General features: G+C 48.3%; 6 protein-coding genes across 22 annotated transcripts; 3 read left to right on the top strand and 3 right to left on the bottom strand.

The window, feature by feature from the left end:
- Positions 1–5,095: 5,095 nt before the first annotated feature.
- On the bottom strand, positions 5,096–11,114 carry CD8B (CD8 subunit beta). Its single transcript, XM_068404115.1, has 5 exons — positions 10,920–11,114; positions 7,845–8,195; positions 5,905–5,994; positions 5,254–5,343; positions 5,096–5,136 (listed from the first exon to the last, which is right to left on the bottom strand). The coding sequence occupies exons 1-5, from the start codon at positions 10,963–10,965 to the stop codon at positions 5,096–5,098; spliced, it is 618 nt and encodes a 205-aa protein (XP_068260216.1). The 5' UTR covers positions 10,966–11,114.
- Positions 11,115–20,670: 9,556 nt separating this feature from the next.
- On the top strand, positions 20,671–23,295 carry LOC137664550 (uncharacterized). Its single transcript, XM_068402681.1, has one exon. The coding sequence runs from the start codon at positions 20,671–20,673 to the stop codon at positions 23,293–23,295; it is 2,625 nt and encodes an 874-aa protein (XP_068258782.1).
- Positions 23,296–36,361: 13,066 nt separating this feature from the next.
- On the bottom strand, positions 36,362–51,919 carry KRCC1 (lysine rich coiled-coil 1). 8 transcript variants are annotated; one of them, XM_068403672.1, is made up of 7 exons: positions 51,633–51,919; positions 43,905–44,011; positions 42,139–42,246; positions 41,875–42,049; positions 40,890–41,168; positions 39,199–39,295; positions 36,362–37,724 (listed from the first exon to the last, which is right to left on the bottom strand). In XM_068403672.1, the coding sequence occupies exons 1-7, from the start codon at positions 51,697–51,699 to the stop codon at positions 36,920–36,922; spliced, it is 1,638 nt and encodes a 545-aa protein (XP_068259773.1). In that variant the 5' UTR covers positions 51,700–51,919; the 3' UTR covers positions 36,362–36,919. The 8 variants fall into 8 exon arrangements, with proteins under 8 accessions (XP_068259773.1, XP_068259774.1, XP_068259775.1 ...); XM_068403673.1 differs by having other exon boundaries at positions 40,890–41,165; XM_068403674.1 differs by having other exon boundaries at positions 40,890–41,138.
- A 3,443-nt stretch (positions 51,920–55,362) lies between these two features.
- On the top strand, positions 55,363–83,351 carry SMYD1 (SET and MYND domain containing 1). Of its 2 annotated transcripts, XM_068402747.1 has the most exons (10): positions 55,363–55,816; positions 66,163–66,339; positions 66,991–67,204; positions 69,513–69,643; positions 71,579–71,617; positions 74,527–74,719; positions 78,105–78,197; positions 79,389–79,552; positions 81,098–81,266; positions 82,919–83,351. In XM_068402747.1, exons 1-10 carry the CDS (start codon positions 55,680–55,682, stop codon positions 83,075–83,077), a joined length of 1,476 nt encoding a protein of 491 aa, XP_068258848.1. In that variant the 5' UTR covers positions 55,363–55,679; the 3' UTR covers positions 83,078–83,351. The 2 variants fall into 2 exon arrangements, with proteins under 2 accessions (XP_068258848.1, XP_068258849.1); XM_068402748.1 differs by lacking the exon at positions 71,579–71,617.
- A 2,181-nt stretch (positions 83,352–85,532) lies between these two features.
- FABP1 (fatty acid binding protein 1) lies at positions 85,533–89,282 on the bottom strand. Its single transcript, XM_068404118.1, has 4 exons — positions 89,211–89,282; positions 88,001–88,173; positions 86,101–86,193; positions 85,533–85,600 (listed from the first exon to the last, which is right to left on the bottom strand). Exons 1-4 carry the CDS (start codon positions 89,275–89,277, stop codon positions 85,550–85,552), a joined length of 384 nt encoding a protein of 127 aa, XP_068260219.1. The 5' UTR covers positions 89,278–89,282; the 3' UTR covers positions 85,533–85,549.
- A 9,050-nt stretch (positions 89,283–98,332) lies between these two features.
- Positions 98,333–112,576, top strand: THNSL2 (threonine synthase like 2). Of its 9 annotated transcripts, none has more exons than XM_068403381.1 (9): positions 98,333–98,415; positions 99,004–99,231; positions 100,331–100,525; positions 100,793–100,945; positions 101,619–101,849; positions 102,721–102,869; positions 105,589–105,714; positions 106,682–106,821; positions 106,944–107,394. In XM_068403381.1, exons 2-9 carry the CDS (start codon positions 99,009–99,011, stop codon positions 107,170–107,172), a joined length of 1,446 nt encoding a protein of 481 aa, XP_068259482.1. In that variant the 5' UTR covers positions 98,333–98,415; positions 99,004–99,008; the 3' UTR covers positions 107,173–107,394. The 9 variants fall into 9 exon arrangements, with proteins under 9 accessions (XP_068259482.1, XP_068259478.1, XP_068259486.1 ...); XM_068403377.1 differs by having other exon boundaries at positions 98,339–98,415; positions 98,957–99,231; XM_068403385.1 differs by lacking the exon at positions 98,333–98,415 and adding an exon at positions 98,736–98,873.
- The last annotated feature ends 27,991 nt before the right edge of the window (positions 112,577–140,567 follow it).

The raw sequence follows: 140,567 nt of genomic DNA, 5'->3' as shown, positions 1-140,567 counted from the left end.
CTATTTCTGGTTTATTGAATGAAATGCAGTGAAGTCCAGGGAAATATAAGCAAGAAGTACTTATGCTGCCTGAAGGTAGTTTTGTGTTCCCCAGTGGTTTTTTTTCTATAAGTATCTGTCAATTTATATAACTGTCAATATATATAATAACACATATATAGCTATATATGTATTATACATACTATATAACACATAATATATAAAATAATGTCTATAATATGGTTATATATAACATATTTAAATGTAATATATATGTTACAACTATATTGATTATATATAATATATTTAAGTGTAATATATGATTTATAAGTTATAACTATATATGGCAATATATAGTTATAAAATTGTCAGTATAACTGTTGATATATATGATACAATATTTCTATATTTAAGGTTCCTGTAAATTGTTTGATACATGAAATAGCGGAGTAGCCAGGTGGGGTGGTGTGCCCTGAGGGTGGAGGAGGGCTTTTGTGCATTGGATGCTTCTTAAAGGCAGGGAAGAGACTTGCCCATGCCCCTGCACGGGCTGTCTCCGTGCACTAACAGAATTCAATAGCAGCAACTAAAAGTCAGGATTTTTTTTGCAGCTTCTGGGACTTTTCTGGTTTTATACGACGGCAGAAAAAGACATTTAAAAGTTCCCATTGAACAGGTCTGATCTAGATGCTTAGAAGTCCTGCTGTGAGCCCATTTTTCCTGCGAGGAGGATATATTTAATAAGCAGCTACCGTGCGTGGAGCCGTTCCGGCCAAGGATAAATGGGAAGGAATTTAAACAGCACCCATGGATCTGTGTACCTCCTTTCCTTTGGCACGGATGTCAAGCTTAATCATTTAATAGAGATGTTACTCATCCTTTCTCCATCAGCGTGCCCAACTCAGCTGTGCTTATGACTGCAAAATTATTTTTTTTTTATATTTAGGAGCTTTAAAATCAGATACAACTTCTGCTCTCGTGTCACTAACATTATTAATTGACTGTTTTCAACTGCACCTGATTTGATATACTTGTTTGTATTACTAAAACACAGACCATCCACATAAAAATGACTGGGCAGCCTGAAAGAATAAAGAAAAATTGAGCACTGCCAACATTAGATCTGCAGCTGAGATATTCTGGCGAGACTGACAATTTTCTTTTAAGTCATTTACAGAAAACAAAAACATGAAGACTATTTACTGCAATGCCTGAAATACCTGTATTTCTGCCCTGCTCTCTGTCCTTTGAATATTTTAATGCTTTCAAGATATGCACGTACTGTTTATTGAAAGAATAACTGTAGTATTTTTTATAATATAGATTATATGTTCTATATTCTATCTTCTATATAGAACATACACAGAATATGTTCTACATAGATATGTTCTATATTCTATCTTCTATATAGAACATACACAGAATATGTTCTACATAGAATCTAGAATATATGTGAATAGAAATATAGGCTATAAAATAATAATAATAATAACGGATTATTGCAACATCTAATTTTTGACCTCTTTTACAGTTCCTTGCCCGATGATTCACGGGGGTGGGCACAACACAGGTAATGCTTTGTCCTTAATCCCCTAGCTCTGTAAAAACCTCCTTGTCTTATTCAAAAGCCTTTTGTCTTTGTCCAATTCTTTGCAGCGTCTCCTTTTCTCATTTAAGATGACATTATTTACTGGTGACGTGAGGGTTTGGGGTTATATATAAAATCCCATTATTTTCCCTTCTAGGTGTGGATGTTCCTTGCTGCGGAGAGGAGGGTGATAGCGGGAGATGGGAGAAGGCTGGTCCATCCTCGGGAAGAAACAAGGAATAAATTAGGGACTCATTTGCCAGGACATCACAGCTGCGGTGACATTGTGACAGGTGATGCTGTTACCCGTATCTCTGCCTCCATGCATCCGGGCACCGTGTCATTAGCAGAGATGCACAGAAATAGTTTCCCATTAGTTTTCACGATGGAAGCGTCCCTTTTCCTCCACGTGCCGTAACATGGCGTCCCTGACCCTTGGCTGGTATCGTCATCGTGCTCTCAGCACAGTGACGAGGTAGGAAAGAAAACCAAAGCAGTTGCAGATATCAGGACGCCTAGTTAATTTTCTCAGACATAAAATCATCTTTTTATTAGTGTTTCTGTTTCTTTCTTATATATGCTCTGGGGTAAAAAAAAGTCTGTGAAATGGGAGGTGATTTTTTTCCACTGGCTCCTGCAGTTGTGAAACCTGCTGCTAAAATCTCTCTGAGGTTTACTGTCTTAAAACACCCTATTGATGATTATAGGAATTACCAGAATTTTGACATCATTGCCATTGGTAAACTGCCCAAACACATGTTTCAACAGGACAAGTAGCATCCTTGACTGTTGCTGTCCTCTCCTGTTTTCACTGCACACAGATGATGTAGAATTTGTTGGGGTTTTTTTAAATTTTTTTTTTCAGATTACAAAGGAACAACGAAGCCAAATAGAGGAATTTAGACATTGAGCAAATTCTTTGCTGCCTGTTACAGTTATTCACTGAGGGGTAAATCACCATCCTTTGAACGGGTGTTATTAGAGTTGGGATAATTCGGTGGCTGAAGTCTATCAAGGCAAGACGGCGCCGTCCCGGAGGGTTTCAGTGAGGGTCAGACACCGTGGGGATGGTGTGAGTGTGGGATGGAGGAAGGAGGAGCAGACCAGGCAGGGTTATCCCTGAGGCTGCTCACCTTCCCATGGGAGAAGAGGATTGGGCTATCACAGCCAGCCTTTCGCTGCCCAGACCTGGCGCCAGCTGCTTGGCCATGGGAGGCCATCTCCTGTGCTGGGCGAGAGGAGGGGGAGGTGAAGCGGGGATGGACATTAAGGTCAGGATGACTCAAGTGTGGGAAATGGAGCTGGGATTTCAAAAGCAGTTGCAGGCAGAGGGAAAAACCCTGTTTTTGAAAGAATAAACCTTTGGCCATGGGAAGTTTCAGAGGGGTTTCCTTATAGCTGTCCTGTGAAAGATAAGTATCATAAAAATCATCTGCTCCTGGGGCGAAGATCTGCACACCAAGTCATTGCGGGGTAGAAAAATGGTGGATTTAGTTCATTTGAGGTTTCACAGAGGCTAAAGAATGCTGCTGGTATGATGTGTCAGAGACAGAGATGCTCGGGGACCCCTTCCTGCAGCATCCCTGGTGGGACAGAGTTTGGGGTCACCTGAGTGTCTGGATAAGTATCACAGCCCAGGAAGGCCGGCCTGGTGTGCACCACTGCTGGCTCTATTCCTGCATCATTGAGGGGAAACATCCATCTCTAGGGACATCCGTGGCTGGGTTTGAGACTCAGCCCTCTGAAAAAGTTTGTATTAAAGTGGAGAGCGGCAGCTCCCTGAAGCTGGGAGGGGAGGGAGAATAAAGCCAGAGGGATGCTGCTGTGGAACTGTGATGCTTTACACCTGCACAAGCTCTTCCCACGCCTGCCCTGGGGATTCTGGAGCCACGAGTCCTTGGCTTGTGGGCAGCTGTAAGGACACACACAATGTGGAGGACAGGAGATCCCTGCTACTTCCCCGGCAGTAAAAATAGCTGCTGGCCTTCCCACCCATGCTGGGGACAGGAGGTGTCTGGACCACCTTCCCTGTGCACTCACTGCAGGTGATACAGCCTTGCGCTGGTGCCTGGGTTTCAGCAGGGATACGGGGCTGGGGATGTGCCTGGGAGCGAGCACCCACTGCCTGCGCTCAGCAAGGTGCCGAATTTCCAGCCCCACGTCAGCCTTGCAGCTCTGGGCAGCGGCTGAGCTGTGTTAACAGCCCTGGGGAGACCCACCCTGCTTCCGCCATCGCTCGGGGCTCAGCGCCCATGGGCATCGCTTGGGCCTGAGCACATGCAGGGATCACTCGGGGCTCAGCACATGCAGGTATTGCTCGGGGCTCAGCACACACGGGCATCGCTCAGGGCTCAGCACACAGAGCATCGCTCAGGGCTCAGCACATGCAGGTATCACTCAGGGCTCAGCACACACAGCATCGCTCAGGGCTCAGCACACACGGGCATCACTCAGGGCTCAGCACATGCAGGTATCACTCAGGGCTCAGCACACACGGGCATCGCTCGGGGCTCAGCACATGCAGGTATCACTCAGGGCTCAGCACATACAGGCATCACTCAGGGCTCAGCACCATGGGCATTTCTCAGGGCTCAGCATACTCAGGGCTCAGCATGGTCAGGGCTCAGCATGCTCTGGTCTCAGCACATATGGGCATTGCTGTGGTCTCAGCACACACGAGCATCACTCAGGGCAGTTCTCGCCGGCCATGCTGTGCTGCCGGGCTCGGGGCCAGCCCCCGGCTGCCTCTGTTTTCTCTCCGAGGTGGTGTTGGCCTTCGGGCTGCACCAGGTGTTTGGCCTTGGGTACACGGCTTTGTCTGGCTTTCCTCTCCCACTCCTGGCGGTTTGCAGCCTCCCATGGGAGAAGATCCTCTCCCAGACCTGCTCCCCACGGAGCTGTTCTGCTTTAGCTCTTGCTCGGGCAGAGGCCGTGGCCCCTTGCTCGCCACACAGCCATGTCCCGCACTGAGTGCAGCAACAAGACACCAGCCTGCAGAGCAAAACGGCTGAGCAATATATTCACTATTTCTAACAAACATGCCTGTAGAGGGCCTTTACAAGCTGCGTGGTGACCTGCCCCTGCTGTCTGCTGGTTGATCTCAAAGTGTTCGTTAGCAAAGTCCTATCAACCAGCATGAGCAGGAGCAAACCCAAAGCACCCATGTGCTGTCCCATGGGTGAACGGAGAGGAGAGACAAGAAGCTCTCAGAGCATCTGTCCAGCCCATCTGAATCCCTTTGGTACACCAGCCCCAGTGCCCCTGGTGCAGAGCCAGCCGCAGTGTTTGCCCTGCTCAGTGCCCTTCGAGAAGTGCTCAGCACACCACAGGATCCAGCCCCGTCCTTTTTTGTATCAAGGAAAAATATTAAAGTCGTGGTCCGTTGCAGGAAAGAAGTGTCTGTCTTGCAGTGCAAGCCCACCTCTGTCCCCTGTCCTTCCCAGGTCCTTCCAGGCAGGGCTCAGCACTGTGCAGGGGAGGGTCCGTAGCTTCTCTCTGTGTGTTGGAGGTGGAGGGAGCTGGTAGGATTTACTGCCTGTGTGCACGAAGCCACAGCCTCCGCCGCAGACCTGGGGAGAGATGGTGTCCGTCAGCCCCAGGACCTCCTCCCAGCTCCCCATCCCGCTCCCAGGCTGTCCCGGGGCCTGACACCCCTCATCGTCCCCCAGGGCTGGCAGGATGCTTACGGTGGAGGCGATGGGCGGTGGGGACCAGGCTCAGCAGGAGGACCAGGATGACAGCGGCCAGTGGGACCCAGACCAGGGGGCTGCAGGCACCTGGAGAGCAGGAGGGGACATGGTGTGGAGTTGCCCCCCCAGCTCAGCACCCGGCATCATCCTGCCCTGGCAGCTTTGGGGGATGAAGGGTGGGGTCAGGAAGAGAGTAAAGCAAGGCAGGTCCTCAGGAGGGGTGGAGGACATGACCATCACCCTGGGGTATCCCTTGGGGGATGCATTACATCCAAAGGCATTGCAGGGAACTTAGCCATGAGCCACAAGACGTTTTTCATGGTGTCCTCTATGGCACAGGAATTCACCATGCCTGTAGCACTGACGCTGCACCCACAGGGGCTGCACACCCAAGGGACACCAGAGCTTAAGCAGAGCTAAATGGAAGTCCATTCTGGCCCCTGAACCCTGGTATATCCCAGGGAACTTCTCCTGAAGGCAGAGGTCAGCTCCATCCAGAGCGGTGGGTCTAGGTAGACCTGGATGCCCACCCCTGCAGAGTCACGTGATTGCCCCCACCCCAGGACAAACTCCAGCTGAACCCCAGGGACCCCCAGGAGCTCAGCAAATCCCTTTGGCAAAGCAGCCTGAACCAACCTGGTGCTGTACCTTTCTTGCCAGCAGCTTTGCTTTTCGTTATGCACAGCACAGGTTTTTTGGAGAGCGGTGCCCGAGTGGTCTTCAGAGGCAAAGCATCAACTGGTGGATAAGGAGAAGAGGATGGTCAATACGGCACTGAGTGCAGCAAAGGAAGGGCTTCCTTCAGGCAGGAAGGGCTGGAATTTTGGCTTTTAAAACTAGCCCCATCCGGGGACCCCCACAAAGCACTGGGTCATCTGGAGGGACTGGGAGCTTGACCTGAACCTCTTGGTGGCCACAGAAGTTGCCAAGAGCTTGTAAAAGTGTTAATAAAACAACATACCAGGCAAACAGGGGTAGAAGGTTAAGGAAGGGGAAAAGGAAACTTCCTCAAGCTCCGTTTACTGCCAGGCACCATCAGCATTGCATGCAATCACGGGTGGCAGGAGATTTCAGTAGCACTGGAAGGTTTTAAGGGATCCCTGAATCTTTTCTGTATTCAGGTTGCTCCAGTCTTTGCTCAAAATTAGATTTTTTTTTTCTCTGATAAAATGAGGGCAGGATTTCTTATGGTGTATTGGAATTATAATGGAGCACATTCATCTCTGTAAAACTGGTCAGGAAAATATCCCAGTAATGTCATTAAATAGCTGTACATCCGACTGCACAAACTCCACTTATTCAAAATTTTGTGTGATTCAAAACTATTTTTTTTTTTGCTTCTATCAAAAGAAGATTTCAGGATTGAAATTCCTATGGAAACCACCGTTCTTTTACATGGAAAGGTGAGACAACAGGTGCCTGGGATTTATCTGGACAACTTTTCCCTTACATTATAACAGACTTAAAGAAAAGGAACTTCAAGACAATTTGTTTTATCAAGAGTACTAAAAGGAAAAAAAGAAAACATCCAGCAAAGCCTGCGTCCTCCCAGAGCACCTGCTGATGTTTAGTTTTAAATTGGAGTGTCCTTGATCATGCTGAATTTCAGCTCTGTTTTTCATGCTTTGCTTTGCACATAGATATGTGCCCAGCTGATAAAAACCAGTTCTCCTTTATCTTAAACCAGCTTTTCTTTGAGCCAGAAAGAATCCAAAAGAGATTTATCAGCCAGCTCAAGGTGCAGGGCATATTTGTAAAAAAACCCAGAAAGGCTGGGACATTGGGGCTGCTTTAGAGCCAGCAGCCATAGCTGCATCTTTGTTAAATAAGTAAGTTATTTGTTTCCCTAAAAGCCTGCAAAGAAAGGACTGAATCCTACTTCAAACACATTCATTTTTCTACATCACCTTCTGCTCTGTGATCAAGGGGAAAATGGGCTGAAAAGAGCTGCTGTGTGACCCAGGGTCCGTAAAGCATCACTCCCCCAATGCCACCTCAGACAGCTCTGATTTTCGGTTGGAACTCCCCAGTGATGGTGGGTTGTGAGCTTTGAGGAATAAATCCCATTTCAATCCTTTATGTGAAGGACCAGCTTGAAACCTGCAGTCTGACCCACCCCAGAGGTGCGAGGGGTGATGTCCTCTGGCCTTGATGCTGCTCCTGTCATTTGGAGGAAGGGTAAGGAAGAATCAGGGCACAGAAGGACCCAGGAGCTGAGCAGGGCACACATCCAGCCTCTCATCTGAAGTACCACAGGGGATGAGAAGAGCACAGGCCATGAGGATATCAGGGGCTGAGGGTCTTCCCCTGGAAATCTTAAAACACTAGCACCAATGCAGCACTCAAGGCACGTCCACAGCAGAGCAACTGCTGGTGTCAGAAGGACTATCACATGCAGCAGACCTAAAATTTATCTATTTTCTGTATTTTCTGCCTTATCCGGTCTCACAGATCTCTTCAGAAAAACCCGAGGCCAACCTTGCATCTCAAAATTGGGAAGGGTCTACCAACACACGTCACCCCTTACCCAGGGGACCTCATCACAGCCTGCCGGTGGCACATTTTGGAGCCCCATGGGTGATGCTTACCCACACCGAGCCATGTCCCGCTGCCCAGGAAGAGCTGGGAGGACTGGGAGACGGAGCAGTAATAGAAGCCGTTGTCCGAGGCGTGGAGGTCGCTGATGTGCAGGATGTAGGAGGTGCGGGAACTTGTCCCATGGACACTAAATTTGTCCTGGTTGATGTTTGCACCATATGTTGCTTTACCCAATGTGCTGGAAAATACCAAGAACTCAAAAATTTGCTTCTCCTGGCTCCAGCGGTGCCAGTACACCCCGGCATGCTCCATCTTCACATCACAAAGGATTTCTGTTTTATTGTTAGTTTGGGCTAAAATATGCTTTGGAGTCTGGGATAAAAGTAGATTCATACAGAAACCTAAGAAAAAAAAAGACAGGAATACATAGTTATTATTTTCTTTTCATTATTTTTCTTCCATGCTAAGTACTGAGTTTCTTTGTGGGCTTAATAAGGAGTAGTCACAGACCAGGGGATCACACAAGTGAGAAACAGGAGCGTCTTTATCATGATACTCCCACCCTCCCCCAGAGGCCTTTTTGGGCTCCCCAGCTACTTTTTGGTCAAGCCCAGTTATACAGGTAGAGTTTGCCCTGTAAGCACTCATCTAGGGAGGAGGCTCAGTGTCAGGGAGAGGGATGGAGGGATGATTTTGCGGGTGTCCTCGGGGTTGTATGTGCAGGGAAAGGCATTCCCACCTGCTCCTGCGGATGCCCCTCTCCTACCTTCCTTTTTTCTCTCATTTTTTGGAGAGGCTTCACCTCTTTGAACAGATTTTTTTTGAGCTTTTAAACTTATTTGCCAGATTCTTGTTCTAAGAGATGCAACACCAAAAAACTTCATCTCAAGTGCAGAAAAAGACCAAAAAACTGTGCAAAACATCTCAAAATGAGCCAATTTGATATTAGTTTTCAGACGACATTATTTTTGTATGAATTTTGAGACCTGGGAAAGAAGAGGGAGTGAGGGATAGTGGTGGGGTTGAAAGCTTTGGTTTGCCATCGCATCGCCGTGTTTGGGCTTTGCAGCTTTTGTGGAAATTATCTGATATATGTTTGGACCAGGCAGATGTGAATGGTGTCTGTGTGCGAGCGAGGATGTGTCCTTGTGGAAAGGAAAACAGGTGACTTGTGAGCCTTTCTGTTCAGCAAACAGTCCTACAAAGCTGCAGATACTCTGAGGCCGAGGGAAAAACAGCCCTCTGAAGATAAGGATTCTCTTGCTACCCCCATCTGTTTCCCAGGCGTGTTTTAAAGCTGTGCAAACAGCTCAACAAAACATGCTTTTTGGCTTTTTTTACCTTAAAATGTCCCTATTCCTTCAAAATCCCAAAGTTGCTTACAGTAGTCATTGCAAACAGCCTCGTGCAGCCCTGCAAAGCCAGCAGTGTGGGAATGGGTTTGTATGACCACAAGAACACCTGAAGCCATCCCCATGGCCCTGATGTCCCCCATGTCCCTGATGGGGACAGGCAGAGGAGAGGGTTCTGGCTGCTGACAAAGGTCCAGAGTCTCCCTCTGTCCCTGCACCGACGACGCCATCGCTGGCAGCACGCTGTAGAGACGAGCAGGCTTCAGCCCTAATAGGGCAATGCCAAAATTCAGGCGTTGCACAGCAGCCACAGCATTCCACCACATCCTCTGGTGCTGTGACAATATAAATGTCCCCTTATTGTTAAAATACGTAATTTTCAGGTTTTGGAGTGCAATACTCCCAAACTTTACTCTGGCAAACACCTGTGTTTCTTTTTAGGGGATGAAATGTGTGTGGCCATGGGGCATGGTGGCTTCAGGGTCCCCTAGGTCTGACTCTGCTGGCCATGGGAGATGTAAGTCCCCATGGAAACCTTTTCCTTGAGCTGTTGGAGAGATATTAGATGAATCAGAAGGGATCTTAGAAAACGCTCAGCTCAGCTCTGAGCTAGTGGTCAAGCTCCAGAGGGGTGAGCTGGGATGGAGCCAGAGAAGAAAAGCTCATTTTCTGTGACACCTTCATCCCCCAAAACCTCCCTCTTCCCTTTGCTGGTGTATATTCCTGTAGGCGACTGTGGGGAATCAGGGTGGGATGGGTTTGTTTCCACATGCTTGGCCAGACCAGCCTGCAGAAGCTCGAAAACGGTTCCTCTTCCCTTTGCATGTGCAGAGAAAACCCTAATTTATTGTGGTTTTCTCAGGAGGGACCCCACCGTATAGATCTATAGGATATTATGACCTGTATACAGGAGTCAATAAAGTGCCTTGGGCTGTCTGCTGCCAGATCTGCCATGTTATGCCACAGCTGGATCACCATCACACGCCATGAACAAAACACCTTGCAGTCTTGAAAGCCTCTAGTGAGGATGCTGGGCACATGGACCCAAGGGGTCAACTTGAGCTGCCACCCTAGTATATACATTTAATAGGTGTTTCAAGCTCTTAACAATTTCCACCTAAGAACTGATGTCACGATTTGTCCTGTAAAGCATAGTTCTACCACTTTGCCGCAATGTCGACTCTACATTTTAGGTCCAGACCTCTGCAACCTGTCTGCAATAAGCAGAAGGCAGAATGGTTTTGTAAGACACCGATATCTCCTATGGCCCTTGGGAAACATTCAGTCCTTGGATAGATTTAGGAGAAAATTCGATGTGATCTTTATCGCCTTCGCGTTACACAGGCAGCGGAGATAGGTGCTACTTCAACTTCTCCATCAGCATCTTCCCACCGTCTGTCTGCACTAAGAGGGTACGGTAAAAACAAACTCTGCAGTGTCTATACCATTATATATTGCACTATAAATAGAATAGGATAGGATAGACTAGACTAGACTAGACTATTTCAGTTGGAAGGGACCTACAATGATCATCTAGTCCAACTGTCTGACCAACTCGGGGCTGACCAAAAGCTAAAGCACGTTATTAATGGCATTGTCCAAAATCATGTGGTGATAAGTAATAATATCCTGTAGATCTATACTATGCGTGTATATTTAAAATTCCATCATCCAGATGCTGTGCAACGCATCCCACGTGCTGGAGCAGAGTGGAGGAGAGGCTCCAGCATGATTTTAGGTGCCCTCAACCCTTAAGAGACGTGTCCCTCTTACCTGGGATCTGGAGGCAGATGAAGAGATGGAGCCATGGCTGGGCCATGGTGGTGAAGTCAATGACGGAGGGGATTTGTGCCAGTTCCCCCTTTCCATGCACAGTCACCTCTTGATGGTAGGGCTGGCTTCACCCCCGGAGGTTCTTCCCCATCTCGGTGCAGATGTCTCGCTGACAGCTGCCAAAGAGCATCTGCCACGGCAGCGCCCGGAGCCTCAGCCTGGCGGCTTCTTCTGCGCCAAGCCCCAAATTCAGGTGTGTATCAGGGCAGCAGCCCCTTGCGCTTCTCCAGCACTGCACAGGATCCCTCGAAATCCCCTTTAGGAAGAAAAAAAAAGAAAACTCATTGATTTTTAATGATGATTTCTTCATATTTCATCACCTAGCTTTTCCTCCTTCTTTTAATCTAGATCCATGCAATTAAAAATGACAAATGTAGGAGCTTGGCATTAAAAATAAAAGCAGGAAAGGATTACTTTTGTCTAGTTTCTCCTCTGGTGAAATCAAAAATCATTCAAAATAAGGAAAAGATGAAATTTGAGTTGTGGGGTTGTTTTCTTCAGCAGAATCTTTAGCGGGAGGTGTTTTTCTCTGGGCCTGGAAAATGCTGAACGCCAAACTAGCTCACCACAAAGCAGAGGCACGAGGCATCACAGAAAACTTTGAAGCCAAGAGTAAGAAACCTCAAACAAATCTAGTGGCTGAAAAACCGCAAAAATAAGGAAATTCTGCTGGGGCTCCCCACCTCAGAGCAGGAGCTGCTTTGGTAGCTGTGACAGTATGCGGCTCATATGCAGAAATATTTAAATGACAGACAAAATATCAGAGTGGCTTTGAAATGTCTCTGGGAGGGAGAGGGTTGAAGCACTTGGGGTTTAACATTTGAAGAGTGAAATGTGTGATGTGAAATTACAAGAGTTGAACTGGTGTCAGCAGCCTTCAATATTTCCATGTTTTGGGAAAAAATATAAATTATTTATTATTTTTATTTATTCATTCTCCCCTTGGCTGCCAAGCAGGGTTCAGTTTTCTTTTATGCCCTCCTAGCGCAGATACTCGTGGTCCTTACAAAGCCTCAGCATCTCCCCTGGGCTGGCTCCCCAGCGAGGGGGGATTTCCTGGGGGATCTCATGTGGGGGCACAGAGAAACCTCCCCCAGGGTTTGAGCTGGCAGATGAATAAGAAAAACGATACTGCACCTTGTACAGTGTAATTTTTTGGTCCGTTTTGTACCAAATTTTTCCATGCTGCTCTGACACATCACCTCCGCGTTTCTGTTTAAAATAATTTCCTGCTTGAAGCGAGTTGCTAACCTCAAAAAGCCTCGCCACGAAGGGCTCAGCTGCTAAAATTTAGGGTCTGTTTTATCGGTCCTTAACTCTTTCCTGGCAGGAGAAAATAATTGTAGTGTTTTCAACACATTTCAGTGCTTTTAAGCTGTTGTTTTCAGAGCTGAGCCCTCGGCATGGGGTGCAGTACCCCTCCTTACCTCCTGCTCACCTTTCCCCTTTTGTTTCACATCACTCCCAAATCTAGAGCTCCCCAGGATGGGGTGTAGGCACCTCTTTTGTTTTTGTGAGGGTGCTTAATATGAGAAATGCCACTGCAAGTGAATTTTCCCTTTATCCCCATGGTGAAGTCAGTGAGCTGAGCCTGACGTCCCTGGCTGCTGCAATAGCTGCATTCCCCTTTTCTCACTGCTGCTGTCACCTGGAGCATCTTCTGGCCTCCTGGCCAGGACCAAAGTGCTCCCAGAGGTGGCTTTTGTCACCGTTACAACCTTGGACATGGGGCATATTACACTGGGCACCAAATTCTGCTGCAAGGCTGGTGACACCAGGTTGTCTAAGCAGCTATATTGGGTCGTCTAAGCAGATATTTTGGCTTGGGAGGATTCCCTAGCACATTATAGCAGCTTTAGGGATGTTTCCCTGCAGTGCTTTTACCTATAGGATGTCTCCTATGGAAAGAAAAAGGAATATTTGCAATGTAAAAGCATAGTGTGTGTGCTGGAACAGGGATTAATTTTTAATTTTGTTTTGAAGCTGCTGTTTACACGCAGTTGAGCTATTTACCAGCAGCCAAGCTGTTCTCAGGAATGGATGGTGCTCCTACGAGAAAACATTTTGGATGTGGGATGCCTTTGGCAGCCCATCGCCAACAAAGATAAAAGCACTGTGGGAACGTGCAGGCGAGCAGCTGCTGTTTATAACATCCCCACATTGTTTGGGCCTGCTGTCCTGGGAAGAAAATAGGGGAGGACAAAAGGGTGTAAGTTGAACTGATCTGTTAACACATGCAAGATCTGTTGATGACCTTGCCGGTGTACAGCGGCTCCTCATCACAAGTGTTTGGCTCACGGCCAGGGCAAGGTGGGGGAGATCACTGAATTTTAGTGCATTAGTGTTATTTGGCTGTACAATTCCTAGGGGGAATTTATTCTTTTTCTGAAATGAAAGACAACCATCCAGGTCCCCAGCCCAGCTACCTCCCTGCCCCACCCATCTCTGTGCTCTCCCTGTGGGTCTCCTCCTTGCCCATCCCAGGGGGAAACATCCCATCTTCTTTTTCTTGCCCCACATCCCGTGTACCTCACCATGCTGACACTAATTCCCCGCGCTTTCACCAGCTTTGTTACATTTTCAACTTTTTATTTTCTCCCTATGATGGGCTTCTTACAGCAAAGTGTTTGCTCTTGGGGGGCTGGAGCAAAGCATCGGGGTAGAAGGGGTCTACAAACAAGAAGTAGAACCTGTCTGGGGTTTCATCTCTGCTAAACTCTCCTGTTGCAGCAGAAGTAATTGCAGCTGGACTGTAAATGCCAGGCTGGAGGAACAGTTGCCATAAAAACAAGGAAAAATCCATTCCCTCTGTCCTTCCTGGGGTACAAGAGCTGACTTTTGGGATCGGGGAGGGTGGTTCAGCCTCAAGCCTGGTCCAACACAGCCAGTACTGCAGGACCTGGAAATAAGGGCCTGTTGGGGATAACGGGCTGTTGGATGGAAACTCCCAGGACTCAAGCAGCCACGGGTGAACATTTTTTTTCTTTTTAAATTTTATTAAATGATTTTATTCTGGGGAAGGGTGTAGCTTCTGCAGTATTTAATTAGGGGGAAAAGCAGCGATGAAAATGATAGAATTTTCACTAAGCTGAGTACTACCTTTTTCTTAGTGTAATGGCAGAAAAAAAATGAAGTGGGTCAAGTTTTCTTTCCTAAACTGCTCCGAGCTAAGATGTGGTTTGTAGGACAAGGTTGGGGGGGTCCATCTGCCTTTGCAGGTGCAGATTCACAGCTGTGCTTCAGCTGATGCAATAGCACAGTCGAGGCTCCTGACACATCGTGGAGTACCCCCAAGGTACACGCCAGTGTGCAGTGGGCTGGTTTGTGGCATGGAAAAATGCTGCTTTTGAAGTCCAGAAGCCAAAATGGATCTAAACTACAAACTGTATGAATTTTCCTGCCATCTCATCTCCCCCCAGCAAGCAATTTGTGCTTGGAGGGGGAGTTCGGGGGTACCGCGTGTGTTACAGGTGGCAGGTGTGAGCCTCGTGTGTGATCTCCCCCCAAAACCCAGGTGCTAACGGTGTGTGCAGCAAGTGAGGAGGCCATTGGGGCACTTCGGGAGGATGGATGCTGAGGGGACAGGCTCCAGCTCTCCCTCTTCAGGGCACTTGGTGTAAGCAGAGGTTAGCATGAGCAAGCGGTAGCTAACCCTGGGCCCCCCCAAAAATAGATAAGGGGCAGAGCAGCTGCTCCCGTGTGTTTTCAGCCTCCCTAATCAGTGCCAAAGAGGATAAGAAAAGACAAGGAAAGTGTCCTTGGGAAGACAGAGGAGGGATGCTGCACCTGCAGAAGGAAAACTACCAAGGAAACAAACAGAGGAGATATCAGCCCCAAACAACAACCTGCCATGCCTATAAAAAGCCACCGGCGTAAGACCTCGCATACACCTTGATCTTCAAGGTGCCGAATCCACCGGAGCTCTGCAGCGACTGTCTCCAGGACCCCGGGACTGCCAGGACATCCAGCCAAGGATTGGTGAGATCTTTTTATCGGGGTCCTACTACGCCTCTGCTTTGCTTCACCCGTTCCCGCATCCCTTCCCTCTCCCCTCCCCGGGAGCCGGTGGGTCGCAGCGGCTGCCCGCTTGGGCACAGCCACCCGTCCCCACCTTCCCCTTCCCTTGCTACCAGGTTCGGCATCCCCCCAGGGTGGCTTTTTGGAGGGGTGGGTCGCGGCGTCGCAGCCTTCCTCTGCGGGTGGGTCGGTGGTGCTGGTGTTATGGTAGCTTTGCCCTGAGACGGAGGTGTCTCAGGTCTCGTTCCCCTCACTATGATGAGCGATATCGTTAGCAACTGGAAGCTGGAGCAGTTTGTGCTCCAGAAATGTCTCCCTCCGATTTGGTCCCCAGGGGCCTTCCAGGGCCCAGAGGCGTACCAGCAGCTGTGCCAGCAGTGGGAGAGCTGGTCGGAGGAGACCAAAAAGCCCAAACCCACAAACAAGTGCAAGAAGCGAGCGGCTTTGCAGGGTTTATTGATGGTGGGCAGGGAGTTGTCCAAATTGCTGAAGGAGGCTCTTGAGAATGTGCAGACATTGGAGCAGGCCAAGAGTGAGCTCAAAATGCAGGTGGACAACCTGCGGGCAGAGGTGCAGGGTTTGTGCGGGGACTCTCTGCGGAGCGCGGTGGAGATCACCCGGCTGGAGAACAAGCTGGGCCATGAGAAGCTGAAATCGGAGGAGCTGGAGAAGGAGATTGGCAAGTGGATTGGGGAGACCCACGATGCGCAGAGCGCGATGCGGGCGGTCCTGCAGAACGCTCATCGGGACCAGGGCACCGGCCCCGATCACAAGGTATGCCATGCCAAGATCCAGGAGCTGCAGGCAGAGCTGGGGGTGTCGAGGGGCATTGTGGCTGCCATCCAAGGCAAGAGGAACCGGTTCGGGAATGGTGAGGGGGAGGACTCCCTTGACCCGCACCCACCCCACTATGACTATGAGGATGATGTGTGGGGTGCCAACAGTCCCACCAGGCCATCCCCCTATGCTCCTCTGCGGGAGGAGATGTGCCAGCTGCAGGGAGGGGAGGTAGAGGCTTCCAAAACTAAAAAGAACCCCCCTGATGAGCCGGCCAGCCATGGCCCACTCCAGGCCATAGACACCAACAGGGCTGTGCTCTGGTTTACCCCTGAGCAGCTCAGAACGGTGGGGAAGATGCTGGGGCCATTGACGAAGGAGACAGCAGTCAACTGGTTGTCCAGGGCCCAGCGGCTGCCCAGGTGCCAGAGCGGCAACGCGGTGAGTGACCTGATAGACGTGGTGAGAAAGTGCATGAAACCAGATGATTTTGCAGCGCTGCCGGGGGACGTGCAGATGGGCAACGTCCAGGACATTGGGGACGTCCAGTCAGCTGTGCTGAAGGTGTTCTTCCCAGAGGTCAACCCCTTAGTGCTCTTCCACCAGGAGAAGCAAAACCCAGAGGAGCGTCCGGACGCCTACATTAACCGTAAGAAGATGCTCTACCAGATGGCTGGGCTGCCTGGCTCAAAGGACTCCCCCCTCAATTTTGACAGGCCCGAATTCAAGGAGCCACTGGTGGTGGGGCTGACACCCCCGTTGCGGGTGATTGCTGGTGGGGATGCGGCCAAGAAGCCGCTGTCAGAGCTGGAGCAGATCCTGACCCAGAATTTTGAGCTGCAAAAGCAGGCGTTCCCGGGGTACGTGGTGGGGGGGAAGAAAGGGAAAACCTCGGCCATGCCCTTCCAAAATGCTGGGGTGAGAAAAATGCAAGGAGACAACCGAAAAGATCCTGATGGCAAGGGCAGTTCGGGCAAGGAGAACCAGCAAGGGCTGAGGTTTCAGAAGTCCAATGCTTGGAGGGCTGAGCTGAGAAAGCGCTTGATAAAATATGAGAAGCAGGAGGATATTGATGGCTTGCCAGACGCGGAGCTGTTCCGAAAACTGGCCCTGCATGAGGCCAAAAAGCACAGCAGCTCCAACCCGATTGACCCGGGGTCTAAGGCTCAGCAATAGGGCTGCCAGGCACCCGCATCGCCCCTTTTTGTGGCACCGATTAAGACCGATTCTTGGGGGCGCCTGATAGTTGATATAACTATTGGAGGAGGGGTGCTTGGACAAGTGATGTTAATTGATACTGGTGCCTCTTATTCAATTCTGAATATGGCCCCCGGTGAAGCTGGGGTCTTCCAAACCTGTGAAATTATTGAACTGACAGGGCCGAACGGCCAAAAATCCTCAGTGCCCTTCACAGGGCCTGTACCCTTTGAAATTGGGACTGCCAAAGGGTCTGAAAAATTTGGGAAAATGGAAAAGAAGGGAAAGTCGGGAATTTTAGCCATCTCCGCACTGACAAAGATGGGGGTGGTGGTGGACATGGCAAACCAAGCGCTGTTACGCTGCCCTCAAAGTGATGTGCCTGTCATCCCGGCGAGCCACAGGGTGATGTCAGTGAAAGCCCCCGAGCTCCTGGTCCACCCCCAGTGGGAGCCGCGAGTGAAACGGGTCACAGAGCAGTTCCCCCAGGTCTGGGCAAGGAGCAAGCTGGACTGCGGGCAGATTGATGCTGTCATGGCAGTCAAAGGGCCAGATCCCCCTCCTCAGCCGCAGCCCCGGTACCCAGCCGAGGCTGAGGACAGCTTGTGGGACACAGTCAAAATCTTGCTGGAGAAGGGGGTGCTGGTGGAGCAGCAGAGCACCAGCAACGCGCCGGTGTGGCCCCTGCGGAAAGCTGATGGGAAAACGTGGAGGCTGACAGTCGATTTCAGCGCCCTGAACCATGTCACCCCGCTGCGGACCTCCGCAGTGGCCAAGTACCCTGACATCATGGTGGCCATCTCACGGGGATCTGAGTGGTTCTCAGTGCTCAGTCTAACCAGCCCATCATTCGCCATCCCCTTGCACCCTGAGTCCCGGCACAAGTTTGCCTTCACCTTTCGAGGGCGTCAATTTGCCTTTGCCAGAGTCCCCCCTGGCTTCCACAACACCCCCGCCATCTGCCACATGCACGTGGTGAGGATGTGGGAGAAGCTCAGCCACCGGGAGAGCGTGCTGTCCTGCGCCGGTGACATCCTCATCCACACCCAGACAAAGGAGGAGAACCTGGAGGTGCTGGCGGAGGTGCTGGAGGCTGTCCAGAAGACAGGCTTCAAAGTCAGCCCCACGAAGGCCCAGCTGTGCTGGAAGGAGGTCACCTACCTGGGGGTGACCCTGGGGGAGGAAGGGCGCTCGCTGGAGAAGCAGAGGGTTGAGCTAATACAGAAAGTGTCAGCGCCAGCAGATGCCACTACCCTGAGGTCCTTCCTGGCTCTCCTGAGATTCTCCCGGGAGTTCATCGAGGGCTATGCGGAGAAAGCTGCCCCACTTTGCCACCTCCTGAAGAAGGACGCTCCCTGGAAATGGGGGCCGGAGCAGGATGAGGCAGTGAAGACCTTAAAGGAAAGCGTGGCGCGAGCCCCCATGCTGGCACATCCCCGGGGGGACAGACCCTACGTCCTGCAGCTGGCCAGCACGGGGAAGGGGCTGCAGGCCACGCTGGGCCAGCAGCACAGTGCTCAACTCCTCCCTGTGTCCCATGCCTCGCGCCTCCTGACACCAGCCGAGCAGCAGTTCACTGACTACGAGAGGGAGGCTTTAGCCTTGACCTGGGCCCTGCAGCACTGGGAGTACCTGGTGGGGTCGGCCCCAGTGCTGCTGAGGACTTCCCACGCCCCGGTGAGGTACCTCTTGTCAGGGAAAGGGGACGAGGGTCCCCTGTGCTGCCCCAGGATGGCCAACTGGGTGCTGGCGTTGACTGACAAGGAGGTCCCCAGGGAGGAGGGGGAGCCCTCGCCCAGCACTTATGGGGTGGTAATCAGTGGAGAGAGGGACAGGCAGGAGCCGGGGGGTCCCCTGGCCGAGCCCAAGCTGCGGTGGGCGCCCCTGTTTGAGAGCAGCCTCAGCCTGGCAGAGGCCAAGGAGAGAGGCTATGTTGTGTGGTTCGTAGATGGGTCCAACTACAACAAGGAAGGGGCGTTCTACACAGGCTACGCCGCCATCAACCGGGGCACCGGGGAGGTGGTGAAGGGGAAGTGCCTGCCGCACTCCATCCAGGCTGCCGAGCTGGTGGCCGTGACAGCCGCCCTGGAAAACACTCCGGCAGACCAGCCGCTGGCCATATTTTCAGACTCGGGCTGGGTGGTGCGGGTGGCACTGGAGTGGCTGCCGCTCTGGAGGGAGAGGGACATGCAGTCTGCTGATGGCAAGCCTGTCTCCTATGCCAAAAAGCTGCTGTACCTCGCCAGGCTGGCGGAGCAGAGGGTGCGCCCAGCCCAGATCATTAAGGTCAAGGCACACAAGAAGGGAACGGAGGAGGCCAAGTGGAACAAGGAGGCAGACGCCAAAGCCAAGCAAGGTGCAAAGGAAGGGCTGATGTGGAAGGCCAGCAAGTCCTCGGAGAATGGTCCTATCTCGGTGGCTCCCAGCAGACACTGGGAGAGCGTGGACCTGCTGGGCTTGCAGGCACAGGACCCCAGCATCCGGGAATTAGTGCAGGGCAAGGAGTATAAAGGGTGCAAGGTGTGGAAGGATGTCTCGGGGCTGGTCCTGGCTCGGAGGGAGGGATCAGACTTCTCAGTCTGGGTGGTGCCCGAACTTGTCCGGACGGAGCTGGTAGCCCTGGCTCATGAGCAGGGGCACTTGGGGACAGACAAGACCATGATGAGGCTGCAGGGTGCTGGGTGGTGGCCCGAAATGAGAGAGGATGTGGAGAGGTATGTCAACAACTGCCTGACGTGCGCGGCCAACAATCCCGATGCCAAAACGGCCAAAGCCCTCCTGGGCCACCAGAGGATTTCTGGGCCGTGGAGCAAGCTGCAGATGGAGTTTATTGGCCCCTTGCCGCAAACAGCCCAAGGGAACAGGTATTGCCTGGTGATCAGCGATAACTTCACCAAGTGGGTAGAAGCGTTTCCGACTCGAAACAACACAGCCAGCGCAACAGCAAAGATCCTGGTAGAGCATGTCTTCTCACGGTGGGGCGTCCCAAAGGAGATCGACTCAGACCACGGCCAACTCTTTGTCGGAGAAGTCACAAAAGGGGTGTGCCAAGCCCTGGGTATCAAGCAAAAGCTTCACATCATGGGGCGTTTCCAGAAGCCCGGCTCAGCGGAGGGGCCCAATGAACCACTGAAGATGGCGCTGAAGAAGCTCGTGAACCAGCAAAGGAAAGACTGGGATCAGAAGCTCCCGCTGGTCCTGCTGGCATTACGGGGGGCCATGGCATCTCAAGCACCTTCTCCCCAAAAGCTGCCTCCTGCAAGAGACCTGAAGCTACTGGGACACTGGTGGCAAAGAGGGGAGCCACCAGACAAACTGCAGCCCCGCGTCCTGACAGACAGGTGGGTCCAGGACATGCTGAGGACGGTGTTAGCTACATACCATCAGCTTGCCTTGGTGCAGGACATCAACATCCCCAAGATGGAGAAGCAGCTGGGAGCACTGCTGCGTCCCATGGAGTGGAACACAGGGGACCTGGTAACGTATCGGGGGGTTAGAGAGAAGAACCAGGTGCTGGCACCTCAATGGATGGGGCCTGTTAGGGTTGTGAACAAGGCCAGTCCCTCCATGTACCAGGTAGAAATCAGAAAGGGGGCAAAAAGGCAGGAAAAATGGTTCCATTCTTCACAATTAAAAGCATGGAAGGGAAATTAACGGGGCTGGAGAGCCCGCCTTGCTTATGTTTTGCAGATAAAGGAAAATGGAAGGCGATTGTGACCAGCGGGAAGGGCGAACTTCGTGGCACCACCAGCCCTGTTTGTGCTGCAGGGAAAATGCTTTCAAATTTGTGGTTGCAGGATTTGCTTTGCTTTCTGGTATGTGCATAGTGCTGAGCACCCAACGTGCCCAACCAACCCATCAGCACCTCAGACAAAAAGGCAGTCGTTCCCACTTAGAAAGGCACCCTGACACATGGGCCACAGCCCAGCACAGGGTTAGGAGGTACACAAAAATTGGGACCGATTGGCCCTGGTCTCAAGCTCACATAAAATACACGGGAAGCATGGGATTAAATTCTAACAAAGGCTTAAATTTGTCAACGGTGGTTATGCATGGGACAGAGGTGTACTTGGAAAATGAGTGGAGCTGGGACAGCACAAACAGACTCCCGCAGCTGCTGGGGAAGGTAGGACAAGAAATAAAGGTAGGGTGCAGGGTAATTAACGGATCCACTCACCAGCGGGCAACTCAAATCTCTGTAACTGAAGTAAAAACAAAAAAGATTCAGAAAAAAACCTGTGCCATAGAAAAATTGGACTGTTGGTGCAATTTTACTTTGGTCCAGCCAGTCTTTGTGGTCTGCCTCTGGGCACAAAACAGCATGGGGCTGTCCTTTAAATTCAAGATTACCACCATGACAAGCTCCTTTGCTGCCGTTAAGATCTCGAAGTGCCATTTTTTGGCCTGGCAGGCAGCCCAATACACTGAAGTTGGTAACCAGGTAAAACTGGAAATTAAATACTCCCAAGAAAGTATAACTGACCCGATGCAAATCGATGGCACCACCATGACTGTCGCTGCCCCTAACAGCCGCAAGTGGGTTGTGCCAGTAAAGTGCCTCCGCGAGAGCAAAATGCTTAATAGATCTGAATTAAGCTCGGAGGCTTCATGGTATAATCAGGATTATGGACGCTGCCCTCACCTGGTCATAAAGCTCCAGGTATGGTGCCGAGGAAACCTGAGCGTAGAAATGTCCCCTGAGCTTGGAGGGAAGTGGTGGATAGGAGGACCTGAAGGATTTAAAAAAGAGTTTACCATCATTGCTGTCTTGCGCCCCTTTGTTTCCAAAATAGGCCCTTATGTAGTCAAGCAAAATCACATCCAAGAGCTGTTGACGGGCCCTGTTCGGTCACTGAAGAAGGTAGTGTTGTCCCTGTCCACTGTTAATATTTCATCCGTCAGACCTCACTGTACCCCCTTCCTGTCCACCCTCCACACCGGCTGGCTGGCGTGGCTCCACAGCCGCTCCATCCAGGGGACCCGGGCCAGAAGAGACCTGCTGGCCACGGCGCTGGGAGGAGGAGGCACCGGGCTGGGAGTCCTCAACAGCATGAACGTTGAGGTCTTGGCCAACAAGCTGGAGGCTGTCACCTCGGGCATGCGGGGCCTCCTCAACCCCCTGAATTCGTCCCTGGCCAGCCTTGGGATGGGGCAGTGGCTCGTGTCAGAGGTGCTGCCCACCTGGGAACAAATAAGTGAGAAAGACCATCAGGTGCTGTTGCGAGCGCTGGGCATTGAACAAAGTAACGTCTCCCTTGCTCTTAGTTGCATCCAGGCCCAGATGTGGGTCCAGAGTGTCGTTGCAGGTATCCTGAGAGACGGCGACAATGGCGTCCTCCCCACCGAGATCCGAAAGATCGTGTGGGACGCGGCCACAGAGAAGGAGCGGCAGCTCCAAGCCTGGTGGCGGCTCGTCAACTTCACCCACGACCAGGTCCTCAACGCAGTCATTGCCCACGTCCTGACCGTGGCAGAGGCTCGCATTGAAAAGGTCTACCCCGTCGTGGCCCTGGGGGTTAACACAAATGGGTCCGTGGTCTACCCCCTGGACCACCGCATGTGGGCAAGGGTGTCTGATGGGAAATGGCAATCGGTAGATTTGGAAGCCTGCATTTTGGAAAGGGGGCTGGGATTCATATGCGAAGACGATGCCCTTAAGGCGAGCGACGTTTGCTTTGACACCAAAGAAGGGGTGTGCCATTTTGAGATCAGCCCCCAGAGCAGTAACAAAACCGTGTTAGTGTATGTAGGGAAAGGGTGCGTGTGCTTCAGAACGATGTGTAAATACGTGCAAATTAATGACGTTTATAATCAGACCGTGTTTAATGACTCAAATACGTGTGCTTGCAATGTAGCTATTATTAGAGGCTGTGATTTTGTGTATAAGCCACCCATATTTACTAGCCAGTTGCTAATCAGAAACTATACCTTGTATCGTAGTATAACCCCGACCCCCATCGGTATGGATTTGTCACTTGTAAAAGAAATGTTAGAGCATGCAAATTTACAGCAGCTGTTAGAAAATGCTAAGGCAGAAGCTAAAAAGATCCTAATAACTGTACATCATGATGGCAATGTTATAAAACAGGTAATGGAACGAATTAAGAGGGTGGGAGAACACCACTGGTGGGAAATTTTCTTCGGCTGGTCCCCCACGGCCACCGGCATATTCAACACGCTGCTGCACCCCGTTGTAGTTATACTGCTCATGCAAATCTGTGTGTGCTTTGCCATGGTAGTGATTTGTTACTGGATGAGGCAGGTGAAGCTCTGCATTGAAAACCAGGTGAAAGGCCTGGGGCTGGCCAAGCGCCTCCTACCATAGTCAAGGGCAAGACTGGGTTGGCCTCTGTGTTTGCCACCAAGAAGATCTTTTAGCTCCGCTGTTGGCTGCAACCCAGTAGGCGTTGAGCGGTGGGGACACATGTCATACCAGACCTTGATGTGAGAGATGGCCTCCTCTGTTACAAGAGGGCCATCCAGGAGGGAGGGCAGGCCAAGAAGCCTGCGGTTGGCATGAATCATAGAATGGTTGAGGTTGGAAGGGACCTCTTGAGATGATCTAGTCCAAACCCCCCTGCTCAAGCAGGGTCACCTAGAGCAGATTGCCCAGGACTGTGTCCAGTTGGGTTTTGACTATCTCCACAGATGGAGACTCCACAACCTCTCTGGGCAAACCTGTTCCAGTGTTTGATCACCCTCACAGTAAAAAAAGCAAGAGTTAGCATAAGTAACTTGTCTTTGAACCTCCCATCCCCAAATGCTAATGTGAAGAAGCTGCTCTTGTGTGATTTAAGACTCCTTAAGCAGAGGAGAAGGGGATAAGGAAAGCCAAGGACTGTGTCTTTGGAAGGAAAGAGCAGGGAACCTAACACCTGAGTGTGGAAAAGCACCCACTGAAGATGGCAGAGGTGTTACCAGACTCAAAGACTTGGAAAGATGATAAAAGATGAGCAGAATGAAAGACCCTGTGATCACCTTGGACTTAAAGGAGCGGAATCCACATGGACCTTTGCAGCAACTATCTCCGGGTTCCCGAGACTCCCAGGACGTCTGGCCAACGGATTGGTGAGATTTTGTTTTCGGAGCCTGGACATCACCACTTTGCTTTGCCTGGTTGTGCATGTACTCAATAAAATGCGTCTGTTAGAGGATGGACTGTCTGTTCAATCCCCACCCGCTCAGCTGCTCACTGCCCAGGCTTGTAACTTTGGCTATGCCGGTAAAGAGAAATTCTGGTAAAAAGAAAAGATGTGGGGTTTTTTTTGCCTTTTATAGGCCAAAATTCCCTTAGTTGCTTTTTGTCTGCAGAATATTCACTGAAACACAAAGATTTCTGCCTTGGGCTGAAGAGTGGGGCTCTGAGCTGGTGCACAAACCTTCTCCCCTCTTTCATTCTGCATCACCCCCCTGCCTCTGAATCCAGAAGGAGCCTTAAAATATATACATGGGGTCTCAAACAATTTAAAACCATTGGCAATTTCAAACACTCAATCAACCACCTTATTTCCAGCCCACGTGCCTGATCTCATCTTGGGGGTGCTGCTCTCTCTGAGAATGGGGGGGGCGGTGTTTACACAGACAAAAAGCCCTTTGCAATCCAGGCCGAAATAAAAAGATTAAAGAACTGGCCTTTAACTCAGCAGGGAACTGCTGGGCCAGCTCGAGAAATGAGTTAACAGCCCCACTTTTCGTAAACACCGGGCTGGGAAGCCCAAAGAAACAGCATATTGCCATGGCGTAGTTTTTTTAAAGAAAAGGGAAACTTCAATATATGGGTTTGATAAAGACACTGCTCTTTAAGGAGCACACATTATAACTGAGCACATGGAAACGTGAATAAATAAATCACTGTCTAAAACCACAGAAATCCTTTTTCCCCCTCCAAGCACCATGAAAACACCCCCTTCACCCTTGGGACGGGAGGCTGAACTCTCCCCCCAACCCTCCTGGGAAAGGGCTGGTGCCTGGTGCCTTCTACACTCTGCTGCTCCCTTCATGTTCCCATAACAAAACTTCACAGAAAACACATTATTATTTTGGTTAAAGCACCTTTCTTGCTTGCTAACACCTTATATGTTTCATGAGAATTCATTTCTCTGTGAATAATTACCTTTTGATAGAAAGCCTTTACCCCTCTAACCTCTTTTGGGAGCCTGTAGGGGAAAGAGCAACCACAGAAAATTCACATGATCCACTCTTCAGTCCCAAACTTGCACCGGGCCAGCGTGGCACAGGAGGGGTTAGTGCCGGGATGATGGTATAGCCATAGGGAAAGGGGCTCCTACACCTATACGCGGGTTCTAGCTGCATGCAGAGCCCTGCACGGCTGCTGGATGCGGCAGCAGCATCCTCTGCAGCTGCCACGAGCTGCTGCCCTCCGCAGAGCCCTGCACGGTGCACGGGGGTTTGGAAAGTTCGCACAACTATGAAGTTCCCCTCCCTTTAGTGTCACTTGTTTATCACCGCAAACCCAGGGCTGTTTTCACGGTAGCAGCAGCATCGCTGCGGCAGGCTTCGGGTGCAGCCTGGGGGCAGGACCTTGAGCCAGAGCTTTCGTCTGCTTTTCCAGTTGTTTCAGCAGATCCCATAGAGGATATTACCCAAACTGGTCTGCTTTTCCAAGCCAAATGGGCAACACAATTGGATTTATTCCCTGGTGATTTTGTCCCTGTCCTCTGCTCTGGAGTGGAGGCGAGCCTGGCTGTGCAGAGCAGGCGAGCTGTGGCCCATGCAAACCCCCAGCCCATCTGCAATGCACCAGCTCTCCTCACTTCCAACGAGGCAGATCAAAGAGGCAGTTTTCAGAGCTAAGCCCAGCCTGGCTGCCTCCGCTTTAGGTTGTGAAGATCGATGCCAGCAGGTCACTAGCCTCACTGGTCTAGTCCTGTGGCAGTAATTCAGATTAACTTTTGAAAAACGAGGGGCTGAGCTGCTGCTGTGAAGCAGTTTTGATTCAAGTGGAACAAGTGATGTAAAAATAAGCCTTGGTGGAACCCCAGACATGCTGGGGTCCTCTGGAGAGCTGAGCCCACAGGGGGCAGGAAGGTACCAGACACATAATTTAACCCAAGGAGGCTGTTCTCTATGCAGAGCATCTGCTTATCTCTGGATATGTCTCACAGGACTGCAGGGATACTCTATTATTTCTCTCGGGTACCTGGCGTGATGGACCTTTCCTGCTGCTGCAGAGGATCCTGACAGTTTTGGGATGAGCCCTGCAGCCATGTAGAGGTGCCACAATGGCTCCTCACTCCACGTGAGCAGACACGGACAGCCTCCATCTCCTCTGAAGCAAAGGTGAGGGGCTATGTGGAGACATCTGGGCCTTGGCTGCATGGGGCCACTTCCAGAGCCAGTCCTGGGGTAAAGACCTAACGGCTACCCTGAACCTATACATCCCACCTTGGCTCAAATCAAATGCAGAAGGAATTTCAGCCTGGGTTTTCCCCTGGCTAGGCTTGTACTTGAGCGTGTTGCTCAGAAAAAGCTCCGACGTTGATTTCCCAGCCCCAAACAGGTTAACATCATTGTAGTTTTGTGAAAACATTCAAAAGAGCTTGGAATTTTTTTGGGGGGGGTTCTGTCTCTGAAGCCCTGAAGACTGACAAGGTTCACTTGGGCAGGACCAGGCAGAAGCTGGCAGATTTCTGTCTGTCCATCAGAGCTGCCTCCCCAAACCCATCATCAGCATCTTGACCAATGTCACTCTCCAGCGTGAACTTTGCCTTTCAGACTCAGGGCCTGGCTGTGGCTCTCCTTTTTCTACTCTTTCCCTCTCTGTCTCCCCTCTTTCCCACCTCTAACTTTTATCCCCTTGCTTCACCAGGTGCTTTCCACCTTCCTTAACACCAGTTTTCTTGCTTCTTGAGCGTGACTGTCACTCAAGATCATCCTTCAGGACTCCCTGCTTTGTGCAGGACGTTGCAAAGCTCTTTCCCTTCACCCAGCACCTACAAGGCGCCTGCACATTCACAGAGAAGGGATTTACCTGGCTTAGCACCTCTCTGTGCTGATGTCCTTCAAACCTCATGCACTTTGTAAGCCACTGCGCATCAAAGGAATCCTACAAAAGCAAAAGTAGTAGCAGGCGGAGGGTTCAACCTCAACGCAGCGCTGCACTGTCTGCTGCAGCGCTCTGGTTGTGACCCCTCCATAAGATACCTTTATGGCTGAGAACAAACGTTTTACTCCTATCAGCCCTGCTTAGTGGCTGGGCAAGCTATCTCCCAGTTCCTTTTGCTCCCAAGCGTTTTACTCCACCCCAGAGCACACCAGGTGATTCACAGAGAAGCTGGATACCAGCCCCAACTATTTACAATCTCTAACTTTACTGTAGACAAGACCCAGTGTAGCAGAGCAGTAAAAAGGGAAGAGCTAGAAAGCCCCAGGGGCAGAGTGATAGGATCAGACAGCGATGTAGCGCAGCGTGCTACATCCTGGCTGATCGCGATTTATTATGTATGGGCAGGATGGAAGAAATGAGTTTTAGGAGATGGAATAAAAAAGAGCGTCAGGACTCAGAGGCACAGTGAAGAGAGTTGGTCTGAGAGCTAAAAAGCTGTGTAGCTCATCTGGGATGTGAGACAGATTCTGGCTTGTGTGGATTTTTTTCCTGCTTTGTGGAGTCCCAGAGAAATTCTGTGATGTGCCAGCACTCGGCGTGAAGGGAGACGCCTGATTTATTCCTCACAGCAGACTCAGGAAGTGATCAGATATACATCAGTCTGGCTGAGAAGGGTCATGAATAACTCAGTAGGGAGTTAGTTTACTCTTAGGAGTGGTGAAATGACTGAAGCTACATCCCACAGAGGGGAATGCAGAGAATGCTTATGGGTTCACTCATTTTCTTGAAAAATAAAACACAATAGAAACAATTTCCAGTTTTAAGAGAGATCTATCATTGGCACAGCTGTTGACTTTGGCAAAGCTAACACAAGGCAGTGTAATTAAGAATTAGGCAATCAAAATGTCCTTGTTCCTCCAGATGCTCTCAGCACTTTCACCAATAGACGAGAGCCACAGGTACCTGTAAAGAGAACAGAAAGACACAAGGTTACTTGGAATAGTGCAGGCTATAAGATATGGGGAAAAAACATCCCCCTTAAACTTTCAACTACATATCCCTTTCTTCCCAGCATTTCTAGAAGGAATGCAAGGCTTTATTCCATCGAGAGGCACGGGAAGTCGGCGCTATCTGCACAGCGATGGTGGATATGCGACTTGACCTGATCTGAGAGCAGGAAGCAGCTGTAGGACACAGCTCTATGAGGTGAGCGACGGTGTGAATTCACAGCACACCGCCTGCTCCGTGGAAACCGCTCTCTCCAGGCTTGTACCGCAGGGTGTGCACAGAGTGACTTCTCTCTCAAACTGAGGTATGTTACTCATACTGGTCCTGGGACAAGAGTACACATTTGGCCAGCAAACCCATGCCCTGTTTTGCCTTCTGATAACTTGTTTGTGCAGCTTTTTCGTGCAATTCCACCAAATTATTCTAGTATCATCCTTCCAAATGCATTCAAAGGACACAGACAGGCTTTCATGGCAATATTCTCTGCACTTAGTGTATTTTCTGTAAGACAAACGTGTTTTGGCTGTGTATACAGGACTGACACAAATATTTTCAGAACCCCATATATGATCAGGCATGACTGGGGGCAGAGGAAAGCAGCAAAGACAGACTCACCTCACCGTCAGAGCCAAGTGTCGTTCAGTGGTGAGACAGACAAGCCCCCATGGCTTATGCAGCAAGAGGTCCCAAGGGAGAGAGGGAAGACACTGACCTTTACAGATTCCCTGAGGAAGTAAACACACAGTAAGTGCCATTAGATAGTTTAATGACTGCAGCAATTCCACAGGCACCCTTAAACTGATTAAAGATCAGAAGTTTCAGACCTGGAGGCCTAACACAAGGCACCCAAATCTCTTTTTAGATAGCTCATTGGACCGTCTTTGATTTTTAGTGCTACTGAGCAGAAGGCAGTCAGCTGTTCTCAAAACTAAATCCCTTTTCGAGGTGCCTACAAGGGGATATAGATGCTTATTTATTAACAGTGTCAAGACTGCTTAGACAACAGCGGCCTAGGCTTCCATTAGCTGACCTCCTCTGAAGTCTCTTGTATTTGTCAAACGCCACATGAGCACATTCTGAAGCGTAAACAGTACAAATCCATCTCACTGGGGGGCTCCCGTTGCATTATCCTTGCTCTCCATCAGCAAATGTTGCAGTAATGCTACAAAGATGCCTGCTCGCCTATGTCTGCCTAAGCAAACAGCATCACAACACTGTATAAAACACTGTTAAAAAAAGAAAAAGACTTTTTTGCCTCAACAGCACATCCACCAATGAACAAGAAAGTACTGTCACAACAGCGGTGGTAAGTCTGTCCTCGCTTCCTTCATGCTTGTTGATAAACCTGACCAACAATCTTAACCAGGTGAGTTGCCAGGGCTAATGCAGAGCAGTAAGATCATAACGAAAGATGACGTAGCTATGAGATGAGTGTTGGAGAGTGGATAAGACTACACAGCTGAGGTCGAGATGGACACCAGCTTGTGGGTGTTGTCTCAACCTCCTTTTCTTCACCAACTGGTGCTTCTCGCTCTTTCGAGCGCAGAGCGGAGAGATGAAAGGCAAGCTGTGCACCGGTGTGCGCACCCTGCGCCCGGCACCCCCTGCTCACAGCTGTGCAGCAGGCAGCGCGCCGGCTCTGCTCGGGCTGGGCGACACGACACCTTCACCGCAGGCACGGCGCCGGGGTCGGCACGTCGGCACTCCTGAACGAGCGTGGCTGGCGTGTGCGGTCTGATTTCTTCATTTGCTGAGCTAGAAAAAAAAGAAGAATAAAAAGAGATGCAAACAAAGCAGAAGGGAGGCAGTGAAGCAGCTGGCAACACCTTCTCCATCAGATTTGAGTTTGTCTTAACACAAAGCCCCTTCCATACAACCCTCTCATTTTGAGGGCAGTTTGAAGGAAACGAGTACATCTGCTTGCTTAGGCTGGGTACAGATACCCTCACAGAGTGACATGAAATAACTTCGCAGGGAAGACACACTCATCCTGAGAGTTTTCAAAAAATATCACAGATCTGTACGTGCTTGAACAGACACAAATGCCAGCAACGCTAACGGCTGACCGGTCACAGAGGGTCCCAAACTCCAGACCTTATGTAAACGTCATGGGGTAGGTTTTATGTCTGATGTTGCTTTGTAGGATGCAGCTCTGCTATCATGGTCTTGATTTCACATTGGCTTCCCAGGTATCCCCTTCCACCCTGAGCATGACAGTATGGAGCAGGGAAGGAGCTCACGTGTGAAGGAATTGCTGGTGCACATCCAAATTTGAACGCTACAGGCAATACAAGCATGAAAGGTGCCTTCCCAAGGGGTCCTGAGGCCTCTGCATCACGGGCACCACTGCCACGAGCTGCTTGGCCAAGGACCCTCTGTGCACGCACAGGTGTTGCTGCTGAAGGCAAGTCCAGGTGCTGTCTGAAAGAAACCCGTGTGAGCTGAGTGCATCCTGCACAGTCCCTTGATCTGGATTTGCATGAAGCTACAGCACCAAAACTTCTACTGACCCCTAAGGCGTGGGCAAAAGTGCCAAACCCTGCAAGCTGCTGAGAAGTTTCACATTTGAGTGGTCACACACCACCTTGTCCGGGTGACTCATTTGACCAGAGACTCAACCCATTTCCTGGTGTTGCAGCGACTTGGGGAGTGCAAAGCAAGAGAGGGAGCATTACTGGGCTGAAGCTGAGCAAGGCAGAGTGTGGTTTGGGGTTTGGTTTTTTTTTTAAGCACAAGAGATGGATTTGAGAAAGGCTGAAGGCAGGGTAGGAAAGAACCAAGCTGATGCAGAAAGCCCCCCCATCTTCTCCCATGGTGCTTTTGGAGCATGGGCTTCATTTGCACATGAAGCCAAATGAATGTAATGATACAGACTCCGGAGTTTGGATTAACACTCCAAGGAGAACCTGCATCTATACCATGGTGCTTCAATGTGTGATTTACCATTGACACAGGGGAGCGAAGAGAAATAGAAATCATCATTTCTGCTGACTACAAAAGGGAAGGTTTTGCCACTGCGGCTCGGAAATGGCATCAATAGAGACTGATATAACGCAGTTGCAAAAGAAAAATTTTGAGGGGAAAAGCTCAGCTATGAGCAAGAGGTACCATAGTCAAGAGATTTCTCATGCAGCACAATATTATCGATAACTTGGTTCAGCCTGTAGAATTTGAATTTATAATGCAGATGGTTTGGAAAGAAACTTTGGGGAAAACTGCTTTTTTTGAACTGTTTGCTAGGTTAGTGCTCAGAACGTTGCTGTGAACTGTTTCATTGTTAATTCTAAGAAATCCTACTTCATTTTAAAAGCTTCTTTTAAATTTCTTCTCCCTCCCACACACAGAGATTTTCAGTTTTCCCCACAGCTCTCGGAGAAAAAAAAAAAATACAATGTACCACTTCTTTCACATTCCCCCCATTGAGATTCTGGTGTTATTTCAAACTTTCACATCTTAAGTAGAGAAATAGCAAGGACCTGAGCCTGCCAATGGAAGAAGAAAAGGTCTGTGACCTGAGGGTCTCTGTTTTTACCTGGTGTTGTTGAGTATCAATCCTACAACAAAGCCCAACTGTGATACAAGCTGTACTTGGCACCCTGGGCAAGGTAGGCTCCTGCAGGTGGTCAAGACTTGTGGAAATGTCAGTCACTTGGGGAAATTGAGATTTATGCCTGTGCCCCAGTCTTACACCCTGGAGCAGGGGTGACTGCCAGCACAAACCCAGGAGCAAAGCTGGGCGGGCAGCTTGCTGTAGCTCTCTGAAATCAAAGCAGAAATTTCTTAAAGTCCAATAGGAATCAATGCCTAAACCTTTGCTCAGCCAGAAATAACTGGTTGTGAAATAGCACTTCATTGCTTGCAACTGTAAATCAAGCTCTTTGTTCCTTATCTCCAAACAAGCTACTGTCCTTTATTTCATTCTTGCTCTTTTTCCAAAGCTTTCCCACAGAAAGATTTATGGCACTCTACCTATTCATGGTTTCCTATTAACTCATTTTTTGTGACCCATTTTGTGACCTGCATCCATCACCAGTTTAAGGCTATAGTCAAGACGTGCTACAGCTGGTCTGCGTTAAAAAGACACTGCTCACCACCTCACGCTGAAAATATAAGTGAAACAGGTACAGCTGGAAAGACACCAGCAGATCTGACAGGGCTGTAACCTCCTCCCTCAGGTCATTTCCACCAGTGAATGTGAAGAACCACGAGAAACTATAACATGTTAAGGTCAAAAAAGCTGCAGCTGGAAGAGCTCATCTGGCACCATGTTTCTGGCAAGTTGTAAATCACATTAGAAGCTTGTGGAAAGGTTGGAAAGAGAATCCAAATCTCCCAGTCCTTACCCTGGTGCTTTCATCTCATTGTTCTGGCTGATAAACGCTGCCATTAAGCACACCGTCAGCTTCCGTGTTGTTGGATGGCAGTGCTGGCCAAGAGCTCTATGCTGAAAAAAACCCCAAACTTAATTTAATTAAGCTGTAATAGTCCTCTGAATAGCTCAAACAACAGTTTTACACTGTAATCTGATTCCACAGATACATGGTAAATTTGAGATGCAGCTCAAGGCGTTGCATTCAGGTGATTTACACTGATTTCAGCTGAATGCCTCTCAATCTTTATAGAGATGTGCTTGGACAAGTTAGCAGGTTAGATACGACAAGGGTGTGTCTCATAGGCCAACAGGAGGGTTAACGTGCCAGGTGTTAGTGTTCCCAGTGTGCCTCGCTGAAACCACAGCCTGAGTTCAGGGCATGCAAGGTGACTTCAGGGGTTCTCCTTTTTACCACAAGATTTCAAATGAGAACCTTCCACCGTGAAAACAACTTTTTGCTCACTTCACAGGACGCAGGAAGAGATGTCCTGTTTCAGTTGTGGCCTTTTTCAGACAGACCTCGCACTAGGATCTCACTACAAATTTTTCACATACTGCAGCCAGGTATGAAACCAAAGTATAAAAAGTCATAAAAAGGAATACAAACTATTAAAAAGTGACAGTATCTTGCAGAACAGCACATTCATGCCACTCTTCATAGGACACTGAACATGACAGCTGCTTTCAGAGGTGAGCATCTAGGCTCCATTATGTGTTCATTAAAGAAGCAACTCCAATGCTTTCAGGCATTTCTTGTTATTCCTGCTCCAGCAGAAGGGTGGCTTTGCCCTCCTCTGATGTCAGCTGCCCTTACGGACAGTTTAAGCTGATCTGTTTGCCTGTCTATGAGAATAGTGGATGCAGGGACACAAGGATGTCCCAGGGATGGACCTTCAGGAGAAAGGAAGGGAAACTGGCAGCAGCAGTCTGCCTCAGGGACACATCATGGGCAGGATAAATGTGCCAGAGTCCCCTTCTGCATCATTTGTAGATGAAAAAAGAGGCCTTGAAAGAATTCAGTACTTGATCCAGGTGACCCATGGAGAGAGCCAAAACTGAAACACAGGAGTCTTCACTTAAGCCCAGCTTTCAACAGCAGTTCTAACCTTGTTTCTGTGCTCAGCTACAAGTACACAGTTTTAACTTGCCTTTTTCATATACAGCAACTCTTTCCCAAAGCCAAGCAGCACACAGGTTTACTGAAAGAGGAGACAGATCAAATTTAGTGCTGCTGGGCCTTCACAGAAGAACCCTCATACCTGCATAAAACACCACTGACTCCAAGGGGTCTCCAGTCAAATCTACAAGTCCATCTGCTCAGATGTGACAGAAAGATCTGTGATGTAATTTGTTCTCAAGGGGTCTCCAGTCAAATCTACAAGTCCATCTGCTCAGATGTGACAGAAAGATCTGTGATGTAATTTGTTCTCAAGCCAGAATCATAATGCTTTGGTAGTTTTAACAGAAGGAACAGATGAGCAGAATTAGCTTTCACTACAGATAGTGTGGATTCCTTTGCTACTAAGAAGTGAAAAAAGACGTATTTAAGGTAAAGGGTAAGTAAAGTCATCAATCTTTGTGCTTAGTATTTTAAAACATCTAGCATGTAGGTAAGTATCGGCACAAATGTGGAAGCGAGGAACAAGGTAATCAGGAAACACACAGACAATAATCATTATTTATGACCTTAGAAAATTGGATATCACTTACCTAAATTAGAGCCAGAAGTCACTTCTGCTAGATGAGAATCTGCTATGTCTCATTCGTGACATTTACATCATAGATTAATCATTGTTTAATCAAAATGTGGCAAGAGCACTTCTTCTGGGATCTTATCTTTCATGTTTCATACCAAGAAACTTTGTTTAGAGCTATTCTACATAGTTTGTGCAACCACTTTCCAGTGGGTGGGCAAGAAGGGTATGGAGTTCAAGTACAGATTTGTCAATGATCACTGAAAAAAAAAAAACAAAAACATCTCTCTTCTGCCAAACCATGCTTTTACCATCTTTTCAGAGCTGTTAATCTCCTTCTCCTGATTTCCAAAAGTGCAATTCTGATTTCAAAAGCAATTAAACTGGTGCTTATTTCCCTTCAATTAGTCTGTCCCCAGAGTACTACACCATGGCCTTTCCATCTGCTGGAGGACTAATTGTTTTCTTAGACTGACTTCCTAAGGAAAGGAGGCGTATGTGACCATATTGGAGCAAGGGTTCCTTACTAACAATTATGAAAGACACTGGCCATATTTGTACAGCCCTATTTGACAGAGTGGCAGAAATATCAGAGAGATCTTATAATGCCCCAAAGTTTGCTAAACTAGGTGTCCTGGGAGAAGAGAAAGTCATTATTTGACTTACATGGGAGACAAGCTGTAGTGATGCCCATGTTATTCTCACAGCAAAGAGTATATCGAGGAGAGAGCACTTAAAAACTTCCCCAGTTGCACTGTAGGACAATACAAGCAGCCTGCAGTTGGCAGTTTACAGCCACTCACAACTGTCACCAACAGTTAGCATGAGTTAGTTACGACTGAATCCACTCTCCTCCCAAGTAAATAATGAGAAAAGCAGTTATTAATGTGTGACTTGAGACTCCCTCATTAGATGAGCATGGGCTAAGGAAAGCCAGGGAAAGAGTCCTTGAAAAGACACAGAAAGGCATGTAACTCCTGAGCGAGGAAAAAGAGCCACTGAAGCAGAGGCACAATCAGCCTGAAACAAAGACCAGAGTTGATTAGAAACGGGGACCAGAACAAGGACCCTATGTACCCTTTGAACTTAAAGCTGAATCCCCACGGACCTCTGAGTTCAGGTTCCTGAGGCTCCTGACCAATGAACTTATTGGCACCTACGTGTTCCTGCTCAACCTTGTTTAGTTGTACATGTATCTAGTTAAGCTTGGCTGTTAGAGGATGGACTAAGTTACTTGACAGTTCAGATGCTACTACTCAGATTTATATCAGCAGCAGGAAAAATCTAAATCCAAGATTGCAATCAACCACAAAACACAAATCCTTAAAAAATAAAGCAGATTGCATTATTTTCAGGGCTTTTCAACCTACTTCTTATACCCACAAAACTAAAACTAAGACAAATCGGATAGAATTCAAGGCTTGAGGGCCCTGGTCTCTACTGCATCCCACACCACAACAACCCACAACAGAAAGTTTCAGTTGGGCAGATTTAGCGAGAGCAGCAGCTCAGCACAGGTGCCTCTACAAACAGACTAACCCAGTGGAAAGCGCAGCCTGAATGGTGCAAACCAAGAGTGTGATGGCTTTCAGAACTCGCATCAAGGCTCAGAAAGAGCTTTCTTGCAACCTGTAGGCAGTAAGAGAGGTACTAAATGGTGTTTTACGGAATTGCTTTTAAATGATCACTTTTCAGAACTTTCCTGTATTTACTCAGTGCAGCAGCTTTCAGTAAGACGTCACACAGGCTTCAGATCCTCTACACAAGCCCAGCTTCACACAGTGCAAAGTGCAGGCAGACATGGCAATTCCTCTCTTCCTCTTAGGCAACCTGCCTGCCCCGGGCCCCGTAGACACGGATGCATTTCCAGTGTCCATGGCTCACTGAAGGTCTCATCTGAGAGTCCTGGGAGCAGCACAAGAGCTTGAACCCCATCATTTAAGTTTCTCAATTAATTGCACATATGTGGGATGTCAGTGCTCATGCCACAATAATGTAAATCTGTATTGTGAATGAAGGTCTGGTGACACAACAGTTAAAATAGAAATACAAAGCTGTTACTGATTTTTCAGGGTATTGTTTGGGTCACAAATCTAGCTTCCTTCTAACATTCCTTCTGTACATTACTTTGAGTGAATGAAGCAGAAAGTAGCCTCATGCTAGCAATTAATTTTGTGTATTGCACCTTTTCTGTGTCCTAAATTAAACTAAAAATCAGGATTATAATGAGAAAAATCTACTAGACAATGTATATCTGACAACCAGTTGAATGTTTAATAGACTCATTTTCCACTCAGAACTGGATGACAAAAAAACCAAACCAAACCCCCAAACAACCCAACAGCAAATAAGATCTGGAACTAAAAGCTTTTCACATTCTCCTTTTAAATCTGTCAGAGAAATGGTTACAGACATGGCTGGGAACACTGAAGTGCCCTTATTTATCTTACGAGTTTATGTACTTTCCTAGAAGAATAATAGAAACCTCAATAGTAGGCACCATTAATATTAGAAAGAAGCTATACATTTTGGTCAAATTCCAACAGTATTCTGTAAACTACTGACCCTTATTTGTGATATATTCCAGAAGAGATTACAGACTTTCAAACTTGCATCACTGCCATGGCTGCTGTATGTGTAAGATGATGCCTACCTACTGCCCCAAAATTTCAGACAGGCTTTTTCTTGTTTCCAGATTGGAACAAAAACTTTGCTTAAAAAGCAAAAAGAAAGACGTCATAGTATAATACAAAACAGTTAAGTGAGTCTACAAACAGAATCAACTTCTTAAAGCTAAGCAAAATCTTTATCAACATCCCAAGAAAGATTCATCACGAAGTAGCTCCTCTTCTCTTTTGACAACTATCTGTGGCTTCTTTTTATCCTTTCTGCGCTTTTTGCTCTCTTTCTCAGCAAGGTTTTCTTTATTTTTTTTGTCTTTATAAGGTCTTGATTTCTTCTCATTTACCAAGTCCATCTCAAATTTAATTCTCTTTTGCTTCTCATTTTCTTTTCCAAAATCTGCACCTTCACTATTTTTCTTTCTTTTCTGCTTTTTTCCTTCTTTCTCATACTTCATCTCTTCACTGATGTATTTTTCCTCCTCAAAATGTTTTATCTGAAATTTCTGTTCTTTTCTGTAGTAGCTGGTAGAAGTTTCAGCAAGCATAAGTTTGTAGCAGTCTTTAGATTCTGCAACCAACAGGCTGAAGCTCTTATCTCTGATGGTGGCCACCTCAGATGCTTGCTCTTCTTGCTCTTCTTTAGAGTATCCTATGTTATAGTGACAATTAGGTGTCTTTTCTAGTGCATGCTCACAAGCTGACGGCCAGCTTAGCAGTCTGTTTTCCCCAGTATTTGTAGGTGACTGGGTTTCTGAGAAAAGGCTAGAACACTGGCCTTGTTCACGCTTAAAGTTTGAAGATAGAACCTCACCAAGGCCACTTCCTCCTTCAATGTTTTTATCTTGAAACTCTTGCACTTCTAGTTTTCCTAAACACCTTCTTGAGTCTAGACTTCCAGCTTTCTGAACTATAACGCAATCCGTTACTTCATCCTGAACAGAGTCATATGTTTTCTTTGATTTCTTCATGAGATTGACCAGCTTTGTTTCTCTGTGTAAATTGGACAGAAAGTCTTAGTTATCAATACTGACAAATATTCTTAGCATCTGTTGAGTTAAAAAAAACAAAGTCATATTTCCAGAGTTAGAAGAACATATTCCAAGTGTGTTGTTCTGTGTAACTACATGGACCCCCTTACACATGATCATATCTGTAAAGCTTAAATTACAAGGAACAGATTATACTCTCTGTGAAAGTCTGGAATAACTTCATGAAGACCAAATGAGTTTCTTGTGACCTATGATGCTGCAAGAATAAGATGCTTTTAAAATGACTGCATACATTTTAAAAACTGCTTTTTAAAAACAAAATTTAAGGTTCTCTTTTATTAACTAATCTCCAATTAGCTGCAGATAAGAAGCAATTACATTATATACTGTCAAGTAATTAAGTTACTAGTTTCTTTATGAGATTCGTTCTATTGAACAATTGCAGCACAGTAATTTCAGGCAAACTGTGACTCCACAGCAGAAACAAAACAGAACAGAAACAACCAAACAAGATAAATGTGTTCCCAAGGCAAAACTACCTATCAGTTTGTATACTACTCTCCCTTTCCTCAGGCTGGAAGATAAAGTGGTTAGATGACAAAGATATCCCCTGTGGGAAGGGCAGCTCCAAAGGCCCCTCCCTTAAATGTATCTTGTTCTGCCTTAATTCACCAGCTTTATACATTCATTTTGTTAAACTATAGATAGGCCTGTGGCAGTTCCTTACAATCCTGTTTTTGGAGACTAATTCTGTTGACTAAACAAACATTTAAAATCATGTAAGTTCTACATTAGTCTCTTGTGGTTATGTTATTATTGTGCCTTCACTTAAAATGTCTTATCAAAATGCTTAACATGTAAGCAATTTTAATACTTATTTGCACAGCAATCTCTAAAGAGTATATCTTAAGTCACCACAATACCCATCCTGCAATTAACAGAGTCTACAAGCCCTCTTCTGGGTAAAAGGGAAAGTACAAGAGCTATCATCTATCCCATAAATGACCTTATGCCAAATGTAAGATGCATGTTGATGAATCCTGAAAGCAACACACTTGATGGAGACTTGGCGCTTTTTGGGATTAAGGTCTTCTTTGCCCTGTCAGTAGGCATCTTTAGGTTCAGACCATTTCCTTCTAGACTGAGCACTAAAGATGCTGTACCAAAATAGGTGCTGCTATCCCCAGATAGCAAAATAAGTGGGAAAACTGCACAGGTTTCAGGACATTTCCCCTGTGGGTGGTCATTGAAGATGCAACTGTAGGAACTCTTAAGACTAAATTTCAGTCACAAGTATGATGTTTAAATGGACAGTGCCCCTTTAAGCCAGAAAACCAAACAACAAAAAAAAGCCCTCAAACCAAAAGAAAAAACCCATGAAGTAGTCAGTCACTTAACAGCAGACAACAAGGGTAATGAAAAAGTTTGAAAGTACAAACTACAGAGGAATAGTAACAAAAGACTTATGGACTTACTTAATCCGGTGCTTATTTCCTTGCACGTGGGACTGGTACGTTTCTATAGATGTAACTGGGATGTTACATACAGTGCACACGTAATAACCAACCCCAACTGTGAAAAAAAAGGAACCTGTAGGTTAGAGAGACTGCAAATGACAGGCAAAACACAAAGCACATCACCATCCCATCCCATGCAAGAGTCCTAACATAATGTTCCCATAAACAATGCTTATAGACAGATATAAAGTCCCTGCTGCAATTTTACACTAGAAGAATATTTACGAAGGGAGCCAGTGAGGTGTACAGTTGCAGTGTAACCATGGTTTAAACATTAACAAAGAGTATTTCTGATGACTGAAGTGATTCAAGATAATTCCAGTAAACTGTCATCAAGTGCTGATGAGAATGAACTGTACTGAAAAATTAAATACTATTGTAAATATCTGACCCAAAGCAAGCACCAACAGATACCAATCCAGTCAGTCCAGATTTAATTAACATAAGATCAGTTTAAACATTACCTGCTCAAATGTTGATGCAGCATTGGTTCAACCCTGCGAAGACGCTGAGGGAATTGTCAATACAGTACATTATGAATATGGTACACAGACCCTCAGGCAAATATAAGGTAAGGTTAGATGAGGAAAACCCTTGTGTTTTCTAGGTTGTCATTTTCTCCTCTCCTACAAACTGTCATCCATAGACCAAAGTATTCTGAAACCAATGAGTAACCTTTTTCCCCACGCAAACCCAAGAGCTTCACCCATTAGCAAAATGCAGCATTAATTCCCATGGGCTATTGCTTCACATCAAAACATATTATTTTGTTTAAATTATAGCATGATTTAATGAGAGCTGTTTTACACTAACAATGACTTGTGACTATCAGGTAGGATTTTGAATTCCTTACTGAAGGAAGGATTGATAGTTCTGTTGTACAGGACCAGATGATGCCCCCTCAAAATTAATGGAAGCTGCACAGCAACAGGGCCTTGGCTTTAGACACAGTGCTTGAGCTGGGGACAGTGCTGATGGGAGGCCAGAGAACAATGACTGTTTAGGAAACTAATTTCCTTATGTGGGAAGATTGAAATAATTACAACGGCCAGTTTCATGAATAACGGATTAAGGGAAGACATGACACCAGTTTGCAATTATTTAAAGAATGCGACAAAAAGGAAACAAATGATTCAATTCTTGTGTCTGCTTCTTGTTCTGTGCACAGTGAAGAAATACACTGTGGTCAGAGAGCGCCGAGTTCAATGTCAGTAGAAGGTTTTAAGATCAAGAAGGTAAAGACTAAGAAGTCCTGGGAGATGCTCCTTATGGAGGTTGTGGAGTTTCCAGCACAGATGATTTTTAAGAACAGTGTGGATGAACATCTTAAGAATGAGACAGATACAACTGATCCTGGCCTTGGATTTAGGGGGCTGGGCTATTTTCTATGATCCTTTGAATCTGACTGCAGAACTCAGTGAGGACTGGATTTGGGTCTCCAAGTCAGTAAGAAATATTTTCCAACCTACAGCTGTCAGAGACAGAACTTTAGCAGTTCATAGACAAAACAGAAAGGAAGAAATGAACTTGTTCTGTAACACAGGAGACTATAATTTCCTTGTACACATCAGAGCAGTTCCGTGAACAAATCAGAACTGAGCACTCAAGCTACACTTGGAGATTGTAACGCTTGCTCACGTTCTGCTTACCTTTTGTGCTGGGTTCTGCAGGGAAGGCTTTGTCTCCCAGCTCCTCCAATATCTTTTTCCGTGCTTCATTTCTTCTGTGTTTCTTACCAACATAATGCTGCTGGGCTGCGAGTGGATTATTGAAGGGAGCACAGCAGAGCTTGCAGTATTTGTCTGGATCATTTAAATTCAACCCTGTGTTGGAGGATGACAAAGACTCCTTAGCTTCTGAAGGCAGCAAAGGCTTCTCAGCTGATGGCTTCTGTAAAGCTGGAGACGTGGAAGTAGAGGATAAATCTGCTGACAGCACAGCAAAGGAAAGGTTAAAACAATTCCACAGAGCAAAACAGGTGACCGCAGAACTAGAGCTGGAAAGAACAGCCTGCTGGGTGCTGAACTACTTGCAAAAGACTATAAAATATCTTAGTCCTTGCAAGAATATGAAAGTACAGACTGATAAGGAAGACAACGCTGGAATATTCAGAAACCCCACCATTAGATACATAAAAGTCAGCTGTGTTTGACAGCTGGTCACTCTAAGGTCCCTATACAGTCCAAGAAGAGAGATTTACACTGCACAGGGTGATTCAGAGCACATACACTATGCTCCACCTTTAAACACAGTTCAGCAACTTGTACAGGACTAACACCACTGAAGTGTTGCCTGTGGACTAATTGTGGTTTAATTTCTTATCACATTAATTTATCAGAGCAACATCTTGTTGGGACTGCACTGAATTCTCAGGACAACAATAAACACCTTTCATTAATAAAAAATCAGAAATCATTTCAGTCAATGAAAGATGGGGAGTTTGAAAGCAAGGTTCCACGGCTTCAGGGTTGCACAGGGTAGTATCTTTGTTTATTCTGTTAAGGAGTTACCACAAGACAGCTCCACAACTTTGGCTGAATAGAAAAGACACAGCAAGTGTAGGAAGATACTTCTCTATTTTTGTTTCAAAGAGTGATAGGAAAACACATGCAAAGCAAACTATTTAGTTCTTACCAGGAACAAGCTGCAAGCTCTGTGCTGGCCTGTGGGCTTCGTCTCCTGATAATTGCTTCAGGTTTTTAGCATGGGTCTTTCCCAAATAGTGAGACAAAGCAATAACTGGGGAAGTACAAATCACGTTGCAGAGACTGCAGTATTTGTTTTTGTCCACTACTCCACTCCCATCCATCTGAAACCAGGCAAGGGCAAGCTCAGTTACAAGCATTCACTGAAGTGTACAAGGAAACATTTTATTTAGCGATGAAGAGGAATATTCACCTGAAAACTGACAAAATCCGTTTTCTTTTGTTTGCCCTGCTCCTGCCTCTCATGTTTCTCAGCATGCATTTGGATGTAAACACGAAGTTTGTGAGCATGCTTTTTGCCCTGGGAAGAGACTAGAATTATTCCTGTTTCAGAAACAAGGATCCAAGTGGTGGTATATCCAGTGACTGGGACTTCATTCATCAAAAACGGCTTTCAACACTTGCCTAATTGTATTTGGATAAAGCAGAGCCACAAGCAGGCAAATGCCAGTTCATGTAACAATACTACACTTTAATCAATAATATAGTATTTAGCATTACTCAAAACATTTTGCTTCAAGCAGCCCTTGGAGCCATCTACTCTCAACATTTTGGGGAACCAAAAATCCTGACATGTCCCCTTACAAACAGGGACTCTAAAATAGGTAAGGAAAGGAATGCAGCCAAGCCACGGAGCAAGTCTGCTGTGTTCCTTTACCACTAAGCCTGCGGGCTTGACATCAAGGCTGTCCCAGGTTGTGGCACAGAAGAATAACAGGCAGTAGGACCTAACTTACCTTCCTAAATAAAAAGTCTAGTCTCCTCGTACAGTCAATAGAGAGAAACAGGTTTCCCTGAAAGCTGAGTTAAAGTATCTCCAGCTTGGAGTCAGTCTATGGAGATTTCTATACCTTTCTACTGAAGACACAATAGTCCAGGTATATAAAATAGGGTGTTAACGTATAATTCCCTCAGCTGCAATTACTTTTTAATTCTTAGATGCTCTCTGAACCCATAACCTTCAAACTCTTGCACTTGTAATGTACTTACCCACATGCCACACTATACAGTGGTAATCTACAAAGCAAAACAAGTAACTTGTCTTCTCTGATCTGATGCTTTTCAGATGCCTTTTAAGGAGCAGTGCAGGATATTACAACAATATCATCAAAGAGGAAGAGGATCTATCATACCTGGCTAGACAATATAAGCACAACTGAGAAGAGTCAGTTATTTACATCAATTCACTTTGTAATGGTGATGTCAGGTAACTCTACAATTGCATCTATTATCCTCAACTGGATTTTGATCCAAGAAACAGAAAATCAAACTGAGGGTCTGAACTCTGTGAAGTTCTGACAGTACAACTGCTGCTTAAGTTAAATGAAAGTAAGGAAATACACCACCTTGTAAGACCTGAGTCTTCATAATGTGAATAGCAAGAAAGACTCCTGACAACAACTGACATTTTAAACTTCTAACTCTTGCAAGAAGAAAGAAAAAGACAGAAATGTCAGTACCTGCAAACCTGCACACCTTCATGATCACGTTTCAAAATAAAGCACGCTTTCCCATGCCTACAGCAATATCCCAAGGCACACAATTGTTCCTAGAAATGCCTTCAGGACGATTCATACAACCTGCCTCAACAGGCACTGGGGCACAGAGCAGCACGTGTGTATTGCTGGGTGAAGTGTCAGAAGGCATGACCACAATCCTCTACAGCTAGCACTGCCCTGTGCCATACTTATGTTCTGGCTGATGTGGTGCAGATCTGCTTCAATCCTGTGTACAGCATGGCCTGAACCTGCTCAGTTCCTGCTAAAATCATGCTGCAATATGCAGGTGATTGCCCTTCACTATCACCAAACGCACAACTTCTGCAACATTCAAGTTTGGTTAATGTCTAAGCCTAGCATAAGCCTTGAGAAACACACTATAAAAAGTCTTTTATGACACTGTGTAGAAACAAACCAAAGCCCCAGTGCTTGCTAGGAGAAATTCTCCCTTCCAGCCTACCTTATAGTGTGACGTCCTTTGACACTCAAACTCTAGCACTGCCCTGCAAACCTTACAGAAAGTGTCGGTGAAAAGGTCTTTCCTTGTTGCCTCATCTAAGATGTCATCTAAACAGGAACAGCAAAAGACAAAAATCAGCCAGTAGTTAGGACAAGATACATTTGCGTGTCTTTGCTTGCACAAAACATCAACCACTTGAATAGTCATGTGCAACACAAGATGAAGGAACTAACGTTCATCCACTGAATCACACCGTGCCTCGCTGTGGCTTCAAAGCAATACCGTAAAGCCACTAAACGTTCCTACCTATGGAAGTATTGCTCTCATGGACATATAAAGTATTACTGTAAGAATACCTAGACTTTAAAAACAAAGACGACAGAGACTCTTCATTGGGTTTTCAGTCCATTTTAAAATAGGGCACAATGTCAGAAATACTTGACTAATGGCCTAAAAAGAAGGATTTTAACTGGACTAGATCACACAGTTCGTTAAATAATAGAATACTCCTTAAAGAAGAGATTTAAAGAAAGTCTGGGAGTAGCTCAGTACATGAGAAAACCTTCCGAGACCTCCTGGCCTAGGAAGGTTGTACCTGTGTCCCATATACCAATTTAACTGATTTAGTTATATGGGAAAAAACTGCTCCAATGTCTTGTTTTGATTTTCTTTGCCCTGTTCCCAGTTAACTCCTGCCCTGTATACACTTTAATTCATACTAAAATTGGCCCAGACTTGAAGCTATTCCTGAAAAATTGGGAACATGTGGAGCAGTTGGCTTTGCACACAGCCTGGAGAGATCTCGGGCAAGGAAGGCATTGCTGCTCCCTATGTTCTCAAGGCTCAGTGCCAAAGGCGTCTAGAAACCCATAAAGGCAATCAGCCTTTACCATTATTTCTAAAGATGGCTCTCTTGGCCCCTTGCCAAAGGCAAGCAAAGTCCAAGGGAACACAAAAAAACAGAATGAAATACTGTGTAGTGTGTCCTGTAGCTCTAAATAATGGTGCTAAGCTGTGGGATGATCAGTTCACAAATGACTAAGGAAGGACTAAAGCCTACCCAGCCCCCAGTGTGTGCCCTGGACAACGCATGGCTGCCATCTTTGCACAAGTAAAAAGCCCCTTAAAAAACAGAGCATAAATTCCAGTACAAGCTGTATGACACATACTTTAACTGACCCAGTACAAGCCCAGGAAAGATGCTTGCTCGTGGCCCCAGCGGAAGCCTGAAACTAGGAATGCCAAACTGCTTTGACAAGCCAACATTGACCCGTGCAACCAGCTGAGAATCCACCAGCAGCTCTACGGGCACTGACACAGCCTGAGGAGTGGCAGATGCAGAGATCTTTCTCAGACTGTGTGCATGGCTAACCCCACTTCACCTTCCCAAAGCAGCACTCCTCAATTGTTTAACACACAGATCTTGATAAAGCTGGCTCTGATGAGGCCTTTGGCTGAGATTGCAACGACGACTGGGTATCAAAATGCCGCTGTCTGGCATGGTTTACCATCAGTCCCCAACATAAGAATTAATTTTCTAATAAAACCTTTATTTTCACGAGGTACAATGGCCAGGTGACTAGTCCTTTAGAGCTTTTGTATTCTGTAGCATAAGTCATCCATAAACGTTCAGTATTCTACAGTTATTGATTCATGCAGCTTAGCCCCTTCAAGGAGAGGAGTGAAAGATGGACGCAATAACTTGAGTCAGCCCACACAAGAAAATCCAATGACTTAGTTCTGGGCATTAGATGAAAATCCATCTTGAACCTGAAATGCATGAATTGCCAATGTTTGTAGCAGAAAAAGCCACTTACTTACAGAGGAAAATTACACCGGTTTGCTCAAGTGTTCTGAATTGTAAAAACAGCTACCCAGAGAGAGACAAATGGAACAATATTCTCTATTTAAAAAACCACAAAAGGCAAACTGCAATGCAACTAGGCACAAGTCTATGAAATGCTACCACCACGGGCAGTATTCGCTCTATTTCAATTTGGATAACTTCTCACTGGAAAACATGTCTTGGTTTCAAAGACAGACTTCTTTATATTCGTTAAGGACAGTATTCTATGTGTTACTTTCCTTGACTTAGCAGTGAGCTGCACAGCCCTCCTGGCAGACAACAACGAACCAAGTGAAAAATTAAAACCATTATAATGTGAAATTAAAAATGGGGTTTTGTTCACCTTTTCTTGGCTGACCACTGCAATTAAAAGATTGGATTATAGGGAGCAGAAGTCTGTTGTCCAAGTAACTTCTATTGTGCCTCTAGGAGCCATCCTGAACCCTGTTGTATCCTTGTCCTCAATGGCATTTTGCTGTAACTGATGAATTGCACTAAAATACATTCTAGGGACAGTTTTAAATATTGCTGCTCATTGTTACAAGAGCCATTTTCATTCTTCAGTATTGTAAAAGGTTGACAGGACTTTTCTTTCTTTGTAAATTTATCACATCTCAGTTCTCTTTTATCTGCATAGCATTGTGTTTTCTATTTCTCATTAAGTCTTCCCATTTTTTACCTCTTAACACTGTTGGCCCTCTGTTTTGGCTCAATCTTTTCTCAAGATAAGGATAGGCTACTACAGCTGAGTCAGCAGTGATGAATGCAGAGCTACAATAATCTCAGTGAGGTCTTAGGAGACCACCTCAGTCTAACACTTGTAATGTTGTTAAGCCCAAGAATTGGTTTCCCCCAAGAGAGAAATATCTACAAAAATAGACACAGAGTTCACACCATTTGCCTTGATTTTGGAACCTTAAAGATTTGCTCGATGCAGTTTTTCTCCATGGTCACAAGATGACTATTAACACATATCACATAAACCAGGCAGGATTCGCGAACAATAACTTGGCTGGGCAACGCAGACCAGCACCGTGAGCGTGGTAACGTGACCTGCTTTAATGCAGCTCTTGGCATTCACCTGCTGTTATATTAGCAACAGCACGGGAGTTCAGCCCCAGCTTTGTCAGTATGATATAGCCAAGCACAGCATAACCTCGCCTGCTTTCCTGAAGCCAAACAAGGCCAAAACATCCTGATCCACAAAAAGGATACAGCAGCTGCCTCCGAAGCCGGTCAGAAATACAGCACTTCCCAAAACGCTGGGTAGCCACTTTTAAAAACCCTGATCTGATAATTTCAGTCTCAGACCACATGAAAACTCACACATATAAGCATAGCATTTTTCTTTTCTGTATAATTAGCGGATTTTTAGGCAAATATATATGCCTTGGATAATGTATTTCTATGTGGTCTTCTGGTGAACTGCACAGAGACAAATTCAGGAATAAATTGATGTGCCTCTCACTTAAATCCCAAAATAAAAATAACACAGGTGAATTTTGGAAATCTGGAACTAAACAAGTTACCTAATAATAATAAATCAGACTCTAACTGTCTGAACTGAAAGATAATGATTTGCTTACTGTTTCTCGATTCTCAGTTATGATCTTAGAAGCACACAGCATTTTTAAAATCTTTTTTTAATCTTCAGTGGCATAGCAATTCAATAAAGTCATTAAAACACTGATGTGAGAAGGCTTAGGGACTTGTTAACGTTATTGTACTTGCATATTTACTACTTGAGAGAAGTTTGAGGATGTCTTTTCAACTTTAAATCTTTGCTATCTGTTTTCTTACTCTTGCTAGGTTAATTGAAGAGGAATCTTTGTGGCACACCATGTATGAAAGGCAGGGAAAAAAAGTCTTCCCTCAGGGCAGTATAAACTTGGTAGGAAAAATACTAACATTAATTAAAATATCAAAAAACAGGTAATTTAAAAAAGGCTGTTCAGCCCAGGATTTTCTACCACTTGATTAAAAAGGAAATGCTCCCAGCTTTAGTCTATTATTAATTTTTCTTTCCTAATTCTTGAGGGTAGAGAAGACAGAAAGCAGAGTAATGTAGTAAAGAAAAAGTCTAGGCTAGACAATCCCTTCAGGCAAAGGCATAAAATTTCAAGTTCAAGGTACTAAACCCGCAAAACGACATAGCCAAATTCTGCCCTCAAACGCCAACAGCAAACACAGCATTTTAATGAGAAAAAGATGGATATACATGAATCAAGTTCAACTACTGCAAGTCCTCAAGAGCAAATATTGACCCAGATATTTTCTCATTTTACAAGCCCTTTCATCACACAGCTGTCTCCAAGGCACATCTGGACCAGCACAAGCAATGGGGTTAGTGCATCTCACCAGGCTCCCACCTGTCAGCCTCACAGTAAGTGAGCGTGCGTGCTGAAGCCTGTCCCAGCTGCAAACTAAAACAGGTTAATTTACATCACGTGCACGACTTTAATTTGTTTTACTCTGCAAGCAAGAAAGGCAGGAGCCTGCACGCAGGCTGTAACTTTACATGATGTGCAAATGCTATTGCTTGTAATCTGGCAATCATATCCCTACTCTAACAGGATGAAAAGCTTGAATGCTTAGAGCATCAGCTGTCCGAAACTGCAGGCAAATAGCACCAACAGAAATCCAGTCACTGTTGGTTGTGGTACAGCAGGCAAGCACAGCCACTCACTGTACAGCGGGAGTGAGAAAGCAATTTTAGAGACAAACACAGATATCCATAGATATCCAACTTAGAAAGGGCAGGCAAAGATAACAAACTTTAAAACACTTATCAAATACACTGAACTGCTATATTACAGTGCTGTATCCCTATACGAGGAAGGGAGGCTGAACCAGACAGATTTCAATTTCTCCAAGGAAACAATACTGTAGTAGCACTAAATTTTCATTTTCTCAGTGAGTTTAGTCACTGAATATCCTTTTGAATGATTTTTCTTTCGTTTTCAAAGCTCAGGTGATAGTAAAAAAATTAAATGCCAAACTAGACTCTGTTGTTTGGAAACAAATGCTGTTAATGCCAGCACTGCACGTTTCCATAAACTAGTTTCACCACTCAAACGATCAGACTTTTCCCCACAGGGTACTATAACAAGTTAACTTACAAGCATTTATACGCATCTTTGAATACTACCTGTTGTCACAGATTTGACTAAGACACATGGCTAAGCTTGTACATGTGCACGAGGCCTTTGAAGGATGCAACTACACCACCAAACAGGTGTTAAACCCAGCATTGCCCAAACCTTCGCAAATGCACAAACTAAACCAAAACGGTTCTAAAAGCCTTGATGGCCAGGTGGGTCTGTGATCTGCCCTGACACACAACAGAAGCAGCTTGCAATTGATGAGAAACACAATGCTCCCCCTTTTACCCAGGGTCAGCAAGTAACAAGACACTTCGCCTGCTCTCTTAGCGCTCTGAACTCAGCCAGGACACAGAAAATATTTTAAAGCACTAAGACTGAAGTAGAATATATCAATCATTACTAATAAAATTAAGGTGTCCACTTCTCGCAACACAGTTCCTTGATTCTCTTCATTTTTCTCCCTGTTGGTCCAAGTCCTCTTGTTTCTACTACTCTGTCTCTGCTGAACATCACACTGACCTCTGCTCCCTGCACCCCATCACGCCCACGAGGGCTGGACCAGCCCATCACAGCTGAAAGCAGACTAAAACCAGCTTTTCTGCTTTTACCAGTAAAAAAGTTGCGATTTTTTTCTTAAAGCGTCAAATCGTTTTTACTGCAATAAATTGCTCAGGATTTCCAAAACCGAGGCTTTGATTTTTTTAAATTTCTGTGAGCATAGTTTGAGCCAGCTGAAACTGGCTTTACTTCCTGAAACCCAGAAAGCTGATTGAGTCTATGCTGGGTGGTTGGCTCCTTCTTGAGAAGGATCTAATGCATTAGATTTCTTAAACATTGCAGAATAAGCTGTTAGTTTCTTTGCCAGGCATTTCTATTTCCTTAGGATAACAGACCCTTTTCCCTTTCCACTCTGTTGTGGTTTAACCCTCCTTGGGTCTTAAGAACACATAAGAAATACACCTCCCAGTTCTCACTTTGTAAACGCTCTGAGGCAGGTTAAGACAAGTTACTTGCCCTTCCGTCCGGCTCTCCGACATATAAATGCTCCCGTACGATTCTATGATCGTAGTTTGTGCAATGCTATTTCTCAGCCTACTCTCAGTGCTATTTAAGAACGGCTTGTGGAATGCTGTGTGAGAAACATAATCAGTGAATTGGTACCAGACTCTTTTTTTTCCCCCCTCCAGTAAGCAAAGATGTGTAGAATAGAAAAGGAGGGAGAGGGGAAAATTAATCATTTATAACATGAGGGCGCTACATACTGAGCCTTGAAAAAGGATGCATGGTTCTAACTACAGATTAACTATACTCTCACAGGTACCAAGGGTTATCTTGTTGCCACTGAGTCAAAAGAAACCCCTTAGGCTAAAACAAACAACAAAAAAACCCAAGGGGTGTGCATGTGTGTGAAGAAATTAGCAAGAACTGTTGCCACAGAAAGTTTCCAAAGCCAAAAGTTATTGCTAGTTTTGTCTTTAGGAAAAGGATACCCTCTCTCTTCAACAGGCTATCAAACCAGAAATGACCCAGAATATCCAGTTCCATAGCTCTGTTTGGCACAGGTATGAACTGATGAGCATAACCAGCAATCCTTGCTGTGTCTGGGACATGACAAAACCTGTACTGGCTGTGCACTAAAAATAAGGGTACCAGCTACCTCTAAACACTGAGAATTTAAGAAACAACCTCGAGACCTTTAAAATCCCTTGAAATTCCCAGGAGGTCAAAGTGCTTTTAAAGTTAAAGGCTTTGTTGCTAATGCACCAAAACACATTTTGGAGTTCAGAAACATGACGATTCAGTTCAAGAAATACATGTGAAAAATGGCATTTGAACCTAAACATAGCAAGACCACATTCCTAACTTTCTCCAACTACTTTCCTTTGAAGAGCAGACATACTTGTGTTGCTTTTTTCCTCCAGAAAGCTGACTGCTTAAAATAGCTGTCAGCTTTTTAAACAGAATGATTAATTCCACTGGAGTTACTTCTGTTCAAGAGTACTGCTAAATTTAACTGACAATGGGGAAATCTGTTATTAATGAATGTTTCACATATTTATCAAAAGCCCATGTTTATGCATTGCTAAGTGTGTAGCTTTTTTTTTTAAAACTTGTTTTTCATTATACAACTGAACAGTCAATTCTTATAAACCATTGACCAAAGCCTTTCAACATGCAAATATTTTATACCCATTTTGAATGGCTTAGTATTCCTGGAAGCTTAACACTTTCTTTTTTTGGGTGCTATTTGCTAGATTTCAGCAGGATGATGTCTCTCAGGAGAGATTACCTAGGAAGGACAGGACATGGAAAACTCCCATCACTTCACAGCCATAACCTTAAGATTCAATTCCAGGGCTCTGTATCCCAGGTCTGATGTATAAAACTAACCTGTTTGTCACCTTACTGTCCCAGAAGCATGAGATTAGCTTACAAAGTTAGAGCAAGACCTCTTTGCACTGAGGAATTAAAGACTAGCTTTTACAAGCTGCGTATCAAACAGCTTGGACCAATTTCAAACACCCTCCCTGCTCCTTCCACATGCAAAACACAGCCAAGTCTCTCACAGCATTTGGCTCCTCATTAATTTCTGCCCTTGGTATCAAAATCCTGTTACTTTTCCATACTGGCATCACGAGAAAGTACTTTATTTCACTGAGGGAACTGCACTGCCCTGCCCTGCCCTGCCTCCGCCACCTTCTGACAGGCCCCCGTCACCACCTTCTCCCTCACGGCCCCAGGGCTCCTTGTGGCTCCGCGGGGCCGGCCCCCACTCACCTTCGCGGCGGCCGGCGGCGAGCGGAGACCGCAGGGAAACCTCCCCACCGCGCTCCGCCGCCGCCATGGCCCCGGCGCTGTCCGCAGGGAGCAGCCGCCGCTGCCCTTCAAGCCCCTTAAGGGCGCCGGGCCGCCTTGGCGGGGCCTTCAAGGCCGGGCCGCCCTGGCCGCCTTCGGCCTCTTTCCGCGGGGCGGCTTCACCCCTCCACCCTCACCGCCTCCTCGGGTCCACTTTAACCGCCCCGGGGGCTCCACGGTAGCCCCCGCCACCCCAGCCGTTCCCGCCGGTCGCCAGCCCGCCTTCAGGGGCAGCCCGGCCCCACCCCGCCCGGCCCGCCCGCGGCCTGCCCTCAGGGCCCCCCACCCTCCGAGCTGGCTGGAGGCTGCTAGTAACTGCCTAGTAACTACTAATTGCCTCACAACTGCCCGATGACTACTAGTAACTACCATTATTAGCCTAGTATCTGCCTCACAACTACTAGTAACTGCCTCATAACTACTAGTACCTGTCTAATAACTGCCGAGTGACTACTAGTAAGAGCCTAGTAACTGCCTAATTGCTCAATAACTACTAGTAAGAGTCTAGTAATATTGTAATAACTGCCTGGTAACTACTAGTAGCTACTAGTAACAGCTCAGTGTCTGCCTAACTACTAGTAACTGCCTAATATCTGCCTAGCAACTTCTAGTAACTGCCTAATCCCTGCCTAGCAACTATTAGTAACTGCACGCCTCTCCTCTCACCTTGAGTGGCTCCTCTCTGCCCTCGGCACCCAAAACACCCCCAAACTCCCCCAAATCGCTGCCGGCCCTCCCCTGGATCCCCACACCTATCCATCCCTCTTCAGGGCCGAGTGCCCCCCAGCCCCTGTCACACTCACCCCCAGGCAGTCTAATTTCCCCTGAATTTTCCCCGCTGTCACCCCAAAAAGGGGTTTCATTGGGACACAGGGCCCACCATCGCCCTGCAGGGCTGTGATTACATTTAATATTTAAAGATGAATTATAATGACGGGATGATTCTGAGGAGTATCTGCCTAGGACAGGGTTTTTTTCCCCCTCTTTTTTGTCTTTTTTCTCTCTAATGCATGACTTCTCTGAGTACTGCTCACCACAAAGCTGCAGCGATTAAATTTGATAACATTGTGCTTTGGATAATTATTTAGAAGGCAGCAGAGGGTGCTGTTTGTTCTCCTGTTAAGAGGACAGGGCCACTCACCTCTCCAGCCCAACATCCACACAGACCCAAAGCCCAGAATAACCCGCTGTGGAACAGTCAGCCTTGCTCAGCGCTACAAAATTGGTGTTCCTCTCCGGCTGGCTTTGAAAGTCAATGTGTTTCCAAGGGATTGAAAGTAGGCACACTTCTCCGAATAGATATTTAAGCGGGAATCACAGAATCATAGAATGGTTTGGGTTGGAAGGGACCTTAAAGTTTATCTAGTTCCAACCCCCCTGCCACAGGGGGGACAGAACTCACAATCCCTGTATTCCAGCCTCTCTTGGCTCTTTCCAACTTTCCTGGTGTTTTCTCTTCGGATTGACAGTTTTACCATCGGATTTTTGCACACAGCTGTGGCCCAGCCAGGTGGCTGATCTCCTCCCCTATGACCCGGCTGAGCACACACCACTGTGACATTCACGGGGCTGCAAGGGGAGAAGTGAGACTTTTTTTATGCTCTGTCTCAGCCAAAATGTGGGTTTTTTTGTGAACTGAAGGGCTGAGGGGTGCATTGTACTGGGTACACCATGGATGTCATATTGTGCAGAGACCTGCTCTGTTGCAACTCTGTCCTAGAAGCACTTTGATCTGTTGGTTTTAGTTGGCTACTTTGAAAAGATATAATTATAGTCTTTGTTATAATTTACTCTTCATTATTCTATTCTATTCTACTCCACTCCATTCCATTCCATTCCATTCCATTCCATTCCATTCCATTCCATATTCTTTGTTATCTGACAATCAGAAAGAGTGTTTAGTGTGATTAATGACTGAGTTTAATATAGCCACACTCTAAATTGTTTTTTTTTTTTGCGGGGGGCGGGGGGGGATCAACACGTAATTTTGAGGTGCTAAAATACTGCTAGCAAATATATGTATCTAAAAGGCACTTACACCCAGGGGAATTAACTATGGGTTACAGGTGAGACCAGAGTATCCTGACATCACATATCACACAAGCAGAGCATTGCAATTAAAATTGTAATTGCCTGTAGTGGCTAATGGACTGTAGTGACTTTTCTATGCTGTGCAGCGTGAACGCTGGGAGGTTTGCGCTGACGCTCTGCAATGGCTCTGAGCCTCCTCAGGATGAGTGGAGGAGTCTGGTTGTTTGGGGAACATTGCTCATAATCACATAAACTCCCGGATCACCCTGAATTTATAGAGTTGTGGATTGATATTGTTTGTGCTTGGCACACGCGAGCAAACTATAACACAGGATATTTGTGCTGAAGCGTGACACCATACTTCATTCGCAGGCAAGGAAAATTGCCAGAAGCTTTTAGCAGAAGATGCTGAGCAGCTCTGTGACTGTCTTGAAGAGCACGACTTCCCACTGCCTTGGCAAAGTAAAGCACTTCTCTTAGACTCTAGGGATGCACAGGAATTACCCTCTTTATTTCTTTGCACCTCACTTCCCCTGTTAAATCAGACAGGTTTTTCTGTGCAGCAGAGGGAAGAGGTTTGCAAACATTTGTATCTGTGTGATCCTTAGAGATCCAGGAGGAAACAGCATCAGGTTTCCTAGGGGTGGGAGGGTGAGATTAGCAGGAACCAGCGCCGTGAATTGCTATTAAATTATAAAAAAAATGCTGAACGACAATCTGAGCTGGGTTCAATTTCCATAATGAGGTTCATTCTTATACATGGAGGCCTTCCCTTGTGTCACCCTGAACTTGTGCTGGCTGCTGGGAGCAGAGAGCAAAGCCGGGGCCTGGCTTCTCATGGGTTTGGTCTCACTGATACACCCTCCTTTTCCACTAAGGTGGTTCAAATTCCTCCACCAGCTCAGCAGTGGAGGTGGGGAGAGTCCTTGAAATGCACTGCTGTGTCAAAGAGTTTTAGTGCACCCGGAATTGTGCCAGTATCTAAGATGTCCTGCTTGCTTCTGCAACCTGCACAAAAGGATATTTGTGCTGAAGCGTGACACCATACTTCATTCGCAGGCAAGGAAAATTGCCAGAAGCTTTTAGCAGAAGATGCTGAGCAGCTCTGTGGCTGTCTTGAAGAGCACGACTTCCCACTGCCTTGGCAAAGTAAAGCACTTCTCTTAGACTCTAGGGATGCACAGGAATTACCCTCTTTATTTCTTTGCACCTCACTTCCCCTGTTAAATCAGACAGGTTTTTCTGTGCAGCAGAGGGAAGAGGTTTGCAAACCTGCACCAAACCACTGCTGTCCTTCCAGCTCCTTCCACGCTGCTCCGTGCACCCGCTGCCTCTGGCGTTTGGGAAGTGACTCTCCTTTTCCAGGCTCAGGGTGTGTGTTTCGCTGTTATCCCTGGCTCTAAACAGGCCATCCATCTCCTAGAGGGTAAAAATAAAGCAGCATTGTTTAATTTCTGGAAAAAGCCAGATGACAGTGGAAAGGGTCAGAAATACGCATACCAATGCTCCCTGCCCCACTGTCTCAGCTGTTGCTTCCTGAGAGACAGAAGCATGTGGTTGCTAAAAATACCCTGCAAAGAGAATACATTCTCACTCCAATGGAAGAGTATAAATTAACCCGAGTCGTAACATATACAACTGCTTGTGGCTGGGAGAAACAATTCCAAACGTGGTTTTCAGAGAGGGGTTTCCTAATGAAGCCGAAGTCCCAGCCCTGTGCCTTCCCTGCGTAGGTCGGCGATATTGCGCAGAGGATCTTCGCCTCCTGCCTCTCCTGCTCCCACCCCCTCGCCCTCCTATGGGAAACGGTGCGGCCAGGGGTGGGGGGAGGCCAGCTCTTTTATAAGTGTGGTCTTGCAGCAAGTCGGAGTTGACAGGAGTGACGGGAGTTTTGGCTCGCTCTGAGATACCCACCTCCCAAGCCTTGGGGTCCCTGGGATGACCAAAGGGGGAATGGAGTCAGTTGAAGTGTTCACGTCTGAAGGCAAAGGCAGGGGCTTGAAAGCGCGGAAGGAATTCTTGCCTGGGGATGTCATCTTTGCGGAGCCAGCCTACGCTGCCGTGGTTTTTGATAGGTAAGAGAAAAGCACTTCTAAGACACAGACTGAAAGTCATCTCGATATAAAATTTAATCTGGCCAGATGGGTAAAAGTTTGAAAGTGTCTGGACAGCATCAGAGAAGGGTGCGATGGGAAGTCAGCAGCATTTCTGTAAAGATGCACTCACAGCTTACAGTGAACGCCCTTCCCGGGGCTCACATCAGCTTTTTTACTTTTAATATGGTGCAATCTGTTTCCAGGATGTGATCTTGCAAGGTGCTCGGTGCCGTCAGCTTTTACCATGTGGTGAAAGTTGTGTGTGTTCAGTGCCTCACAAAACCGGACCCATGTTACTCTGGTGAACTGCCAGAAGTTAGTGTCATTCAGGTACAGCAACCTCAGAGTGACTTTGCTGAAGCCTCCCATGTATAATGTGTGATAAAAGTGAGTTACCTTGTGCTCTGCTCACGTGTACCACCTCCCAGCTGTACATGCAGCTTCATCGCCCGCTGCCTTCAAACTAGAAGCTAGCGGGGATCTGTGAGTGATGCTGTTTCTGTTAAAGTGATTTTATATGTCTAGCTAGCCAATTTAACTGGAGACAAATTTCTGCTTTCACTCTTGCACGAGGCTGGTTTTAAATTTTTGTTCACACAGATGTAGCCAGAAACTGAATTCTGGTGCAAAAGCATTTTTCTTTTCTGCTGCTTGTTTCAAGGACGAACAACATGCAATCAGCCTGCACTGCCGATGTGGCTGGTAGGTGCCCAGTTCTGCCCTTCAGATCAGTGGAACCTTCACTTAACTACTCTGAAAGCTAAAAGACACAAAGAACCAATTTCTATGTTAATCTCCCATGGGATAAATCTAGAATAAAGCCTCAGACATGAATGGAATTTGTTCAGCCTTATAATGTGCTAACTGAGAACAGAATTTGGCCTGAACTTTTAAACTGAGGAGCTAGATGTCAGCTGAAAGTTTCATCCTGACCTGAGGAAATTTGTGAGCCTTCTTCAAGGGCATCTAGTGAGTCCTGAGATTAAACTTTTTGCCCAAACTGCCAGTGACTTTATGAATATTCTGCAAATAGGGTGATGAGTGATTGTGCCTAGCTGAGCTTTCCCTGATTGAATCAGCTCTGTTAACGAAGTGTGGGGTGCAAGCAGAGCTCATGCTGTTGTTTTAATCCCGGTCATCTTGTAGCTGAAGCTGATTTGTGCTACTGTGTGATCTGGTGACAGCAGAGAATTGAGGATTAAATGGGCAGAGCAGGAAATAAGTTTTTTTCTTTCATTCACTTTTTCCTTGCCCCTGTACTGTCAGTGGGTGAACATGTTTATGAATCTTTACAATAGCAGCAATGACACTTTTTAGTTTTGCATTTTAATATGTCATTGCAAGACCTCACATTAAAAATGTCACTTTTTATTTTAAAATGTTAAGTTCTTGAATTCTTAACCCTAAGTTCAATTACAGTAGTTAGTGACAAAACCATCTCTCCTTGATGTGTCCTTCTAGCTCTCGTACTTCACTTATGTCACTAGCTGTGAGTCTTGCTGTGATATTGTTTGCTTCGGAAGTGCCTGTAGACAATGATTTCTCCCATATGCCATATTAAAAATACTAATTATCCTTTAAACAATTGAAAACATTTTGCCTTTTGATTGCTGGTTGAGAATTTTGTTTCTTCTATGTAAAATATTGCGAGCATCATGCATAGAGTAGAGCTGCCCATGTTGAAGAGTTACAACTTCACTGCATTTTCAAATGTCACTTGTGTAACGTGAGATAAGGGGAGAAACTATCACCACATCACCTTTTAGACAGCGGGCTGTATCTTAGGCTCAGGTTTCCAACAGAAAACCTCAGATGGGGAGAGATGTGCTTCCCTCCCTCCCCAGGCTGGGTTTGTTTAGCTCCCAGAGGGCAGGTCCAGACATTGAGCAGCAAGGGGGTAAGGTAAACACATCCCTTCTCTGCGACTGGAGAGGATGAGGATGGCTTCAGTCATTCTTAGCTCTTGGCTTCTTCGTGCTGGTGTGCGATAATAATGGACTTTTACTCTCCCATGGTGCATTTTGTCCCAAAGCACTTCAAGTCAGCCTCTTCTCCTGGGCAACTAGCGACAGGACAAGAGGACACAGCCTCAAGCTTCGCCAGTGGAGGTTCAGGTTGGACATCAGGAAGAATTTCTTCTCAGAAAGGGTTATTAGCCATTGGAATGGGCTGCCCAGGGAGGTGGTGGAGTCACCATCTCTGGATGTGTTTAAGAAAAGACTGGACATGGCACTTAGTGCCATGGTCTAGTTGACAGGGTGTGTCAGGGCAACGGTTGGACTCGATGATCCCAGAGGTCTCTTCCAACCTGGTTGATTCTGTGATTCTGTGATTCTGTATACACATTAGTGGTGAAATGCATTCCCAAAATCTCTGAAGCAGGCAGTGCCGACAAAATGCTTGTTGATTAGTGCTTGGCAGGGGATAACCTGGGCCTGAGATACAATGGCAACATGTGTTTTTCTTGTGAAAACTGCCCTGATGCTTTTCCTACACACACAGGGATTAGGTTTTCAAGGTCCCTTCTACCGCTGTCCCAGGGTATTCAATTGCATAAAACTCCATTGAATTGATTGCTGTCAAAGAAGGGTAGCCTGGATCCTTGTAGGACCTGCAAGAATAAACCCACACTAGGTGGCTGGTTTTGCCCTGGAAGAACTGCTGTTGCCTCTGCATGAACGAAGAGGCCAATGAAGAGACATGGGTTTTTCCTTTACACATGTATAGGTCCTAAAATTGATGTTGAGTCTACACTTGCATAGCAGAAGTCTACCTTTCATGCTCTGAGAAACTATCAGAAGCACAAACCTCTGTGCCCCAACTGTACAGGGATCTAGGGAGCCTGAACAACTCATCTTGGCACCCGGTGCTAGGTGCTCACAGCAGAAAGTGTGGCTACGCTACATTTTGGGCTTAAATGATGCAAAAGCCTTTCTCTATATATTGATGTGAAGAACTGCTAAAGTAATTTGGACCTGAGGCTGTCACCCAACTGCACTGTATGAATGTCTTTCTTTCAGTAGGAGGCTGAGTTTGAGGTGGTGTTGAGAGTTTTGTTTTGCCAGGAAAAGGAGAAATGTTTTCTTTGACAAAACTCTATAATCAGCCATCGTACTCTGAGCAAGTAAGATCCATCAGTTTAACTGGACCAACCTACAGGGTGATGTGATGGCTTGTCCAGCAATATGCTTTGAGACTTACCTTGCAGATTAAGACACTGAAAACTAATGTCTGTGATAAGTGTCTGCAGAGAGCTAAGGGCGGGATTCAGTTGCCATAGGTGTTTAGTGTCATTTGAGATGCCCCTGGGTGTCTGAGGTGTCCTCTTAGGGCTGACAGGTACAAAACAGGATTTATGAGAATCAGGCCTCCTCTCAGGCCAGATGGGTGTCCCCGCAGAGCCTAAAATAACCCTAGGCTCCTATGTCCAGGCAAGTGAAGCCAGCCCTAAGTGCCCGTTACAGTCAGTGGAGCACTATAATGTGCACTGAATACAGACACCTACCTTTGAGCTGAATGGCTTTCCAGACCACACTGAGTGTTTTGATGGGATCTCTACTGAGGATACAGATGAGCACATGTAGGTGTCCAAATCTGCAACTGCATCCCACCCTGGAAGCCCCTGAAGGTCACAGGGACCCTGGAGGTCCCTGAAGTCATTAAGGCTGGCGAGGGCTTGTACTCTTCAACCCAATGATGGTCATGTGAGCAGCAGTTTCTTAGCCAGTGCCAGAGATTTTTAGTCCAAAGTTACATAAAACGCAAAGTGAAGCTAAAGAAGGTTCCTATGGACATCAGCCAGATCATAGTTTCTTAGATTTTAAGGCCAGGCTGTGACTCACAAGGCTAACCCTGCTCATTGCAGGGGGGTTGGACTAGGCGACCTTTAAAAGTCCCTTCCAACCCAAACTATTCTGTGATTCTATAACCTTTTGCTTAACACACTTGTTACCTGGCATTGATTCCTGCATTAAGCCTGTTACTTCTACCTGCACTAGAGCAGACTGTTTAGGGACACAGTGAATACTGATTGAAAGGAAGTGCAGAACTCAGTGTGGTCTCCAGTATTTTGCTGTGTGGATAAAGCGCAGACACAGTCTCTGATCTGTGTCTGAATCAGCCTTGCTGTTATCAGCTGAAATAGCACTCAGAAAACACCAGTGTCAGGCCCACTTTGCCCTAAAATAGATGCAGAAGGTTGAAAATATATCTTCTCAAGGAATTATTTGCCTTTGTTGGGGTCATTTTTTGATTTGCAAAGCCCCTGTGCATTCCCCACTGGCATTACCTCTTACTGAAGCTTGCTCTAGTGCTCTGCTTTTGTGTTGGGGTTTAATCCTGCCCTCCCTCTTCACGTTCTCTTTGAAGAGCCCAGGACTCCTTTCCTCACAGGCACCTTCAGGACGATGGCATTCCCATTGCCTGGGCTCAATGTACAGTATGTGACCTTCTCCTCTGGCATGTCCCTTGGCTCTCAAGCCTGTAAGAGTTTACATTTCCTACAGGCATGGGGATGCCTGATATATCTCTGTCAACCTTCATCAGGAGAAGGTTTGCTCTTTAACCAGTGGAGTTTGAGAGGCAGTAGTCAAGGCAAACAGTGTCATGTGGTAGAAAGGCAAGATCACCTGAAGGTCTGCTTGATGAGTGATTTGCAAGTTGCTAAAAACTTGAGCTCATGCAATTTTTGCACTCCTTTTTGATGTATGAAGCAGGCCCAAAAGCATTTTCCAAGGGGAAGTTCCATTATTGTAGGTGGGATGACCCAGAGATATAAGAAATGCAAAATTTTCCATAACAGTATGTTTCTGGAAAGGTTATGGAAGTAAATTCTTTGAGCTGATACCAGTGACAACTGAAAGCTAATGTGATCATATTCACATTGTTTAAAATTTTCTGGGGTTTGATTTTTTATTATTATCTCTTTTGTTCAAAAGCTTAAATAAAATCTGGGAGAAAACCTAGCTTTTTTTAAAGGAAACCACACCCACACCTCTCTAAAAAGAGGCTGAGAAAGCTTGTAATGAAAGACTAAAAATAAAATAGTCTAAAATTAGTCTAAAATAAATCCTTCACTCAAATCAGACAAACTAGGATGTGTCATCCCTGACATTTTAAAGGTAAAAGTACCAAGTTCCTATCCCCTTTTTTAAAGGAGCAAAACTATCCTTATGCTAATAATTGACCATTATAGGTATCCGCAGTAGAAGCCAGCTATTGAATACCTCCCATTTCTTTTCACTGCCAAAAGGGTAGGTGTGTTTCCTTAGGCTGTTGTGTTTAATGAAGTGTTACAGCCTCTGCTTTGAAAGGCAAGTGGACTTTGCCTACATCTTAGGCTATTCTTGTGCCATCCTCTGTAGGATGTTAAGGAGAGAGGTGCCTAGCCAGCCAATAATAAATATGAAGCAGGTGGACTTAGGTGTAAATTAGGTCATCTGTGTGTGTCATCTGTCATGTACAGAATAGAATAAACACATGTTAAATAGTTCGTGAGCGTCTCACCATGTCCATTAGCTATTCAATGAAATCCTCCTTTTATTCGTTTGCACTACAGCCATCGCACCTTGCTTTTCCAGATCAGTGAATGAGATGCTGTGGGTGCTGGATGGGAAATGGTTGGCAGATGTTTGAGTCATGCATGTCTCAGAAATGAGGTTAATATATTTCCTATGGCAGTGCTCAGCCCTCTGTCCTGGCAGGTCCAACAGATTATAATCCATCTGAATCCAGTCCAAGAAGTCACAAGAGCTATTAGTTTCTTCTGCTTTCACTGAGAGCCATGCTTGTGGGAGCCATGGTTTAGTTGACAGTGCTTTGTCACCTCTTGCATTTTGTGACTCTAGCTGCTTCCAGGATTAGTAGTAGTTGTGCATCTCATCTACATAACATCAGAGCTCATGAGTTCCTGAGAGTTCAGCTCAGTTGACACTTGGATGAGAAGCCAAGGAAACCTGAGGCTCCCAAGAAAGTAATTTAGTGAGTCAGTTCAGTGGCACCTGTCCTCCAAGTCAGTCCTAAACCTCTGACCTGGCAGGGCTTGGATGGGCTGGAGAAGTCACTGTGCTAATGAAGATCCTGCGTTTGGGCAGGATGAAAAAGAGAAGTTCTCACTATGTGTGGAAGATGGCAGTGAATGAATGGCTGGAGGTCACCCCTGAGGCCATGGTGTACATAGACACAGCAGAAAGCAGCTGTATTGTCCCCGTGTAAAAGCAAGAGAAGCCAATCACTGAGTCTGTAAGGGTTCAAATCTCCAGGGCTCCTGGGTAGGTGCCATACATCTCCCCAGGAATCTTCAGTGCTGCCTGGTCAAGCAGCATCCTGACCACGCAGGCATGGGCTGCTCTCTCTACAGGGAGAGGAAGCTCCATCTGGGCCACTTGGAGCCTTTTCAAGTTGTGATAAAGACTTTCTAGGCCAGACAGAGAAGGCTTTACAGATCGGTGATTTCCACAGGCTGAGAACTTGGGTTTAACCTCAGGCTGCTCCCCCTGTCCTTGGGGGACCTTAACCATTGCAGAGAGGATAACAGGGGAGACTGTGGACCATTGCAAGCCTTTGATGTCCTTGGTGTTGTCTATCTCCAGGACAGATGGTATCAGAGCCTGTCGTAAGGTCCACTCCTGGGACCAAGGGAGAGCTCCACTTTGCCACCCCTATTTGGGGCGTCCGGCTCTGAGCACCTCTGGGACGGCAGGAGTTTGCAGGACTGCCTGGAGGCACCTGGAGATTCAGGTGCTTGCAGGGTCAGGCAGTGCTCGAGCAATGTTTCTTGAAGATTTAGGCAATAGATCTCAAATACCCGTGTCTTCTCATTTTTTTACTGCACCAAGAGTTGAGCCCAAGCCTCCGTAGTCCTAGTAACGCAGGTTGTCAATAAATGCAGGCTTCTTTTAAAGCATCTCTGAGCACGGAGGATCGCGTGAGGGTTTTGGGAGATGCGATATTTCTTATACCTGCCAGTGGGATTACCTATGAGGAATTGTGTCTGCAGTTTCAGTACCACATGAACTGTTTCTTTGCTTCCTCAGGAAGTCTTGTATAACTTTCATTTCTGCATCTCCTCAGAAACGAGGGCTTTCCAGGGCTGGCGGTAAGTTCCACCAGCCAGGTTTGCTTTGGAAGCCCTGGGCACCCTGTGTGATAAACAGCAAAATGCAAAGCCAACATTTCAGTATTTTTCTGTTCTCAGAGAGAGCGCTTGGGTGAGACAAGCCCCTGTTTGAGGACTCGCATTTTGCTGCACTGTATTCTCCTCTGACCGGTCATTCCTCTTTACAGGGAAACGTCTTTAACTGCCTTTTCACTTTGTGACTGCCCTCAAAGGGTGCAGGGGGCAGGAGGGAGCCCCATTCCCTGCACAATATATCTCCCCGTGCTTCCCGGCACGACACAACCACGCAGGTTTTATCAGCTCTCTGCCTCTCCTTTGCCTTACAAGGAGTGTAATCTCTCTTGCACCTCTCTGCCCCCCTGACTTGACAGCTGACAGAGCACAGCCTCGCATTTCTCACCAGCTCCCACCTCTTTCATTTGACTTAATGGAGTTGGCTGCATCCCCCTTCCCGGACACGTGCTCCCCCTGCTCCATCCCAGACGCTTACCTTGCGTCAGGCTCCCTCCCATGCACCGGCACTGCTCACTGTCATTTTCCAAACCTCATTTTCACACATGGTTTTGTCTACTGCGGGTTGTCCTGCTTTAAATCAATGGCCCTCTGCTTTAAATCAGGGGACCTCTTCATCCTGCAAGAGCCAAGGCACAAGGTGGGTTGTGTCAGCAGCTCACCCAAAACTGCCAGAGGAATGAAAGTGCATTTTAAGTGTTCTATGATAGATATAAATATGCATATGTATGTTTTTATATATATCTGTAGAGTGAAGAGGCAGGACAGTCTTGTGGCTGGGGACTCTGGAGCTGTGGGTCTGATTCCCACCTGTGGCACAGCCTCCTCATGTGATCATCAGTAAATTTTTTATTTCCTCATGCCTCAGTTTCCCCACTGTGGGCTGTGTGTGATGATAATGTTCCCTTAGCAATGAAGCCTCTGTGGTCAGTGAGTGTTTTGCAATGAGGAGAACCTCCCTCCTGGGACCAGCAGTGTCTTAAGTGATGGGGACGGGAATTGAAATTCTCCTGTACTGTCAAGCCTGGCTGGAGGCAGAGGTGAAGTCGGCAGTTGCCTGGAGAAGCAGATTGGGGCACCAAATCAGGCAGTGAAAAGCATTCTCTAGCAGCAAGGGGAATCACAGAATCACAGAAAGTCCCAAAGTTGTTAAGGCAGGAGACCAAAGTGTCCTTGCCTCCTTGTCAGTGAATTAAGTCCTAGGAGCAAGCAGCTGGACATGTGGAAGGGGTACGTGGGGGAGGTTTCCCCTTGGTCTGGCACCCTGGAAACTCTTGGAAGGTGGACATGAGGTTAGAATTCTTCATCAGTATCCTCTGATGCATTCCTCCCCCCGGCCTTTGTTATAGTTACATGCATAGAGTTGTAGGATGCTTCTTGGAAATCCTGTTTTGAAACCTCCCAAAGAAGAAACCTGCTCCTTTTGAAAGGTGTTTCCCAGTTATCCCATGACAGTCTAACTCACAGTAACCTCTTGGCTAGTTAAACGACAGAGCCAGGAGCAGGAATAGCTGGTGATCGGCTCTTACTGCTGCTGGCACCAGAGAAAGACACGTCAGGCTTTTGAATTTGGAGGAGAAATCTGCATAGCTAGCCCATCTGCAGGAAGGCTTTAAGTGTCCTCAAGAGCACAGCGCTAAAGCTGACACCAGACTAAACAGGAAGGACTTCATGCCCTGATAGCAGAGCACATCCCACATCAGGCACTGTGCTCATTATATTTAATGTTTAACAACAACCCCATGGGTGGCATATTCTGGGCCACTGACCAGCAGTAAATCATTGACGTTCTCACCTCAGCAGCATACCAGCCTATGAAGATAAAATATCCCCTAGATTTATTAATAAAATCTTATGGTGGTCATAAATCCAAGTACTGCTCCCTAAGCTTGTCATTACAGCCCGCCCATCCCATGTCCTACCCCAGCCAGTGCTCCTGCGAGCTCTTGAGAGTTCACCTTTCCTCTGTCTTCAGCGGTTTGGTGTTCCTTGTCCATCCCTGGGCAGCTGAAAATCCATTTGTGCCTTGGCATTCATACTTGGGGGTCTGCTGAATGGCTGGGAACCTTCCCTGGTCCCTCAGACCTTCACTAATGCATGGTAAGATTCTGTCTGGAGTCAGTGGGACCAGGAGAGCCCCAAACCCACCTGGTCTGGGGCTCTGTGCTGCTGTCTCCTGATGGTGGACGGCCAGGAGACATGTACCATGACTGAAGTAAAGAGGAGAAGACATAAACCACTCTGTGATGAGAAGATCTACCTTGAAGGAGGCAGTTTTCTTGGTTTCCTCATGTGATTTCCAACACAATGCCACAATTGCCAAGTGCAATGCTTTCAGTACAGCTGCGCCTTTGGCCCAGTGGCAAAAAGAAGTGACAAGCAAAGCTGCTTTGTAATCCATGGAAACATATCTTGGTATCAAGCAGTACAAACACAGGGCTTCCCTATGCAACCACTTTAATCTATCAGTCTTCTTCACTGTGATACACCCCTGGTCTGCTCACTAGCAGAGCATTTCTGATGTATATTTTTATCCCCACAGAGTGCCTGTGCCTAAGGAAAGCTTAGGAGAGCAGTTAGGATGGCTCAGAGTCATGCTCCCATTTGGTCCCTCTCACCCAATGTTTTCCTAAGTCTCTTGAGCATGGTGGTGGCCCATGTGGGGCCCAGGAGAGCCTTAATGCTCAGGAGGTGTTTCACTTCAGCCAAATGCAGAGGCTTTGCAGGCAGGTGAAGCTCTCAGGCTGGGTCCTTGCCTTCACATTCTTCTTCATGTTTGCCTGAGCTACAGACTCATTAGGCATCTGCTTTCTGCTCAGCAAATGGGTGGCTGGTGCTTCAGCATGGGCCAGACAGAAAATGAAAACAGACTGAAAATCCTCTTAACAGTGGCAGTGCTGAGGAGGAGCAGATGAGCTGCAGACAAGAGGGCTGAGAGCTGGGGAATGCTTTATTGCTGTCCTCCTTTAAACACAATATTTGTCTCTTTGGCGTAGCCAAACAGAAAAGCAACAGCACTGGGCAAGCACAGAAGGGTTAAGCTGGGTGAGAAGTTTCTCCATCCTCCCAAAAAATCTCAAGGGGTCCATCCTTAGTAGGTGTGGGGAGCCCAGGGACACAAAGCTGGCAGAACCCTTGCTGGTTGGAGCTGACTCTTCACCAAGGTATGAGCCAACGGGTCCTTCTGTCCTTCCAGCCTGACGCACCTCATCTGTCACACCTGCTTCAAACGGCAGGAGAGGCTCCACCGCTGTGGCCAGTGCAAGTTTGCCTACTACTGCGACCGGACCTGCCAGAGAGCGGCTTGGGTGAACCACAAAAACGAGTGCTCCGCCATCAAGAAGCATGGCAAGGCACCCACCGAAAACATCAGGTGAGAGCTGGGCCCCAGGGGCTGAGCTGTCAGCCTGGGGACAGTGGGAGAGGACAGGGCATCCCTCCAAAGGGTGGTGAGGAAGAGCTGGGTGGCCTGATTTGGATGGGGTGGAGGTGGGAGCTGGTTTGGGAAAGGCCAGGAGCATCCTGAGCTGATGGGATGGGGACCTGGAGGAGCATCTGGGGTGCGATGGAGTTGTGTGCCAGCCCCAAAAATTCTACCACAGCTGAGCATGATGAAGCAAACCTGCCTGGGGTGGTTTAGGAGGTGTGGGAAAGCAGGGAGATAGTGGTAGCGGCGATGGGCTGTTCCCAAGTTTGCCTATGGGATACATTGATTTGGATTCACATCCTGGCTCCATCATAAGAAAATGAGAGGAATCCCCAAGGAAATGAGAGGGGTTGTGGAGGGCGGGGGACCTGGGGGTCTGTAGCACTTCTCCAGATGAGAACATAGATGCAGGGGCAAACCCCTGCGTCTCCCTTTCCTTCAAAAGCCCCAGCCATCAGCCATCAGCCATCCAACGCTGAGCTTGTCTTAGTCTGTCTGCACACAATTTCCCACCCCTTAAATGAATTTAGATGGTCCTTCGGTCCCTCTCCTTGCACTGGGCGGTGGTGCTAACACCTGGGGCTCTCTCCTGGCCAGGCTGGCTGCTCGCATCATGTGGAAGATAGAGAGGGAAGGCAGCGGGCTGGCAGAGGGCTGCCTGGTCTCCATCGATGACCTGCAAAACCATGTTGACACCTTGAGCGAAGAGGAGAAGAAGGAGCTCCGTGCCGATGTGGAGAGCTTCCTCGAGTTTTGGCCGCCCCAGAACCAGCAGTTCGGCATGCAGTACATCTCCCACGTGCTAGGAGTGGTACGTCGGAGTGGTGGGAGAGCAAACAGGGGGCTGCTTTTAATGCCAGCTCCCCAGAGAAAGTCTCCAGCTGGCCTGAGTTGAGGACTGAGTTCATCCCTCTCTTGCCCTTAAGAGGCCATAGCGGTTGGGATAGCTGAGACTGGCATTTGCTGCAGGCAGTTTGAATACTGCCCATTCCCCATCTGCATCGCTTCTGCCCTGACATGGGGAAACTGAGGCACGGCAAGGGCAAGGTCTGAAACCTTTTATCTGTCCAAACATGCAGGCAAGGGGCTCGCTCAACTGTAGGTGTTGCATTGTCATCACAATTCCCACTCTCTGCACCTCAGGGAGCTAAGAAAGCCTATTTAGATCTATTTTTAGTAAATATACGTAGAATATATTTGAAGAAACAGAACTATTTTAATATATGGATTGATGTCTATTACATATTTTATGCATTAGATTTTTACATATATATATATAAAAATAGGTAAAATATACTAAATATATTTAATAATATCCATTCCTAACTTGTTACGTACAAATTTGTGTTCTCAGCGTAGCAGGGAGGGAAGTTCCCAGAAGCCAGTTCAGACTGAGCTGCTCTGCGCCCAGTCCTGGCACAAGTCAGTGCATCTCGAGCTGCACTAACCCCTCAGCTACCAACACTGCCTGAGGGGCCAGGGCGAGCTGAGCCTAGACACACGCTCTGCTCACATCTCTGCTGATGGCTGATGTGGCAGAGAAGTCGGCTTTGCCAGTCCTAGCCCAGGGAGGGGACACAGCATCCTTTGGTACCCACCCCACAAAGAAAATCCGGTCCACTGGGCGCAGGGAGACCTGTGTACTAGTGACCGACATAACTTGCCCATGCAGAAGTAAGGAAGTACAGGTAAAGTACAGAATAGGTTAAGAAAGGAAATAGAACTATTAACAGAGTAAAATAATTAGCAGTGAGTTAATTATTTCCTTTGGTATATCCTATAGCATTTTTTCTTTGCAAATATTTCCTTTGTTTATGTTTGTGGCTAAAACCTGTTCCATTCATATGTGATAATAATGTACCATATAGAAAAGTGTAATAATTTATTCTTGGCATATATGTCACCCAAAAGTAGTCATTCTGAGAACTGTCCAGGACACAGAATCACAGAATCAATCAGGTTGGAAGAGACCTCAAGGATCATCGAGTCCAACCGTTGCCCTTACACCACCCTGTCAACTAGACCATGGCACTAAGTGCCATGTCCAGTCTTTTCTTAAACACATCCAGAGATGCTGACTCCACCACCTCCCTGGGCAGCCCATTCCAATGTCTAATAACCCTTTCTGAAAAGAAATTCTTCCTGATGTCCAACCTGAACCTCCCCTGGCAAAGCTTGAGGCTGTGTCCTCTTGTCCTATCGCTAGTTGCCCAGGAGAAGAGGCCAACTCCCACTTCACTACAACCTCCCTTCAGGTAGTTGTAGACTGCAATAAGGTCACCTTGGACCCTCCTCTTCTCCAGGCTAAACAATCCCAGCTCCCTCAGCCGTTCCTCGTAGGTCAGACCCTCCAGACCCTTCACCAGCTTGGTTGCCCTCCTCTGCACTCGCTCCAACACCTCAACAACTTTCTTGAAGTGCGGGGCCCAGAACTGAACACAGTACTCAAGATGCGGCCTCACCAGTGCCGAGTACAGAGGGACGATCACTTCCCTAGACCAGCTGGCTACACTATTCCTAATAGAGGCCAGGATGCCATTGGCCTTCTTGGACCCGTAACAAAGAGTAGTCATTGGTTTTTATAAGCTCTGTGGGCCAACCAGCAAACGTGACCAGGCTGAATGCCGCTCTCAAGCTTAATTTCTAATTGATACCTGTTTTAATAAGCATGAACTTTGCTTTCTGTCTAGGCTCTGCTTAAATTGCCTCAAATTCATTTTCCTATGACCTTTTTCTGACTTATTTGCAGGAAGCGAATATAAGGAAACCAATACATAGTCAAACCAAATTTATCTTAGACATCCCAAATGAATAAACAGCAAATATTCCTCAGCATTTATTCAGCTTTGCTCTGAGTTGGTCCACCTGCATGAGTCCTGCATTGCCTCTTTTCTGATGTTTTATCCCAACTAAAGATGCTGTTTCTACAGTTACTTTCTGCAGTAATCTCCTAGGCACTTCTCCTTTCTCTTAAAGTTTGGAGATGGGATGCTGGAGAAATGCCTCTCCTAAAGCACCAGCGGGAACTAGAAATCCTGAATGTGCTTGGAATGAGGATTAAGGGGATTCTTGGAATGAGAATCCCTTAATGCTTCTTCCTGCTTGTGTTTTGGGACTAGATCAACTGCAACGGCTTTACCCTCAGTGACCAAAGAGGACTGCAGGCTGTTGGTGTTGGAATCTTCCCCAACCTCTGCCAGGCCAACCATGACTGCTGGCCCAACTGTACTGTCATCTTCAACAACGGCAAGTGAGTGGGTGTTTCTTTCCTTGGGTGTAGCAGGGATGCATCCTAATGGGCAACTCAGGAGATTCAGCTGACCCCACAGTGTCAGATCCCTGCCCCAGAAAATCTATTCATTCTTGTTTCCTTCTCTAGCTCAGGGAAAAAAAAAATCAGGATTTTCTTTCTAAAGAGGAGCTGTTTTCTCTCTCATTATTGTTATTTTCAAAATTATCATCTGATGCACTAAACACATACACAAGGTTTGACCCTAAATCCAGTGAACCAGCAAAAAATTTTTCCCTGGTTTCTGTGAGTTTTGAAATCAGACTCAAAATAGGCAGTTAAAATACTAAGTAGCTTCCTGGATCACCCCTTTTATTAAGGCTTTATTTATAAATACCTAAGGAAAAATGAATAAGGTTGATAAGGTTAATAAATTATTAAAGATTATACCAAGTCCGCAGTCCAAGAGTTTCTCATAACCGAAGCTTGAAGTCAGCTGTGTATCACTATCTGCTGATGTGTTTATAACCATCCCTAACACAAACCCTCATCTTTGTGAGAGTGTACCATCTCTATTAACCACTGATTAATTCTTTAGCAACGGGATCTTAATGACAATTGTGACTGTTCTCTGCAAACTGAGTCATGTGCGAGCGCAGGATGCCCTAAGCTGCTGGGCATTCCCTGTTCCCACTCAAGTCCTATAAGAAAACCTCTGCGGGACACGTGAGATGGAAAGAGATTAAGTGGGAAATGCAGGGATGTTTCAGCAGAGCTGGGAGTGGAGGCTGCTGCTCTCAGTGCTTGGGGAAGCTGCGGGAGGGATGCTCTGCTCTTCCCAGCCTCCTCCCAGGCCAGAACAGGTATAAACGGCTGCTGATCCAGCAAGTTGCATTATGTGCAAGACATTAACTGTGGGAAACTGCTTGCCAAAACCTGCACAGCCACAGTATTTAATCCAAATTTTCCTCTAGGTTTTAAGATTTTAAGATTCCATGTTCACCAAACTTCAGTGCTATAAGTTGACCCCCCAGCCTCCCCTTCTTTAACTAACACATTGCTTGTGCACTCCAGTTCTTGCTGCTGGTTTTACCTGGTAAAACTATACTAGTGTTTATCAAGCAGCTGTTAAATGAGCAAAGAGAAAATGAAACTGCGTTTGGATGAGCACCTTGGTGGGAAATAGAGTCTGATCCAAAGTCAGATTGGAGTCTGTGCTCTGATATCCAGTTGCCCTGGATCAGAGCCATAGTGGGATGATGGAGAGCCTCTCCAACCAGCCTGGGAAGTGGAGGAGGTGACTAGCAGTGATGATAGCAACCCTGAAGTCTGAGTTTCTGGGTGGTAGGTAGAGGAATGGCATTTTGTTTGCCTGGCAGATTATCAAAGCTCCCACATGTATCCTGTAACTGAATTTAAACTTGACCATTTGGTTATTGGCCAGGTAAACTATGAAGGTTTCTTGTCTTTCTGTGGAAACCTGATTGTAAGCCCCTGTTGTGGGAACAGAGCTCTCTATCAGCACTCAAGGCACAACAGCGGACTTGAGGATCCACTAAACTCATCACACACAGCACAGTCATCGTTACTGATATCCCAGTCTGATTTCCATTTCAAGCTATGTTTTAGAGAGCACGACTACTGATGTCGGTGGCCATTTGTGTGCAGAGAACTCACCCCATTGCGCCTGCCAAATGTCAGAGGCAGGATTTGGTCACCTCCTGGCCGAGAACACTCCTAAAATCCCATTGCCAGAACAGCTCTCCCCTAAATCCTCCATGGCCCAGTGATGGGCAATTTGGTTACATAGCAAAAGCAGAGCTCTACATGCAGCGAGACATGAGCCAGGTGCGGGGACCCCCCTTACCCCCTGTCCTGATGCTCTGCACTGTGTACCCATTTTTTTCGTTGTACTTGTAACCTGTGTAAACTGCAGATGTTTGTTTTGTCTTTCAGTCATGAGGCTGTAAGATCAATGTTCCACACACAGATGAGGTGGGTCGGTCTTGAAAGCATCCTCGTTCCCCTTGCCCTGTACCCCTCATGCCCGGTGTTTAATGGAAAAGCTGCAAACAGCCCTGAGGGGCTCCCTCTGGTTGCAGAAAATTTCACTTTCCCTGTTCTCTGAACTCCTCCCCTGTGTAAAGCCCCACTAAACCCAAACCTCACTTAACTCTGCATTTTGTAGTAAATTAAAATGATAGTGGTAGTACTGTGCCTGTCTCCCCCACGGTAAATTCCTCCCCTGCCTTCCCACCCTCTCCCTTGGCTTCCTCCCTGTCAGTATTTCCCCTCTCCACGTCTCATTTCTCCTCCTCTTACTACTGCAAGAGTATGAAAGTCAGAACAAGGTCTTGCTAATCTTATACAGCCCAAAATAAAACCTTGCGTATTAGGAGATGAGAAATGATTGCATTACTGACATACTAAATAGTCCACGTTTCTTCTGCAACAAACAGTGCCCGTTGAACACGTTGACTACAGTAGCAATACCATGAGATGTAGGTTTCATCCTTTTTTATCATAATACCCAATTAATGTTTTACCTTTTAATGATGCCGCTGTTACCTGATCCAAACTAAAGAAATCACTAAAATGTATGCAAAAAAAGAGAGAGGTTCTCTGCTTATCTCACTGTGCTTGGTATATTATAGTCAGTCCTGCTAAAGGGACACTGTTGTCTTTAAACTTTGATTTCAAGCAAACACGCAATTTCCTCAAATAAGACATGAAATATTTTTGAAGTGGTCTTTTTAACCATTGATGCTTACTTGGCGCCTTATAGATAGGACCATACAAACAGGCGAATGAGTTTCAATTGTGATTAGAGTTGCTATTTTGGGGCAATTCCTTCTAGGGAAGCCCCTTGGTTCTTGGGGCAACACTGGGGAAAGAGCACAGGACAAGCTCGGTGGGGTGCTCTTGGCTGACAGTGTCTCTTTAACTACAGCGTTTAAAATATGCCATGTGTTTCCAGGCTGATCCCAAACGCTATCAATCCCCTCCACTCAAGGGATGGCTGCTTAAAATATACCTATGGTGCTTAGGCTATCAGGGGCATCATAAAAGTCAGAGGCTTGATTTTGCTTCTCTGGTTGCATGACTCACTTTAACAAAGATCCCGTTAAGTGTCAACGAGAATGTTTATATGTGTAAACCTTTCTGATGGGAATTGCTCCTTTTCATGCACTTTCCCCTGGAGTAGTGGGTTGCACCTTTCTCTGGCTGGCATTTTCCTGTGGTTGTGATGTAACTAATAGCTACCCTTCGTGATGATGGCATGTTTAGTGATAAATTTAGTATGAAATATGTTGTTGGTAAGATCTAACACCTAGAGAAGGTCAAGACCAGCCTCGGAGAGTAATTTTCACAGTAGCTTTAGCACAGCTGAAAGGCTCAGAGCTATGCCCCTGGTGCTGAGAGCTTGTAACGGGAATTACAAGGGGATCACAAGGGAATTACAAGGAAATGACAATCCCCTTTGCAGAAATATGATCACACAGAAAAACTCATGTCAGAAAAAGTCATGTCCTCCCCAAAAGACTTACTTTTAATGCACCTGGTAAGACCTTTGGGTTGCCTTTGATGAGACCTTCATTGGGTCCGGTCTAAAGTCCCTTGTGTTCAGGTGGGAGTCAGCAGGTCCCCCCCAGGTCCATCTTGTAGCAGGCATGTACATCAAACACGTTGTTGAGCTCAACAGGAGGATGATCAAGGCACATGCTACTCATGGTGAGGAGTCCCAGGACTGATGCACCACACTATAGTACAACAGTAGGGTGGGAGCTCAGACCATGGAACTGGCTTCATTTTGATAACCCGTAAGTATGCCTCGCTGCAAAAATATGTTTAACCAACTAACCAGTCTGAGCAGAGAGCCCAAGGTCACCGGTCTCAAGCGATTTATTTCTAACTGTGGGTAGAGTCACTAGTAGATGGTGGGGTAGATGGGTACAAAATCACCACCTTACGATTGGTATTTGATGGAGGTTTTTCCCACTCTGGCCAAATTCTTCAGCCAGTTGTGACTGTCCAGCCCCTGTGAGTGAGAGATGGCCCAGAGTAACTGGGAGACGTAGCTTTCAGAGTGAAACAGTAAGAGAATAGTTTTGAGTGTCCATGTTATTTAAGACCTTTTGCAGGGAAAGACATGAGTGAATGGCAGGTGCAGAGATCTGGCTTTCCAAAAGCCTGTCATTAAGGATTTGCTGTGGATTTTGGTTTAGTAACAGAGACTGGCCATTTCCATGTGTTTGATATTAGCAATATGAGATCAAATGGGCTATATAAAAAATACACTATTTCCAGAGAATCGTTTCTAAGCCTTTACGTAGATATGCATGAACAGGGTGAGGGCAACTGTAACCCAGCACCCAGAGGGAATTTGTCTTAACTTGGCAGAGTGAAAACGATACTGAAAGCAAGACAGCTCAGGATCTGGGAGTCTAGCCAGGGATGTGTGGGTAGCATGCAAAGCAGTACTTAAAAAAAGACCCAAAGCCCAAACTCAGCATTTTTGAAGGCTTGTTGGGTATTCCTGATCTCAGGGGTTTCTTCTGGTGAGATCTCCTGCAACATAATACAAGTTTATGTCTAGCTTCAGCCCCCATCTGGATAAAGTAATGGAGCCGTAATCAGTTTATAGCTCAGACCCTTACGTACCCCTGCCAGGGATTTGCAGAGGGGCAGGAGAAACTGGTATGACTGTGTTTTTACTCTGTATTCATTTAACCAACCTGCTGCCCATCTCTGCGTCGCCTCCCTGAAGGGCTAAGGCAGTACCTTAGGGCAAGGGCTCACGTCTGCAAGGCAGGAGCAGGTCACAGGGTTTGTCCCTGACAGGTCTATGGCTGCACCTTTGCTTCTGCTGCTTCTCCAAGTCCACTTCTTTCCTTTGCTCTTAGGATCGAGCTGCGGGCACTGAGCAAGATTTCTCCAGGGGACGAGCTGACTGTTTCCTACGTGGATTTCCTCAACTTGAGCGAGGAGCGGCGGAAGCAGCTGAAGAAGCAATATTACTTCGACTGCGCCTGCGAGCACTGCAAGAAACAGATCAAGGATGACCTGATGCTGGCGGTGAAGGAGGGGGAAGGCAAGGTATGGTTAGTGTTGCTGTGTCCAAACCCAGAGGTGGCTGTGTCTCCTCCACCAAAGGCATCTGTGTGTCTCTGTGACTGTGGCTCCTCAGCGCAGGGATGCTCTCGATAGCAACACAGACAGATTTTGGCAGAAGCCTGACTGACCAATGTAAAAAATGAGAACAGAACTGAGCCTTGATTGAGCACAACACCAATTCAAGCTCACCATGCAAGGCCAGTTTAATCCCTATTACGCAACGTATGTGCAGTTTTTAACTTTAAAAAGCCCACAAAAGTTGCGTTTAACTCTAACTTAACAGTCTGTCAACAGGCAGAGCGTAAAATATTGGAAAATTAGGTCTAGAGCTGAGAAAAATTATGGCATTTAGATTGTGGGGTTTTTTTGGAGGAACTGAAAGGGAATCAAAGTTTTGAACAGCAGAGAGGAAAATGTGTTGCAGGTGATTCATGGTGACAGGACTCACCAGAGCTGCTGAAGCTGTACAGTTTGTAAAACATGTACCATCACTTTGGTTCCAGGAAGGTGGGAAGCCTGAACTTCCAGTCCCTGCTTGCAAAGACCTGTAACATGGAATTTGTACCATCGCTTGACATTTGTGCATGGTTGCTGTGGGCAGACTGACTGTGAAGTATTGACATTTTTGACCATTCATTTTTAAGTAATCTGTGCTTTCCTTAGAGGTCTCACAAGTCATTGAGTGGGAGGGTGTAAGGCTGTTTCTTGCTGTCGGCAGTGGGATGTGTTGCTTGGCCAGAAGCTCCAGTTTATGAGCATGCTCGTAGCTCTAAGAGTTTCTTTTTGGTTCCTCTACCCAAGGGTATAATTGCTCATATTCTTTTCCCTCTGTGGCAGTGTTAGCTTAAGGGGTTTCTACTCCTGCAAGCTTTACAAAGCGTATAAGGGAAGACAAGGCAAGGCAGGGCAAGAGCCTGTTAATGTATTATCAAGTCATTGATCTGCACTATTGAGCAGTCATGTAACAAACCAGACAGTACAGCTCAGGGGCTGATGTGGGGCAGGACCAAACAGCAAAGGTGGGATGAGGAACCATGACCTCTTAGACCAGCACTGCCACCAGGAGAGGCCCATGGAGCTGCACCTTCCTGGGAACGAGTACAAACCCCTCAGCCTCCAGCTCAGCACAGTCACCAGAAAGCCAAGGTCAGTCCCGTGACTTCTTCCATATAGGTGGCAGTCAGGAAAGGCTGGATATTGCAGAGCAAAAGTCTCTCCTTGAGCAAGGTTTGGAGAAACAGGATCAAATTGATATCAGGGAGCTCCCATGGGAAGCAGGACACAGGGCTAGACGAAACCCTTTGCTTGGGTTCCCCACTAGTGCAAAAGACCCTGCTGTATAATCCCATTACTAAATTGTGAAGCTTCATGTTAAAGCTAATCCTGACTACTGAAACTCCCTGCTTCTGATGTAAAGCTGTTCCAAAGCTCAGTCCTTTGATGCAGAAACATTTTCATCTGACTTTCTGTAAAAGTATTTTAAAAAACTTCCTCCAGTGGATGGCATAAAAAGATCTCAGCTCTCATTCAATGCCTGCTACCAAGCCTTGACCGAGCAGTGAGATGCGCCGTGCCCTTTTCATGAGCGTTAGAGGTGCTCTGCAGCATGCATCGGGAAGACATACACTTTTGGGTAAAAGTCCTCCACAATCTGAAGTGCTTGTATAGAAAAAACCTGTAACTATGCAAGGCGCATGATTTCAGCTATTAAAAATACACTCCATCCACAGACAATAAGTATCCAGAGTGACCTCACCCGCAGAGCACGTCTGCTCACCGCCAGCTGTATCGCGTTTTCTGAATTCAGGCTCACTTGCCTGAGAGCAGCAACGCTCACAGCTGCGTGGAAAAAGCACTATGAATACATGCGAGATTGACAGCTTGCACCCTCAACAGCTGCTCTGACCTCCAGTCCTTCACCCCTTCCAAACAGCAGCAAAGTTCCCATTGTTTATAACGGCAACAGGCTTAGGGGTCTAGTAAATGCAAGAGAGGGTTTTTATTAGACAAAGCTGCTGTGGAAGTGCTGGTTAACGTACCTATTCTGGGAGTCTTTACTCAGACAGCATAGCAGTGTGATTTGCACTGACGTTAACATTGCCTTTGAATGAGCTCTGTGCAGTAGGACACCCTGCAAGCTGCTCAAACAGCTGCCAAAATCTGATTAGCCTTGATAGCTTCAGTCTAATAATATAGAGTAATAAACCGTAACACATACACACATATCCAGAAATAGATGGGGGGTATACGGCTCCGAAAAGCTACTGGTTTTCTTTCCATACTAAACCTTCAACTACTTGAATTTCACAGATTCCTCAAAAATCTGATTGACCAGGTGTGGGAGAAAGACAATGGGACAGTCCCACAGTTCTCACTCCAAATCTTTGTGTCCTTCGTTGCAACGTTGGGTCTTTGCTTTTGATCCACTCCCAGAGGTCCTGCCTGGCTGCTGGGCACGTGCCTGTGGTCTGGCTCTGTTGTGTGTCTCCAGACTGAGATCTTCCTGCAAGCTCCTGGAGCCATGCGGTTGTGGGCTGATTTCAGATTTCCCACGTACGAAAAGGAAGGTCGTGATAACTAGAATAGTTTGAAAATGCAAATTTGAAAGGCTCAGAAAAGTGGAAGATGATAAATGATGGTGCTGGATATAATAATGTTATATTTCAGCAATAAACGGAGGGAGAGGAAGCAGATAATTAGGAGCTGGTTAGTGTTTTGTCAGGAATGCCTAGATGTGCATCATGCCTTCAAATACACGGTGAATCCAAACCTGTTTGAGGTGTGTGGGAGAACAAATTTTACTTTCTGGATGCAGCTGAAATCAGAGGTCAACCATCTTATGCTGTTTGGGCCTAATGACAGCATTTCTTAGAGTAGGTAAAATTTAGTCATCTTTCCTATCCTTTTCCACCCATCTCTCTTTCAAGGGCCTTGTTTCTCTCAGACAGCTTCACTTGGAGCACCTGATACACACCAGCTGGTGGCTTTCACAGCCTCTTTGGCGTCTCATGAGATCTCCCAGTTGCAGGGTCAATTCTGTCCCTTTTCCAGAGGAGAGGAGTGGGGCGAAGAGTCGAGGAACCTGGTTATGCATGCCAGATGTACATGACCATGATCCTGATGAGAAATGCTCTTGCTGAAATCATCGGGAGCTTCACCTCTCAACTTGGTAGTAGAACCATTTCAGCAGGTCTGAGGAGGCCTGAAATATACAGCCAGTGGTAGGAAAGTAGCAAGTGATGTGGGAAGGATCTCACTTGACTGATCTGGGTTCCCAGACTGTGGAACAAGCATCCCTTCAAGCAAGGTATTTTGGCATGTGTCAGGCAGTGCGTTTTCCTCATGGTTTTCCTAACATTGTCCCCAGCCCTCTGCAGAGACGGTGAAGGAGGTCATCCAGTTCTCCAAGGACACGCTGGAGAAGATCAACAAGGCCCGCATGGAGGGACTTTACCATGAAGTGAGTCCTGGTACTTTTGCTCTTTTGCTCTATACGCACTGCCAGGGAAAGCAGGTCTTGTCCCTCTCCATGTCAATTATTTAAGGATGAAACAACCCCCTGCTGCTATAACCTGAATATCCCCACGTGCCTCCTGCCCTCTTGTCAGATCAAATTGCAAAAGCTGTCATTGGTTTCTGCCCTCCATAAAGCATCAACAACATCCCAGCCTGGTCTCTGTTGTAGTGATGATACAAGGAGATATAAGTGGCTTCCAGCACCTCTGATTGTCACAGGTGTTGAACCAAAGGCCTCCTGGGCAAAAAACAAGTTACAGGGCAAGTGTCATGCATCATCCCTGCCAGACAGCCTCATAAAAAGGAGGACAGTGGGTTTGGGAGACAAACAGAGCAGTTGGGAGACTCACCGCAAACACTGAGCCATGGGCTATGTTTGCCTGTGTTGATCTCTTCTTCACCTCCTGGCTCCTGTGTGTTGCTCATTTGTTGGGTGCTGAGAACGGGTGTGTGATGTGGGAGACCCACATCCCACCTGGAGCACAGGTCAAAAGGGGGAGAGAGCTCAAGTCACTTCTTCCTTTCTTCCTCTTTTGCTGACCCAGGAAACATTTAATTGTTCTCTTCAGAGTGTAACAGCTTCAGGAAAACACTCCAAGTTGACTAACAGCCTCCAGGTTTGAACTTACTTTGGGAAAAGGCTGAAGCCCCCCAGAGCAGAGATCTGGACGTTGGGTCATGGCTAGGTGCACCCATGGCACAGCCAAGCAGACAGGTGTGGGACAGTGCAGCTGCATGTCTCCAGCCTCATGGGGTCATTAAGAGCATTCATTGCATCAAGTGTTTGTACGAGGTTGGGTGGATGGTGTTGGGGTGTATGAGTCCTGTAGGCACTTGGGCTCTGATAACACCCAACATCCTGAGGTCCTTATTCTCCTGAACAGTAGACATCACTTTTTCCTCACCAGTTTTAGGAACGTAACCCTGGGAGAGGAAGATTTGAGCACCAATTATTTTGCTAGGCTGATGTTTCTCAACAAATACAAGCATAACCCATCTTCCTCAGCATTCATGGAGGCTGACTTGGCCTCTAGGACTGTTATGGATCATGCAACACACAGGGCTTTGTTGTGCCAGCTTTGGAGCCAAAGGTGCTCTGACTTTTGCTTCCTCTCCCTGTTTCCCCCGGACACAGGTTGTGAAGCTGTGCCGTGAGTGCCTGAAGAAACAGGAGCCTGTGCTGGGGGACACGAACATCTACCTCCTGAGGATCCTCAGCATTGCTTCCGAGGTGCTCTCCTACCTCCAGATGTTTGAGGAAGCAGCTGACTACGCCAAGAGGATGGTGGATGGCTACCTGTATGTCTATGCCCTATGTCTGGCAGCTCTCTGTGGTTGTACAATGTCAGGCAGCATGTTACAGGAATAATTTTCTTAGTCTGCTCCCACCAGGGCAGCGGTGCTGGCATTCAGATCGGGACCTGATTATATCACCAGACCCCTCCTAAATGCACAAGAGCTCCCAAACACCTTGATTTACTAAACTGTAACTGGCAAATGGTTTGGGTACATCTTCCATTAGCCTCTTCTTTTTGTCTCAGAAGCATCTCAGGTCTGCCCTGGTAGCAAGACACAGAACCTGGGTGCAGGACAGAGAGGCTGTCACTGCAGGAGATGGGCTGTTCCTCTGCACCCCGCAGGAAGGGAAAGTTGCAGAGAAAAGAGAAACTGTGTCAAATGGTTGTCACTCAAGATATCCCTTCACTTTTGAATAATACATAGATTTTTCTCTTGGGTAACTAGGATGCACAAGTCCTGTGGTAAAAGCTCAGTGAGAATAAAGAAATTCAGGCTTAGTTCACATAGATCCAGGACAAATCTCATAGTAAAAATGATGTACTTTATTATTACTGAGGTTTTACTACAGGACTGGTGAGTATTAAAGAGAAAAAAAAAAGTAATGGAAACCATAGAGAAGAGAGAAAAGGCCATTTTGTCGTCTCATTCACCCTCCTGCTGAGAGTGTCTCATACCCATTACTTGTCTTTTTGGTCAGTTTTACCCCAAAAGGCCTGTGATATTTTGTTCTTTTTCAGAGGGGTGACACAGTCACCTCCCTGGCTTGCAAGTCTGACAAGCCACTTCATGTCCCAGCCCTGGCACTGAGCTAGTTGAATGATGCAGAGGAAATTGCTTCCCCTCCCTGTTCCTCAGTTCTTCAGTCCAGAGTGAGGAATGCAGTAATTTCTTTCCTTGCTTTAAGATCTGCCAATTCAATATGCCAACAAAGCCCTTTAAGGCATGTTTTCAGGTCAGTCCAAGCAGCTTCTAACTCTACCTGTGCTTCTAAAGTTGGTTGTAGAGGCCAGGATTCATCTTGCCCACCTGGGCTACTGACCAGAGGGGAGTGATCTTACAGTCCCTGGAGGCAAGGATGCATCTCCAGGGAATGAGATGAACATTTCTGGAGTTTCTGGAACCACGCATTTCTCTCCTCGCTTTGAATGAGAAGCTGGTGGTTGTTACATTCTCAATTTAGGCACTTCATTAAGCATCTGAAGTTAAGTTGGTGCTGTCTGGGCTGTAGGGTCAGATCTGGGTTTTGTTTGTGCCAAAATAATGTGGAATGACAGAGCTTGGCATTCGCCAACCCAGGTCTCCAACTTTCCCCGTTCACAGGTCATCCATCCTTTTTTACAACAACTCATGCCCTTGTATAACTCGTGTCCTCGTGTAACTCCTGCCTGCCCCTTTCTAAGCAGGGCTGCACATTTCAGTGGCACTGAATGCAACAGGCTCTTCGCTTGAGTAAACAGTCTGCTCTTTGGCAAACATATCACATCACTAACAAACATTTGGGAACCCAGATCTTTCCTGAACTAAAGTTACTTGATGTTTTTCCAGGAAAATATACCATCCCAACAATGCACAGCTGGGGATGGCCGTGATGCGGGCAGGAGTGACTCACTGGCATGCTGGTCTCATTGAAGCTGGGCATGGCTTGATCTGTAAAGCCTATGCCATTCTCCTGATAACCCATGGACCTTCCCACCCAATTACCAAAGACCTGGAGGTAGGTGTCATCTCCTGTGTTGTCTCTGCTGTCTGTCTGGGCAAAATTACATTCAAGCTGTAGAAACAACCCACCTGTAAGAGCTGAGAGATGCATCAAGTACTGGCTGCTGCTTACTAGCGCTGTGGTTTTCTCTAGATTATGTCACAGTCTGCTGGGAAATGCATGTCCCTTCCCATGGGAAATTTTTGTACCTGAAAAATAGCTCTTATCCTGCACCAGGACATACATTAAAAATGGACACTGAGCCCCTGAATCTTCTTTGAAACTGCTGGGTCCAAGACAGAGCATCCCATTGTTCAGCCTGATTTCTCTGCTCCCGGGTGGATGGCATTACAATTTGACTACACCAAATTACTTATGGTGGATGTTCCCAATTTGCCAACAGATTTTCTTTATCGGTGTCCGTTCTTTAATTGCCACTCTCCAGTCCTTCTAATCTGCAATGTATTTTTTCCTCAGATGACTGCTAGGTTTATTTCTAGCTTAGGGTCAAGAGCTGCAGATCCCAGGGAATTACATCTGCTCAGCTATGATGAACTATATACGACTGCAGCTGGGGATCTGTCATTTCTTTAGCCTTTGACTCACCTGATGTGACCTGTTGGCTTTACAGCATTCTCCTTTATTATCCAAAAAAACAGTGCAATACCAAATGAAATCCTTTATTGATGTCTTAGTCCCTATTACAGCAGAGCTGTAACCTTTATTAGTGCAATTTTATATCATCAGAAAAATGAGTATCTAGTACCTAAAGCCAAACTGTCTGTTGACTGTTTCCCTATATATAGCAGAGGGTGAGAGCCCAGCACCTCCATTTCTGTATTTCCCCTCCCGCTTACTTTACACACAGAATCACAGAATGGTTAAGGGTTGGAAGGGACCTCTGGAGATCTTTAGGAGAAAAATAGTGGATATACAGCACGTGCTTATCTCTGTGCTCTGTCGAATAAATTCACAGACAGGTGTAAAAAGATTTCCTAAAATCCCTTCTGAGCCTTTGCCATAATGCAGCACTAGGAATGACTCTGATCACGGTGAATCCTGGGATGCAACCGTGATGATATCAAAGAGGATGCAACCGTGATGATATCAAAGAGGGGCTGAGCATCTCTCTCTTCTTCCCCTGCCACCTCCCACATGAGGTGACCCCCACCCTGGTGATGGGTCACACCAGGGGTCAGACCCAGCAGAGAGGAAAATGTGTTGCAGGTGATTCATGGTGACAGGACTCACCAGAGCTGCTGAAGCTGTACAGTTTGTGAAACATGTACCATCACTTTGGCTCCAGGAAGATGGGAAGCCCCAGGACGTGAATGAGAAGTGCACTCACTCTCTGGCTCTGCATAGCATCTCCTGCATCAGGTTTAGGAGCATGAGGCTTCCCAGCAGCCTGCAGAAGAGCTGGGTGCAGGAAAGGCTGATGCCTTCTTCATCTTCACAGTACACAGGCAACCAGGTTTGAGAAAGTAACTGGATATCTGTGTCCAGTCAGCTTTGACCCTGCTGGTGGGACACCTAGATTAAGTTACATCAGTCATTACATGGCTTAGGACACCCCTGAAGGACAGTTCCTGTTTTTAGGTGGTGCGTTATTCACTTGCTTCGAGAACCCCTGCGTCACAGGCTTTGTAACCTGTCGTGTCCCTCAGGTCATGCGTGTCCAGACGGAGATGGAGCTGCGCATGTTCCAGCAGAATGAGTTCATGTATTACAAGATGAGGGAAGCTGCCCTTAAAAACCAAAAGATTCAAGTCATGCCTGAACCCAGCAATGAGACCTCACCGAGCCTCTTCCACAAGAAGGAATAAACCCTGAGCTTGACACAAATTCACACCCGTGGGATAACATCGCCTGTGGCACCTCCAGACGTGGGGAATGTGATATAGGAATGCGATATATCCATAAGGATTGTTTCCAGTGGCAGCAGTCTGAGAGCATGGACCTGCTGGCAGAGAGTCCTGAAAAATCTTCCGAGGGCTCAAAGCAGAAGAATTCTTGGCAGAAACAACATCCTTTTTCTACCACAAGCATTAAAAATTGAAGCAAAAAAAAAAAGCTGTTATAAAATTATTTACATTTTTATTGAAAGCCTCTTTCTCTCTACACAAGTCCTGATCCTGAAGTTCTTGGTTAAATTTTAATTGATTCTTTCCTAAGTGTATTTTTTCCCATCACTTCCTTGTGATAACATCTCTTTCCAGTGATGTCCATGGGTGGTTGACCAAGGGATGGTAGAAGTGGGAAGCTGGTTCCACAAAGTGTCATGCATGCCTGTGGGCACTGAGTACAAGCTCAATAAGACCTGCAGATGGTGTTCTGTGTGAAGTGGTGTGTTTTTCTGATGAAAAACTGCTGAAAAATGATTCTGCAGCTGACATGGGTGCAACATCAAACGGTGGGTACTTTGCAAGCAGGACTAAGTAGAGTTCCTACATCAGGAGAAAATAATTAAAGTCAATTAGTTTCCTTGGTTAAAAATCAAAAAATGTCTGCAGTGATGGCAGCAGATGGACATGAGATGAGTCCATGCCAGAGGCCAGTTGCACTGGTGTGGTGCACTGGCTGTGTGGATTGCTCTAACTGAACAAGCTGTTTCCAGGGAGGGGGATCCACCTTTGCTCACCTTCAGGGTGAGCTGGGGGCTCTGATACCTTTCATCATCTCTCTTTCAGCTTAGGCAGGTGCTTAATCAATTTTGCACTGAGCAAAAAAGGGATAGTCCATGGATCAGCTGCCAGTGGGCAGCCAACAGAGTTAAGTAAGTGTCTAAAGGCAATGGTTGGATTTCTAGATTAAAAAAGGTCTTTGCTGTCTGCCCATCTATCTCAAAATCCAACTGGTTTGGTCCAGACCTTCAGTGGCAGCCAAGAGATGAAAAGGGATGGTTTGTTCAAGAATCCCCTACCTGCTCCTCAGCAGAATAGCAAGAAAACAAAACCGGGGTTTTTCCTCTTTGATATTTCTCAGTGATTTTACCAATGTTTCTCCAGATCTAAGATGAGTTCACTGGAGACCAACATCTTTAGGTGCTGTTGAGCTAAGCCCTTCCATTTTTCCATGAGGTGCCCATCTGATGCCCAGTGCAACAATCCATATTGGTTCAGTTCTCAGCATGAGGATCAATGTCTACCTGTAACATGAAAACCTTCCCTGAGGAGAGAGGGGTCGTGGGAGAGATGCATGTGAGGACAAATTGGTCCTTTAGTGGCATGTGTTGGGGTTGCAGGAGGAGGTGGGGAAGCGCTCGTGGTGTTTTCCTGACATCCTGATTAACTTTGAGCAGTTGTAAGAACATCATCCCAGCTACGTATATCACACCAGCCATATATCTGTTTCCCAGTGACAATTCCCAATTATCATCTGAGCACAGGCCTTGGAAAAGGCAGCTAAGAAGGGTTTCCTCTCCTGTATGTGTCAGAAAACCACATCTCCATCCAGCCCGCAGCACCAAGCAAGAGCATAGAAGATGACTTTGGTGCTCCTTCTGTGTCTACACTGTGAATAACCATTTCCCATCTTCTGCCAGGAGAGAAAACCTGTATTTCACCCTGGAAGGAGAGTTCAGTTCCAGTTCAACCCAATTTATCAGGCATAGTTTTCGGTGAAACACACACTGGACACCTGTAGGCTGTGTGGGACCCTCCTGCTGGTGGGAAGGGGTGGGGAGAAGATGGGGATAGGGTGGCCAGAGCCTGTAGGGCTGGATCCTGTTGCAGAGATGTGAGGATGGGGATGGCATTTGGGACACTTGGACTGCCCCCACACTGGTTCCTTCCCCAAGGCAGCTTCCTAGGCAGGATCACTGACATTTCCTTGAGTCCACCTAAACCTCCCCATCCTTTGGCCCTGCCAGTCACCTTGTGGTCACTTTGGCCATGTTTGTAAGGAAAGGGAACAGAGCCCTTTCCCTGCCCAGTGCTCCTCCATCCACCCACCCAGGGCAGCCATGGGTGCACAACCCACCGGGACACCCCAGCAGGATGCTGGCACCTGTCCCCAGGAAGGGGCTGGAAGAGTGCTCATCAGCATGGAGCACATCTCAGAGAGCCACTCGATGGCTCTGAGCCTGCGCCCTAGCCTGGCTCCGTTCACCGACATCAGCACAGCCTTGGCTCAGCCTGTTGCCCAATTTCTACCTGGGCTCACGTGAGTTTTGGAGGCTTGCATCTTTTTATAGCAACAGTGAAGAGGCTGATGATAATAATGAAGGGGCCTTTAATACAAATTTTACTTTAATGGACACATTTTACACAGTAAAATGATTGGCATGTACAGGGTCTCTAGATTCTCTTGCTGATTCTTTTGCAGGTGAGGTCTCCCATGGTCAGTGTCTGAAAAACAAATGGAAAGGGTTAGCTTTTAATGGCTCTTGGCTCCAAGCTCTTCTTGGAAAGAATCTTGTCCCAGTCTATCTCCTATAAACTGAATTATTAAAGCTTTGGATTTCTTCATAAATACCCCAAAGCAGGTAGGAATAATCTGACATCACTCAGCTGGGATCAGTCTGCTGCTCCTCTCTTCTTTAAAAGTACCAGGTCCAGCCACAAGCATATACATCTAGGTGGGCGAGAACATGCCCTCATTGCATGAAACTTTGATCAGAAATGCCTCCTGGGGTCTCAAAGAATACTTTTGGGATCAGACTATAACAAAAAACTGCCTTCAGTGCCTGGCCAGCTGATCAGCTTTGGCTACAGAGCCTGAGTGCGAGCATGTGCTTGTCTCCAGCATCTAAGCTCCTCAGAATCTCTGTAGCCTTTGTAGGGCCAGAACCCCGAAGGCAGCCGTATGCATTGTTACTGCAGCCATTGCCCCTCTTTTCTGCACTTACATGGGTGATGGTGTCTCCGTTGAGTTCGGTGACAGATTTCAGCCCTTTCAGGGTTGCAATCAGTTTGTTGTTACCCTCCATCTGAACAATAGCCTGGTAGAGAGGGGAGGAGACAGAAGCATTCATGTTATTGCTGCAGACCATATCAACACCTGCATTTTGTCCTTCCCCTGCTGTACTGAGTTGCCACTGTCCCCTCTGCAAGCTGTTTGGAGCAAGCTGCTCCCTTGGAGCTTTCCTGGGAGGAGGAGGAGGAGAGAGGGTTGTGCTGGTGGTGACTACAACACAGCAAAGACATGGATGTTTACTTTGAGCTCTACAAGGGTGCAATTTTGCTGCCATACCTACCTCTCTCCCCTCCAAACAGAGAATCACTCACGGCTTCTGCACTGTTAGATGCCAGAGCAGGAATCTTGGCACCACACCAACATAAGTTTTAGGGGAGAAGAAGGAAGGCTTTTCACCCTGCCAATGCTGGTGCCTCTGTGCAGCCCTAATGTTCCTCAAGGCAAATCCTCATACAGCACCAAGTCCAAGAGGACCTGCACACCTCCAAGGAGAGGACTGCAGAGTCACCTGAGCTGGGCCAGGGCATGCCAAGTTGTCTCCTCTCCACCATCCAGCTATTGCACATTGCAGCAGCCACCTCCCTCAGGTTGGGGTGATGGGGGAGTCTTGGTCAAGGTGGGAAACCATTTAAGGAGCTTTCAGAAACACAGTCATGGCTGGAAAGCTCTCAGAGGGATGGGCACATCTGCTGAATCTCTGACAATCTGTCACGGTTTAAAGCTGGGCCGGCTATTAAACCTGTGGCAGATGCTCTCTGTGGCAGCTGCACATCTAAAAAGGCTACGGACAGCACCAACACTCCCAGGGCAGCTACACTGATCACTGAAATTACTCAAATAAATAACCCAGCAAAAGACATTTCTGTTCATCTGTCTGTCCAGCTGTAAGACATGTTCATCTGCCTTTGAGTTGCTGATTTATGGAGGGTGAAACTCTTCTAACAGCCATTTCCCTCTAGTTTATGTGCAAGGGACTTCAGTGATGCTGGAAGTTGTGATACAGGCAGTACAGCTATCAGCGCCCGACTCACAGGGGCGTTTCTTTGTTGATCATTCCTTCTGCTTTCAAAAGTCCCTACAATATCATCTTCTCCTGAGGCAGAGGTGAGAGGCGATACTTGCCAGTGGCACTGTCTTCAGATTTTATGAACCATTGGAAACTAATGTTCAGGAACGGGAGCTGACCCAATTTCAAGAGCGATAAATCCTCACCTTGCCAAATCATCTCACCCAGTGTAAACAGAAGCAGTGGAAAGGGCTAGCAGTGAAGCTAACAGCCACTGGGACTTAAAAGGAGAGATTTATTGGTTTGTGATTCATTGGCTGACTTTCCTGCACCACCTTTAAGTCAAAGAAACGAAGGTGGGGGTATGTTTTGTGTTGCAACATGACAGAAAGTCAACCCTTTTCCACCTCAAATCTTTCAGACCTTTTGCTGTCAGAAGGATCTACCAAAGCATCTCTATCCCCCTTTTCCAAACGGGCTGTTAAAACACTGCCTTACAGTGTTTTCCAAACTGGCTGTTAAAATAGCTTTAGGAATGCAAGGCTTCATCTGCAGAAGTGCTGCTTGGGGAGCTTGTACAGTGTTTTGTAAAAGTGAAGGGGGGAGGTGGGAACTTCAGGGTCTTGGGCTCTGAGTTTCTCAGGAAGGTGGCTCAGAAATGGACTGTCATTTTCAGAAATGTGTCCCTAAGAGCCTTGCTGAGGACCTGCAGGGAGCAGGGCTGCAGGAGTCACATCTGCAGACTTGGTTTCAGCAATTAGCCCCCTCCCATTGCATTGAATCATGAACCCCTGCAGCCCTGGCAGAAAAGGAACTGATCACTCACCTTGACCTTCTCTCCCGTCAGCATTTCCATCTCGCACTCCTCCCCGATGGTGAACTCGTTGTGCAGCACTTTGGAGCCAGTGGTCACAGTAACCTTGAAGTTTTTCCCATCCTGCACAATTTCTGAGACACTCTTGATGTCCTTGGCCTTCTGGATCTGGTCATCGGGAAGCCCTGCCCAGGAACAAGAGATGTTAGGTGGACCTTGGAGCCATTAGCAGGCAGATTGCTGCTGCTGAATGAATGCGGTGGGATTTGGGGACCCACAGCTAGCAGGATTTCTGTTCTAGTGTGGAAAAGCCTCACAAGGATGATGGTTCCCCAAGGGCCACATGGCCCTGGTTCTGCTGGGGAGGAAGAATAACAAATACTGTCATCCTGGGTTTGTGTGGGAACTGGACTTCTCCATTGTCCCACTGACTTGGCTGGGAGCAGAACAGCTACCTCCCTGGCCAAGCATCAGAGGGAAAGAAGAAACCCTGTCTTCCTTCCTTCACTGAGAGGCAAGCAGAGCAAATAGAATAAACCAAGGCAGGAGGAAGGAACCAAATGGTTTTTTATGAGATTGAGGGTCCCTCAGAACCAGCTCACTAAAGTCTTCTCCCAAAGCCTGAAGCTTATCTGACAGGTAGAGCCCCTCCGGCACATGACTGTGCAGAAATAGTGCAAAGCCTCCTGAATGCCTGCAGGAGCACGTTCCCTGGCAGAGATGCTGGTGGAAATCTAGCTAACCACATTCATCATTAAGCATTTAAACAACCCGACTATTTTTCTGATGAATGGTGGAATCTGGGGCTTTGCAGGATTGCTGAGCAGCAGCACGGTGGGCTGAGCGGTGTCCTTCTTGCTCTCACATTCCACAGCCTGATGAGGCAGATCTGCAGTCACCCTAAGTAGGTCCCGCTGGCTTGTCACGTGTGTGCAGCACTGCCGCGCTGGCCCGTGGCTGCAGACACTGCTGGGACCATTTTCCTGCAAGCCATAAAATTTCACCCAGCATCTCCTGACCTCCAGCCAGAGAGATGCTTTCTCTTCTATTTTGAGATCACATCTCCATGCACGTGCATTTTAAAGAACTCAGCAAGATGACAGACAGAAATAGGAAATCTGAGACGTATTTTCAATCATCTACATCATCAGCACAGTTGGACTCCCAAATATCAGTAGGATCAGTGGAGGCAAAGCAGCACATGGTGCATGCAGGCACTTACCAAGGGCTTTCATAAAAGCCTCAAAATTTTCCTGGGACTGGAGTTGGTACTTTCCAGTGAAGCTCATGATGGAAAGGCTCTCTGTGCTCCCAACACACGAGGAAGTGCCTTGCTGGTAGGTGAGGCTTGGTTTTATAAGGTCCTTTAGCCCTAAGAGTTGGTCAGAGGTAAGATGGTGTAATTCTTTTATGGCCATGTTCAAACATTAACACAAAACCGGGGCAATGGTTAGTGATAAATTGCTTTACATTTCATGGACCTCAATTTACAATGCGGGGGCAGGGAAAATCCCACAAACCCATTTTATGGAGGTAGCAACGTGGCATCCATAAGCACATGATAAAAAAAAAATTGTGGAAAGAGATTAATTTTCAGAGGAACAAAGCCAGCAGGTACTTCTGTGTTTAAGTTGCTTTCAAAATAAAGCGTAGGATTTGACAGGACTAGAGGACACAGCCTCAAGCTGCACCAGGGGAGGTTCAGATTAGACATTAGGAAAATTCATTCACAGAAAGGGTTATTAGACATTGGAATGGGCTACCCAGGGAGGTGGTGGAGTCACCATCCCTGGAGGTGTTTAAGAAACGACTGGACGTGGCACTTAGTGCCATGGTCTAGTTGACACAGTGGTGTTAGGTCAAAGGTTGGACTCGATGATCCCACAGGTCTCTTCCAGCCTGATTGATTCTGTGATTCTGTGATCCTGTGATCTTAGAAGCTTATCAGAAAAAAGGACACAAGTGTCTCATTTCTGCTTTTTGCACTTGAATCAAAGATATGGACGTGCAAAACATCTCAGCTTCCTCCTAGCCACAGAGGTATCCCAGTGCTCTGTGTCCCAAGGTGATGAATCAGAGAAGCTAGTTGGGAGGGACCTCTGAAGGTCTCTGGTTCAACCTCTTGCTCAAAGCAAGAACATCACCAACACCAGATCAGCTCAACCATGACTTTGGCAAAATCTCAAAACCCACCCTCTCTGCCTCTCTGGGTGCCCATCCTGGATCTGCACCACCCACCTCTTGAAGACAAGATGCTCAGCCCAAACCTCCCGAAGTGCAGTTTGTGACTGGTGCCTCATAACATATGCTGTAACCAAGAAGACTTGTGAAGCCTTTGGTTTCACCTCGGTGCTTTGGGAAGCTGGGACTGGGCTCTGCGCTAGAATTTTCTTAGTCCAAATGTGAAAGGCTACAAGCCAGGGCTTTTGCTGATGCAGTCATGGATTTCTCCAGTGCAGGTCCTGTTGGACACCCCAAAACCCCTAGCCATTTTTTGAAGACCTTGGTCACAAGCTTGCCAATCACAGATACCCAGGTGGGCTTCACTCTGTCTCAACCCATATTATTGCCTGGATCATCCCTATTTCTGCTGTGCTTGTACCTGGGAACTTGGTGTGCTGCCCAGCTTTCACATCTTTGGCCTGATTATTTTTATCCTTGAGGAACAAAGGTTTCTTCAGCAGGCCACACGGCTGCATTACTTTGAAACGTTGGATGGGAAAAGATGCTGCTGCTGCCATGAACTCTGTCCCTCTCAGTTTCCACCAAGTTTTTGTTGTGCTGCACTACCAAGACAGCACTGAGATGAAATGTGGCACATTTCACAGCTTTTTCTCTTTTTAAAGTGGCTGTGGCAGTCTCCCAGAGGCTGGCTGCCTCCAAGCTGTAACTTCCAAGCCTTAGACATGCAAGCGCCGGTTTGTATTGGTTTAGATTAGATATGCCATTATCAGAGCCTTGATAAGTCTGTCCAAAGCGGCAGCTTGCACGGAGCGCTGCCGCTTGATAAAGCTTTCCATTAATGCCGAAATTCAGCAAAGGGCCGCCCTCAGCCCTTGTCATCTTATTACAAAGGTCCCGAAGGGAGCAAAGGCTCAGTATTGCTTCTCTGAGGGCAGGGCAGCAGTTTCCCCGATAGCATGAGACCTATCACTGCCTTAGCTTTGCTTGCCAATGATCAGCTGGGGAGCAGAGCTTAGAGAAGAGCTGGCCTTTGCTCTTGGGGTCTTGCCTTATTGCAGAAATAAAGCTGGTGGCTGTGCCACTTGCCTCCCACCCTCTTGCCTCAAACATCTGCGGTTCAGGGCTGTTGCCTCTCTCCAGGCACGTGGACTCCTGCTCACGCCCTCTGAGGGCATGTATTGCTCTTGCAGCTTGGCTTTTGGTGGGATGAGGCTGTCCTCCATCCCACCACCCAGCTTATGGAGTCAGGGAAGGGCTGAAAATGGTGCTTGTTGCTTATGGAGCTAGTTTGTGCCAGGGCAGGGAAAAAAAATGTTGGGAAAGAAATGGAGCCATTAGCAGTTAACGTTCTTAAGTGAGAGAACCCAAACTTCATCTGCCCAAAGCAGAGACAGTGAACATTTAACCAGTTAAAATGTGTTTCATCTCACCCAACCACACGTCTGCAGTGGAGATGTCTCCATCTGATTCAGGCACATGAAGAGCCCCTGAGACACAGTGGGGATAAGCAAACCTTTGTCTGACTGAGCATAGTCTTGTATGCTGGGATGCAAAGAGCAGGAGCCTCCAAGTGCCTACAGGTGGTCAGATGAACTCCACTCCTGAAGAGACACCTGGCTGTCGCTCTGGGCCTGTGCTCACCTCTACACTGGCCTGCACTCTCCTCCATCCTGATTTATCAAGCACAGTGGCTCATTTAATGACTGCTCACAGTGATTGCAGCTAATTAGTCAAGGAGAGGTACTCAAGCCCATACAGGCATGAGCAGGATCTTGTGCATCTGCGTGCCCTACAATTTGCACATAAGTCCTGAGGTACAACCCATCTTACCACACACATGCACTATATGAATGTCTCGTTCCCTGAAATGGCTTTTCATAAATGTGCTAACACTGTCAAAGCAATTGACTTGGTGTCCCATATCCATGATATCTAATGGAGCCTCACGCTCTGGGGTAACCATCACCCTGTTATCTTCACCAGTCCAGAGGGAACGTGCAGATGTGCTGTGCTGAAGACCAGTGTTCCTGTCTCTCTCTGAGACAAATATATGACCACAGTTTATATTTAAAATAAATGAAAGTTCAAACAAAAGCCCCTAAGAGGACCTTCCTTAGCAGATGGTGCTCCTTGGCCAGGGAAAGCAATGACACAAGAGTGATGCACAAACCAGGTGCTTCATGCTGAGGCATGACACTGCCGTGAGGAGGGCAGAGTGAGAGGTGGCCGGGCTGAGAACACCTGAGTTTTCACCAGGTTCACAGCCAGGGAGATGCTCCATGGGAAATGACCATAGTGCCAGCAAGGCCAGAGCTGTGGACAAAGTCCAGGATTGCCTCTGTGCATGTACTTCTTGGTGCTGCTGCCATGTTTGCTACTGTCAAAGCACCTCCCTGAGCCCAGGTATCCCCATTTTGTACATGGTGGAGTGCACAGAGACTGAGTGACTTCCCCAAAGTCACCTGGAGAAACTGATAAAGCAAACATGCTGTAACTGCTCAGCCTCCACAGCATCTTCCTTCTTATGGGTGGCCATAGAGCCCATATCCTATGGGACTGCAGATCTTGAGATAAAATTTGGCGCTGGGGTTTACTATCATCTTTGGCGTAGTAGAACATGATTGCACAACCTTCTCCAGGTAATAGCATCTTCAACGTCCCACCAAGGGAGCCAGCATTGCACAATCCCATCCTCCTGCTCCCTTTCTGCTCTGCCTTCATGAGCGTGTCCTGCACTTTGATCTACAAGACCCAAACCACAATACAGGATGTCCTTGAGCCTGTTGTGAAACACCTCGCGGTGAGGAAAGAGAATTGCACCCAGCTGTGGTGAAAGGGCCGACGCGCTGGCAGCTCCTTGCCCTGCAAAATCACCAGAGGTGGAAGTGGAAAAGTATGCGTGTGCACATTTGTAGGTGAGAAGAGGCGTTGACCCATGTGGAAGTCCTACCTCATGTCAGCCGAGATACCTGCATTTTATATCAGATTTAGAAAGAGGGGAGAAGAGCCACATTCCATAGCAAATGGGCAGCTTCATGCACTTTAATTCATTTACAATTGTACATTTCTGCCTTATATCTCCTTGACATGAGGCTCGAACAAATTATTCTGGCTGTGCAGAATTATTCAGGCCTGTGCACCTGCAGACACTCTCTGCAAATTTCCTAGCCCCCTTCCTGCTATGGGTCCCTGTACCTCACTGACGAAGGCAGAACTGAAATAGTTTGATTTCTGGCCAAAATCTTACAGTTTTAACTTGGAATTTCCCTGGTGTTTCTGTGAAAGTTCATGCTTCTGTGCATCAGAGGGGAGGGGGACACATAACTCCTTCACCCACCCCCAGCGACAAGCTTAAATATTTTTTCTCAGACAACATAACACGCTTCCCACTGGGACATACTCTGTACGGGGCAGTAAGTGGCACTGTAAAGCCCCAAACATCCTTATCACCCACTTACTGGATGTACCTGGCATTGCCTGGGTCACTTCTAAGTCTGAAAGCTTTTGCTTGTGTATGGTTTGCAGACACCAGCCAGCTCACGGGCAGAGACGGCACTAGGAGACTGTCTAGGGGGAGATTTTTGAGCTTTCCAGGCTTATGTGATTTTTTTTAAATTAAATTTGGCACATTCTGGTCCTGGTTGTGTGTTGAGGTCTTTCCATGTGCCCCTTTCTGAGTCTCTCCCTGGCTTCAGAGACCCCCAGGGGAGGACGGACCGGTCTGGAAGGAGGGTGATAAAACCCCATGATGGATCTGAGGGAGAAGACAGGGTCAACATGAACAACCTCTTTCCTACCTCAATGAGCCCTCGCGTTGGCTCAGGCCAGCCACCTTCGTAGCCTGGCACCCTGCTGCAGGACATTGCCCCTGCCTCCTCTTCCTTGGCTCCAAAATGGGCCTTTTTGAAGTGTTTCCTGGCTGCTACTTAAAATCCCGGTGGGATGGCTGGGTGGCCATGGACCGAAAGGTGGAGGGACCTGTGCGAGGGTGGGAAAGGCTGGGTGGGAGCAGGTCAAGGCTGGGTGGGAGCGGGTCAAGGATGGTTACGAGCATGTCAAGGCTGGGTGGGAGCAGGTTACAGCTGAGTGGGAGCGGGTCAAGGCTGGGTATGAGCAGGTCAAGGCTGGGTGGGAGCAGGTCACAGCTGTGTGGGAGCAGGTCAAGGCTGGGTGGTAGCAGGTCAAGGATGGTTACGAGCATGTCAAGGCTGGGTGGGAGCAGGTCACAGCTGGGTGGGAGCAGGTCACAGCTGAGTGGGAGCGGGTCAAGGCTGGGTACAAGCAGGTCAAGGCTGGGTAGGAGCAGGTCAAGGCTGGCCCGAGGCTGCGCTGGTGCTTCTCCTGGGTGGATGCGAGGCATTGCCGCCATCTAGTGACACAGGGTTCATTGGTGGCCTTGCAGAGCCTGCGGTCCCCAGCGCTGCTGGGCCTGGGGATGCTCTGCCGGGGACCCAAACCCAGCACCTTGCTTGTGCTTGGGACATACAGAGGGGCCCATCGATGGAGAGGATGGAAAGCTGCCCAGCAAACATGAAGCTGATCGTGTTGCAGTGCTTTCCTTTGAGTGCTGCAGTGCTCCAGGCTGAGACCTGGAAATTTGGGGGCACTTGTGCAGGAAAAAAAATTGGCTTCTCACTGCTGTATGTGCTCTTCTGCTTCCTTGTTCCTCACTACGCTTTGGGGTGCCTTTAACGGGTGGAGAGGCTGAGGAAATTCTGTCTGGAGGGATGAAAATTGATGCAGTACGAAAAAAAGTTGGCAAAGCCTGGCAGCAGCCTTAGCCGGGGTTGGCAAATACAGCTGATTTCTGACAGGCGAGGCCAAAGAGCGTGAACTGCTCAGAACAAAGGTCCAAAGCCGAAGTGCAAATCCCAGCAGGAATACGGAGGCACCAGGTAAAACCAGGTTAATTAAAAGCTGTTACATTTCCCAGCTCCTGCTCTGTTGCTGCAGTGGATAAGCCCAGGTGGGCTGGTGTGCAGCAACACAGGCATGCCCTTCCTCTACTTTCTTTTAAAATTCAAAATAACATTAAAGAAATGGCACTTTAAACATGAACGCACGGAGCTTGCAGAGCCGAGCACGGGAAAAGCCCTCCCAATAAACCTCCCTGTCACCCCAATGCATGTCCCAGGTGCTTCCCCTGTGCTCTGCCACATAAGCAGTCCCTGCCATCACAGCATTAACCGATGATCTCATTAGCCAGGGCTATCACTGCTGATAAGCCCAGGGCACAGATAAAGCTGCGGCAAGAGCCTTATTTCTGTCTGTGAGCGCAGAGCAGCAGGTATCCTGGTATAACCCATTTTTTTGCAGGGTTCCTGCACACACCCTGGAGGGATGTAATGCTGAAGGGATCATTAAACTCATTGTAATTTCTTCACTTGGAAAAAAAAAAATAGATGAATCAGTGAAGTTATCTCACACAGGTAATGCACACATTGAAAGTATTAGACATTCGGTAAGTAAATGCCCAGAGGCATAAAGTCCTGCGGTGGTGGGAGGAGGTGAGGTGCCATCAGGGTGTGCTGGGTGAACAGGAGATGGTCAGGTGCACATCAGTGATATTAAATTATTACATTGGTAATAACAGCTACCAGCTTGTGGAGCTTTTCCTAGGGATTTGATCCTTTCTTTGTTCTAGCCTAAATTTGAGCTAGGCTCAAAGTATGTGCTCTGCTGCTGCATGGGCAGAGACTGCTGCAAGGAAGGAAAATCCTGAATTCACCCTGGCATACTGTTGTGGGAGAGGGGAGGGGAGAGGAGGCAAATCATGTATCTTGCAGCTTTTAGTATTTTCTTCATTTCTATTATTTCACTGTTTTCTCCAGAGATGCTAATTGAAGTTTTTTATATCAGTTACCACTGGAGCATGGTGAGGGAAAAAAAACCCCTTTCGGAGCTGGTAAATGAGGAAGGGGCTAATAACTAACCTGACTGGGTATTAAAGAATCATTTACCCTCCAAAAATACACGGGACATTAAAAACATGGCACTGAGAACGTCATCTCTTTACACCACTTCGCCACAGCGGGATTTGCCCTGCACATCGAGGCCAGCTGAGGCGAGTGGCCGATGGCCCTGAAACGGATGTCCCCAGAAAGGCTCCGTTTCGGGGACATCGGCCACTCGCCTCAGCTAGCCAGGTGACCCTGGAGACTTTCGGTGACTCCAGGGATGACCCTGGAGAGGTTTCACCATCGATTTAAACCCAAGCCATCCCTGAAGACCAAGGTCCTGCCCTGCTGCCTGTTTTTTCCAGCACCCCCTGGGTGCGCAGCTGGGATGGGGATGGACCCCCATTATAGGGTTGGCACCGCAATAAATGCCAATGTGCCATGAGGACCTGGTGGGTATGGGGAGGACCCTGGGACCACAGCTGGGTGGCTCAGGCTTCACCTTTGCTATGTGATCAGAAATGTTGGGCACAGAGATCTCTTTACAATGGGGAGATGCAGGCTAGTTGGGTGATCTGACTGATATAGTTATAGATAATTAGATCCTTTTCTAGCTGATTTCATAGGATCATAGAATCACCAAATCAGCTTGGTTGGAAAGAACCTTTAAGATCATCAAGTCCAACCATTAGCCTAGCACTGCCAAGTCCACCACTAAACCATGTCCCTAAGCACCACATCTACATGGCTTTTAAATACCTCCAGGAACGGTGACTCCACCACTTCCCTGGGCAGCCTGTTCCAATGCTTGACAACCCTTTCCGTGAAGAAATTTTGCCTGATATCCAATCTAAACCTCCCCTGGTGCAACTTGAGGACATTTCTTCTTGTCCTATCACTTGTCACTTGGGAGAACAGACTAACACCCACCTTGCTACAACCTCCTTTCAGGCAGTTGTAGAGTGTGATAAGATCTCTCCTAAGCCTCCTTTTCTAAGACTAAGCAACCCCTCAGCTGCTCCTCATAAGACTTGTGCTCTAGACCCTTCACCAGCTTTGTTGCCCTAGAGGTGGCCAGAAAATGGAGACTATTAACACTGCTCTGGCCCATGGGGTAAGCTCAGATGTATTATTAAAAAGATGCTGTTTGCTTCCTGCTGTGCTACAGCTGCCCCGTTCGACCTTGAGCAACACCATCATAGGCAGCTCTGCCCAGAGCCTGAAATTTAGCTCCTGCCTCCTGCTGAGGAGCTTGCAGCAACAGTCCTTTTTGGATGTTGGGTGTAGAAAAGCCCTTTTCCATGTTGGTGCTCAGGGCAAGGTCTGGACCACTCTGCCCTGGAGACTTTTCTCACGGCTCCAGTTACTCGCCAGAGTTAGAGTGGCAACGCGTGTTGGGTCGGACTCCGATGCTTTGGCAGGCGGTGTCCCTTACTGCAGACATGGGCTTCCTGACCCATGGCTGGCTGTTATCAGCCGTCCTCTGTACCTCTGCATCTTGTCTTCCTGGGCTGAAGTCCCCACGCACTCTCCAGCAGCACACGCTGTGCTGCACCCTGGGTCTGCGCAGACACCACTCCTGTGCTGACATTGCCCTTCAAAAAAAACCCTTATTATTCATTAAACTAAAAAGTAAGAAAAGGGATGCACAGCCCTTCCCTGCAAAGGAGAACTGAGTTTTTTTGCACAGCCCCGCACACGTCCCCTCTCCCTCCTGTGCCTCAGTTTCCCCATCGGTGGGACAGGGCTGTTACGATGTCCCAGCCTCGCAGGCTGAAAATGTGGCTTCACACAGCTGAATTACAGACTGATTTTGGTTGGAAGGGACCTCTGGAGATTTCTGACCCAAACCCTGCTTTAAGCAGGTTGAATCTCAAATTTAAACCCAACCTCACAGTTAAATAAGGCAGCTCAGTGCTTCCCCAGTTGAATTTTGAGTTCCTCCGGGGTTTTACTTGAGACAACAAGCTCTCCACGCCCTGTGCTTGATCACCGTCACGATTAGAAGCCAGCTCCTAATATTTAACTAGATTTCTCCCCGTCTTGAGCCGGCTGCCCCTTGCCCCGGTGCCCGGCACCACCCGGAGCAGCTGGGCCCGTCTTTCCCTCACGTCCCCATTCCCAGGCCCGGCGCAGGGCGGCCACGTCCACCGGCTGCTCTGCGCCGACGGGGACGCCGGGGGTTGCAACGGGGAGAAGTTTTCCGTGAGCACAAGCGCGAAGGGTGGCCGGGCTGCAAGTGGCGGCGGGTTGCTTGGCCGCTGTCCTGCCTCTGCGTGGGGGCAGGCGGCCTGCGGCCGAGCCGAGCCGAGCCGAGGGGCTGCGCCGTTGGCCCGAGTGCCCGAGGTGGGAACGGCTGTGGGGGTTCACGGGATCGGGGCGAGAGGGGGCCTGTCCCGGCGGCTGCTCGATGGGATTTGCATGAGTCCGGCGGATTTAGCTCAGCCCTTCCTACGCTGAGTTAAATCCTGTCCCTAGTTTAACCCCTTTGAACAAAATCAACCTGCTCTAAAAACGTAGTTATTTCCTTTTATTTATTTATTTAATATTTCAGAGCTCCAGCTTTTGCAGACAGCCTGTAGGGGACATGACGTGCTTGCGCGGCGACTTCTGCGCCATCAGGGATTTGCTGGGGCCGGGAGGCGTCTCCGGGGCAGGGTGGGAAGGGTACAGGGACAGCGGGACCAGGAGGCTCCCACCACCTCGGTGCAGACCCCGGGCAGCGTTCCCAGCGCCTGCAGAGCGCTGCGTGCCCTCCGCCGGCCCCAGCTGCCCCGGCTCCCCACAGGTGTTTTTAGGAGGAGGTAGTTTCTCCCCTGAGGAGCTCTGTCTGTCCACGTGGGAAGTTTTTGGGGGGATTCAGCTTGGGATGCGGGGCTGTTCCCAGCAGGGGGATGCTCCGGGGCCCTGGCAGTGACTGCGGTGCCTCCCCAGCACCCATGGAGTACGTCAGCACGCGGGGAGGCACAGGGGCTGTCGACTTCGAGGGAGCCCTCTTCTCCGGCTACGCGCCCGACGGGGGCCTCTTCATGCCCCAGCACATCCCCTTGCTGGATGAGGACACCCTGAAGAACTGGAGCCGCCTCTCCTACAGGGACCTGGTGAAGGAGCTGTGCTCTCTGTTCGTCACGGCCGAGCTGGTCCCGCAGAGCACGCTCAACGGTGAGCCTCAACCACGCAGGGGGCTGCTCGCAGGGATGTGCACGAGGATTTTGGGGCGTTCAGATGCATCTGCCTGCCTTCGCCCCATGTCCTTTGCAGCCCCCAGAGGATGGAGCCTGCTGCACCATTGTCTGCTCCTTTCTCTCCCCTCTTCTTCTCCATCACCTTGCTGGGGCTTGTTACCTTCTGGAAAAGGTGTCCCCTGTATGCAGATAGGGATTCTGCTGGGTGCAATATCAGAGGGCTGGAGCACCTCTCCTATGAGGACAGGCTGAGAGAGTTGGGCTTGTTCAGCCTGGAGAAGAGAAGGCTCCAGGGAGACCTTAGAGCAGCCTTCCAGTACCTGAAGGGGCTACAGGAAAATGGAAGAGGGGCTTTTTAGAAGGGCATGGAGTGACAGGATAAGGGGGAACAATTTTAAACTGAAAGAGGGGAGATTTAGATTAGATATTAGGAAGAAATTCTTTACTGTGAGGGTGGTGAGACACTGGCCCAGGTTACCCAGAGAAGTTGTGGATGCCCCCTCCCTGGCAGTGTTCAAGGCCAGGTTGGATGGGGCTGTGAGCAACCTGGTCTAGCGGAAGGTGTCCCTGCCTGTGGCAGGGGTTGGAACTAGATGATCTGTAAGGTCCCTTCCAGCCCAAACCATTCTATGATTCTATGAATAGTGATAGCTGATGCTATGGCCCTGCTCGCTGCTGGGAGACCCTTCTGCTCCACTGGGCTCCAGACCTGCCCTCCCACCTGGGCTTTCCCCTGCTCCACGCTCTCCCTGAGATTCGATGTTTAATGTTTTTAATATTTAACAGCCATCACTGCCACCAGAGGGCAGCTACAACCTCTGTCTCAACGGCACGTTAGGATAAAACTCGGGTTTCCTGCTTTTTATATTTTAACACAGTTTGCTCTGATTGTGTCAGGTGTCCCCTGGGGTTACTTGCCATAGAGCTATCGAAGATAATAAAGCTGGGCTGGTTTACTCCTAATAACTAAGGATAACTTGTTGGATCTGTCACCTCTCCAGCAACTGGAGCACAGATGCAGGAAGCCATGGGTCAGAAAAATACTCTAACAGCCCCTTTAACCATATTCCCTCTAGACCTGATCGACAGGGCCTTCAGCAGGTTCAGACACAAGGATGTCATCCATCTGTCCAGGCTGAAGGAAGGGCTGAATGTTTTGGAGCTCTGGCACGGGGTTACTTACGCATTTAAGGATCTGTCCTTGTCCTGCACGGGGCAGTTTTTACAGTACTTCTTGGAGAAAAAGCAGAAGCACATCACTATTCTGGTGGGTGAGTATGCCTCTTTGTGGGGGATAAAATTTCTGGGCAGGTCTTTACCTTGAGAACCATCATCCCACGGCCCTCCCCATAGATGCCCTAGGGTGGTATTGCCTCATGGGTGGCTGGTGAGTGATCTCCAGGCAATACCAGGGTGGCTGCTCTAGGCAAAAACATCTCATGGAGCATCTCTGCATCTTTTTCTTAAAGTGCAGCGGTGCAGGTTTGACTGGTGCATCAATTTTTTGCTTTTCTTGGTTCTCCCTCACTTTGAAACAGGGACTTCAGGGGACACAGGGAGCTCGGCCATCGAGAGCGTGAGAGGGCAGAAGAACATGGACATCTTTGTTCTGCTGCCCAAGGGGTTCTGCACCCAGATACAGGAACTTCAGATGACCACAGTCATTGAAGACAACGTCCACGTCTTTGCTGGTTGGCATTACTGTTGGACTGTCCACTTTATGCTGTGTCAAAACCATGACCCTAAAAGTCTCAGGGGGCTGCTGCTTTAGCAGCTGCAGCCAGCCAGGTCATTGCCACCATGGCCACCATGCCCAGGTGTCTGGCTAACACGAGCCTACAGCAGACATCCCCACTTTGATGGAAAGTGGTTCAGGGCTTCTTTTTCTTCTGGCCACAGATCAGAGCTGCCTCCCTGCAAGTGTTTGGTGTTTAGCTGCACTGAATTCAGCACCGTTTCTTGGCACTAAAAGGACAGACAGTCACCCCTTCCCTCTGTCCCCTCACCTTCACGGGTGGTCCATCCCCTACGGCTGTGCCATCCCCATGGTAGGGCTCACTGTGGGGTGCTTGAGCTGTTCCATGGACTCCTCTGCTCAGCCAGGTCTCACCTTGGCATCTCACAGGGGATGCAGGCATTTACCTTCCTGGTAAATATATACTTGGAATAAGCAAGAGCCCAGAGTGCAATATCTGCACCGTCATCCACGCGGTGCTACTCAACCCCTGGCTCGTACAGCCCCCGAGGCAGACGGGCAGCTCAGGACACCCCGGGCTTGAGACTGGCCCTGTTTCTGAGCAGAAATACTTCGTGCCTGGTGTGCTGATGTTGGCAGATCTAATCTTTCCTTTCTCCTTTTGACAGCTCATGGGAACAGCGATGAAATCGATGAGCCGATCAAGGAACTGTTCGCTGATGTGGATTTTGCCAGAAAATACAATCTGATGAGCTTGAACTCGGTCAATTGGTCTAGGATTATGGTGCAGATTGCTCACCACTTCTATGCTTACTTTCAGTGTGCCCCATCCCTGGATACCACCCCGCTGCCAGTGGTGGAAATTGTTGTGCCAACAGGAGGAGGAGGAAATATCACAGGTGAAGGGAAAAAAGATATGTTAGATAAAGAAGAGAGAGAGTGCTGTGACCTATGGACTAAAAGCACTTTGCAGATACTGGGTATTGCTATTTATTAAAACACCCACTCTCTGGTAGGATTTCTTCAGAACCACTTATATTTTATTACTCATGCATGGTTATTACTCATTCAAGTGTCACTGATGATTTGCAAGGTGCAGAAAATCCCAAACCACCCTTTGATGATGACTGTAGCTATCTTGAGGATGGGCACATTAGAAGAGGACAGAATGTGTTTGATCCAGAAAAGAGGGAAAATACTTTGGCTCTGATTTCCTGAGGGAGACATTACCAGAGTTGTGGAGTCCTGCCTGGTCCTACTCTGGTTTGCATGGTAGTGCACAGTCAAGAGAACCACTCTTAATTGCATAATCTGGCCTTCTAAATGTGAGTCCTTGATTGCCTCAATCCCAAAATAGGCGTACAACTGTTTTATGAAAGCAATAAAGGATTTGATGCACTCAGCTGCATTCACTGCACTTCCAGGCTGCCCATCTAAGGCACCATTAATAAGCTGCAGGAGCCCAAAAGCTTCATCTCTCTTGCTTCAACAGCAGCTGCCTGACCTCTTGGTCCCCTGCCCATCCATCTTCAAATGTGGAGATGCCCAAGGGTCAGTGTTTGATGGCAGGTGGAGCACTGCATCCCTGGATTTTATAATCTGGTGCTCTACCAAAACATTAAAGACATATCTCAGAGTCCATTAGCGAGTGTCATTTGTGTCTGCTGCTGAACTACATGCTCAATCAATTCATACAATGACTTCTTTGCTAAATCTTCTTTGAGTGTTTCTTCATCAAGCACACCTGTATTTTTTCTTTTTTTTTTCTAGCTGGCTGTATTGCCCAGAAGATGGGCCTGCCGATTCGACTTGTTGCCGTGGTTAACAGCAATGACATCATTCATAGGACTGTTCAACATGGAGATTTCTCACTGTCAGAAAGTGTGAAGGCTACGTTAGCATCAGCCATGGATATTCAGGTATGTAATGAATTAGCCAAAAAGGGAAAATACCAAATATTATATATTTTTATAGTTTTTTTTTTCCTTGTACTCTGTTCTACCTGGTTTATGAGAACATAATTCTGCCGCTGGCAATGCCTCTCAGCAGTGCATTAAGAGGTGAGTCTCATATTGAGCATTTACGCTGCAGACTGCTGAGCGAGATAGATCAAATGCCTTCTTCCTCACTTTTCAGGGCTTGACTTTGTGATCTTCATTCTTAAATGCTGGGTTTCTGGAGCTTCATTACGTGCAAGGTTAGCAAGAGAGGGAGGTTTTCTCAAAATGTGACACTTAGAATATTATAAATCCCATCATGTGTCAAGGGCTTTGTTGATGCTTCTGAAAGGCTCCACCAAGAACAAGAGAAAAGACCAGGAAGAAGGTAGGGAAGTCCAGAAGAAATGCCTCGTCTATGGCCATCTGCAGCTTGCTCAGAGCAAAACAAGTCTCAGCAGGCAGGCAAAGGCCTCAGAAATGAAAAGTCATGGACGTACAGAAACCAAACACCTGGAAGAAAATACCTCCCATTTCATACCTACCCTGTGATCCACAGGGATTGGAACTGCTTCCAAACAAGTGACCACTTGGTGTTGTATCACTGTGGCCTTAAGCCACCTGGATTTTCCAAAAGCTGTTCAAACACATTGGGAGGACCTGGGAACCTGAAGGAACTGCCTTATTTTGCAGTCAGTAAATCATTATTCCCCTATCACCAGGCTGCTGTGGTCTGCAGCTTGACTTTCCTCCCGAGGCATGAATTTGTGGAGCTCCTCAGAGCTCAAAGGGTAGCTGGGCTCCTCTCTTGGCCCATGTCCCTTCAGTAGCACTGGTCTGCTGAGGCACCTAAGCATGTGCCAGACCTTAGGATCATGAGGGAAGGCAACCAGGTGAGGTGATGTCCAGAGACTCCCAAGGAGCTGTATGGGTGTATCCCTCTGCACATCCCTCTCCATAGCTGAATGGGACATCATCATTCAGCTTGCATCTGAAGCATCCATGCAAATATTTCCGTAGCTCAACAGATCATTCATGCTGGAGTGGAATTTATGAGGTCTCTAGTTCAGACCTGCTCAAAGCAGGGTCAGCCTGAGGTCAGACCAAGTTGCTCAGGGCTTTGTCCAGTTGGATGGAAACCTTCAAGGATGGAGAGTGCACAACCTTTTTAGGTTACCTCTTCTGCAGACTAAACTAAAGCAGAGAAAACCTTCCAGTTAGACACTAACTGAAGAGTTGAAGGTGAAGCAGAAAGTCTAGTGTGGATGAGCCTTGTAAGGAGCAATCCCAGGAGAATCACAGCAGAAACTGTCTTTGCAGTACCTAAAGCCAACCAGGGGCTGTTCTGTGGCCCTGAGGTTAGGAAGCACCATGCAGCTCATGTCCACATGCCAAAAATTTCCTTGGGAACAGTCCCCAGCATGACCCGTCCTCCAAACTGGGCCCCAGCATTCTCCTGGACAACTCTAGTGGCATGGGACAAAATCAGAACAGAGAGCTGTCTAATAACTTAAATGGCAAGGCCACTGCTTGCAACAGTGTCCTGGCCCAGTTCGACTTACTGGTGTCAATGTAGTGGTCTGTAGTGGAAACCATAAGGCTGGTACAAATGGAGGTGAAGGGAAAGGTCTGGATGTGGGAGCAGCAGAAGGAAGGGCAAGAGGAGTACCAGTAGGATGGTGCTGGAGGCACCTCCAGTAGCAGGTCATCGAAGTCCAGGCATGTGGACATGTAGCTTCTCAGGACAGCCAGGTTGGGAAGCAGAGGACAGCCTAAAACAGGGGACAGCCTGAAGCAAAGGGCAGGCTACGCCCAGACTAGACTGAAGATTACAGGCTGGAGGCTCTGGGAGATAGTGGTGGGAAGATGAAGAACAGGACTGGGGCCATAAGCCACCCAGATAAAGGCACGAAAGTCTGAGTAAGTTCTGATGACTCGCCAAGGTAGGACAGGATGGAGAGACAAAAGGTCACAGGCACTGTCAGCTGCTAAAAGATATAAAGAACTCACCCAAAAGCAGCACCTGAACCCAGGAGATGTGATGAGGACTCAGTAGCCGGTGGCCCTTGTCCTGTCTGTCCCTACAAGGTATCTCAGCCAAACCACCTGGATGAATATTTCTTGGTGCTTGTGAGCATGCAGGAATGAGACAGTGAGCAGTGAAATGGGTTTGGGACCCTCCTGTATGGTCTTGCACTGAGTTTTGCTGCAGTGTTGCAACACCGATTGCTACATAGCCATACAGGCCAGTCAGGCCCTATATGTGCCTTATATGTTCATAAAGATTATCGGTCAGCCCTGCAGGGAGCTGGGTGATTCACAGCAGCATCTGCAACACTGAGTAAACAGCTGGATATTTCTGGTTCTCCAATACACAGCGTGTTATTAGCCTGGGTTCCTCAAGGTGATTGTACAGATGTGGTCACACCATTGATTTATCAGTCGTCCCTTCATTAGGTTTATTTTTTTAATCTGATGGTCACTGCCAGACTGCTCTGACAGGTCAGAGGTCTGAAAGACATTGTGTTCCCAAAGGCTTGTCTTGGGATGTGGGTGTCAGGGGGAAGACGCAAAGCCCACCCTAGCCTCCACCAAGAAAGGACCTCAACCCTAATGAGACATCAGAGAATCCACACAGGTGCTGTCCCCCCAAGACAGATGCTCTAATTTCCGCCTTTCACCTATTGCCTTATTATCCCAGGAGCCTTACAACATGGAGAGGATCCTCTGGCTGTTCTCAGGCTCCGACAGCCGCCTGATGAAAACGCTGATGGAGCGATTCAGCGTATCGAAAAGCCTTAAGCTGCCAGAGGATTTGCACAGAAAGGTCAGTTCCTCACGCACGCAGCACCGTGTATGTGCGTGCGTACGGAGATTTACCACTACCAGTTGTTATCAACTCATTTTCGGAATAAAAAAATCATAGTGGAGAGTTTCTAACCAAAAATTTAAGCATGAGGCCAGAGCAGAAGTTTTATATCCTTGCCTGTGCATGGAGATGTTAAAAACCCCCTTTAAATTATGTTCTTTAAAAGAAACCTTATTCTTCCTTGCAAAACTAATTTAAAGATGCCTACAATTATTTAAGTAGGACATGAAACCACCCTGTCCTTGGCCACTCCAGCACCAGCACTGGCTGTGCACCGAGGCATTGTGCAGTGGGTGCTGGCACAAGTTGCGCGTGGCGTTTGGGAGTGGGTCTGCTGGGTTTGGTGCTGCAGTTCAGCCTCGGTGTTGTGGCAGGTGGGAGCACAAACACAACACAGAGAGAAATACAAGAGAAAACCAAATGTTTGAATTGTGAGGCTCTTTGGTCCAGATGATACAAAATCCTGCCTCTTCCCATCCAACACGCGCCGTCCTCCACTGAGCATCCTTGGCCCCGCGCCTGCTCCTGCTTGCACAGCAGCAAAATAAATACTAAAAAATTGCATTATTAAAAGAAAGAAGAGCTATTACACTGAGGTGGGTTTTACAAGCCCTCAGAAACTCCCTCGGAGCATGCAAATAGCAGCGCAGAGCTGAGGAGCTGAGTCTCGGCTCCTCTCCACCCACGCTCCCAGCACCTGGGGATGGAAACCCCTCACTCGCACCCCAGCCCTGCGGCTGTTTCCAGCAGTGCCTCATCTCCCAGCAGCAGCAGCAACCTCTTTTCCTTCAGTCCCTGGGGAACCCCATCCTCCACCCTCCCTATTTCAAACTGCTTTGCTGAGTGCCCGTGGCACAAGCCCGACTGGGAACGCGTGGGGTGGGGATGCCCTGTACAAACCTCCCCGTTTCCCCCGGGGCTGCAGCTCTCTGAGACCCTACGCTCGTGCTCAGCCTCCGACGAGGATATCGTGCAAGCCATGCAGCGCTGCTGGGAGGAGAACCACTACCTGCTGTGTCCCCACTCTGCCGTGGCTGCTCACTACCACTACTCGCAGCCATATGGGTAAGGACAGCGTGGTCGGGAGCGTCGGGGACCAGAGCATCGCTTCTCCCTTTGCTCCTGCAGCATCTCCAGCTCAGGGCTCGCTTACATCAAAAGTTTTCTTGCTTTTCTTTCCTTTTCAGCACACCCCGGTGTTGCTTGGCTCCAGCCTCCGCAGCCAAATTTCAGGACGCCCTGCTGCGAGCCGGCCTGGTTCCCCAGGTCCCTTCTGAAATCACTGCCTTAACGGCGATGGAGACCAGGTCCGCTCCCCTGGAGCGGGGACAGGACTGGGCACAGGCACTCCGGGAGCAGATCGAAGTCACGGCACAGCGGCGGGGCAGTGCTGGGCAGGGAGTCACGCAGACCTGAGCTACCGGGGCACAGCTGGCTGATGTCTCCCAGGGCTCATTTTCCATTCCCAGGAGAGCCCATGTTATGGTGGGAGAGGAGCCTACGCTCTCCATGCAATGAATTATTAGCAAGTACATGCTTCGCCGTTGAATATAGACTATTTCATAACATTTTCAGTAAAGAGCTCTGCACTTGTATCCCCTTTTTCCTAGTAATTCATAAAAACTGATTGGAACACTGAATAAACCCGCCTGTTCCATCATCACTAGCTATTACAGAAAGCTCCCTTAGCACTATCCACAGTCGCCAGCTTCCTCAGCATTACCCAGCAATTCTGGCCCCATGCTGGGCTGTTCAACCCACCAATCCCAGTAGCACCCAAGATGCTCAATGGGAAACACATGTAGGGCTGGAGTGGATCCACTTTCCCCATCCCTGTAATTTAAGCAGTGCCAGGGATCATTCCCAGGCATCGAAACTTGCTCAGTGATAGTGTGAAATAGCAGATGTTTCCCTGGACATGTTTATCTTAAGAATCACAGAATCAACCAGGTTGGAAGAGACCTCTGGGATCATCGAGTCCAACCATTGCCCTGACACGACCATGTCAACTAGACCATGGCACTAAGTGCCATGTCCAGTCTTTTCTTAAACACATCCAGAGGTGGTGACTCCACCACCTCCCTGGGCAGCCCATTCCAATGTCTAATGACCCTTTCTGAGAAGAAATGCTTCCTAATGTCCAACTTGAACCTCCCCTGGCGAAGCTTGAGGCTGTGTCCTTTTGTCCTATCGCTAGGTGCCTGGGAGAAGCTACTTTCCAGTGCCGTATCTCACAGATTTTGGTCCTAGTCCTGCTGCAGACTCTTCCCAGGCAACTTCCACTGAAACAAATAGGAAATGGGAAAGTCCCCTTATCTTCTGCCTGAAACTTCAGGTCTTTCAATACCACGTTCCCATCATACACACATAAATATAAAAATACCTCGTGTGGGAGCTGCCTCCACAAGTCATGCATCTGGCAGGAATCTCGTGTGCCTAAAAAGGGAAAAAAAAATAGGAATAATTACACCAGGGGGAAAAATCCCCCTTTGCCATCAAAAAAAAATTCCCCCTTTGACATCAAAGGAAGTCCCGTAATGGGAGCATTCATTTGAAGGTTTAGTGGCATTTAGCAAGGTAAAAGTAAATTCTGTGTAGGAATCAGCATGGGATGTTGCAGAATGTGCGGGAAGAGTGGGAAGCTTTCCCTGGGCTGCGAGCCGCCTTGCTGGCACCTGGGCAGCCTTTTCCTCGGCTCCCCCAGTGCAGCCAGACCCATATCACCTCCTTCCATCCCACTGAAACTCTGCAGGGGAGAAGGGACCCGTACCTCCTCCGAGGTGGGGACCGAGGCTGCCCCATCACAGTTAACAGGGGCAAAGGAAACAGCTTAGTTGAAAATGATGCAAAAAACACAGTGCTTGGATACAGGATGTTTTTAATGCTAACAAATAGCTCTACTAGTTGCATGGATTGAGCAGTTGGGAGGAAAATAGTGGTGGGGTCCAGGGAAGGTCTGATGCTTCACAACACCATCATTCACCCCTCTTTGAGAGCCAAACTGGCCAGCAAAATATCGCTTATTTAAGCAGTAATGCAACCTCGTCCTCAGGAATAGCCTTGCCCCAAAGGATGGCTTTGCACTGGGGGTGGTGCAGCAAGTCACTGGTGGTGCAGATGAGAAACCCCCTGGTCCCATTTGACCCCCACAACCGGCTGCCCCTTTCGTTGACGTGCACGTTATACTTGTTGGACTCCACCACCTTTAATAGCTGCCTCCCCAAGTCTTGCGGTTCTTGGCCAGGGACGGCTGCCTGGTTGTAATTTAGCTCTTAATCATAGCTTAAGACACCCTGCGAGCGGGGAGAGGCCTGAAATTGCACCCAGCTCCGCATCCAAGCGAGAGGTTGCAAATCCGGCTCGCTGGCTGGGACCGGAGCAGGAGGGGGAGGCAGGAGGGCGCGGGGATGGACCTGGACCCCTGGCCAGGGAGCACTGGGAAGGACAGGGCGAGGGGTGCTGGGCTTGCAGCCTGCCAAAGCCCCGGTGTGTTTTGCAGGCAGAAAGCATGGCGAATACGTCCCTACATCCCACGCTCCCATCTCAGTGCCCCAAAGCAGTCGGATGGGTAAAGGGTCCAGCCTCGCTGCAGGCGATGCCCATGTGGGGTGAAAAGGGGTTTAATTCCCAACCATCCCTGAGGATACCCCGTGGGGTGACGGTGCTCCTTCTCCCCCAGTACAAACCAGATGTTTTTTTGGGCAGGACACTACAAAAAACTCTCTCTGTGATTTCTGGGGCAGAAGTGCAGCAGGAAAAGCCTGTTTCACACCTGGAGCTGAGGCAGAGGGACGACAGGCAGGCTCAGCTTGCAGGGCGGCCGTGGTCCCGCAGAGGGCAATGCACGGCCATGCCCAGCAGCCCGGGTGCCGGGGATGCGGGGATGAACCTGGCCTCTGGGACCGTGGCATCCAGGGCTGCTCCCGCACTGGGGGGTCCCACTTCGACCCCAAAATGGGTGCTCAAGGCTCTGCTTGCTCCTCTTCAGGTCCCTGGCTGAGAGGGAAGGCCAGCTTTGTTTGATGGAAAAGTGGAAAACACAGGGAGGAAAGTCATGCAGAAAAGTGGTACCTCCTCACCTGACACTTGATGGGCAGCTGCAAGCTCTGGCAGCTTGACATGTTCCCAGGGTTGATGATATATTACTTCTGTACTTTCCAGAGCTGTTCAGGCCAGACTTGTGAAATAATTCATCTCATACATCAACTGCTCACACTTTTTCCCAGCAAAAATTCCAGTTTCAGACTTCTCACCCTGAGCAGATCTGACCCTAGTCTAGTGGATCCCTTTCTAGTGGAAGGTGTCCCTGCCCATGGCAGGGGGGTTGGAACTAGATGGTCTTTAAGGTCCCTTCCAACCCAAACCATTCTATGATTCATTCTATGATTCTATTACCCACATGTCCTAGGAGACAGCATTGCCCACAAGTCGGTGGCCATCCTCTGCAGGGACCCTATGTCTTGCCAGGGATGTGCCCCTGGAGGCTGGGATGTTGCCCTGGAGGTTGGGACACCCTTCACACCGAGGGACGTGTCTGGGATGTGCTCCTAACCCCTAAGTACCTCAAGTAGGAAGTATTGTATTGGGATGGAGATGCAATGTGTTGGGATGGAAAGGCAATGTAGAGGAATACGGTCCCCCATGGTTCAGCTGGAGGTTTCTACCCAAGCTCACGTGCACCAAAGCATCTGGCTGTCTTGTAGACATCTGTTGGTGTGTCCAACAAGGGACTGGGGTGCCTGTCCTGCCGTGGGTTGGGATCTGTCTGGTGACACGTGGGGTCTACCTTTTAAGCCGTATGCCTCTGAGCTAGTGGTCGTCACCCAGCGTTGCACCCTGTGGAGACACCAGCAGCAAAGCCACGCTGTGGCTCATTGCTCCAACCATTAATAGTGCCATTAAGAGTGCTATTAATTAAAGGGGGACATGGGGTAACTGGCTGTCTGCAGTGCTGGCTGAGCTAAAATTCGTGGGGATATAAAAACCCCCAATGGGCTGCACATGAGGATGCTGTTTCCCACAAGCAGAGCAGTCCAGCCTTCCCCCACCCCGCTTTGCCATGATGTCCATCCCCATCTTCCAACTCACGGCCACCCACCCCATCCCTCCCACCCGAGGAACTGATTTTGGGGCATTTCCTCTGCTCACCGGGGCGTCACGTCCTTCTGCTCCAGCGTGACCTTTATGGGCAGGGAGAAGGGGTCCGCAACGTGGTGAATTATAAGCCAATGGTTTAAAATAATGTTCTGAAGGTTTGGGAGTTGAATTATTATTTATAATGCCCCGGGGGTGCCGTGTAATTTATGGACAGGTATGAAGACAAGTAGGCGCTCAGACATGGGGATGAGCCCAGTGTAAATGCCGAGATAGAAAGACAGATAGATGGATAGATGAAGATAAGCTTCTGGGCCAGGAGAGCTGGAGATTGAAAAGCCTGCTCTTATAGATCTCTGCTGTCCTGGGGTAATACCTACTATCCCAGTATTCCCACTCCATTAAAAGTCATCTCAAATCTGGTGCAAATGGTTTGTTTACACTTTTTTAAAATTAATTTATCCCAAGTGCAAAGAAAAAAAAAAAACAGTTGCTTTGTTGTTGCAATGCGCTGCTAGGCATTCCTATGTGTGCTAATGATAGGTATTAATTAAATAGCTTGCTGTTGTCTTTTAAATGCAGTTCTTTCAGGCTGTAATTAAACACAGACACCCAGCCCTTTCTGTCTGCATAGAAAGAGGCAGGCAGGCCTCCGGAGCTCTGCACTTCTTTCCTTGTAGCAGGAGAGAAGTGGAAAATGAGGCAAAACCAGTTTCCATTGAAAACGCACCACCCTGTGCATGTCCTTCACGGGGAAAGCAACCAGCTCAAGGAAATTAAAGGAATGCGACTTCCAAGATCCCAGCCCTGCAATCAAAGTAAGTTGTTATGCCCTTAAGATTTTGTAGCTTCATACATTTTAAAGGCAGAGGAAATCACTTTGTTTGATCTCCGGCACAACACAGGCTGTTGAACACGGCTCTGCCGCGTTCATCAAGCCCCGAAACTTGTTGGCTTGTGAACATCTCGATCTGAAGATCTGGAGATAGGACTCCATCCCTCTCACTTGCTTCTTAGTTTCCACAGGTTTTTTCACCCTTGCTGTGTAAAACCAGGCACTGCTGTAAATCCCCACCCTCGTGCTGCTCCCATGATCAATATTAATCTCCCAGCACAGGGTGCGCTTCCCAGGGAAACCTGCCTTCCCACCAGCCGTGCTCCCCTCTCTCTTCCCTAGCTTCAAACAGAAACTCAGCACTAAGGTCTTCTAGAAGTGCAAATAAAAAAGTCAGGTGCTCACATGATGAAAAGCAACCCCCAAATAAAATTTGCCATATGCCTGTGATGCTGAATGACACCTACAGCCAATGTTATTCCTGCCCTCAAAGGTAAATGGGCTTTGCCTATCTAAAATGCTGCTGTTAATCAATAAATACATGAGGAGACACTGACCATCTGCTGTGTCACTTATAACAGTGCTGGGGGAAGATGCAGCTCACTTGGAGGATGCCCTGGTCAGCGCTGGGCCATGAGAGACATGTTTCTGTCCCACAGCAGCTGCGGGGAGCGTGGAAGGGAGGAGAGGAGGCATAGGAGGAACGGAGACACCTCCTGCCCATCACCCCACATCCACACATCAGCCTGTAGCTGGACCTGGTTCTCAACAGACGGCGACAGTGAAGAGCTTCACTGCGGCGAAGATAGTGGAGAGTGTGTTCAACAGCTGCAGATACATTTTTTTTAATGGAAACATTTAAGGATGCATTTGTGTAATTTATAGCCTGAGATTGGTAGAGTATGTATAATAAATATACAGAGAATATAAGACAGACGCATTGCCTGCCTGTGAGGGGGTCCTTGATTTGGGGCAGCGCAGCCCTTTGGGCACCCCAAGTGATGCTCCTCTGCCTTGATAGCTCCCGACACTTTTCAGAAAACAGCCACAGCTCTTTTGGGGTCCCATTAACCCAAGGCTGGATTTTCCATGGGCTTTTCTCTCCTCCCAGCCCCATGGCTGGGTCTGTCCTGTGGTTTTGACGCAGCTGGACGAGTACTCACAGGGAGTGGGGGACACGGGAGGGGGTCTGGGACCCTCTGCAGGCTCCTTCCCCGGCAAAGAGAGCAAAGGGCTGGGAGCATTCTTGGGGCTGTCGATGTTAGCAGCAGCAGAAGACGCTCAGAAGAGGATTTTTCCCAATTATTTGCATTTTAGAAACGAGGAAGTGAAAGAAACTAGAAGGGAAAAGGGGAAAAAAAAAGGAGAAAGTAAAGCTAGCTTGCATTCAGAATTTAAATATTTAATTGAAGAGGAATTTGAATTTGTTTGGATTGTAGCAAAAGACTTTGTTTCTCTAAAAATTAGCTGATTTTGAGCAGAATCTTCTATTTTGAGCTAAAAGAAAAGCTGTTTTGAAGCCAAAATGACTCACTTTTAGTCCAAATGGTTAAAATTGTGTTTGCCTTTTGGGAAAGGGAGCAAATGTAGAAATATGGGAAATTTTAGAAATCTTTAAAATACCATGTCACAAAAATGGTGATATGGGGGAGAGGGAAAGTGTTGCCTTGCTGGAGCGAGAGGGCCAGAGAAGAAAGGAGACAGCGGCTGCCCTGCATGGCTCTGTCCTTGCCCTGACACCCCTGAGATCACCCCAAGCACTTCAAGATCACGAGATACTGAGAACAAAGAGTTTGTGTTCTCTTTTTTTTGCTCTCTAGTTCCCTGCCTTTTGGGGCTCCCAGAGCTGTTCAGCATTTTTAGGGCAGGTTAGAAACAGCTTCTTAAAGAAAGCAGAGTGGAAAATCACGTATAATGTGGCTCCAGGAGGGTGATGCTTTCAGGAAAACAGCAGAAATAATGATTCCTGGAAAAAAATAATTAAGAAGTGATGAGCACAGGACAGTGATATTTCACTCAATTCTTTGCTATCCATCTCCTTGCTCTTGCTTTGGGACTCCCTGAGCAGGGAGCATCGTGGATGTTTGCACAGCCCTTTGCATGCAAATACGGAACAGCAGTGGGATGCTGCAGCGAAGGATGGGGAAGGCAGGAGGGGCCGTGTATGAACACAGAGTTAGTTTGGTATCTGACATATGGAACGGGGCAGGACTCGCTCTGCTAGATCCTGGACCGATGCGGAAACAGAAAGATGACATTTTTGCTGTTGAAGGTTACGAACAGAGCTTTAAGGAAAAGACCAGCTTTTGGGGATGGGCTCTTCTCTGTTGCTGACTTTTTGCGGGATCCTGGGGAGTGTCAAATGGAGTGAGGACGGGGGACCCTCCTGCAGCCCACCCAGCCCTTGGCACCAGCCTGGGTGCTGCCATGTGGGTGCCTCCTGGGGTCCCACACTGGCTGGGGACCCGGCTGCTGCCACCTCCTCGCCCCGAGCTTGGTCCTCTGCAGCTCCCCTTGGTCCCTACCTGCCTGGCAAAGCACCAACATCCAGCCCCTGGGAGCTCCTCGCTTCCGCTCCTCCGGGATGCTTGTGAGGATTAGCCAAGCTGTGCTCCCTAAACCCATCACATGCGTTTCAATAGTTTTAATTGTTGCCTTTAAGATAATTACAGGCTGGAGAGAGCGGACAGGAAGAGCCCTGTGGATTTGCACCGGGGCTTGGGCGCACCGTTTTGTACGGTACGGGAGAGTTGCCGCTTAGCAGTGTTTGTCCTGCTTGGGAGAGCAGTTTACGTTCTGCAAGGAGGGAAGGACCACAGGCCTCTGCCCCCCATGGCTGGAACAGCTGGAGTAAGGGGTCCCCCCAGCATGCCGCTCCACCCACCCCAGGGGAGAGCATGCCCCAGCACTGGGCTCAGAAGATGCTGGCTCTTGCTATGGCGTTGAAGCCACAGCTTTTTCCTCCTTCCCAAGCCCATTCAGAAGGGAACGCACACCTGAAGTGAACAGATGCTGAAAACCAGACTTGCAGCAGGGAGGGGAGTACTCAGGGCTCCCCCTTGCCCAGAGATGAGGCATCACCTTCACCCAGCCCCAGCACTCTCCTTGGCTCTTAGTGAGGTGGAACTCACTTGGGTTTTTTTAGGATATTATGGTTTGTCCTGGTCCCTCGCTGGCTCTCCATCCTCCATTGCCAGAGAAAACATCTCCGTGATGTTAAAGGGAGATATCTCAGTCCCTCCTGTAGCCTGGGGTAATTCAATATTGAGTGAGAGGAGCGCAGCGACTGCTTTTCCCCTCTTTGCACCTTTCTTGCAATTATTTTGTTGGAGCTCCCCGCCAGGGAGCAGGACAGGCTGGCTCTCAGGGATAACATGACTTCCCGGGTGCTGCCTTGCCACAGGGAAGCTGGGGCATCACTGAGGACCCCTCCTGGGGTACAGACCTTCCCCAGGGCTAACCATGCACACCAGGTTTCTCTTTTAGAAACGCTGCAGACTCTTGCAGTCCCCTAACGAAGCACATCTTGAGCGCGTGATGTTACAGCATTCAAGTTAACCCATACAGCCTCCCATGCCTGCGGGCACCCATGTGATTTGCTAGATGACCTGTTGCTTTGCCATGGTTGAAGGTGCTGCTGCTCACAAGTTGCTCGTTCCCATCCCTCCCATGGATGGGACCAGCCCAGCAGCTGAGTAGTGATGGTGGAGAGTGATGCTGAGCCTGGAGGGCTTCACTCAGATGGCTGACTTTGTGCTGAAGTGGATGAGGAGCAATCTCCACCTTGTCCCGGCACCTTCCCTAGCCGAAGATGGGGAACTCCCCTGCTCTCAAATATTTCCTACTCAAATTGGAACAACCCAAACCCCAGTTCTTCTTGAGATCTTCTCCAGCCTGGTGTGTCAGCATGAAACTCAGCAAGGGGTTCTTGCCCTTGCATTTGTAGTAGCTTCTTTATCACTGGTACATTTTAAAATGAAGACAAGAGTTCATCTAAATACAAGAAATTGCTCTAATTCATCCTGCTGATTGTAGGACATCTCATGGCTGGTGCAGTTCAGAGGACCAGGCTGGCCGCTCGCAGACATCAAACCCAGCAGTTAATGAAGGGGTAATGTGGGGCCCAACACACTGAGGATGCAATTTGTTTTAGTATTTCACCCATAGAAATCCATTTAATAGCACTTCCCCTAAATTGCTGCCCCTTTTCCAACCTAACACCTAACCTGGAAGTAATCCGAGCAGGAAAAATGGGAAACAGCTCAAATATTGAAGAAGTGCTGAAGGTGAGCTGGCTCCCAGGTGCAAGCAGAGGGGATGGGGATGGGTCCTATTGCTGCTGCCAAGGCGAGTTTTGGGGACCCGCTCTTCCCTCCTTGTGGGGTTCAGACCTACTTCTTCAGGCGGTGTGTTAGATGTCAAACCTACGCCAAATTCAGAGATGAGCATCCCGAGGGGCTCCTTGAGGGTGGGATATTCCCCTCCACGAGCTGCTGGCTTTGCACCAGCAGTCCTTCACATCCCAGCCCTTCTCTCCCTCTCCCCTTGCCCCTTCCATTCCCCGGTGATATGACGCATTGGCAGAGAAATAAAATAATCACATATTGCTTTATTACTTTCCACCCGTACTTCCCTCACGGGCGAATATTTGTATTTCTGCAAATATTTTTAATATTTGCTAATAAAAGCAGCTCCAGTAATGACATGCTCGCTCCCCAAGACAAAATTGCTGGGACTGGCGTTATCTAACAAACTCCTTTTGGCACAAGCGCGTCTGCGTACGAGCCATTTCTGCCCATTCACGGGTTTATCAGCCATCTCTGCAGCCAGCCCCAGCCCTCCTCTCTCATTCCTAGTTAATTGGTGTGAAATTGGAGCAAGTTCTCAGGTGATAATGTGTTTGCATTTACTGCTTCACTGCACCACCCTAGCCACTCAATCCCAGCTTCATTAAAGCCTCAATCTCAGTTTTTGCTCCTGGCTGTGAGCTTCAAACCCTATTTCCTGCGTGGCAGACATACAGCCTAACACATGGCAGGAAGACAGCTGAGTGGAGCTGCTGGGAACAAGCAGGGCTACTGCCCCGGCACCGCTCCGGGAAAATCACGTCCGCGGCGGGGGAGATGCTCGGAGTCCCCCGCGATGGCTTCGCGCCGCCTTGGTTGGCTCCCCGCGCTTGAAAAAGGCATATTTTGTGCCCTTTAATTATCTTTGATTAATGAATTAATTTTTTTTTTTCTGCAGCACTTTGAAGATAAAAAGCCTTCATCTGAATTCTGTGATTAGTATTTAAAGACTCGAGTGAAATATTTGTAGGCAGAAAAACCTAACCGAGGAATGCCTGTGTTCAAACGTTCAATAGGACCTATTCACAGGATCGGATTCCAGGGTTATTATTAGCAATAAGGTTATCTTTGGCATAATCTTTTTATGCACAACATGCTATTGGATTCCACCCTCCCCGTTTCGCTCACGCCCTGGGGCAGAAGGTATACAAATTAAAGTTGGTTCAAGCCTTGCAAGTGTTTTTCATGCAGCCGGAGCTGAAGTCTGGCGAGGTCTGCCGTGGTTATATTTAGGACCATCTCTAATGGTCCTAATGCATGACCCAGGATGCTCCTGGGCAGGGAAGAAGTGCGTTGCGCCCGGGGTAGCTCCAGCCCTGCCAGCACACACTGCCACGGACCCACCATGCACTGGGGACCTATGTGACATCCCATGGGGTGGCCCTTCAAACCAGGGATGGAAAGAATGGGTTGGGAGGGTCCTAGATTAGATATTAGGAAGAAATTCTTTCCTGTGAGGGTGGTGAGACACTGGCACAGGTTGCCCAGAGAAGCTGTGGCTGCCCCTTCCCTGGCAGTGTACAAGGCCAGGTTGGATGGGGCTTGGAGCAACCTGGTCTAGTGGAAGGTGTCCCTGCTCATGGCAGGGGGGGTGGAACTGGATGATCTGTAAGGTCCCTTCCAACCCAAACTATTCTATGATTCTATGATTCTATGATTCTATGATACTATGCCCGCAGGTCACGGAGGTGGCTCCGCGCATCTCCTCAGTGCATGAGATTTCACAAGTCTGGACGCAGGTCTGGGCTTGGAGAGGACTGGACACAGCCAGGGAGAGCAAAGCCCTGCCAGCTGCACTGCCGGGCAGATCTCTCTTTTAGGGGAGCAGCCTCTCTGATGGGGTGGATGTGCCCAGGGGGTCCCACCTGCCCCCAGCCCCAGCCAGGAGATCTGAGACACGAGCGGGACCGGCTCGGGAATGAGTTAATCTGGGCATGAAAGCAGAGAGCAGCTGCTGCCTGCCTCTTAATTTGGTTGTATTTCTAGCTCTCAGTGAGCTGCTTAAAGCTAAAGGTAGGAGTTGGGGTTTTGTTGTTGTTGCTGTTGGGGGTTTTTGGTGTGTTTTATTTTTTTTAACGGATGGTGGGTGTGATTTTCAAACGCGCTCCCCTTTGGCACGTCTCTACCGGCGACGTCAGCGAGAGCCGCGGGACCCGGGAACACCTTCCCTTGGAACCCGCCCCGTGCATCTCCCCAAACCCAACCGCCGAGCATCGCGGGTGGGACGAGGCGAGACCACGTTCGGCAGCGGTCCTTCACCCCGAATGGCTCAGCCACTGCGCAGGGTCCCTGGGTCACCACAAAACCAGCTCCAAAAATCCATCGGGGCTGCTCACACATGGCCAGGGGTCCCCAGCCTGGATGCAGGCAGAGCTGAAACTCACAGAGGTGTGTTAAAAGATGGCCGGTGTGGCTTTGAAAGGGCACAGCGATCCCCTGTAGCCTAGTTTTTAGAGAAAGTATTTTGTAGCTGTTTTTTCTCTTTGTGACTAAACGTGGTTATTAGGCCCCGAGTGCATCATTAAACCTGTTATTAAAAGTAAACATGTTAAGGAGAATATACTGGTGTGCAGCAAGCTCTTCCAGGGCACTGGACCCTTTGGAAAAGTCATTAACATTTGTATTTAAAGTGAACGTAGTTAAGAACATATTGGACTAATTCAGGGCCTTCGAGCTATTAAAATGACTGCCATTAAAAATAAATATGTTATGCAGAATATGTTGCATAATTAGAATTATTACTGTATTTACTCTGATTGTTTTTTATGCTGGCCTCTCATTTAAGAGGTTATTTGTATGTATATATAATATATATGTGTTTTTAATATATATATACATACACGGTAATGTTTCTAACTATATATATTTGGTTATCTATTGTGTTAAAATGACTCTGCAGGATAAATTTGACTTCCTTGTGGCAGGATGAGACAGAGCCCTGGTGGGATGAAGTGTTGGATAAAACCATGGGGAAAAATAATAAGTAAATCTTGGCTACATCTAAGTGTTGTGGCCGCGGTCCAGTGTCTGTTGAGTTCAGTGGGAACATTTCCTTGACTTTGCTGCGCTGGGTCAGACCTCAGGAATGCACCTCCTGCTTTGATGGTTTTGCTATTGGTCAGTCAGCTCAGAAAATCAGAAAATCAGCAGCGTCGCTTTCCACGGGCCATTCCCAGGCCGAGCTCCACCAGGCTTCGGCAACTCGCCGCAGCTCACATCGTCTCTTTTCAACCCCGTCTCCTGCGTCTCACGTGTCCCTGGGGAGGTGGTGGGGTGGGATCATCTCCCTGTCATGGGACTCTCCCCATTCAGGGTCCTGCTGCCTCCCTGCACAGGAAGGGATGCTCCCAGGGAAGAGTTTGTCCCCGCAGTTTTGGACATGAGCTGTGACTTTTGTCTTGCCAACAATGGATACCGCTGGTATCGCCTACTATGGCACCTGCATGGGAAGGTGACCTCGGTGCCAGACCAAGTGGGGTTGGTCTCTCTTATAGCATATATACAATTGATATAGCATGCATATATATATATATATATATACTCATGTAGTGACCATCGTGCTGAATGCAGTTACCTCCCAGGGACTTGTATGGGAGCTGAGGCTTTCATGAAGCTGGGAAGGACCATTAGAAAAAAATCTCAGCCTTTATTATACCAGCCTTGGTATACTTGCTCCAGTAACTCCTCCAGGAGCCCCAGTAACTCCAGCACCCCACAGGATCAGAGTAGGTAGGACCACAGGTCAGGGAGGAAAAAGCTATAGTAAGGAATTGTACGGGATGAGGGATGACCCTTGAAGAGCAGCCTGTTGGAGAGGTTTAGCTTTGTTCATTAATTACAGTGAAGGGGATAAGAGGGTAGTTAAACCCTGTTGAGTGGCAGTGACCAGCACCTTCCCCTCCAGCTCTTCTGCCGGGGATGCTCAGTGTCTGCATCCCTGGTACTGAAGCTGTCCCGACCATGGGGCCACCCTGGATGTCTGTGGGGGTCTCAGACTGCCTGTGTGCCCCAGCCCGGTTCATGGGTCACTCATGGGATTGCTCCACCAACATGGCCCCTTGTGGGCATTTCTCGGGCTGGCACGACCCCGAATGCCCATCAGCATAAGGGAGATAGATAAGCATCTGCCCCTCGCTTTCTAGGAATAGAGTTATTAATGTCAGTAGATGGCACTATTTCTTCTGCAATAAATGCAGGTGATTCCCACCACTGCTCTGAACCATGAGCTGGACCTGGCAGGAGACACACCAGGCTGAGGGCAAGCTGCTTCCCAGGAGCCGCATCAGCCCTGGGAGCCCGTGGTGGGCTCTATGGTGGGGGGCTGTGGCCAGCCAATGCCAGGAGCTGGGCAGAGGGTCTCCAAGGTCCCTGTGGAGACCTGTTCTCCTGGAGGTTTCCTTCCCATTGGGTTCAGTGCCCAACGGCAAGTCACTGATCATCAGCCCAAACCTCAGGCAGCACTGCCAAACCACGGCGCTGCTTGTTTTGTATCAGTTCGTTTTTTTAGGGTTGAAATTCGGTGTTTGTTGATGATTCTCCAGGTGGAAAGGGAGGAGAAGACAGCTTCTGTGTCCCTCCCTGCTCCCCTTTGCCTGCAACCAGCTCCAGGTGACACCACTGTGACTGCTGTCCCCGGATGCTCTCAGCTGGAGAGATGCCTACAGTCGGGGGTCTCATTTGGACAAGTCCCAAGGTGGGGCTCACCACATTTATAGGCCCTATAAGCTTCTAATATCATCTGGAAACCCCCTTGTGCAGCCCTGCCCCAGCCCTCGGGGAACCACAGGAGCCTGGGGCTGCTGCCTCCTGCCTTGTCCTTGCTTTCTCCAGCACCAGAGCTGCTCCTGCAGGTGCTGGCATGTGCCAAAAGGCTCCTGGCCATTCCCCTGTGGCAATGGTGGCTGCTGGTGACCGGCTGGGGAGTCACTCTCCACCTCACCAAAACTAATGGAGGACAAACTAGGCTGGTGAGGCCCCCATGGCATCTCCAAGAGGTGCTACCGAGCGTAACTGAATATTTAAATAATAAAACGAAACCCTGCTGGTGGGAGTACAGCTGCTATTACACTTATTATTTAATTGTGGCGGTGTTTCAGAGCCCTAGGCATGCACCTGGACCCCTCGTGCTAGGTGCTGTACGAACAGGACGGCGGAGAAGGCTTTGGCGTTTAAAGGCACTGAGTCATTCCTTCGCCCTCTCATCTGAAACCTCAGCCCTGTCTAAAACCTTTAGGATTTTGTTTAATGGGTGCAGCTAATGGTGAGGTAATCAGGGAACCTTTCGACACAAAACTGAGCGATCAGTGGGTTGGATGCCTTTTGATCTCGCTGCGGAGAAAAGGCGTTTCGAGGAGAAGCTGCGTGGTGGGGTACCAGGAGATGCTGTGTGAGTGGGCGGCCAAGCCGAACACGTGGCTGTGTCTCCCACACCAAGACCCTTGTGCCAGGATCCGACCAGGGACCACCACCCTCATGCCATGTCCTGGTGCACACTGGGACCCTATGGGCACATCCCCAACACCGCTCAGATGCCACACAAGAGGAGTCGGGGACTGCCAGGGATGACTGTCCCTCTCTGTCCCCTGCAGAAAGGGGACATCTGTGCAAGACTTGCAGCTGGCAGGACACATATTTCAACCTTACCCTCCCCGAAGGCACCCAAACCGAGCAGTGGGTGCAAGCCGTGCCTTCCCCAGGCTCCTGGATCTCCTGCTTCTGTCTGGCCAGCTCCATAGCTTTGCTTCCCGGAGGAAGACCATGGAAAGAGGAGAAGGTCCTCAGCAGGTTCCCACAGAAGAACAGTGGCCAATGAATGCCCTGGGAGGGGGTGGATGGTCTCTGCCAGGGTGGTTAGATGGGGAGCCTGGGCTGTCCCTCCTGTGGCTGTGTGCATGGTGCACAGCCAGGCCAGGGCAGAAGTCCTCTTGGCTTCTCCTCTCCTGAGGGTGACTTCACCTGAAACTTTTGCTGTGTGGCAACATCTGGCCAGGGCGTGAGCTGGGGCGATAGTTCTGCAATGACAGAGGCCCCAAGGTAAATCCATGAAGTTATACTTGTAGGTACATTCTTTTGCACTGATCTTTTGCCTGGCAAGCTGGTACAAGCTACACCTGCAGGACTCCTTTCCCTTCCTGCTGGTGTGAGCTGGGTCTACCTCAGGAGATCAGTGCTGGCACAAGGAAGGTGATGGGGGGACTCCAGGGTGGTGCTGTTCCTCTCCCATCATCTGGCACAGATGTTTTATGGGCTCAGGGGCCATGTTTGCAGCCCCCTGAGGTCCCAGCCATGTAGGAGCAATCCTTTTCATCTCAGTGATATAGCTGGGGCCAAGCCCTGCCAAGTTAGTGTTCAGGTGGATGAGCCACTGCATGGTCACAAGGAAGGGGACAAGGGCCATACGGATACGGCAGGAGACAGATGGGCTTGGGTTGAGCACACAATCTCTTCTCAAGGCTCATGCTAAGGTGATATCCTTTGAAAGGACCTTAAAGGAGAATGTCTAGGATTGCTACACTAGAAGCAGTAGCATTGAGGGGTGTCCCCCTCCTCTTCAGTGGCAGCCAGCTCATGGAATGGGGGAAAAGGGACTGATGAAGGTAGATCTACTCCTGCTGGTGTCAGATTAGGAGGCACCAGTCTGCTTAGGAGGAGTAATATGAAGAATAACCTCCCCTACAGTTATCACACCTGACTGGCAAAAAAGCATAAATGATAAAATGTATAAATGATAATTTTATCATACGGAAATGGCATGAACAGGATAATGGAGGGGGTCATCCAACTGGTGATTGCAGCTAAAGCTATAGCTGAGCACAAGAGCATCCTGTTCAGCACCAGTAGGGAAGATTTGCTGCTTTAGTTTGTATTAAACATCATGTATCTGCAACAGAGAGATGTCAGCCCGGGAGACCAAGCCACTCACAAGGATGCTTCTCCAGCAAATGTTGTGGTAGTCCTGAAAAATGACACATCCCTTGGGTTGGCACCAGCATGCTGGGTTGGGTAGGTGCAATGGTAAGTTAGTTAGGTCAAGCTAGTGCCATGAGCTGATCTGGCTTACTATGTCACTGCACAGCAGTGCTGGGACTTCAGGGACACAACACTCACCCTGCAGGTTGGCTTTAGGTGAAGTGAGGAGCTGGGACTAAATACCCACTCTGGCCTGGGAGCTGGCATCCACCACTGAGCAGCCATCCACACAGATCCCACCCAAGCACGGACATCCCTGTGGGGCAGATCAATTTTTTCACCCCCAAGCCCATTTTGCTGATCTTTCTCCTTGTTCCAGCCATGGGGGCCTCACCAGCCTAGTTTTTCCTTCATTAATGCAAATCCTTATCTCACCCAGCTTCAGTCACCAAGGGTGGGAACCATATGACTAAATGCAGACAGGTAAAAGGCCTAGAGGTCTCACTATGCTCCCTTTATAGTTGATGGACATCTAATCTGTACGGTCAGGGGAATTTAGGGTGTGGTTCATCTTGTCTTAAAGCAGTTGCAAGCAGTCTGGGTGAATTGCACCTCCAGAGGGCCTTTGGAGACTACAAAGGGAGCTGAGGTACCCACTCAGCTCCAGAAGTCAACACTGCAGAGACTGGTTGGTGAGTGACATGAATGCCATCCCAGTCCCACCTGGCTGCCTGGGCTCCTTCAGCAGCAAGTAGAGCAAAATACGCACATCCAGAGGGCAACTCAGCCTGCCTGCCCTAGACATGTCTCAGAAAATATAGCAGGATGGTCCTCTGGGGCATCCTGTCTCTTCCTGTGGACTGTAGATGTGCCGCAGGTAGCTTCTAGGAGGTAAGTTAGGAGATGGGCATCCTCCCTTCCTTTAATCTAAGCTTGCTGCCTCCCACCAGGCTGATGGAGAGCTCATGTGGGCCCACCACTATAGCTGCAAGTAGATGACTACAGGGCAGAGCAGCCCAGAGCTGTGTGCTGGCTTCCCCACTGCAGGGCATTCCTGTGCCCCATCAGCACGCTCGGGGCTGCAACTCTGGCCTGAAAGGCTGTGGGCCATGGGAGAGCCCATCTGCAGAGATGAAGCTTGTGGCTTGGAGAAGGGTGTGACTGTGGATGGAAACCCTAATGTGTTGGGAGGAGACCCTATCAGGGTCCAAAGTCTCCAACAGAGAAACCTTGGGGACCAGCGCCTGCTTGTAAGAAGGCAGCATCTCATACCGTTCCTCCATCGTGTGTTTCTTCTCCCTGGATCCAATGAGGTGACACTTGGGGAGTTTCTGGGAGCTACCATCACCCTCTACTTCCCATGCTGGTGGGGCCAGGTGGTGGTGTCCAGGCCTGGGACCTGCCAGACCACTGACGTATCGTTGGCTTTCATTGACCATCTGTGGGCTTTGGGCCAGCCCTCAATAACAGGACAAAAAGAGAACCTGCAGAACGTTCCAGCAAGTGGGAAGGGCAAGTGATGCAACATGGCCAGAGCCGGGTGGTAGGATCTTCTCCCAACATCCCGCCATCTCTCCTGGTCTCAGCATCTCCTGCTGGGCGCTGAGGACGAGGTGCCAGACAAGTGTCCCAGCGCCGGTACGCCACTCTCCCTCCCTTTATCTGCAGATCGCGCTATGCTAACGAGGCACACGTACAATGTTTGTGTGTGCATGTGAGAGACAGAGTGCTGACTCCCGGCCAAGTGAGAAAAATCATTAGTTACAGGCTCTGCAGGACTGAACTTGATGAGGAACTTGGGGCTTTGCCCCGACAGCGCTAGGCGCTGGTGCATTATTCAGTTTGTGGCTATGTTGATTTGCAGATCTAATCGCTCCAACAACACATACAGAAAATTAATTTGGACGCGGGCCTGGTTTCTAGAGAAAGTTGGACCTAAAGGCGGGAGGTTGGTCGTGTGGCTGAGGCAAAGGCCCAGGCTGGGGAATATCTCGTTCCCAGCTCTTTGAGCCTCACGGAGGAGATGGGGTGGGGATGGAGCAGCAAGGAGCTGCGGAGGTTAGTGGCACTGGAGCATGTGACAAACGGGACTTTATCCCCGTTGTGTCTTCCTAAACCAAAGCCCTAATCGCTCAGGCCTGGCTGCATTCATACCTCCTGTGCTGGTGTGACATGAATTGGGTGAAGGGGGTGATGCTTTCCTCTCCCCGACCAAGGGATGGCCCCCAAGGGGTATTGATTCACCAGATGATTCAACAGATGTCTAAAAATACATCTAGTTAGAAAAACATTGCTATTGAGAGTCAAACCAGACACACTGTTCCTGGACTGCCAGAGCCTTCATCCCCTTTCCTTCTCCTCGCCTCGCTGATTCTGCCCCCATCAGAAATCGGCATCTCCTCTCAGTGGAGAAACAAGCGGTCCCCAACACCAGAGATTCCTCCATGGAGAAGAAGCCATGGGTTTGGGGTGCCCCCAGCTGCGGGGGGGATGCTACCTGCCCTCCTGCCCAGCCTGCATGAGCCCATGCTGTGAGACCAGCACCGGATGGTCTTGAATTACCTGCACTCTCCCTCCTTTTGATCGGGGACCCCTTAACCGTTGCCTTCAGCCAGGGCTGTCTCAGCACTGGATGTGCTGAATGGCTCCCTTTTAAAATGGGATTTAAGAGGGCATTAGGGACTAATTAGGTCTAATCAACAGCAGTGGCTGTTTTAGACCTGGTGCCTCCAGTTGACATCAAAGGGCGGAGGGGATGGGGTGAAGCCGGAGGGAGCGTTATCAGCAGCAGGAAAGGTTTAGACCCTGCAAAATCCCCCCCTAGCAGGAGGTTTTGTGTCCCTAATCCCTCTGCGCCCAGCGGGCAGGGAGGCAGTGTGGTCCTCTCCCACTGGAGACAGGCAGGCTGGAGAAGTCCTGGTGGGAGCCCAGCAACACCCACTGTCGCTGTCTCCTGGGGTCCACCTTCTCTGCCACGCCCCACGGTGTGTGGCTGCTGATGGATTTGGGGGACCTGGGGGTACCCCAAGACATGGATGCCAGGATGGGGCTCCCAAGGGAGGAGGTGAGGAATGGGGAGGGGAGGAAGAACAGTAGCTGAGGGAGGAGGTGGAAGGGGACATAGGGACACATTCAGAGCTGGGGGAAGAAGGGAGGCAGCTGTTTGCCTCCCCTGGGGGCTTCCTCGGATGCAGGCAAGGGTGAGTCAGGGCTACTCATGCACAAAGCTGCTCATTAGTAATGTGAAGTGTGTTGGACGCAGGACCCCGAGCCAGGTAGGGTTTATGTGCCCAGGGTGCAGCAATAGAAGCTGATTCACACACAGCTTACCCAAAACGTAGAACTTTCTCACCATTTTCTGAATGTCAGAGGGACCTTCACTGTAAGGACCTGTGTTGCCTAAATCATACGGCACGGTCTGAGGGCACAGGCCCTGTACAAACCCGGCGGTACCCGCCTCCCATTCAAAGCACCACCAGTTAGCTCTCTTATGAGCGCTGCGATGACTCGGGTGGTTTCACCACTGCTGGGAAGTCAGGGGTCAGGCTCAGCACCATGGGAACCATTATCTGCCCTCTGCCAACGCCGACGGTCCGCGATGAGAAAGATGAAGTTTGCTGACAGTGGTGCTCTCCGCGATTCAGTTTACACGGCAGTATCGAAGAGCGGTTTGGTTGGGGCGGGGGGGATGTTACGGATATCAAATCCTTTTAATGGAAAGTCAGAGCTCGGCAGACAGCATTTTGGAGAGCGCACAGAAAACAACAACTATTTACAGGGTTATGGACGCAAATGCCCTTGAATGATACAAACCATCTTAAGGGGAATTTTTGCGGCTGATTAAGTGTAACCACAAAGCTTCAAGAAAACATGTGTTTATTTTAAGTAAGTAATGTTGATTACTAATGAGAATACTTAGTAGATATGATCAAAGGTAGCTGAAGTGCCGTCATGATATCAAAGACTGGGATGGAACGCTTAATTTAGATGTTGAAAAGCCAATCTAAGGTGAGCGTCTTGAAAGTAAATATCATTAACAGTATCTAGATTAGACCAAGGTATAAAAAGAGTTGGAGGTAACAGCTTTCAAACCTCCCGTATAAACAGGCAGGTGATGCTGTAGCTGGGGGAGGTGAGTCGGACACAGAGCCCGGGGTAGGGGATGGAGCGTGCATCTGGAGCACGCAGTCCCTGGATGGGCTCCCAGCTCTGCCCATCGGCATCTTGAGGGAGACAGCTCTCGGGAGCCGGGGTGGCTCCTTTCTGCTCCAGCTTACCCAGGGGGAAGGGGTGGAAATGGGTCCCCTCGCCCTGAGCATCTCCAGCTGGAGCTCTGGCGCAGGGCTCCAGCGGTGGAGGGAGGGCTTGTGCTGGTACTCTGGGCTGGGAAGAGGGTGTCCCCCTGCCAGCTCACCCCAGGATGGTAACTGCTGTCGGGAGGTCAGGCAGACAGATGGACAGATGGGGCCAACAGTGTGGCTCGATGCTCTGGTGGCCAGCATCCAGCTGTCTTTGCCTCCTGCTTCTGAAGCCTGTTTTCCTCTCCCATCACTGTCTTGCCCTATTAGCCAGCAGGCTCTTGGGGAAAGGGCTCCACACGTCCCCAGTGCCACCAGCCCCACTCCTGGCTGTAATGTCCCTGCAGTGAAGCACTGATGGGATTTGGGGCAGGCAGGAGCTTATATCCTCTCCTCTCACCAGCGGCGCAATGCAAGAGAGGATATGCTATTCATTTACCCTGTATCTGTCCCAAGCACCTGGGCTAGAAAAACAGCCAACGGTAACTGGAAAAAAATTAGGACATGGCTAAGCTAAAAACCTGTGCCAGGTCCTTGGTCTGACCACATCCCTAGTGGCTTCAGCAGACCTCTCTCCCCACTGCTGTCTCCCCAGGATCGTTGCTATCAATCCCCTCTCCATCCCTGCTCCTGCCACCAAGGAAGATGGAGCTCGTCACTGCCCGACATTAGCAGGGACCGTTTCAGCCCAAATGCCCCGTTGATGGCTGGCATCCCCCTGTTTCACTCCCACACTCCCCAAGAGCCACCTTGTGACTACGCTCCGCTCTGCACGTTTCCCTGGACCGAGCCCCTTTGATCGAGCGCTGCGGGGCAGTAAGTGGGTGCCAGATTTTTGCCCTGCCTTGCGTAGGTTGGGAGAGCTTTGCCTTCCCGTTTGGGGCCCGGGGAGGGCAGAGGGAGCCTGGAGACACCTCCTGCATCTCCAGGTCTGCTGGGCACTCTGGCCAGTCGGCCGCGGGTCCGACAGGCTCTCGGGACGTGAATCATAACCCCTTCCCCGGCTGCACTGGCGGTCTTGCACAGCACCGAGAATACCAGAGCCTGGGAGAGGTGTTTCCCAGGGATATGTCTCAGGAGGGTTAAAGTAGGGTGGCTTTGGAGGCAGCTTTGCCTGCAGATGAGGGCAGATACCGTTTGAGGAGCTGGAAGGGCTGGGTGCTGGTCCTGCATGGGGTGATGCTTTGCTGCATCGTCAAAAAAAAGAGTTAAAAAAGGTGCTTTCCAGAAAAATAAACTTGAAGCCTCCATGTGCTGCTTTCATACACGGACTCAAACCCCAGCCTCACAGAGGTGCCCAAGGTAAAGGGCACTGAAAGCTTCTCAAAGCCCTGGTGTCCCCGTGCCCTGGCTGGATCCTCTGCACAGCCCGCGTGCAGCTCTGGCACCACTGGGCACAGCAGCTCCAACATCTCAGCCGGGCCCGGAGCATCTCAGCTCCACCGAGTCTTACCAGTAGGTCTCTTTGCTCCCAAGTGTTTTGCAGGCTCTTGAGTTGTAACAACAATAACAACAGAAAGGTACAAAAGGCGACGGTTTAAGTAGCTTGAGAACAAATCACTTCCCTGTTTGCTCGAGTGTCACCTGCTCAGTATCTGCTCCGTGATATGGATGTACTGTTTTCTCTTGAGCAATGAAAATCTGCATTTCTAATACCTTAGAAGAAAAAAAAAATCTAACATGAACAAAGTGATTTCTGGCCCTCTTTGCATATTACAAAGGAGCGAGATGGGCACAGACCCAATTCCTTTGTTCTTTTCAGATCTCTGCTACTGCGAGCAATATTCGTCAAGAGATTTGAGGCTGCAGATGAAAAGTGCTACCTACGGACTGAGTATTATTACTGCTTTAAACTCACACCCTTTGAGCCAGCTGGCTGTCCCTGTTTAAAGGCAGGCGTGTGGCTGAACAGGTAGGACAGACACTGGCTGCCAGGATGCCCTGGGTCCTCGGCTTATCCTTACCACTGACTGCTCGATGGCCGTGGGCACATCCCGCGTGCCATCCAGCACGGGTCCTTGCTGTTGCTAGCACTGGGCTGGCAGCAAGGAATGCAAACCCGGGGTGGGGATCTGCTGAAGAGCATATTTTTAAGAGCTAGAACACAAGCTGGAGCCAAGCAAACTACTTCAATTCTGGACCTGGTGGGTTTAACAGCAGCAGGTCACTGCACAGGGTGCAAGTGGGGTTTGGTGGCACGGTGGTTGGTGTTGAGCAGCACAGCCCTGGGGGGACATGCAGGGGAGCAGGATGTCACCTGTCACACCATCATCTTTTGGAAAAGCTGGGCCAAGCTTACCGCAGCTCTCCGTGACCAAAGTGCAAGTACATGGGGAGGAGGGATTTGATTTTATTTTTCAGATGATACATCTACGTTGACAAAACCCTGCCACGCAAAAGCAACCGGAAGATACACCACCGCGTCCTGCCACCACACAGGGCTGCAGCCGGCGAGCAGGGAGCCATCCCCACGTCCCCAGTGCTAACAAAGAGAAACCCATCCATGACATTACGTTCTGCACAACAGCAGCTCGGATTAAGAAGGGTTTTCTTGCTGGAAACTCCATGAATAAGAATGTTAGGAATTGGCTCAAGCCACCAGTGACATAATTAGAAGGCTTTTGATATGCCAATTTGGCTGATCTCAGTTACTTCCCCCTGGTGCTGGGGAGTGTCAGCAGAGGGATTAGCCTCCAGTCACTTCCTGACACTCTGCTAAATCTTCTCCCTCTTTGTTCTTCATCCAAGACAGGGGAAAAAAGGAAAAACAGGGAAGCAGCTCAGGAGATACTGAAGCGAAGCAGTGTGCGCCGAATCCCTGACCTGCCTTCAGTTTACACTACAGGCTCTCCTTAGGGGTGTAATGCAATTACGGCTATAACTGGGTGCTATACATTTTAATCCCATTAGAAACAGCCCTTTAACAGCTCCCGACTGACTATAATATGTAATCTCATTAGAGACACTACCTTTATACCTTGTACAAGAACATCCAAGCAGAAATCAAAGGCTGGGATAAGGCTAACATGGTTTTCTTCTTTTAAAACACTGCCTGCTTTCTTGCTTGTGTTTGGGGTGCTGGTGCATGAGGTAGGCACAAAGGGATTGGTGGGGCCAGGCTGGACAGGGTTTTGGGGCCACCCCTGGTTTCTATCTCGTGATTCCTCCAGCACCCATCCTGCCCTGCCAGGGATGGGGTACCACTGCGTTTGGAGAAGGTGCTCAGCCCTTGCGCCTGCCTGGGTCTCCTGACCAGGCATGCGTGGGGACGTGAAGTCATCCTTGCCGGTCTCAGAGCTGTCTCTGTGCAAACTCAGGTCAAATATTGACCAAGGCTGGGCCAACGCTGCAAGGATTTCTCCTGCCAGAGTGTGTTTCACTGCATCGCCTCCCACGATAACACACACTAGGCTGACCAAAGCCCTTGTGTGCGGGTACAGCTGTGTCTACACCACGTCTGCTTGTGTTGCTCTGCCAAAGGGGGGAAGGAGAAAGGGAGGGGTGATTTTTTTTTAGCTGTTTTCCTCAAGGATCTATCAGCTCTCAACTCTCTCCTTCCACAGCAATCTTTGAAGCTTTGGGCCAACTACAGGCAAATTTGCAGGGGGGGAAGGCAGACTTGAGTGCATTCAGTTCCTACATCTTATATGAAATGAGATACTTGGGCAGTTTCCAGGTAGATTTGACCTTGACAGAGATCAGCGCCCATATGGGAGAACGATAACATGAATGTCCCAACTATGGGCCAAGCCTGGTAGGGTTGAGCTGCCTATCAGACACCCAAGAATCCAAACTCTCAGCCAAGCAACAGACCACAGCTGGATGGGGGTCCACATATCACTCCGGTCCTAGTTCAGCTCAGGTGATGTTGAAATAGCAGCTCAGCCTAAAAAGCCAGGAGGGAGAGTGCAAGGCTTGGACAAAGCAGCAAAGGTCAGGGAGGGAGGACAGGACGACAGGACAGACCTGTTGCACAGGGACTGCAGGGCGGTCCCCTCCCCACTGGGGAAAAAATGAGATACTGCAGCCAAGGACAGGCAGGACCCAGCCCTGGTCTCTTGCTGAAGGGACAACAGCTGTCCCCGGCTTAGTCTGAACCATGGTACGAGTCGACACGGACCAGGATGGCAAACCAATTACTTGGCACAAGTCTATTAAAAAGAGGGGAAAAGGGTGCTGTTGAGCTGAGCCGCACATCAGTCCAGCGTTTGGGGTCACCGTGCTTGTCTTTCTGATGGGGCTTAAGAGATCTTGATCTTTGGGATCTTTAAAGACTGCAAAGACACTTATTTTTGCAAGAGGGGGATGTTAATCCCAGCAGATTCGAAGGGGCGATAAGGCACTTTGTTTCTTGCTCTACAGTAATTGCAACTTCTGACAACTCTGATAAACTAAAATGAGGTTCTCGAAAGCATCCACCCAAGGCTTTGTGGGGCTGCAGTCAGGGTTGTATTTAAATGCTCCTAATGAGTACCTACAGCAAATGGGAAAGACATGCAAATCAGATGTTTAATTGAATGGGCCTTTGAAGGAATATCCCAAGCCGCTGGGTAATTGATGGGTTATCTTTCCACCGGCTTGCCTTGATGGCATCTTCTTCCGCATTAGTCTTTCCTAGGAGTCTGGTTTAACAGGAAAACTGGTGCACCAGGATTAAATGTAGATCTTCTTCACAGACTGAATGAGGACGTTTGTTACCCAACAGTACGACCCTTTTGCAAGGCAGTCATTATTAAAATCTCTCCAGACAGGTGTTTCTTCCAGGCATGGAAGTGCCTTATGATATTGCATCTGAACATCGCACTCAATAAACTGTTTTACGACCTGCTTTGCAAAGCGAAGTCATGACAGACAAAAGAGCTTTCCTATCAAGTTTCCCGCGTCCACTTCTCCAGCAGGTGTAAATTGATGTGACTGCCTTCATTTGAATGCAACGAAGCTGATTTATGCCATATGTAAATGTGACCCGTCTGACCCATTGACTCTGGTGTTGTCTCGTGAGGATTTATCAGTGTTGCATGTATGAAATTTTCGTTGCTTAAGAGCCTCATGTCTTGCTTGTACAAGAGCCAGTTGATAGCAATCGCTGTTATGGTCGAGAAAGCTTGCGACTCAGTAATGCGCAGGAAAAAGATTCCCTAGCTGGAGCATGGAGGAACTCTGAACCTCTTTGGACTCAGAATTGAGGCATAAGTCCCTAAACTTGGGGACATTTCTATAGCAGAGCTGTCTGGGCCATGTGAGCTCTCTCCAGCATCTCTACTGGCTCAGAGGGCAGAATTTCGTCAACAACACGTGGGCACCTGAGGCCATTTGAGAGGTGCTGGGGTGTCTGAGACATCCTCAAGGGCTGCCTTATATGTCCATGGGAGACTGGTGCTCTTCTGAAGCATCACCTGGGGGCTAGGGGGGATACTTAAGTGCATCTCAGTACCTCTCTTAAGGCAACAGATTTTTAGCCAAAGAGCCTGCTTCTCAGCTGAGGTCAAAATTACTTTCCTGTTGTCCCCAACGATGACAGGAGGGGCGGATTTTAGCCATAGCTTCAACTTTCCCCATGCATGTTTCTACCACTTTCAGAGCAGAGTCTTGGGGATGCTGAGCCAGGACTGTCCCCAACACTGAGCCCATCACTTGGTTTATCTTCAATCCTTACAGGCACAGAAAACCCCAGTTCAACACCCCCACACCTCAACACCATCCTCAAGCTCCCCACAGAAAACCAGCACCAGGATCCCGGCTGTGGCTCATTGCATTTGAAGGGCACAAAGACATTTGCAAGCATGTTGACTCAGCCCTGACTTCATTTTCCATTCCTCCTTCTGCCGCTCAGCCCCAGACCCATGACTTTCTCCTGTCTTCAGCCACCTTTGTCTTTGTCATAGTAAATCACTCAGTTCCTGGCTACATTCTTGCCCATTATTTGGGCAAGAATATATGTTCCTTTCTAATCTGCACCTAAATACCATGCTTTGCTCTTTGTCTTAATTTTCCAGCCCAAACCAAAATATTAATACCAATAATCTTGCAGATTTCCCAGATCCAGACTGTGCATTAGCAGCTCTGCCTTTCTTCCTTCCTGCCTTCTCCCTCCCAGCACTTTCACAAAGACTTTGCTCCTGGGTAGTCCTGGGATGGTGTAGGGTGAGGCTGGCTTGCAAAGCCATCCAGGGGGTACAACACAGGGGCTTGGCCGGAGTGGGTCGTCTCGCAGCCATCCCCATGCAGGATCTCAGCCCTGGTTTGTGCCTGCTGGCCCTGCTCACCAGTGCTGGACTGCTTTTGCTCTGGTCAGTTCGCTCACCAGCATTTACCACCTGGCTACACTGCAGCCTTTGCACTGCTGGCCCCTTTCCTGACGAGCACGCTTCCCACACAACTTTGACTCTTCCACCAAAGCTTTCACCCAGACTGTCCACACACAAGCCCTGAGAGCCAGGGTTAATGCATGGTGTGAACCTGGCTGTGTGCCTGCCTGGGCATATAGGTTACAGCCTAGGTTTCGCTTCAAAGCAGGCTTTGACCTGTCTACTGTGCTGCAAGGATGGAGTTAAAACCTGGAGAGAGAAACTCTGATTTGGGTAGCTTGCCAATGGTGGCCACAGTTCGCTGGGACTGTATTTCTGACCTCTGCATCTATTCCTTTGCTTTCCCAGACATCAGAAATTGCTTGCTGTTTTCTGCTGTTAGCCCAGGGCTCTCTTTGGAGATAGGTCTCGGCATGGACACATACATGTGGTGGACATTGAACTGCAGAGGTCTCTCCCAACATCGCTGCTCTCATGAGGGGGCATCTCCAGCCTGGCAGCAGCAGGTCCCCCAGGTCAGAACCAAGGTGACCCTATTGCACACGTCTCGAGATGGCCTTCATTTCACTTTCTTTTGAACTCTTTGTACCCCACAAGGTAAATGTGGATAACTGGGGGGAAGGAAGGGAAATGTCATCCTGCAGCTATTGATGGAGGTGAAATCCTTCCTGGCTGGGACGGATGAAGTGGGGTCTACAGTATTACATGAGGTGCAGAGGCCTTGGAAGAGTCTTTCCCTCTTCCAGATTTTCCAGGAAGTAAATGCTCCTCAGACATTACAGCAGCACTGGTAGGAGGTTTGAGGATGGATTATCACCGCCCTGTTCCAACTAGACTTGATGATGAAACTCGAAATCCCTACTGCAGTGTGCTGGGGATGTGCCAGCAGACAACCCCAAGCTGGTTAGCCATCTCCTGCAGCCACCTGGGGTAGCCAGCACCTCACTGTATTGCTGTGGTCTCCCACACTTCCATGTCCCAGTGCTGGCAAGCACCGTTGTGTGACCATCCCTTCCTAAAGCAGATGTTCCAGAGATGCCGGCAATATCCTTGGGGCTCCATGTCTTTGTGATTGCATCCTACCACGCGCCCTGTCCTGCATCCCCTGTACCGCTCCATAGGCAAAACCATGTATTAGAGCAAGCACCAGTTTTTACCTTCTACACTGGCTTGCACCATGCTCTCATACATGATGTATGTATGGCAACAGTTATTCCTTCTTCCTACTGGAGATCTTAATTTCTACCATGAATTTCAGCCATAGAATAGTCAGACACACATCTTAGGTGGAGAAAACTGTCCTCTGGACCTGTCTTTCTCTCTGCACTGGCTATAGAGTGGGTTTGGACTACTTTCAGACAACAGACACAAGGTCAGATGAATGCCAACTTAAATGTGTCAGCTTGCTTTCTGTGCTCTTCGGTGCCACCCCACTTCTGGTGTCCCTGTCAACGGAGTTAGACTGTTTTTCTGGACTGTAGTTCATATCCATTTTCAGACTGGTGGTATCTTACCTTCTCCCTCATTTTTTGTCATCAGCTGATTTATCAATATATTGCTGCTTTTTGTGCCGAAGTCACCAGGGAAGATGTGAAATGATTTCCAACGCTGACCCTTAGGGAGCCCAATTAATGATCTCCCTTCCCTTCAACTTATGTTTTCCTGCACAGATCACTGCTCGCTTGCCCTCAGCTGAGTCCCTGCTCCCCTCCAGCTCATGGCAGCAGCCACGTCCTCCAGAGGAACTTGCCATGCCCTGTGTGCCACTCCAAAGTCTTACAGCATTTTTCAAGTCTCCAAAACATTTACGCTGTAAAAATGTACCGTCCCTCCTGGTGTTTGGGAGACGTTCTGGCATTCACCATGCTGTTGATCCCAGGCCAGAGGGCTTAGCTGGACAGACCACTTTCCTCTCTTCTCAAATATAGGGAGCCTGGGCTGTTCTTCAATTGGAGGTGATCTTAACTTGTGCTTTCCCCACCTTGCCAGCTTTTGCAGGATGATACAATCTGCTTTCCTGGACCTGAGCACCTCACCCTGTTTCCTCAGCCGTGGCCACTGTCTCCTTCAGACTCCCCTTTTCCCCATGCCCAACATCTGCTCTCTGTAGGGACTTGGAGCAGAGAGTCACTGGATGCTTCAGGATGACTTGAACAAACTCCTTTTTACCTGTCCCTCACTTCAGCCCTTCTTTCCCCTTTTCTTTTTATCTAAATGGGTAAAAAAGCCCTGAAACTGTTACTGGTTGTCACCTTTCCAGCACCTCTCATTTTTTTGGCTGTTTTCTTCCTTTTGTTCTTTTAAGTTGTACTTTTCTTTGTTGACCTCTCTCCTTTTTCTTCCTCCCCTTCCTTCCTGTCTCCACTTAATATCCCATTTCTTCTAACATACCTGACACCTGCCCATGGGTTCCTGCAGTAACTGGGGAAGTGCAGCATTGAGCCTGCTTTTGTTTGAAGGCGAAATGAAGCACCGTTTCACCAATAAAAAGTTCTGACTGTCAAGCAGTGTGTTATTCAGGGCTGATGAATAACTTAGAGGAGATCAAAAGATATTAAGCTAAAAGAATTATTATACAGGAGCCTACGGGACCACACAGATCTCCCGTTCCAGCTAAAAAAGTCCCAAATTAACCCCCCACACCTCTCCCCCTGAAAAAAAAAAAAAAGCGTGTGTGGTCTTGAACAGCCAAAGCAGCAAGCCATTATTTGTAAGTCTGCTATATAAAGCATAATTATTATCCTTTTTATCATCCAAGTTATGGGGCAGGCTTTTCCATCTTTACTCACGCCAAGTAGCACCTCGTGTCAGAAATAGCCTTGCTGGTTTGAAGGGGATGAGTCATCCCACAATCAGGTAGGAGGAGAACAAAGATAGACATGACTTCCCAGACTGGATCACCCCACTGCTCTCTCTCCGATGCACGATCTTGCTCCACGGCACCTATCAAAGAGCAACCGCCGGCAGCGTTGGTGCAGGCGTGCCTTCCCGATGGCCTGCAGGCTGGAGACGGCCCACCAGAGCAATGCATCTGGTCCACAGCTCCCTCCTTCTCGCTCGCCTTCCCGACAGCTCCTCAGATGTGGGCAGGAGCACGCTGTGGGCTGTATGAACTGTTCTGGCAGCTGGCGGTCCCACTCCCACTTGCCTCCTTTCCCATAGCCCCACAACCATCATGTGACCATCACATACTGGGAGGACTCCAGTTGGGTTACTTGACAACGAGGCTCCTCTCCAGTCATTGGGGGGGCCCCGATGCCATCCCACTGTGGCCAAGAGGGCAGGCGGGCACTGCTGTCTTGGAGGAAGGTGAAAATAAACAGGAATGCCATGGCTCAAAAAATGTATATACTGAAAAAACATCCTCTTTCCGAACCACCACCAGTGGCCAAGAGGTGCCTGGGACCAAGAGCCTGCTTTTGTCATTTGCTTTTTGTCAATTTTTCTCCAACTGAGAGCTTGCACACACCCTCTGGAACCAGAATTTAGACTTTCAGCACTTTTTGGCCATTTTTTTAATGAACAAAGGAATTGCGAGGGGGAAAAGGGCTGGTTGTTTCCTCTCGCTCGCCCTCGCTGTTACGATTTGAAACCCGCATCTGGCATCCAAAGTGTTGAGAACAACTCAGAGCGAATGGATTGGGCTGATGAACCGCCCTGGGTTTCAGGGGAATTAGCTGTTTGCCCAGATGCTCTGGGGTAGCTCTTTATTATCCCAGTGGGAATAACACTACTAAAAAAGGAAAACCCATTAGTACACGTCTGCTCTTGCAGAGGCTCCTCTGCGCCTGTAAGGGTGAGACCTTACAGAAAGCTCCCGAGTTGTTACGGGAGCTCGAATGGCTCTGACAATGAGCAATTTAGGGCAATTTTATTCCCAGCTAGTCCAAAACATCTCCCCAGCCCTCACAGTCACTACCATTGATGATTAGAAGAAGCCACTCTAATTTAATCAACCGGTCTGTTCAGTGTGGTGAGAGCTGTGCTTTGAAGATGCATTAGCGCACACGTAGGGAAACACTGAGTAATGTAGGAAGATAAGCAGCTGTGTTTGAAGCTGAGGATCCAAGAAGCCATGGAGGAGCGCAGAAGGCACATGAAAAATGTGGCGTCATCCCAGCTTTCCACGGGAGACCTGAGGGCCCAGATCTTTGCCCTCGGGTAGGCTGGTTGCTTCACGTCTAGCATCCAGCCCTGCCTCACAATGTTACATGCAGCGGCTTTTGTCTCTCTCTCCAGCCCTCCTCTCTTTTGATGGTCCTCTGCTCCACAGTGGAGACCAAAGGTGGTGGCCACCATGTTGTCTTGTAGCCAGTCTGGGGGAGGAATGGGTGAGAGCAAACAGATCTGGTTCCTTCACGCACGTAGTCCCTGCCTCTCCTTGCTCGCTCCCTTGAGTTCATTTCTGAGCAATAATAATTTTACTAATGCAAAGCCAAGAGCAGAGCGAGGCCACGCAGAGCTAGTTCCACTTGGAGGAAAAGAACTGAACACCAAAACCTTGGCTCCTGCAGGTGGAAGCTCAGACACTCATCAGAGACTCTTGAACCCTATAGGGATGTACATCTGTGCAGGAAGCCAGACAGACTACCCAAAAGTCATATCAACCCAATGACTAGGGTATGGGGCCACCAATGGGAACAGCTCTACAGACCCCACTAGAAGAGGGGTCACCAGCTTATTATCTTTAGAAATTATGTGATTCTTGGGCTCCCTCTATGGTCACCGGTGGCCATGGGTAGCTGCTACCACTGAGAACTAGACTGGCAAGGAAAACAGAGCTTAGTTTTGAGCATGTCTTGTTTCTCAGTCCCTATTTTAGGGCAAGAGGAATAGTAAAGCTTGGGAATCCCAGATCTAAGGAGGAGCAGGGCTCTTGTTTTCTTTCCATAGACCATTTTACCAGCTGTGAACCAGCACCAAACCACCCCAAAAAGCAAATTATGAAGATCATCTTCATCTGGAGACATTCAGGTATTGGTTTGTCTTGCAGCGTGTCCCAGAGCTCACACAGGACTGACAGGTGGTTGTCCCAAAGCAGGCAGCTGGGACATCTCTGAGAAGATCCCTGATGGAATAAACATCCCAAAACTCATGAAAGGCAAATCACCTTCTCTAATACCTGGGTGCTTTTTCCATGTGAGCAGGTGCAGATGTTTTCTGGCTTGTGCCTGCCACCGGGCGTAGGTTCTGCAGAGCTGTTATCTCTCTCATCAGATGATACAAGTTCGCAGGCTCATCTCCTTCCAAGAATGCAACTGACTTAAAAAGAGTTCAAAAGAAGATTAGGTTTCAAGGTAACTGGAAGCTATTCAGTCAAAGCCAAGCTGCATAAAGCGAGGGGAATCCTCCCTCTACCTCCATGGCTGTGTGAGGCAAGTGGGAACATGCGAAGGGAGCTGAGAAAGTGTGTCTTCTACACAGACACAAACAGGACTGCAAATTGGAGACAACCGCTACAAATTTAGCTAAAGATGCTTTAGAAATTGCAGCTTGCCAATGTTATGCTTATCAAGCTACAGTGTTTGCTGGCAATTATCTCGGCAAGGCTAGCACAAATAAAAACACAGGGGATCTCGTCGCTAGTGCTCCCTTGTCAACGGAGAAGGCGACACTGAGGATGGCATTGGGGGATACAGAGGTCTCGGCAATGTGAGCAGTTGGATGCTCAGTTGGTGAAAAGTCCCCGACCTGCAGCTGCAGGGTCCATGGTGCTGAGCTGATGGCAGGTGGGAGCCCTGTCTCCCCTCTTCCCATAGCAGGAACACACAGCCTCAACCCACCTCATCCTCCGGCCAGTTTTGATTGCCCAGCTGAGGTGCTATGAACCAGCCCCATGATAGAAATGGTTTGGGGCAAGAGCCACCAAACTGGGTGACACTAGACAAGGTGGAAATAAACACTCAAGGGTGAGGATGGTCATGGCTGGAGCCTCATTTGGAGGCCAGATACTGCATGGGCAGACTGCAGGGAGACCTGCATGGTGTCCTACTGGATGTAGTGGAACCAGGTTCGTTCTTATGCCTGGAGACACAACGGTGCTTGACTCCCATTCAAATCCCATCCATGGACCTGAGCATTAACTCTCCCGTACCTCCATCATGTAATGTTTGTTTTACTGCAGGATCCTGTTGCACTGGCTGGGACGGTACTGTCATTATAGCAAGAGACTGTATGACCCGAGTCCTGTCTGGAGGAGTTTTGGGTACAGCTTCATTACTGAGCAGCACATGACGTGCATCTAGCTGCTCTTGCAGTCACAGGGAAATTCCTCAGATCATGGGATAATTCAGGTGGAAAGGGACCTCCAGAGGTTATCTAGTCCAACCTCAGCTCTCCAAGTGCCCTGGGTTAGCCTGACCCAAAGCCTTGCTATTTGGAGACATGCAAAGGATGGCTTTGCTATGCACCATGGGAGAGCGTTGGTCCTTCACAAGCCTCCAAGGCTTGGCCACCATGAGGGTGCCTGCAGCTGACTTCATCACCGCAGAGGTACCCACCATCAAGGGCCGAGGACACACAGCACATACCTGTTTGGGCAAACCAGGCCCTTTTATAACACGACTGCCAGAGAGGTGTCCACACCCTGGGTTATTTTAAAGCTCTTCGCCCACCACCACCCAGCCTCTCCAAGCCCTGCCCCAACCACAGAGCACCTGGCAGAGGAAAGTTTAATTCCACAGGGCTGGACAGGAGGAGAAAGTGCATTCGGTGGCTGAAAGCCAAGCAGTGCTGCAAAGCTGCAGGTCCAGCTGCTGGACCCCATGGAGCTGCTCCACACCTTGCTCTGGGCACGTGGCTCCGATGGCTGCTGTGCATCCCTGAAGGTCTCATGCTGTTTCACAGCCAGGTGTGCTCCCCATCCCTCCTCCAAGGACTGACACCAGGGTGCTGGGTGGCCAAGCCAAAGGGACTGGTAGGTCTGAAAGCCCCAAGAAATGTTGCAGAGCTGTCCCATGGCTGAAAGGGTCACCCATGGAGGAACCTCTAGGCACCTCTGTTGAGCAGCTGCTCAGACAGC

The sequence above is a fragment of the Nyctibius grandis genome, chromosome 6, assembly GCF_013368605.1.
Source record: "Nyctibius grandis isolate bNycGra1 chromosome 6, bNycGra1.pri, whole genome shotgun sequence".
Classification (NCBI taxonomy): Eukaryota; Metazoa; Chordata; class Aves; order Nyctibiiformes; family Nyctibiidae; genus Nyctibius; species Nyctibius grandis.
The sequence above is the reverse complement of the archived record's forward strand: the minus strand, read 5'-3'. Positions and strand labels throughout refer to the sequence as shown.

What these genes read in the sequence shown, in the direction of transcription:
- CD8B (XM_068404115.1), bottom strand. Translation starts at nt 10,965, where the DNA reads ATGGCCCAGCCATGGCTCCATCTCTTCATCTGCCTCCAGATCCCAG. An exon ending in CGGGACATGGCTCGGTGTGG is followed by an intron (nt 5,995 to 7,844) that starts GTAAGCATCACC and finishes CTTATCCACCAG; the next exon opens with TTGATGCTTTGCCTCTGAAG. An exon ending in CACCGCCCATCGCCTCCACC is followed by an intron (nt 5,137 to 5,253) that starts GTAAGCATCCTG and finishes ATCTCTCCCCAG; the next exon opens with GTCTGCGGCGGAGGCTGTGG.
- LOC137664550 (XM_068402681.1), top strand. Translation starts at nt 20,671, where the DNA reads ATGGAAGGCGATTGTGACCAGCGGGAAGGGCGAACTTCGTGGCACCAC.
- KRCC1 (XM_068403672.1), bottom strand. Translation starts at nt 51,699, where the DNA reads ATGGCGGCGGCGGAGCGCGGTGGGGAGGTTTCCCTGCGGTCTCCGCTC. An exon ending in CGCCGCCGGCCGCCGCGAAG is followed by an intron (nt 44,012 to 51,632) that starts GTGAGTGGGGGC and finishes GTTCCTGTTTAG; the next exon opens with ATGACATCTTAGATGAGGCA. An exon ending in GAGCTTGCAGCTTGTTCCTG is followed by an intron (nt 41,169 to 41,874) that starts GTAAGAACTAAA and finishes CTGTGCTGTCAG; the next exon opens with CAGATTTATCCTCTACTTCC.
- SMYD1 (XM_068402747.1), top strand. Translation starts at nt 55,680, where the DNA reads ATGACCAAAGGGGGAATGGAGTCAGTTGAAGTGTTCACGTCTGAAGGC. An exon ending in GCACCCACCGAAAACATCAG is followed by an intron (nt 66,340 to 66,990) that starts GTGAGAGCTGGG and finishes TCTCCTGGCCAG; the next exon opens with GCTGGCTGCTCGCATCATGT. An exon ending in GTCATCTTCAACAACGGCAA is followed by an intron (nt 69,644 to 71,578) that starts GTGAGTGGGTGT and finishes TTTGTCTTTCAG; the next exon opens with TCATGAGGCTGTAAGATCAA.
- FABP1 (XM_068404118.1), bottom strand. Translation starts at nt 89,277, where the DNA reads ATGAGCTTCACTGGAAAGTACCAACTCCAGTCCCAGGAAAATTTTGAG. An exon ending in TGACGGGAGAGAAGGTCAAG is followed by an intron (nt 86,194 to 88,000) that starts GTGAGTGATCAG and finishes CCTCTCTACCAG; the next exon opens with GCTATTGTTCAGATGGAGGG. An exon ending in ACGGAGACACCATCACCCAT is followed by an intron (nt 85,601 to 86,100) that starts GTAAGTGCAGAA and finishes TTTGTTTTTCAG; the next exon opens with ACACTGACCATGGGAGACCT.
- THNSL2 (XM_068403377.1), top strand. Translation starts at nt 98,964, where the DNA reads ATGCTCCGGGGCCCTGGCAGTGACTGCGGTGCCTCCCCAGCACCCATG. An exon ending in GCACATCACTATTCTGGTGG is followed by an intron (nt 100,526 to 100,792) that starts GTGAGTATGCCT and finishes ACTTTGAAACAG; the next exon opens with GGACTTCAGGGGACACAGGG. An exon ending in AGGAGGAGGAAATATCACAG is followed by an intron (nt 101,850 to 102,720) that starts GTGAAGGGAAAA and finishes TTTTTTTTCTAG; the next exon opens with CTGGCTGTATTGCCCAGAAG.